The sequence below is a fragment of the Stegastes partitus genome, unplaced genomic scaffold (genome assembly GCF_000690725.1).
Source record: "Stegastes partitus isolate 25-593 unplaced genomic scaffold, Stegastes_partitus-1.0.2 Scaffold719, whole genome shotgun sequence".
NCBI lineage: Eukaryota > Metazoa > Chordata > Actinopteri > Pomacentridae > Stegastes > Stegastes partitus.
Genome location: NW_007578450.1, coordinates 192,183 through 336,361, shown reverse-complemented (window position 1 = coordinate 336,361; position 144,179 = coordinate 192,183). Strand labels below are relative to the sequence as shown.

The 144,179-nt window shown below is 43.1% G+C and overlaps 5 protein-coding genes across 9 annotated transcripts in view; all 5 read right to left on the bottom strand.

Moving 5' to 3' along the window:
* The window catches only part of gpaa1 (glycosylphosphatidylinositol anchor attachment 1), a 5,602-nt gene extending 3,001 nt beyond the window's left edge, over positions 1 to 2,601 (bottom strand). For both annotated transcript variants that reach the window (XM_008291136.1, XM_008291137.1), the window contains exons 1-9: positions 2,536 to 2,601; positions 2,064 to 2,191; positions 1,775 to 1,954; positions 1,414 to 1,525; positions 1,163 to 1,310; positions 954 to 1,055; positions 633 to 829; positions 308 to 504; positions 50 to 203 (exon numbers count right to left, since the gene is read on the bottom strand). In XM_008291136.1, coding sequence (XP_008289358.1) covers positions 50 to 203; positions 308 to 504; positions 633 to 829; positions 954 to 1,055; positions 1,163 to 1,310; positions 1,414 to 1,525; positions 1,775 to 1,954; positions 2,064 to 2,137 — 1,164 coding nt within the window. In that variant the 5' untranslated portion in view covers positions 2,138 to 2,191; positions 2,536 to 2,601. The remainder of the gene's footprint in view (positions 1 to 49; positions 204 to 307; positions 505 to 632; positions 830 to 953; positions 1,056 to 1,162; positions 1,311 to 1,413; positions 1,526 to 1,774; positions 1,955 to 2,063; positions 2,192 to 2,535) is intronic.
* A 1,087-nt stretch (positions 2,602 to 3,688) lies between these two features.
* On the bottom strand, positions 3,689 to 6,014 carry exosc4 (exosome component 4). Its single transcript, XM_008291135.1, has 3 exons — positions 5,825 to 6,014; positions 4,397 to 4,603; positions 3,689 to 4,295 (listed from the first exon to the last, which is right to left on the bottom strand). Exons 1-3 carry the CDS (start codon positions 5,993 to 5,995, stop codon positions 3,936 to 3,938), a joined length of 738 nt encoding a protein of 245 aa, XP_008289357.1. The 5' UTR covers positions 5,996 to 6,014; the 3' UTR covers positions 3,689 to 3,935.
* A 1,313-nt stretch (positions 6,015 to 7,327) lies between these two features.
* Positions 7,328 to 17,868, bottom strand: prkacbb (protein kinase, cAMP-dependent, catalytic, beta b). Of its 2 annotated transcripts, XM_008291133.1 has the most exons (11): positions 17,358 to 17,868; positions 14,281 to 14,289; positions 13,540 to 13,601; positions 13,332 to 13,460; positions 12,932 to 13,030; positions 12,741 to 12,823; positions 12,432 to 12,558; positions 12,255 to 12,350; positions 10,963 to 11,085; positions 10,657 to 10,821; positions 7,328 to 8,863 (listed from the first exon to the last, which is right to left on the bottom strand). In XM_008291133.1, exons 1-11 carry the CDS (start codon positions 17,401 to 17,403, stop codon positions 8,738 to 8,740), a joined length of 1,065 nt encoding a protein of 354 aa, XP_008289355.1. In that variant the 5' UTR covers positions 17,404 to 17,868; the 3' UTR covers positions 7,328 to 8,737. The 2 variants fall into 2 exon arrangements, with proteins under 2 accessions (XP_008289355.1, XP_008289356.1); XM_008291134.1 differs by lacking the exon at positions 14,281 to 14,289 and having other exon boundaries at positions 17,358 to 17,862.
* Positions 17,869 to 50,138: 32,270 nt separating this feature from the next.
* LOC103364119 (latrophilin-2-like) lies at positions 50,139 to 58,548 on the bottom strand (the record flags this gene model as incomplete). The annotated part of the gene is made up of 3 exons (XM_008291139.1): positions 50,139 to 52,250; positions 57,273 to 57,369; positions 58,384 to 58,548. Coding segments are annotated over 3 exons (1,125 nt in total), but the record flags the coding sequence as incomplete, so codon positions are not given.
* A 1,129-nt stretch (positions 58,549 to 59,677) lies between these two features.
* On the bottom strand, positions 59,678 to 142,300 carry LOC103364114 (latrophilin-2-like). Of its 3 annotated transcripts, XM_008291129.1 has the most exons (21): positions 141,711 to 142,300; positions 121,991 to 122,204; positions 107,201 to 107,414; positions 101,463 to 101,572; positions 97,079 to 97,879; positions 88,797 to 89,096; positions 87,395 to 87,495; positions 85,455 to 85,640; positions 79,653 to 79,836; positions 77,766 to 77,888; positions 76,617 to 76,822; positions 75,885 to 76,058; positions 74,392 to 74,601; positions 73,430 to 73,650; positions 72,577 to 72,643; positions 70,300 to 70,391; positions 68,773 to 68,941; positions 67,908 to 68,057; positions 66,815 to 66,911; positions 65,612 to 65,737; positions 59,678 to 61,787 (listed from the first exon to the last, which is right to left on the bottom strand). In XM_008291129.1, the coding sequence occupies exons 2-21, from the start codon at positions 122,064 to 122,066 to the stop codon at positions 60,925 to 60,927; spliced, it is 4,470 nt and encodes a 1,489-aa protein (XP_008289351.1). In that variant the 5' UTR covers positions 122,067 to 122,204; positions 141,711 to 142,300; the 3' UTR covers positions 59,678 to 60,924. The 3 variants fall into 3 exon arrangements, with proteins under 3 accessions (XP_008289351.1, XP_008289352.1, XP_008289353.1); XM_008291130.1 differs by lacking the exon at positions 65,612 to 65,737 and having other exon boundaries at positions 67,929 to 68,057; XM_008291131.1 differs by lacking the exon at positions 65,612 to 65,737 and having other exon boundaries at positions 61,641 to 61,782.
* Between the last annotated feature and the right edge of the window lie 1,879 nt (positions 142,301 to 144,179).

Below are 144,179 nucleotides of genomic sequence, written 5' to 3'. Positions count from 1 at the left end.
AGCCATTTTATTTTTGAACTACTAAAACTGTTTTGCGGTTAAAGGATACACGAAGCAGGAGGATAACTGCAAGCAGGCCGAAGGCTGGCATGTAGTATCCAATAGAGACAAAGTGAGAGAGTGACGGCATGAGGTAGAAGAAGTAGGACTGGTGTAGGCGCTCCAGGAGGTTATTCAGCTTACGATACATTCCTTCCAGCAGCCTAGAGGATGTTTATTGGGAGGGGACAAAATCATGGTCAAAGTCAGTGACTACTAAGGAGCTTATGAGGGGTAAACCTCAAACAGAGACACAAGAAACACTGACCTGCCGATGGTGGTGGTGTCAGTCTTGTACTGGCGGAAACTGTTGATGCCCTTGATGGTGGCAGCCTCGATGTGGTAACGCAGAAACAGGCCGTGGTCTCCCCAGGGCCGCCCACTGGCCTGCTTCATCACCATCAGCATCATGGTCTGGACTGCATGGCTGTAGCCGGACACACTGTCCCAGTCGTTCCTCTGCAGCTGCACAGACATCCACAGAGAAAAAGCAAAATGACAGCAGTTCTACACCAACACAGCTTCAGGTTATCGTAGCTCTGTGCTACCCAAACATGTGGCAGAAGAACAAGTGTCTGTTTACAGGCCTTTACCTTGCCCTGGATGGTGCACAGGACCCCTATCTTCTGACAGAAGGCGTAGAAGAGGTTTGCTAAATCCAGGTTGGGCAGCTGACCGTTGAGGCCTTCCAGGACTAGGTCCAAACTGGTGACAACATCACTGCTGAGCTCCAGGGTCAGGGCTGCCTGGATTGAACCACCTCGGCCTTGTAAGGGAGACCAGTCCATACCTAGACGAACCATTCCAGTGTTTAGTCATCAGTTATGCAGGACGTTGGCTCAGTAGTGAATAATTGAATACTTTCAGGGATATTTGATGATGTGTGTTGTAGCTGGCTGCATGCAGGGGATCACCTGTAGTGTTGGTGTGGTGGTAGCCCTCCAGCCAGGCCTGCATTCCAATCAGATCATGCTCATTCACAAGGAAGATGATGTCTTTGGCCCAATAAACCTGATCTGTTGAAGAACGCCGCATCAGTTAAACAAATAAATGCAACTACAGTGTTAGTCTTCTGTTGTCTAACTGTGTTGAAGCAGCAGAGGGCAGTGGGAGCTGTACTCACTCCTGAAGTACTGAGCCAAGCCCAGTAGCAGTCCTACGGCCTGGTTGTTGTTATCACCCGGGGTGCAGGGAGCACTCAGCACCAGGGCTTCGGTCCGTGGAGCTCTTGGAGCCCGAAGGATCCCATATACATTTGTGCCTTTCACCAGCTGCCGAGAGGAAGGGACAGAAAAATAAAAAGAGACACATCATATCCATAAAAATAATGTAAAAACTAGTCAAACGTGTACATGTTTTCTATCACAAACGTACATATCTCTCTTTGTCTTCATCGGGGAATGGTAGCGTGCGAGAGAACCTCTGAGTGTACACTTCCATTCCTCGGGCCTGCATGGTCTTCACCAGCCACTCCACTGGCATCCCACTGCACAGGAACACACAGAAACACACAGAAACACAGGAACACACAGAAACACACAGGAACACACACAAAAACACAGGAACACACAGGAACACACAGAAACACACAGGAACACACGGTCAGACAGGCTGGTGGAATAAAGGCAAATACTGTTGGGCTTGAATGGAGGCTTCAGTCACACCAAAATAGGAGACCTTTTAAAGTCCTCAGCGTCACACACTTCTATTCTACACCTGTGAACTAAAACCTTACCCCACTTTCTTCTTATGAGCAGCAAACTCCCGGCCCGTGGCCACCGCCCGCTCTCCAGAAGGAAAGCGCTCCTCCACCATGGTAGAGCCCATGGCGTTCTCCGACATGTATGTCCGCAGGGTGAAAGGCTCAAACGCTAAGCCCATGAACCAGGTCACACCCGCTATGTAGCAGACCACACTGGGATGGAAGTGGGAGAATTCACAGGAGGTAAACATACAGGTGCACTTTGGGTGCAGCAGAATGAATGGAGAGAAATAATGGGAAATGCAAAGAGATAAAAACTCACCAGATTGGAGCATTGAGGCGGGTCAGCAGGTTGATCAAAGCCCGTCTTCTGTTTGGATCAGACAGCAGTCCCATGGTGTTGTTGTCGTTGTCCTCTAACGTTATCCTGAAGTGCGGATAGCCTGGACCCTGAAGACAAAACACACACTGCTACTATCAGCTCTACACACCGCGTTGATGCTGATGATGCAGACAGCCACAAGAGTGAATATAAAGATTTTTGTCATTATCTAAATGTCCGAAATTTAAGAATGTGCCAGTACAAAGGTTTTCATGCAGCTCGAGCTCAGATATCGTTTTCTGTCACCCAGTCATCCATTGACAGCTGGGGTTAGCTCGCTGCTAGCTACTTAGCAGGCTGTTTTTTCGAGACCGTAAATGTTTTAAACTCTCGTTTTCCGTCAAGTCGGGTTGATGCTAACAATGATACGGATGTGATTGTATTATTTTATAAAACATGTATGAAAACGTACCTCTATCCAGTGGTCACATCCACCTGCAGAGGAGGGGCTTGTTCACAGCAGCCGCTGCTAAACGTTCACTTCCTTGTTTCTGGGGGAACGCTAATGCGGCGGACCGACTTCCTCTCCAGACAATAACGTAACATAAAAGGAAATTAAATTAAATTAAATTAAGTTAAAATAAATTACATTTAAAAATGATACAAATATTAAGTAAAGTCAATAAATACTGAAAATACTGCATAAATTAGCTACTTCATTATTATTTAAAGAATATAAAGTAGCCCTTACTCAACACTTACCTGTTGACTTTTAACAATCCACTCTTTTCAGTTTAAGTTCTCAACATAATTTGGAAATTTCACACATATGCAGTAAGCAAACAGATACAGATATTAAGTAACAATATAAATGCTAATTACTCGTGTGTTCTCATTTTGTATGGTTGTAAATTGTGTGTATATATGGAACGTACTGTTTTTATTCCCTCACATTACTTCATTCCAGTCTTTTAATGTGGGCCCTTACCAAACATGCTGATATGAATCAGAATCAGAATCAGAATCAGAATCAGAATCAGCTTTAATGGCCAAGTATGTACACAACATACAATGAATTTGGTTTCGGCTGATGGTATGGGAATGAACAAGGAGAATCATAGAAATGGGAAAATAACGAATGAAAATAAAGCAAAATAACTATAGAAAGAAAAAAATAAAACAAAAAATATTTAAAAAATAAAGCAACAAACATATAAAAGAATGACCAGATCACACTGCAGGTACTGACTGTTTTTACTCACTGCACACCAGCAACCTGGATTCTAACCCACACAACAATCTGAAGCTTGACTCATTTTCATCCAATCTTTTATTTAGACTTTTTATTTAATCTTATTTTACTTCCAGTTGTTCTTGTTGAAGTTAATTCATGTTTGAAAATGTAAATGCTCTTATTAATGCTTTTATTTTATTAATTTCCCCTTTTAATACGTTCCCTTCTCCTACATCTTTAATTTTCTCACTAGACTACATTTTAAATGAGGTTTCCACATCCCTACACAGTCCCAGTTTAAATAATGGATGAAGAAATGAATGAATTATCTTCTGCATTTTATATTTCTGATATTAATATTGCTTAAATTACCAAACAGCTTCACAAATAATTGCAAACTTTTTTTTTTTTATTCCTGTCATTGTTAGTCATTCACAAATGAACAAGCAACAAAAGAAAAAAATGCAGGATTCTCATATTTATTCATCGGCTCACCACACATATATAAAAGTAGACAGCAATTGCTATGAATGCATAAAAAACACGATTCTCCGTCATTCTTCTCCGTTTGAAGTCCAAAAACATTTTCAGACTGCGCTCAGAGCCACAGTCCGGATGTTCCCAACCTCCTCGCCACATCACTCCCCGGTGAGCACCGACCCTTCTTGAAGATGTTGCCTCACCACTTCGTCCAGCACCTTGCTCACACCTTTACAAGCAGTCATTGCAGCTTCGATCAGAGTCTCGAGGTGATCCTGATGCAGCCTGGCGTCCATCTGCAGCAGAGCGATCTGTCCTCCCCTCGGCAGCAGCGCTAAAGCCAGAGAGCTCACTCCTCCACTTTCCTCCGCATAGCAAAGGTCGGCGAGGGGCGTCTCGTCCACGAAGCCCACCGTGCAGGCGCACACGTAGTCCCGCATCGGGATGCCGGCGTCGATCACCGCCAGGGTGGCAGCGTTCACACACGTGCTGTAGTTCCCTCCGTCTGACTGCAGAATCTGTTGAAAGAATAAATGTTTTTGTGAGTAAATAGAAAACTCTGGTTGTAAAAAATATGTTTCCCAGGACTGTGACTGAACCCGACTAACTCCACAGTCACCTTGACGTAGATGTCTATCTGAGAGCGCGGGTAGAGCTGCGTCATGACAGCAGCTTCAAACGTCTGCTTGAGGTGCAGGCTCATCTCGGTGGATTTGCGATCTCCGTGCGGCCTCCTCTTCCTCTCCGCTGTGCTGAACGTGGCCATGCTGTACTGGCAGTTGATGAGCGCTCGATCGTGGAGAGTCCGACCTCGTGAACCTCGCATCTGGATGGCACAGAAACAAACATCTTTGAATGAAACCGCAGCTCCTACAACAGTTTTTCCTGAGATTTAATTAAAGCTGGGTGAGCTGTGCTTTAAGACTGATGACATCCTGCTCACTGCATCAGTGAGTTAAAACAAATACAAACTGATCAAAGTTAACTGCTATTAAATCAATTTGACTACAAGTGATTTTATCTATACTGTCATTTTTACTGTTAATCTTATAAACAGTATGAGATTGATTTCAACTTTATCGTCCAGCCCTACGTTTATTTACAACATATTTGGCAGCTGGCCTGATGTGGACGTTAATTAGGAGCTGGTGATCATCATTGTTTGATATTGTACAAAACAAATCAATGCATTTCACACCTTCATATTTATCTATGAAGACAGAGGTGCCTGATTTAGAAAACCTTAATTTGGGTATTTTATTGTGCCTTTGCTCTGAGTGAATTATTAATTAGTTTGTTCTGAGATTCAGCTTCATAACAGATATTTTACGTTTCCCAAGACAACAGCAGTATCCTGCCATTAACTCTGAAAGACATTTCCTTGGGAATGCTTCCTCCTCTAGACGAACACTGATGCACAGGATAAAACCAAACAATTAAAGCTGGAAGAAATATTCTTTTTTTTGCTTGATTAAAAGCAGCAAAACTACAGTTGACAGTTTCACTGCTCATCAGTTTTGTTTTTTTTAATTATTATTTTCAACCACAATTCAAAAGCAATATCTTATTTCACTAAAGTATAATTTAGCAAATTTTTATTTATTACTTTTTTCAGTTTCTAGTTATTTGAGTGACTATTGTGAATTTTGCCTTTTCTTTAATGAAAGGGTCTGAATACATTTCAGGACGACTGCATGTTGATGATGATGACGTCGTTTTAATCAGTTTACATACTGAGGATTAATGAAGTCCTAATTATCTTAACATTAAAAAAATACACACTAATATGCAGATTGTAGTTTGTATTCTGTGTCTCTGAGTTGATGTGGAGTAGAAGTGTGGACTATCTCTCAATGTGACCCAATTACAATAACAGTAAAAGCATCACTAACACTTTATTTACAGCAGTTACCCAATAAAACAGATCATTTTCTGTTGGTTGTCTAAACTTCTTGCTGCTGTGCTCAAATGTGAATCCTTGCTGCGTGTTTTATCCCCAGTCCTCCGGGTTGTAAATAACAGACCGCTGCATCCCCGGTGCACCCACCTCATGCGGACCGTAGACCACCGCCAGAGCTTTGGTGTTGCCCTGCTCCAGATACGCAGAACCGTCCGCCTGAGCGAACACTCCCATCCGGGCCTGGACCTTCCGCAGCTCGGTGGCTTTTCTTCCATCCAGGCGGTATCCCTGATCAGACAGCAGCTCCAGACCCGCCATGTTTCCGCAAACTTCGAATGACGTCCCACGTGTCTCCCGCGGCACTACATTACCCATAAAGCCCCTCACCGGCAGCGCTACGGCAAGAGCGAAGGTACAAACATGCTCGGCGTGGATTCAGAGTGACGAATGAAACGGCAGGTTTGTAGCTGCTAGCATCTTTAAAAACACTGAAAGAAGTTTGTGAGTCGCAATTACATCATCATTCAGGATGATAAATGTATATGTAGAAGATTGAAATGTTTCCTAATATAAAACTGAGGGAAATGCAGCAAATTTAACCTGCTAATCTCTGCTTTATTCCGCTATTAAACAGCAAAAAATAGAAATTGTGCTTATTATGTATATTTGAAATTTTACTCAGTTATTTGGTTTTATGTTTTTGAACCTAAATTTCTCTCTTTTTTTATTTGCATTTGTTCTGTTTCTGTTTTTGGGAACGATATGCACTTTTTTTTCTTATTTTTTGCACTGCTATCACCTCAATAAGGTGTCACTGAATTGCACTACCGCCTGTTTTATTTATACTGTATTTTGATTAGTTTTTGTTTTTTTAATGTATGGCACTAATACAAAGGTGAGAGAGAAATGTGTTTTTGGTTCCTCTGTATGTTCTGGATATATAGAGAAACTGACACTAAAAATATTCTATTTTATAAACATGGAAAAACCCTAAAAGAACTCGCAGCAGCATTTCTAACAAGTTCCTTTTTTAATTTATATGTTGGCAAATTGTTGCTCACTGTGTAAATATGACTAAAAAAGGTTAATGCATGACTATTTAATGCCCAGTGAGTTACCCCAGTGCCTGCTCCAGAAGCCCTGGACAGTTATAGCAGTTACTTTGTTGGGATTTTTCATGTTTTTGAACCAGATCACAAATTTCTGCATTTTCACATCGATGCTGATTAAACAAAAAAGCTTGTTCTTATTTAGCTGACTTCCACGGCCGTGTGTTTTCTTGAGACAACTGCTAATTTGTGAAGACTTTCAGCGTCAGACAACAGGATCCACGACGTCCAAAATGTGCCATAAATGCCTCTTTATCGTAAAAAGTGCACTATATTAATATGCAGCTACCTCTGTGCAATATACACGGCCATATATATATATTAAATATTATGTTGTGTATAGTTGTTTACAAAGCTTTGATATTTTTTTGCACTGAAAGGCCTCCACCTTACTGTTCGTTGTACTCGTTGCAACGACAATAAAACTAATATGAATCTGAATCTGAATCAATAATAAAATGAAACGCGTGATTCAAACTCTGTGCGAGTGTTTCAGGAGGCAGAGCAGCCCCCCGACGGAAGAACAGCTGCAAAACTTCAACACTTTTAAAAATAAAATTTATTAGCATCTCTAATGTGTATAAATAAAAACATATATGAAACAATGCATATACGTATAATGTAATGAGCTTAACGATAACAGGGTTACATGTGATACAAAGGAGCAGTCTTTATTTTAGCCAGTGTATTGTGAGGAAAACTGTACTTTGAAATCAAGCCTTCAAATATGCATACCTATAAGTTGCAAATCTACATTCTTTGACAAGAATGAAACGAAAAACCTTCCAGGGGGGCTGGCAACAGGGAGAATGTGGCAAAGATGCAGTTTTGGGTTCCTGTTTCTTACAACTTTAGAACATCTTTCATGTAATACATTATAAATTCTGTACTTTCACTAACAATGTCGGGCCGCCGAGCCTCGACACTATTCACACTGATCTTCTCAGTTTTACATTATACGCAATAAGAATCCTAGCTGGATTTCACTTCACTCTTTTCCATTTACTGAAGTCACGTTGTTCCACAGACTCGTAACAAGAGGTCGTTATAAGCAGACCTGAAATCTAGGGACAATAATGACCATAATGTTAGACACAGCGACAAAAAAATAGCAAGATAGCAATCAACAAATTTTACATGAAACTAACAGATCCCAAAAGGATCAAACAAACATAATGAATTTTGCATTTTACTAATGTAACAAGGTTCGTCATTTTACTGCAATGGCTTGCTGTGCCTCGGGTCAGAACGCCCAAGAGGACAGTGGATGGACGCTGTCGTATGGATCTGAGGACTTGGCTCTCTAAGGCAAAAAAAGCAAAGAAAGGAAGGGACCTCTCTTCTTGTGTCACCCAGTGTTCTCTATTTGGTCATGCTTTAAACACTCATTGTGTTCAAATGTCTTACAAAACGGACAGATATGCACATAAGACAAAATCTACCTTTGTACGCCGGCCAGAACTTTACAATAGCCAATGTGATGTGGGCTTCAAATGTACACTGCTGACGACTAGAGGGCAATACGCCGCAACCCACCGTGCTGCGTGTCAAACCACCACAGACGAGTCGGGTTACAGTGACTATTGTTGGCCACTGTCTCAGTTTTTCCTCATAAATCAAAAATGTCACATTTTAATGGGGGGAGTAACAACATCCAAGACTAACTGCTTCAAAGTAGAAAACAAAACAGTGGGTAGGTACAAAAACAAAAAACCAAAAAAAAAAAAAAGAAGAAGAAGAAGAGAAAAGTGATGTGTCTGCTTTTAATACGCAGGTGTATGTGACAGTGAGAGGTTATCGGCACCCAAGGATCATGGCGACCTCATTCAGCCTTGTGGAATGAAGGGACTATGTAGTAGATCTGAAAAAGATGGTCTCTGCTCCATCCCAAGTCTTTAGAAGAGTGCAAAGATCCCCTTATTTTTCCCTGATATATCCATGTACTCGCGTCCTAGAACTCTGCAAACTCCTTGGCGCATTTTTCCGTTAAAGAAACGCGGATCTCCTCCTCCTCGTAGTCGTCGAAGTTGCTGGTGTCCCCCGGGCCTCTGCACTTTGGTATGAATGGAGCTTCAACCTGCAGCAACGACAGAAAGACGCGTTTGACTCAGCAGTATTATCATAATGTCTAGACTGGCTGTCAGAAGAGAACACAAGACAGGACAGGACGGGGAAGTTGTCAAAAAAGAGTGACTGGAAACCGGGAAGAACCTATGAAAGAGACAAACTGTGTCTATACAAAGGCTTTATTGTAGCATATTGTATGTAGGCAGCATCATTTTCTCTGTCAGTATTAAATGCCTTAAATGAAGTGCTTGTCAGTCAGAGTCTGAAAACCTCTTCCTCCTTTGTGTAACTTTCAAAAAAAAAAACCCTCTGCTTTCTTCTTGCAGCAGCTCACCAGGTGTAGAGAGGAGAGGCGGTACACAGAATCTGAATTTCTCCCTCAAGCTTCATTCCTATAATTGGGTCAATCACTGTTCATGGGTACAACACCATGAACTACTTTGAGGAGAGACTGACAATTACGGCTAAAGCTCCCCTCGAGGCTTTCCATCCCATCTTCCGAGTGCTGCCATTTGAGACAGACAGACAAGGTGAGACGACACGTCGTACAAACCGGGTCCACCTCGAGCATGGCCCGGCCTTAAAAGGTGCCTAATGACACGGAACTGCTCGACCAATTAAAACCGTGTGACTGGCAGAGCACCTGAAGCAGCTATGTGGGTCTCTGTGCTGTCTCTCTGAAGTGCTGCACTCAGCCTCTGCTCTGGTGAAATAAACGTCAGGTTATGAGTTTTTGTTCTTCTCCAGGCAGCATTACACCACCCAGGTTTTAAATGATGCACCAAGAATGCAGTGAAGTGCATATTTTTGAGGCTAAAACGAGACACACGTGTAAGCCTTCAGTGTGCTGCTTCTTCAGAGTTGTCTGTCCACCTACTTCAGCTCTTGTATTTACTAAACATGTGTTTGGTTGTCAGAGAAAAGAAAAGGTTTGAGCCACCTGAATGTCCCCAAAGTCTGAACGTGATTAAAAAAAAAAAAAATTATGGACATATCAGATATAATCCAACATAATTCATGGAGATATCAACTTCTTTTTTTTTTTTTTAATTTAATGTTTTGAAAAATATGGTGAAAAATAAAACCAAAAGAGCAAAAACAGGTTTGAAATCACCTTTAACCCTCAAATATGACACTACACACATCAGGCAAAAAGAAAAAAAGCTGTAACTATACATGTAATGCCAAACAACCTTCTTGATTTATGCGTCAAATTATTGTTTTTTTTTAAAAGATAGTTTCTCCATCACAAAGCACCATTTGAATAGTCAGATGGAAGCAAAAACTTTGCAACAAGCAGTTATTTTAAAGCAAGGAGGGACACTAAAGAGTAGAAGAATATAATTGGTAAATCAAAATGAATTATTAATTATATCCTGTAACAAATCAAAGCCTGTGAAGCAGGTTTAATAAAAGCACGAGTGTATCTTAACAAAATCTAACAAAATCAACAGATCAATGAGGTCCCAGGCCCTGCTAAACAACGCCTTTGATTAATCGAAACACTCCATTATCACCGTCATCCCTGCAAATCAGCATGTGGTGCTAATACCTCAGAGTGAAGCTGGGGGCTGGTTGTGAAAAATATTGTGCACCTGCAATTACTGATCATCACGCAAGACCACAAAACGAAACTGATTGAGCCTAATTTTTTAGAAAAGATCGTATAAAATAATTGTGTTGGAAATTTTACAACTAGCAAAAAATAAAAAAATCAATGGGAACAAATCAATATGCAATTAACTTGGTTTTCAGAGGGCTAATACAGCTCGGTGTCACCATCAAATGTGCTCGGTGTCTTGCCTTTCTCTCGTAGATTGCGATCCAGTCTGTTGTGGCGAACCATTTGTGGCCCTTGATGTCGTTGACGCCGTTCTTCAGGTTGCCGTAACGTTTGGTCAGATCCACCTGCAGCAGGTTTCTCAACAGGTCCTTCAAGTCGGAGCTGAAGTGCGACGGGAATCGTACCTAGAAAGAGCAAAAGGTTTCGGAATTTATTCTCCAAATTAAGCGTTTTTCTTACACGCACAGCAAACATATTCTAAAATATCAGCAGAGCTACGATTCAGCTCATCGTGTAGAAACATCCCAAAACAAATGCCGTCTTACCTTTCCAGACACAATCTTCTCATAGATCTGAATAGGCTGATCTGCAAAGAAAGGAGGGTAGCCAGCTGCCATTTCATAGATGAGGACTCCGAGGGCCCACCAGTCCACGGCTTTGTTATAGCCCTGAAACAGACCAAAAAAGCATCAGTACAACTGGAAACAGCAAAAAAAAGGATTCTACCACTCATAAAACTCATACGTCATATTTGAAATTTACTGACATTTGATTTCCTCGTTGTTCTGACGGATCATTGTTGAGACATCTTTTAGAGTTCACCTCCACTTTTCTAGTACTGCTGGTCATATTCTACACTCTTAAACTCCAACTGCAGTAGAAGGAGTTACGACCAAAATGCAGCATGTTCCTTTCATTTGTAAAAGGTGACATTTGTACCTCTTCAACAACAAAAACTGCAAAAACACCTCACGTTTACTAAAGCTGAGTTTTGAGAATTTTCATTCAAACTGTTTTTATCACTCAAAACCCTTAACATCAGACAACTTTTCATCACATTATCAGGTAGTATCACTGTTACTACTGTAAGACTAGGTCGTATTGTGCCTCCTCTCAACTTCCAGCAAGAAAAAGGACCAGAAAAGATCAACACCACTCAGAGAACAACCCTGATCTCAGTGATAACAGAGTAGAACACCCAGTTTTATCAGTAGGTAGGCAGGTTTTGTTATCTACTGATCTAGTAGAAAAAATTCCAATAGAAGGCAACTTTTGAACCCTCCTAATCCCCCGAGCTCTCTTCATCGAGTGACTGTTCAGCCTCTACGTCTTCTTCGCCTCCTCCAGAAAGCAGCTCGGCGGTTAAGGCTTTGGTCAGGAGGTCGGGAGTTCAAGCCCAGCACCTCCGAGCTACCACTGCTCTGTCCGGCCCCTCAGGAAGGCCTTTAACCCTCTGTTCTGTGGCTGACATTGTGCTCTGACCCCGGCCTTCTAACATGCTGGGATATGCAAGACTTGCTTTGCTCTGTGCAATGACAGTAAAGTTGAATCATCACCTAGAGTAGAGTTTCAACAGTTACTCCTTAGGGTCCATGAACCATAAATCAAGCCTTCAAAAGTCGTTCTTTTGCTGCCATTACACTGTAAATCAGCATTTGCTTCATAATGGTTTATTACCACAGCGAACATATTTCTACAATAATTAGGCAGCTACTAAAGTAAGAAAAAAAACCATCAATGTGCAGTTTCAGAATTTTTGGGTGCACTTGAAGGTGAAGAGCAAAAAAAGATCTGACATTAGTGCATTGAAAACATCAGGACAATATCAAATCCATACTTTGCTGAGGATGATTTCGGGCGCCAGGTACTCCGGTGTCCCACACAACGTCCAGGTCCTGCCTTTTACCCGCTTGGCAAATCCAAAGTCTGTCACCTGGAAGTGAGGAGTAAACGCATCAGACAGTGTGGCCACGCAAGAGGCGGCAGCGTCACGCGTGCAATGTTTCTGCATCACCTGAATGTAGCCGTGGTGGTCAATGAGAAGATTCTCAGGCTTAAGATCTCTGTATATGAGATCTAGTGAGTGGAGGTATTCAAATGTCAGCACTATCTGGGCCGCATAAAACCGCGCGTGTGGTTCACTGGAAAGGAAGAAGAAAGCATTGTGTTCAGAGTCGTAAAAGCATGTGCAAGCGATTTCCAAGCATGATCACTAGACATAGAGAAACCACAGGAAATAAACCAAGACAGCACCGCGCAGCAACACGCTCTAGGTTTTACATACATACACAACAGCCGACGGTGGCTATCGATTAGCATGTACCTGAACCTTCCGATTCGTCTTAGGTGTGAGAACATCTCTCCTCCTGGAACATACTCCATTACCATGTACAAATTGGAGTTGTCCTAAAATAAAAAATCACATTTAATTAAAGAAGATAAATAAGGAAAAGACACCTAAACTCTTGCCGATACCCAAATAACGTTTGAAAGAAATTAAAAAACACACTGTACCTTAAATGCGTACTCGAGTTTGACGAGAAAGGGGAAGCTCACTGCCTGTAATATCCTCTTCTCATTTAATGTGTGTTCTATTTGCTTGAGTTTCACCACCTGACAGATAAAGAGATAAGATGACCTTGTTGGGCAAATCTCACGTACATTAGCAACAGAGATAACTAAACACCGAGAGCAAAGGCAGCTTTTAGTCATTCATTATTTATTTTTACTTGCGTCCCCTCGTGACCCTGTAATACAACAATAACACAATGTAATGCCATTTGTAAGCAGATAAGCAGGCATTTGGTTTTGGATGCACTAAGTGGCACCTAACATTTATTGTCCCCGCCGCTCATGTCAACGCTATTATGTATCTGAAAATGTCCCACGAGGCCTGATAAATGCTGCCACTGACCTTCTGCTTGTCCAGTATTTTCATGGCAAAGTATTGCTCTGTTCCTTTGTGTTTCACCAGCATGACCCTCCCAAATGAGCCGGTACCCAGGGTCTTTAATCTGTCAAAGTCGTCTAGGCACGTTGTGCTCTGCGGAAACAGCGTCACGTTAGTCCAACGTTGTGCACAAAAACCGCAAATGTGCAGTTCAGCTTTTCAGCGTTCTGACCTGTGGTGGGCATTCCCATTTCCGTAAGAAATCTTCTTTGGCTTTGGCTAGAAACTCTTTCACTAAAAAAAAAATAAAGAAAAGAGCAAAGACAGACACAGTTAGCACGCGCTACTTCTTTGGCAAAACTTGGATTAAAAAGGTACAAAACACTTATTCAGGTTTTAGATGGAACTGGCAAAAGGACCAAATGCTATTCGTACTACAGGGGGAAAGGAAGAAACGTGGGAAATGGAAATTAAATTGTAAGTCAATGGAGAAGAATACGGGCAAAGTCAACTCTCATCTGGATATGAATTAAATGTCATATTAAGGATATCACATACTTAGTCTAAAGAAAAGGCAAAACACAAACACATGACATCCACATCCAGGACAGGCAGACGAGTGATGCATGCCAAGAAACTCAGTATGTTTTCTGTTATTTAGTAGCCTTATTCAAAGGGGAAAGGGGGACACAGCACTCAGAAATAACAGGGGAGGTTTCTCTGAGCATCTTGTGCATCACTTACAACACTTTGTGGGAAGGCTATTAAACACAGCATAGAAATGGTAAGCAAAGACAAACCAATGTATGGGGAAACACAGCAGACGGCAGATATCCAGATTGAGAGAATGCAGATAACAAAAGAAACACTCGACTTGTTATCAGAGCACACAACAAAAGCAAGCACATCTAGCAAAGTTTTGAGACCAATGCCGCTCTGCCATTCTGGCCTTCTTTTGGAGGAATCAGCATACCAAAAGTCTCTATTGATCACCAAGGTTTTGCAGGAACAATCACCCACATGGATGGGATGATACGGAAGAGAAGACAGAGAGAAATAGAGAGTTCATGTACGTAACAACAAGTATAACACATCAACAACCATGAAGCATATGCAGTGAAGAAAAAGCAACAGGAATGAAAACAGAGTTGACAATCGTCTGAGGAATTTAAGCGGAGACTGACTGTCTACCGAGGTGCTCAAAGAACAGGTGTACCAAAATGCCATGTAGTAGAAACTCGGTCATGCATATTAAGTTGGATTGAAAAGATAAAATTCCATCGCAAAGAGATACGAGAAGGTTTAAAACTCCGTAAAGCTTATAATGACTGCTTATCCCGGCACCTTAGTCTGACTTCTTTCCCTAAAAAGCAACTTTGACATTATCGCCAGCATGCTGAGAATAACAGAGAAGAGACAATTAGTAGTGGAACGGAAAAGATTCAGCAAGAACTAGTCCGATAAGGAAGTACTTGTGGATGTTCAAGTGAAGATATCAAACATTCTTTAGTTCCAGCTTCTCAGTTGTGAAGATTGGCAGCTTTCCTTTGTCGTGTAAGACTTATATTTTATCAATTATTTGTCAATATAACATCAGAAAAAAAAAAGAAATCCATCACAACTTTCCGGAGCTCAACATAACACCTTCAACTGTACAAAACCCCAAATTATTTCAGTTGTAATGACAACAAAAACAGCAAATCTTCACATTTGAGACGCTGGAACCACCAAATGTTTAGCAGTAACGTGACTTAAAATATTACTGAATCATAAAGTGGTTGTCAGTTAATTTCCTGACGATCTGTTCATCGGCTGTTTTCAGCTCTATTCTGACATTTTATTACACAATTACCTTAGAAAAAGAAAATGCAATGAAAATGCAAACCTTTGAGTAACAAAAACAGAAACAGGTAAAAGATAGAGGCGACTTTTTGTGAGTACAAACTTTTGTGCAACATTTTTATACGCAGATGGAAAAAATTAAGAGCTCCATGGTCAGTATAGTCGGCCAGTCCTTTTCAAAGATCAACGCCAAAATCCAGACAAGCGTCGCGTGGTTGAGCTATGTCGGCCTATCCTGTTACACTAAAGTGTGAAACACAGTACATGGGCACTGTGAAATAAAATAGGTGTCAGGATGGCAAGTGTTTAATCTCCCTGTGCAAGTGTGACTGTGTTGGCGCTCCTCCAACCGTTCCACCTAGTGCCATCTATATACAGTAAACACAGGTAGCGCACGGCACTGGAGGCAGCCCGGTTGTCTTGTCGGAGCAGCTACACTCCAGACAAATCTGCAGCTCAGGGCACAGTGTCAGCTTAAATGGGTTTAACAGTTAGCCACGGATCTAAGGATCATAGTTGCATTCAAGAGAAATGCTTGGCAGTATAGGTACTATTGCTGATCTGATCATCTCTGTCTGCTTGAGTATCTGTGGTTGGCACTCTTCACCGTGCCTGCCTAGTGTCTCTTAGCGGGCCAGTAAATCTCAGAACAACGTGCTCACTGCATCATAAAGAGACATTACTTTAAACAAACTACGTGCACGACTGAACACAGATGGTTCTGCGTGTTTTAAAGAATACGTATGAGGGAGCTGATCAATCGTGTGCCAATTTCAAGTCACCAATTGCAATCGAGTCTGCAAAACACAATAAAGGCCCACAACTCCTGTTTTTACAGCCAGGAATAGGGAAACAGTTATGATTTAGTGCACAGGAAGCTCAATGATGACCAGCTGCACACATCAAAGTATATGAGCGCAAAGTAACGCTGGCCTAGGCCGAGTTACGTCAAACCTTTCAAAGCTTGTAATACCCCTTATCCTCTGACGAAGGTCTGATGACAAGCTGCTCCAGTCAATGACAAGCTGAGTGTGAAAAGTGAGCCCTGATGGACCTTTACCAGAGTACGATTACAGAAGGGGCTCTAAACAAACACAAGTGACATGAATCAACTGTGTGTTTTCGCGTGTGTGTGTGTGTGTGTGTGTGTGTGTGTGTGTATATGCTGGGAAGACGGTAGTAGGTCCCAGTTTTATGAATGGAAAGAGGGCATTTGTCATTTCTTCACCATATTTGGTCACGGTGCTGTACAGAGAGAAAGCTTTGTTTATGTAGCCAGGAATAAAATGTGGCAGGGAAGCCTGAGGCAGAAACAGTCCCACACTGCCTTCAAATAAAATGTATTGCCTATTTATAACAATTACTCATGGGTCTGTGGTTTATTGCTGCAGATGCGAGATCACCAGTGCAAAGTTTTTGTCTCACACAGCTAGCCGTGCAGCCAAAGCAGACACCAAGAGCCACATCCTTAAAGTTCAACATGACACCATGTAAGGGGGTGATGCTGGACTTCAGACTTTTAGCGATTATCTAAAGATTTCGACAAGAGAGGAATGCAGGCCACCGCTATCTGTGTCTGTGTGTGTGCAGGCCTGAGCAGCTACCACCATCAAGAGGCAGTGAAATGACAGGGGCCTTCTGAGGGCTAATCCCCCCCTCACGGCTAAAGTTAGCAAGCTAGCTGGTCTTCAAGCTTGACCCTTCTTGAGCTCCAATAAGACACGCAAACAGCTTTCTTTAATTCTATTTTTTTAAATGAGCAGCTTATCAATGAGCACCGTTTTCTAGTGTCTTAAAATGCCTTTTTTTAGTTTGTTTTTTTTGCCTGAGTACAACTGTCAAAGCTCCCCTTCCCCACCCCCTGGATGCTAAGACAACATTCTCGGGGTCTTTCTTGCTGCTAGCTACCTTAGCTTTACCTCAGAGGGCCCCCTTTTTAAAAACTCTTTATTTTTCTTGACACAAACATTCCTGTATGGCTGTTTTTTTTGCTGTTGAGGGGCGGAGTGCTTGCGGTGGGATATGTGGGAATGTGCGGGGGATGACGGACGGCCCTTCCCCTGCTTCACTGCCCGTTAAGACCTTTTTTTTTTGTATAACATGCTAGCTAGCTGCTACGCGGAGCCTCGAGGAAAACGTCTAAATAAAAAGATTTAAAATTAAGGGAAAAAAAACATGGCCGGAAGCCAAACGCCAGCCGGGACTCACCGCTCTCTAGCTCGTTGCCCTTCTTGGCGGTGGCAGCGTTCCCCATGGTGTGGAAGACACGGCGGTCGCTCCGACTGAGAAGAGATGGCGGCAGCTAGCTAACCTTCCAGCTTATGTTTTTTTTTCTTTACCCCCCTCTCTCTTAAAACAGGTGAATCGGCGCGGCTGCTGCTTGCTCGGTTCGCAGGTGAGGAAAACGGCGTCCCTTGTCCCTTCAAGGCGGCCCCCTCGCTCTCTCCCTCGGTCTCTCCCTCTCCTTCTTCCCTCCGAAAGCTCTCCGCTGCTGCTGCTGCTGCTGCTACTCGGCTGATGTCTGTGCGGCTGACATGAAGCTAGCGGTCACTGGTGCTTCTGACTAAGCTGCTCCCCCCTCCGCCCCGCCGCCACCACCACAACCCTCACCAGCTGCATTCACGGAGTGGTTCGGGCTCGGATTGGCCAGAGATGTCTCTGACAAGAACCCAGGCTCGCTTCCGCGTTGTTGTTGTTTTTTTTCCCCTTTCAAGCATCACAGTTACATTCACAGATATGAGGATGACACCTGAGTCCTTTTTTTTTTTTTTGAGGAATGCATCTCTCTTTGAATCATCTTGTTTCCAATCCAGCTGTTCTGAAACACAAACTTTTGCACAAACTGCAAACACATGTTATAATAAAATAATATGTAATGCAAATAGTATGCCAATAAACCCCCCATGGCAAAGGGTAGTAACATACAGTCGTCTTTAAATGTATTCATCCCCTTTCGTTAAAGAAAAGGCACAATTCACAACTCAAATAATTGGAAACTGGAAAAAGTAATAATAAATAAAAATTTGCTAAATTATAATTTAGTGAAATAAGATGTTGCTTTTGAATTGTGGTTGAAAAGAATGATTTAAAAAACTATCCAGGATAAATGAGAGCACTTTGCTGATGAGCAGTGAAATCAGAACACCTGTCAACAGGTGCTGAAGTCTGACTGAGAGTTACAGGAAACAAATACAATATTTGCTTTTTTAAAAAAAATATGAGTATTTCTGTTGAACCACGATTCAAAAGCAATGTCATGATTTTCATCAGATTTTTATTGATTATTACTTTTGTCAATTTCAACTTATTTCAGTGACTGATGTTTTTTTTCTTCTTTAATGGGAGGCTGTGAATACATCTGAGGACGACTGAATTCTAAAAAAATAAATAAGTTGGATTACAGTGAAATTAACTCATGTAAATATAGACATTTTGTGAAATACACATCAATTAGAATAGAATAGAAGATTTTTTATTGTCAGTGTCTCGATGTCTTTTATAGGTCTCTGTTTTTTTTGTGTTTTTTTTTTTTTTACATCTTTGTACAGTTTTGCTAGTTTCACAGTTTAGTTTAAAAAATTGCACTGAGCAGGATTGCGCTCAATTTCATTGTACTTTTTGTATTTTTTTGTATAAATGACATTAAAGATTCTGATTGTGTTTATATACACAATACATATCCGGGTCATACAGAGGAACTGAAAAGACGTCTCTCTCTCAGCTTGTATTAATGCTATACGTTTAAAGATTAAATATGTAAAAATCCACCAATGCACGCTGGTGGTAGTGCAGCGCAATTCAACCTAAAATATTCAGTTTGTCTTTTCAGAACACTGTAGAACTTACAAACATCAGTTGACTGATTTGAGGTCCTTTCATACTACTACTACTACTAATAATAATAGTAATGATAATAATAATAATACTTACATAGCACTTTTCAAGATACTCTCAGGTGCTTTACAAAGTAGGTCACAACAAAACAATCAAACAAAAATAATAATAACAAATAAATAAATACATAAAATTTAATAGGAAAGGAACGTAAAGAAAAAGCAGAATATTGAATTTTTTGCTAATCCGACAGAAAGCGTGCAGACAAACCAGCCTTTCTTTGCTCTCACTAAACTTTTCGTTGCCATTTTTGCAGTTGTTTTTAAGTCACCAGTTCAAGGTAATTTATGGATGTATAAAATCAGTTATTTTGACCTAAATATGTTGAATTAATGAGAGTCTGAACTTCCCAAAGAATCAAGTTTTGAAAGACTCAAAACCAGAATGCCTGCAGACTTCCCACCATTGTTTGAAAGTTCAATCTCTCCCGAGACTCTTGTTTTGTGCCACACCATTGTGCCCATTTTGTTCCCCTTTACATATTTATAAAAACAGTGCAAACCACAGAAACGGTTGGGGTTGAAGTCAGTCACTGCGCTCGTACACTTTATAAAACAGAATCAGTGGAAGCAACCTCACATGCTGTATCACACTAAAGGTTCCAACACTTGCATCATATAGTTCCTTGTGTCAAATAAAGACAGACTCCTTAAATAGAGACTTTAAACGAGAAAATAAAGCAGCAAGTTTGTCTATAATGATTATCTAAAGGACTACACAGCTGGTTTAATTTAATATCTTCAGTAGTTCTGCTGGTTTTACATTTCAAACTAATCAGATGATGTTGAAGTGATTATTCAACCTAACTTAACTGTTCACTGTATTTTTAAGGCAGCACGGGAACATGTGAGTTTAACTTAAACAAGCTTTAAATGATTTACAGCTCAGTCAGTGAGCAGTCGTGTCTTTTGTTGTCTTTCCTATCCCGGTTATTTTCCAGCATTGGTAAGTCGTGCTGCTGAATTCTGCCAGCTGATGCAACCATCGCTCTCATCTGGGTTCCCGATAGCTTCCAGCCCCACTAATTAGTGGGTCATTCCGCCTCAATACACCGAATGACCATCTTCAATTTGACTGATTTCTTTTTTTTTTTAAGTGTTGAATATTGACTGAGTTGGCCATGTGTAAAATGTGGGCTGGGCTCATTGATATGTACATACGGCCTTCAGTGGTACGACCCTGCTTTGGTGGAATAACACAAAGCCAGTTATATGGTGGCGTAAATGTGATTAACAAAAAAAGATTAAGTGTTTCTGTCTGCTCTGATTTTCAACCAACCATAAATGCTGTGTCTGTGATTGGCACCAAGATGAACTTTAAACATGCAGAGTGTGGTGTCAGTCAGAGGCTTAGTTTACGAGGATTTTAATTGTGGTTTTAGTGCATTTATGGCCGATATTCGGACGAGCACTCAGCAAGTGTGATAGGGTTGCACCATTAAAGATGTACATATCAGTGAACCTACAACATTTTAGGGCTCTGTCGACGTTATTTCTGAAGTTATGACACTTCAAACATTGCTCCACAGATTGGTGCAAAGAAAACAAAAATTAACATAACTCAAGTACATCCATCCATCATCTATATACCACTTAATCCTCACTAGGGTCATGGGGGGCTGGAGTCTATCCCAGCTGACTCAGGGTGAAGGCAGGTTCACCTGGACAGGTAACCAGTCTATCACAGGGCTACACTTAGAGACAGACAACCAAGCACACTCACATTCACACCTACGGACAATTTAGAATCACCAATTAACCTCAGCATGTTTCTGGACTGTGGGAGGAAGCCGGAGAACCCGGAGAGAACCCACGCTGCACAGGGAGAACACAGAAAGATCCCGGTGCCCCCACCGGGATGCCAACCGGCGACCTTCTTGCTGCGAGGCAACAGTACTACCAACTGTGCCACCTTGCAGCCCTACTTAATGACATGCATATAAAAAAAAAAGACATCTGACAAATATGAGATGGTTGTCGGGGATGATTTTTTTTTTTTTTTAATTTGGTGAAATGACCCACGTGTATGTCGCTGACTTGCGGCTAATTAAAAGCCTTTTGGGAATTCTGCGAGTTGCTAGCATATTGCTGGAGGTTCAGCTTTCCAATCCACACTCATATTCAGTCTGACAAGCTAAGAGCAGCTTGGATTTGCCTGCTGATGTTCCCTCTTCAGAGTGCTAGAGGTTCTGATCACGTCCTGGGGCTTGTTCACGTCTCAGTTTTTCCAGTCTTATTGTTTCAGAAGGTGAAGAAGCCGTAATGCTTCTGTGTGCCACTTGTGGAGCCCGGCTTCGAGTGGAGGATGGTAATGAGCGGTGTTCCAAGTGCGGGTCACTTTAGAAAAGACCTGGTATTAGGTGCAGTGTCTTGCCACTTTCTGTTAGACAGGAAAGGCTGTACAAGTTGGCTGTCTGGACACTCTGTGGTGCGGGAGCTCTGTTTCTGTCAGACAGCAGTGGAAGTGCAGTGGCAGGCCACATAATGAATGCAGTGGCCCTGAATGCAGACAAACAAGAGGTCAGGGTCTTCAAACTCTCTGTTTCAGCGCTGTGAAACTGCATTTAGTCCCTGGAAACATCTGTCACCGGAGCTGTCAAGCCAAGAAGATGAGCCAGAAGCTACAGACAGCTCGGAGGAAGAAGGGGAATGCTGCAGGTTGCTCTGGGTAAAACCGGCCTGGCACACGCCCTTTTGACAATCTCGTATTTTTCAGAGAACCCCCACAGCTCCATCCCCGTTGCTTGCATTTTTGGAGGAATTTAAGCCTCGCTGTGGTCCGAGGTCAGTGCACCCGCTTGTATGATGTTACAACAAACACAGAGAATGTGGTGATGCTGTAAATGATGCTGTGCCTAGCCAGCTGAAAAAGCACGATTCAACATACATTTGGTTCAGAAAAAAAAGATGACACTTTCAATATTATACAGCGTTAAGAAGACTTCTCATTTTAGATCCTGTGTTCAATCAGCATCCATCAGACATTCAATGCAGGTCAGTGGTTCACGCTTCTATGATTCTATTCCTCCACTATACCTGCGATTCGTTTGTTTTGCTTTACAAGGACGTGCATATTAGTTTGCAGTCCTTCCATTCAGCCTGTCCTTGGTTCTGTGCATCTTTACAACATGCATGAGGGCAGCTCTAACATAATTGCGCCTGAGGGCAAGAAGTGATCTTCCCTTAATCAAACACTGGTTTGTTTGCACCCCTTTGTTCCAGGGAGCAGAAATGTATACACACACGGTCCTCGCTTGCATCAAGTCTATGAATTGAAAGAGCTCTCTTCACCCAGTGCAGCAGAGCACTTTCATCCCGCTGCCTGTGGATTCAGTAGCAATGCTAGCCAACTTCTTTGCCTTTCTCAGGAGCAAGCATGTTCTTATTATTGTCACACCAGAGGCAGCCCCCTGGGGAACCGAGGCTGCACTCTCAGGTAGTACAAATGATTTGTGGTTGTTATGGGAGAGCTCAGGTCTTTGTTTCACACACAACCGATCGTCCTCTGTGGGTTTTCTGTGGCGGAGGCCAGCGCTCCACTGGGGGTGGATGCTCTCTCCAACGACTGACTGAGTGGTCTCCTCCTCTGCACATCGCCTCTGATTCCACGATAGCGTTCATGCTTCACTGGGTGAGATTGTCATCTCACACAGGCCTCCTGATGGCCCCCAGGTAGTCATCAAGGATATGGTTTCCCACATCCTCAGTCTGTTAGACAGGAACCCCCGGCAGCGTCCAATCAGGATGGACCTCTGGGTGTGGTCACTGATGGAGGTCAGCCAGCCTTAGCTGGCCTTGAGCCCTCGGTTTGGCAGACGTTCGGCATCTTCTACAGAAACTGCTGGGCGGCATTTTCTTCATGGCACTGGGACCAGGTATTACAACTAATTGCCTGCCCTTTGCAGGTCATTCAGTGCCCCCAGAAGTATTTGTACCAATAAATAATAGACTTCACATCCATAAATTACCTGGAACTGGTTGTTTACAAACCACTGCAAAACTGGCAAAGAAGATTGAAGTGAGATCAAAGAAAGGAGCAAGGATCGTTTGTCTGCACAGTCTGTCAGATTAGCAAAAAACTCAATCTTCCATCCTCCACAGTCGTTTATTATCATACCGTCAAAAAAAACAAACCTTGATAAGTTGTGACTGAGAACACAGACAAGAAATACCAGCAGCAAACTAGAGGATGTAAAACAAACTGTGAAAGTCAAGATGAGAAACAGCTGTTGAGATCAACCAGTGTTACCAGATACAACTCAGCTCACGGACCTCTCGGATGAGATTTAGAACCTAAATGAATCCTGTGGTAGACAGGTTGTGTAATTAAAGCATTTCTGTTTATTAATTAAGAACTTTGAAAGCTGTAATTACTTGTAATTTTTCAAATTAAGCAGCTTCGCTTTCACCAGCTGTAAAATTACTTGTTATTGTATCATTAATATTGAAGCGGTAATAAATACCAATTTATTTTAAGGGATCTTTCTATTAGGAATACATTCCATTTTTATTCCTTTCATTGATTTCTTGGAGGTGTTTTTATGCCACGATACTGTATTCTTACTATTACTTTTCCAGCACTGCAGTATTGCTTTCTAACTCTCCATTTTCGATAATCAAATCCCAAAGTCCCATTCGCCAGCTGACCAGGGATGAGCTTAGCATTCTGTAGGTGTAACTGAGGGTTGGGATGGCAGAAGAAGAAGAAGCCCAGAGCCGATATCATGAGTCTAATTATCACCAACATGTGGGATGGGAGGTTCCCTCTACACTGACAGACTCAGCCAGCTGTCATATTTTGATAAGGTGTGTGATGATTGGTCTTTCCTGTTTGAGTGCAGGCTCACTGCATACTGAACCTGATGCCCTCATGGTAACCATTTGTGCATATATTCTTGACTTCTGGATGTCAAGTGGCTATTATGCAATGAAAAGCTTCTCAGATGTTTCATTTAAGGCTGATTTTTTTTAAAACTTACATAACGAATTAACTCTAGTGTCTCAATTTAACCTAAGAAATACATTTTTGCTATCTCACACCTCTCCTCAACTATTCATTTCAAGCATAGGTTTATGCAATTTTTGAATGCCGCTGACCCTACTGAATAAAACATCCTCTATTGTGACCTCCCATCGTACGTTGTGGTTTCAGTGTGGACGTGAATCACAATTAGTTCAACCAAATAGGTATTTAAACTGTTGCTTCTCGGATCGTTTCATTTTAAATATGAATTTCTAAGGCCTGGAAATGAGAAAAAGTCCAGTGTTTTACAAGAAGGAAACAATATTTTATGTGAATTATACAAGAAAGGTGTCGCAATAGACTAAAAACAACAACATAATTTATCTAAGAAGTCATAAAAAAGTTATTTTAGGTTTTTTGGGGGGAGGATAATAAAGATTCAGAAGATAAGAGCTCGTATTTTTCTTAGATTTATCCCCGTAGAGGTTCTAACCTTCAGGTGAGGAAGCACTATGATGTCTCATGAAATACTGCTTTTTCCTGAGTGCTCTCTCAGGTCAAGCTAAGCTGAAATTACACTTTACTGCACAAGAGGGCAGCAGATCTCTGTTACATAATCTGCAGTGAAACTTTGTGCCAGTTCTGGGAGCACTGACGCTTTGCCTTCAACCACAGCCACAGTGAGTTGATTTCATTCCTTGATTTAGGCTCATTTTGTTTGCTGCACACAGTTCGGTGCGTCTAATTATATTACGCTGGCTGATGTACGTCTGCTGGTCGGCTACCGTGTGGATTTAACGCTGACAAACGAGGCTTTCTCTTGCAAGTTAGCTGCCCCCTTTTTGTACCAAAAACATGTGACAGTGTGTCCTGTTGGAGCTGTGGCGTGTCTGATGGTTAAAAAAAGGAAGTGTTTTGTGGGCCGATAGCTCTCCAAGACTGTTTTTTTTTTTAATGTCATAGTGCTTCATTTTGTTTTTCATAGAAAATGCGTGCAAGCCCATGACGAGATATTTTGGTTATTGAATGGGACGTTCATCTGTTTTCACTCTTTTATCTCCTCATTTCTCCCTTTCATTCTATTTTCTTCCTGGCAAACAGGAGGTCATGTTCATCCCAACTGACCAGCTGCTCTCCATATTGGCTTTCTTATGTTTCTTGCAAACAGGCTCGGCTGTGCTTCAAAGGGAATGATTTATGCCCTTAAATGAATGAATGAAAAGCCATATCTTTCCTGTTTTCAGACTCGGGTCTGTTTAGCACTTTAAACTCTCGAGTGTGCTGCATTATTCCAGCCTTCATTTATCGACTTTTAAGCGCAGCAACAACAATAATTATGATAATATTGTTTTCTATTACTGCAAAATCTAAACGGACTTGATTATCAGTGCAAAAGAATATAACTTTAACACCATTTTACACCTTTATTTGTCCAGGCAATTGAAATATTGAGTAGAGTGGCTGTATTTCAGACACGCCCTGCTACACATTCACACAGGAGCTGCCTAGTACAACCACAGATTTCCTCTGTTGGCTACCGACCAACTCCTCTCCAGTGGTTGGGGCTTGAGTGCCTTCCTCCACAGTACATCAACTGAATTTATAGGGAGTGGAGTGTGTGATATTTGCAGCTCTCCAGCTTCTGCTTGTCGCTGAATCCTTAAATTTCCCTTCCTCTTGCTGGGATTCAAACTAGCAACACTGCAGCAGCGAGCTTAGTAATGATTTTTTAGTATCACCAAGACTTGTAGAGTACAATTACTGGGCTCATTTTACTTTAAAAAAATCTATTTTTTTGGGTAGGTGGAATGAGTGGTGAGGTTAGAACTGGCTGTGTGAATATTTTTACTGTTAATAATTAGTCATCGCAGAGTGCTGAATAAAAAGGAGAGCAACTTGATCGATGCGCACGCTTTAATGCGGTAATATCTGCATTATTATGAGGTTGTGAGCTGGTTAAAGAGAGAAAGGAAAGGTTGCAGGTTGCAGGCGGAGGCAGTGATGTTCTGGTTATCTCCTTCTTATCAGTCACCAGCTCCTATTAGGATGTTGCATGTGGTTCCAGGACATTACCCATTTCCTCCCCTGTATATCAAAGCCTCTCGATCCCCCTCCCTTCCACCCCCTAATTCACTCCAGATGAGCACAATGGGACATTTGATTTAGTGTGCAAAGACACATGTATACAGCTGTGTCAGCCTGCCTCAAACAGCTGGCGTAGAGGTTCAGTACAACTTTTAATCATGCATTTGTTTATGTAATTAAGATTTTTAAAAAAAAAGAAAAAAAAGAAAAACAGCGCCGAAGACTGTGTAGTATTGTCCTCAGCTGCAGTCCGATCAGATATTTCAGCATGATGTAGGTCCTGTCTGTGCTGTAGCTCACATTGCTAGCAAATGCTCATGGTTTAATGACATGCAGGTGATACAAATCATGTGCAAACTGCCGAAGGTCTTCCAAGTGTGTGTCAACAAGCGTGACAGCTCTCCGAGTGAATATATTTCTGTTGAGTATGTACTTTGGACCCCAGACAAGACTCTCAAATGACCTGTTGCAAAGACCCAAGTATGATTTTTTTTTTATTGCTAGCATGTAGTTTTTTACCAGTTTTTTTTTGGTTAAGATGTTTAATATTTGAAACGAAAAAAAAAGGAAAAAGAGGAAACACGAGCTATAAAAATGCAGAACACACCATATATCTTCACTTGCCGTTTTTGTTTTATAGGCATCACGTATTGATGCTCGTATTCGCAGCCTGGCACCCTTCTTCCTGCGTTAGCTCCAAGCAGAGTGAGCACCGGGCATCAGGAGGTATCATATATTTACAACAAGTCTGTCTGGGAATGTTGATCTGAAAACCATAAGGGCTTGTCTCAATTCACTCTCTATTCACTGTACTAGGTCTCCCTTGTGGCTTCATGCGGGGAATATCCAAGTTTTTTGTCCTTTGGCAGGCTCAATGGTGCACTACAACATGAATGCCTGTAATTTCACAACCACAGGATAATGTATTCTTACCAACAGAGGATGGTCTCAAAGTGCTCAGACAGTTGCACAGGCAGCTAATTTGGGATAGATGCACAATATCCCTTTGAAGTTGTGCTCCAGTGCTAGCACTCTGAATTTCGCCCCCCCCTTGAAAACAGCACATAACAGCATCCCTGCACTGTTTTAGTTGCTGAAGGGAAGGTAATGTTGCATTTGATTAACTGGAAGTTTGAGTCATTAACAAAACAGGGCATGCACGAGGAAGTCCAAGTGCAAAGTATGGCAAGAAAGTGGTCTGGGTCACCTTGGCAGAGGCAGACTTGTGTATTCTGTTTCAAAGAACTTGCATTATTTTTTTTTTCCTCAAAAGACTGAAGTATATATTTTTAGGAGTTTTTTTTTTTGGTGTTCCCTCAGAAGGCTTTTCTCCAGTTTTTATTCATAGAAAAGGTGATTCGTGCTCACTGTGAGAGGTGAAAATATTGGCCGGCGTAGAGACAGAGAAACCCAGTCAGTGTCTTTTCCACTGCAGTGTTTCAGAGATGGCAGAGATTATGGGAGGATAACACTGCACAACATGGCCGCCCCAAACCAGATCAAAGCAAAGACAATCAAAGCCAGAGTGAAAGCTACAGCAGTAAGCTCTTTTAAATGTCTGCCTCCCCCGCCCCGACTGAGCAAGAGTGTTACCCTCAACTCAACTGTTTCCATCCCCAATCTTTCCACTTCTGGGACCGACATAAGCCCCTTTTGCCTGAAAAACCGGACAGTGAGTAGGCCGGACATAAATCCTTCAAAGCAATGCAAACAGCCCAGTAAATGACCTATGATAATATTAAACCTGAGTGGTCCTGCTGTAAAGCCTGTGTAATGCCAGCACTGATAAGACATGACACTGGTCATAATCATTTATGGTGCCGGGTTTAGGCTATATACTACTGTCATGACAAACTATTTATCATGACTTATGCATGGTTTTACATGAAAGCGTGTAACCGTGGGGCTTGTACACTGTATAGCCGATGCAGTTGTTCTGACCCACTTTCCGCCGCTCTGCGTAGCTGCAGCCATAGAAACCCATTGACACCTCGCCATACGTCTCAAAAGTCAAGTCTCCTTGACTGTTCAACCTTTGACATTTGACCTCCTTGACTTTTGCCCATATGTCGCGAGATTGATGGATGCATTTTTTCTACCACCCAGACAGCTACTGGTTTGAGTTTTTTTTCCCAGTGTGGTATGAAAATCAACATCAGAGACTTGCTTGAGGAAGGTAATCCATCATAATGGACATTTTTCTTTACTCTCAGCCCACACTGCATTCATGTTAATGCCCTTCGGAGTGCCAGTTGTTTTGAATATGCATTGAAAATATGTTTTGAGGAAGCTTTGAGTTGCTTTAGATGTTGCTTTCATGAGAGATTTCACTTTCACATTTGAACCAGACCTCCCATGCAGATCCTGAATGCACCACCAGCAATCACTTATTAGATTAGCTATCTGAAGAAAGTGTCACATCGCTCCAAGTTCATTTTAAAGTTGAAATGACACTAAACAGCAAACAGTGGCTCTCGAGGAGGAATGAAAAACACACTGATCTCTCTGAAAAGCTGCTGTATACTTTGGGAAATAGTTGGCAGTGGCATAAAATATGCACAGTTCATATCAAACGGGCAAACACTGGTGTGGTGATGTAGAAATATCTATAGACTCTGCATCTGACCCTGCAGTCTTAGATGTTTGATTTCGCCTCGGGGATGGAGGGGACAGGTTCACAGAGGCACCTCCCTGGATCGGGTTTACTTCTGGGAGCACGGATCAAATGTTTCACCCGGACCTGCAGCAGTAGGGGACAAACTTGTGTCAATTAAGAGCATCGTAATGATCACGACTGAGATCAAACGCCCGACCTGGCTCTGCTTGTCAATTCCACAGACAGCATCTTTTGGAGTGCCTGTAATGTCTGTGAGAGCAGGGATGAGCACGCTGAGGGGGAACTCTCATTTTGATGATGTTTCATCAATCCGTTTGAAGTTTTTTTTTTTAGTCCCTTTTTCTCTTTCTGGCTGCTTGGTTTGCAGAAGCTTTCAGTATCGGTTAGTCATAGCGATACTTTCCTGTCCTAAGTGTCCTTGAACGTTTCTTAGGAATGGGGATAAAGGCTAGCTGACTTCGCTGCACGATGTTACAAGGAATTGTATGGTATCTAAATGCACAATTCAATTAGACCGAGCTGCGGGTTAAGTGGTTTACTGCCTCGTTTGTGCTGAAGTTCTTCAAGGTTGAGCTGAAAATGACTGTATAGATGATAGTAGTCTCATAAAGTACATCTTGCAAAGGTTTTTGACTTGGCCTTAACTCCATTTACTCTCACTAGTGCATGAGTTACCGTGTCAGCCCGCTGCTGCTTATTTTTATCTTCATCACGACCTTGTATCATTCTTACTACTAGTCCTCTGTATGGAGCTTCCACAGTTGTGACAGCTCGGTTTTTAATTTTTGTATTGTCCTATTTTCCACTCCTTAGTTTCCCGAGTGCTGACTAAATTACTTTTTGGCATCATCACAACAGACTGTGGTTGTGTGTTTTAAGCAAATAAAATTGACTGCTGCCTCTGCTCTAAATATTTAGCCATTGCAAACATGCAGTTCATGCTCTGTGTCTGCTTTAATAAGATGTGACTGTTTCTGGATTTAAACCACGCTCACATTATTACAGTTTTCAAATAGCTCTGAATTTTTGTCTCGGACATGAGAGACAGCTTTGGCCTAAGGTAGCGGTGTTCAAGCAGGGAATGTGGTTGTTAAATAGCTTAAAAATCAGAAGTGAGACGTCTGCACAGGCCCCTCACACATGCTGCTGAAGACATGGCTCATTCCAGAAGTATACTTTCTGATCTCTCTGTATTCGACTTGACTTCAACTTTCCCTTTATACATCAAAAAATGTGGGAGTGGTATTCTTAGCTCATCTCAGATTTTTTATTTTTTTTAAAGTCTTTTGATAGCTCTGCTTCCTATGTTCAACATCTTATTCCAGCCGAGGTTCAGCCTGCATACTACCATTGTAATTAAGACCAGAAATTATCAGACCGGAATCAGATGAAAGGCTCATAAAGCACTGTTGAATTCAGACGTATGCCAGGGGCCAGCTCATTTACAGACTTAATTCATATTCCCTTTGTTCCTCTCCAATCTCACAGAGGGCTTGAGGCAGCTGAAGGACTGGTGGGTCTAGTGACAATATAACAGGTATTAAATAGACCATTTCCAGTGTCACCATGTGGTAACCGAAGGCTTCAAAGAGCCAACAATTTGCTATGAAATTAAACCGGGGATCAGTCTGGCTCACATGATGCTCTATATCTTGGGCGATGTAACATGAAATGTTATGATGCAGACGTTCAGCTCGCCTTCGACAGAGGCTCCTAAACGCCGTCATTTTTTCCCCCCGTAGGTATTAATCCACTGTGGCATTCGCGTGAAACAGCCCTGTCCTTTCATAGTATATATAAATTATGATGTGTTTCTAGAGGATGCGGCGTGAACTGCAGCGTGCCGCATCATCCGTTTTGCTTCTCCTTTTTTGGCTCCAGCCCTCTAATAGGCTGTTTCAAGTCTTTTTCTGTAAACATGGCAGAAATTATGCCACCTAACCTTGCAAGTGAAATGATTCTGTTTGTAAAGCCTGCTTGGTATTCCGGTCATTCCCAAGTAAACCATCTGGTGGCGGTCTTTGCACTCTCCCAGTGGAACATTACTCTTAGTGATCTTGTTGCCCTATCACTTGCTACCTCATTAAATTGAGTGATGATAATAAATCCCACAAGCCACGTGCAATGAAATCATATTGATCTGCAAACACACATATCCCCCGCCGTCATAAGCATACATATCAGTCCACAAACAAGCCCCTACAGAAGCTGTTCAAACCACTCCATTATTAAAATATTTCATTTCAAATCCCTTTTCACAGTCCAGCACCTTTGTAGGTGCTCAGTGCATACACACTATAGAGACATAGTGGAGCTGGGTTTTTCAGAATACAGACCAGAGAGGAATGTTTAATCAGCCAAGGTCACTGTGTGTGTTGCCATGCACTGTTGTTGAAGGAGGTTCTGGGGGAACAGAGGGACCATCTCTCATCTGTATTCTCTTCAGATGGCTTGCGTTAGTAGGATCATGCAGATATGGGATTTTTCTCTGAGAATTAAAACCCAGATGTCATGCTAACAGACACACACATCCTCACTACAGTAAAATATTATTTATGGCTCTGCAGTCAGCATAACTAATGCCTCACACTCAGCAATCACTCACTGTGAACAATGCAAAAATAGTCTTCAATTTGAACTCGCTGGCAATAATCCAGTTCCACCCATGTACCAGAATTTATCTGCCCTCCTAACTCCGATCACACACACTCGCACTTGACTGTTCGACATTAAATCATTTCACAGAAAGCAAAACAAAATAGTGCTGTTTCTTAGATTTTAATCTCGCCGTGGCCTCAGTTATTTCTGGATGTTAGCGTGAATGTCAGAAACACTGAGTAAAGAGACTTTTACTGCACGCCGCATAAATACAGCGGGCTAGGCTTCGACAAACTCTGTAAAGATCATAGAATTCTTTAGTGTAATGCCGAATGCATGAAACGCATTGTCTTTTACATGGTAATCGTGTGAATACTCCATTTTAGCAATTAATTTTATTATGCATGAGGTGGAACCCTGAATTCACATCATACAATATCAAGTTGCCTCCTCAGTGAGCAGAAACATGGAGGATTTTCTCAGAAAGAGCTTTTTAATGCCCCTCTTTTCATTTAATTCAATGTTATGATAATATTCGTGTTTGCAGAGCGCCACTGTATCTGCAGATAAATTTGACAATATGACATGTTCATACATTTTGTCATGTGGCAGAAATCCCAGATCCTGAAGTGGCAATTGACTGAGCTACAGATACGAAGCCGCCGAGAGCCTTCGCCTGTTTTACAACAGAGGCTTTGATGTCCCCCAGTGAATTGTGCTGCAATAACTGTGTCTCAACAGAAGAGATAATATCGACTCTTCGCAGGTACAAGCAATGCCACAATATGACAACTGGGTTTTATGCAATATTTGAGTATGCTAATGCACCAAACAAATAAGCCCAGGCATGAATATAGACACCAAAGAGCAGTTTAATATGTCTGTTCTTCCACTTTGAGACTATCTACAAGCTGCAGTAATATTTCTTGTGATTTCTGCTTCACAAAAAAAAAACAGCTAGCCTGCTATTTTACCTGAAAAAATCCCCACTTGTCTTAAAATCATCGATGGGTTGGTACAAGCAACAGCATGTACTCGTCTGCCCTGCAAAGATAAAAGCAGAGAAGTAAAACGGTTTAAAGTTTGTGCTCTGGGTAACCTTAATTGTATTAAAGTGGTCATTTTGCCCAAATGATTGCTGCCATAGAACCTGCATAATATTCAAAATGCAGATACTGCACATTTCAAACATTGCACACACAGCTTGTTTTTGCTTATTTCAACTCGTGTTACATTAATTTGATTTTGATTACAGCTCAGTACAGCTAATTACAACAGAAATTACTGCAGTTTGGTTTGTTTTCTGGCTCTGTTTCTAAGTTGCTGCATATTTTTAAAGTCTTTGTTTTCGCAAACTAGTGGAATAAAGTGTTTTTATATGTTTAAAAAAAAAACAGACGTCAAAAAGTCCTATCCAGGTCTAACTGAGTTATAGCCAAATAAATAGATGATGCTTTCCCTCTGTGGGCAGGTTGTATGTTGGATTAAAATACAAATGCAAAAAAAAGATGAGGGCTCTCTATCTTTTTAATGTTGGCATTTTTTGGCAAAACACACAGTTCTTTGGGGAACCTGTGAGTGAAACCTTTTTGAGTCTGTGCCCATATTATTGCATTCCCTGTCCTGTCATTATAATTCCACACAGCGGAAAAGCACTCTGAGCCAGTGCCAGCCACCTATACTTAGAGCGGAAGACATTAAATGGAGACATACCTGAAGTGACACAAAGTTGGCAGGGCTGAAATAGTTTCCAGATAGTTAATTAACCTCAGCGACTGGTGCAGCGGTCTTGCGTGGCTGGTCAGTCGCAACCTGCGCACGGATAAATACAACCAGTCATGTTGACATGTCAGAGTTCATACATATCATGCATGTGCTGCCAGCCTTTACACTTTGTTTAGAGCTCGGTTCACGGGGTATTTTCGTCAAGGAGGGGAAAACGGTGCGTAGCCGTAACGTTATGCAAACACGCTGGATGTCTCCCTGTCCACAATTAACTCAAGTAGTTGGTAAAATGGCATTGGTGTGGCCCGTTATTTTTGCTCATTTTTGATAATTATAACAAATACGGCGGCTGCACAGCTCACACTAATTGCAAACACACACACACTCAAAAACAGATGTTGTCGCTTGACAGCTTTGGTTTTTATTGCTCAGGGTTTTCAGACATTTTTTTGGCCCCCAGTAAAATAAAGGTGAACAGGCTTTTGTTTGTAGGTGTAACTGTAATGAAAAATTACATTTAAAACACGTGTAGGCAGTTATCCACACAACAGCGTCGACCGTGTTGCCCTGAATGTTGTTCTTGTGCAATTTAAATTAATCTGCATCCATGTTGATGATGATGCTTATAGTTTTGTTGTTGACGACAAATTCCACGAAACCCCAGAATGTGTCGTTCTAAATCCAAATGTGTGACTTTTTCTCTCATAGTTGATGCACTAAGGATATGAAGCACCTTAAATAAGGGATTTAGACTGTTTGTATGACAAAATAGGGTCTCTAAAAATATTTACCTGGGCTCCTTTAAATTGCAACGCATATTTTGTTCCTCATACGAACAGATTAGTAGATAATAAAAATAATTGTAATTTGCAGCCATCACTTGCTTTATTGCGAGGATGTCTGGAGAGTGAATGCATTATTGCATTACTCTGCTGGAGAGCAGTTTTAATGCAGATAGGTAGTGAAAACCATCCTGACGTTTGAAGTATTAAAGTGGTTTGCTGCATGAAGTCCAGATGTCACTCTGCTGTGATTTTATGGAGAGAAAATGTCGAGCTAGGAGGTGGCAGCCCAAAGTAACTATTAAGTCTACAGTGCGACATAAACATTTATGTGGATCACTCTGCCGGTTTTGAACATTTCCATATTTTCTTACCACCATCGCACACGTAGCCACATTTTCAGCTGCATCTGTAAAAGCAATGCCCCGATCGAAACGTCTCCGAATGCACCGGGAGTGAAACATCTGGTTGGTAACACCTAACAGCTTCTGGAGAAAAGAAAAAAAGTCGTCACATTTGTTGAAAGAGATTGCATGTGTCAGAAAAAAAATGGATATAAAGTTGGTGGAATGGACCTCGAACTGAAATGAGGGAATGATGACACATGCGTGGCCGTGATTACGCCAAAGAATAGAAAACAGGTGGAATCGGCATGCGCCCGCTGGAGACGCAATTTTACTGGTGTTAATTTCTTTCAGGCTTTTTCTCAACAATCTTCTCGTGGAGAGAATCCTTCTTTTTGACGGATTGAGCCTGGGAGCCTCCGTGTTGCCTCCTCCTCGCCACATGCATGACATTATCTCATACCAGGCTCATCCTCTCGCTTCAGACGCTGAGGATTGAGACCTTTCTCTCGGCGTGGAGCGAGGCCAGTTGTAATTGTGGAAAACTCTGCTCACAGCTCTAACTCCTAATGGATGCCTGTCCAGACAAACAAAATGACGGCGGTGTTTTGTAGCAATTTGTTGAGCAAACGTAGTCAGTTTGAAAAGACGTATTAGCATGATATTAATGCCAAAAACAATCACGTCTGACATGTAGGATATCCCGGCTACTTTCCCATATAAGCTCCACAAACGTCATCCCCCCACGCCTATTGCCTGACGCGTCCCCGTCAAATTGTACCCTGATATTTTGCTTTAACGGAGCAGAGGTGATTTAAGAAAGCCTAACAGAAGAAGACATGCGGTTTGTATTCTCATGGCTGTCTCTGGCTAAATGTCTCCAGATTTTTTATGGAATGGATTGTAGGGGGTGATTTGCTGACGTTATTTACATGGAGAAGGTTTTGTAGCCTCCCTGTTGGCCAGAACATCAGGATTTTGGAATTTCTTGGCAGTGACCTACATCTGGATTTCTGCACCAGAGGGTGCCCCACCCCCTGACTGCCTCTCGCGGAGCCACAAGGCAGATTTTTCTCTCTTTTCTCCCGAGTTGCGCTGCGATTGTAACCCTCCACCGGTTCTCCGTCGCACCGATCGCTGCTGCTGCTGCCGCTAAGCCCTGAAACAACACTTCCTCATTCGATCTCCTTTACAAATGTGACGGAGAAGGAGAGGCTCCTGCAGGCCTTATTCTTCGTGCCGTATGTGGAACAGTATGTGGAGCACCCAATCTGGTTTTCATCCTCTGTGCCCCACCCTGGCTGAAATACAATGGATTGGGAGCAGGCCTGTGACTTTTAACTCACTCTGCAGATTCTATGCTCTGCCGCCAGTCTGGCCAATCTGCAGCCCAGAAAAGTCCCTTGATGTGTCAGCCAAAGCAGCTTTGAATCCAATCATAAGGCCATAGGTTCCCTTGTAATAGTACATCCATGCTCCTTCACTTAGACACTGGGGAATTGCGTTTATGCTAAGCAATGTGGAAAAAGACAGATTGATTTTAGTCATGAACCTCAGCTCCAAGAGTGATGTATTGCAAGACGACCGTGGTTTAGTAAACCATTTCAATAGTTAATCAGCGAACTCCCCGGTGTTTCCCTTGCTGGAAAACACTTAAAATAATTCTCCCTTTTTTTGTCAGTTGTTGAAATTTCACCGTAATTTTAATACACAGTCGGCTATACTGTTTGGCACGCGGCCCGGGGTGTGTAATCAAATCTATATTTGTCTATGTTAACTTCTAGTCTGTTATTGGAGCACGGTTTTCCATAATAGAACAAGAATGGACACTTTAATTAAAGAAAGCTGGGACGAATGAGTTAATGTCAGTCTTTGAAAGCCCGCTTGTTCATTCGTCAAACTTTGAACTGATGTTCTACAGACTTCAGTGTCTCCGCAGTGGGTTTTGAATGATTTTCTTGTTGTAGCCACCGTACAAACAAAGGCACCCCTGTAGATTTATGTCTCATCCCTCTCTCTCATATTGGACTCTGAGGGCTTTAAGGCTGTAATTAAATTCCAATCCCCACTCTCACTTCTCCACTGACTGTCCCTGTCTCTGTGGGAGGCTGAGAAGCTGGGTTTTACCGCCTGTTGTGGTTTGTTTGAAAGATCCAGAGTTCTCTGAAAACCCCAGCCATTATGATAGAATTCACACATGTGGTGCGGAGAGAGAAAGAAAAGGCCTGTGCTCAGGCACAGACGCAGGACTGGTGTGACATCCGGTCTGGTTGAGCAGTTGAGACGTTGCAGCATGTGTGCGTGTTTTACCCACATCGCCACCTCTCCCTGTGAACTGCAGGATTTCAGGATTCTCACGTCAAAGCCAGGGATTGCCATTCCAACACGCTGCTATTTCATGCATATGATAGTGCTTTCGGGGTGTTAAGATGCTCATACGAATAACTCCATCATTGTACCTATCAAAGCTTTTCCTTACCAGACGGCCACCCACTGCCGATGCACAGATTGCTGGCATCGGCCCATAGCCGGGCCAACAAACTGGAATCAACTGCAGCAGCAGGCTGTCAGTTGGGACTCCTGACAGCGATATGAGGGGCTAGACTGAGCAAGTCCAGTCCGGCGGGGACCAGCGGGAGAGGAAGGATGAGTTCTGCACCACTGATCCAGAGTGACAGTGATGGACAGGTTCAGAGAGGAGAGCTGATGGCCAAGGTTTTTCTCCTGTCTGGACAGTGTTTGAAAAGATGGACATGACGGTCGCAAGGCTTCTAAGTCCAACTGGGCATGTGTGCCTGAGTGTGTGTGTGTGTGTGTGTGTGTGTGTGTGTGTGTGTGTGTGTGTGTGAGTGCCTGTTCCAGAGTGTTGATGCGTGTGCACACGCATGTCAAACGGTCAAGCAGAGCAATAAATGTGAAAAGTGACACTGAAATCTGAGATCAAAAACTTGTTTATGTTCAATTTTAGCTCCATTGTAGAAGGAGTGATATATTAAATATATAACACGGCATGTGGAAAATACAAGAGGGCTGCAACTTATGTTCATTATTTATTTGCAGTTAATCAATTAATCATTTAGGATATAAAATGTCAGGGAAAAGAAAGAAGCTTGAAATGCACGTCAGACACACACCTAAAGCCTGGAGTCACCCCAGAGTCTTGTTTGGCCAAAAACCTTGAGAGAAAGAGAAATGATCAGAAATATAAAGTGGTCACAGATTACTTGTCTGTTTGTTTAGATTACATTTTCATTTTTAGCCTCGGTTGTCTCTAGCTGCTGCTCTAACGTGTACATTTCCTTGGCGAGGAATCAATAAAGTTCATTTGATCTTAGTCGCCAAACAATTATACATTTAATTGTTTCAGCTTTTTTTTAAAAAAACAAAACATGAATATTAAATAACTTTTTCTTTTATTCTGGGCCGAGCTCAAGCCGGAGCCGTCGTTAGCGTAAGCACCATCAGCAGAGGAACACATTTGCTTTTTATAGTGCTGGGAATCTGCTCCGTCTTGTTAAAAACCTGAATTATTTGTCACAAAACACGCTTCTCTGTTGCTCATGCTTCATCGGGAGTCAGCGTTCCCTCTGACAAGTAATTACGTCAAGAACAAACGTTCCCAAAGGCAGCAATTAATGCTGAACTCATAACACACAATGATTCCCTGGGGCCCTGGATCTAATATGAACGTTGGCAATCCTTATTGTGCATTTACCCAGTTGTCTGCTTTGATGATTCACGTATTAGCAGTTGTTTTTTTTTTTCCCGCTGCTTGCTCCCAGTATTTCCTATATGTCCTTAATGCTATGGATTGATGTCCAGGAGAAAGATTATATGTGCTATCATACCCAAGGACAAGTCATAGGAATAATTTTTTCCCCAAGTGGACAGATTTTTTTTTCAGACACATACGTTATCAAATAGTACAACTTAAGGATGCAGGCTGGCCGTAAATTCTCTTTATGACGGAATGAATCCTTTGTGACTACGACTTCTCCTTCAAGATTTGCAGTTCCTCCAGGAAACATTGGCCCTGTGCATCCAGGAGAGAGAGAGATCCCCGTCCTCCCCCTCCTCTGGAAATAAGCTAAAATAGAAGCCCTGCCTTCAAGGTCTCCACTATATCTCATACAACCCACGTCCAAATTTGAATTATGATAGTACAATTCATCCATGGTCAGGGGATGCTTTCAAAAAGTGAATTCTTGATAGGCTCGGTCAGAGAAAAGAAAGTGAAATGACCGAGCGCCTCTGTACGATGTGGAAGATTGACACGCAGCATTTGGAGTCGGGCGGTTTGAGAGACGGCTTCCTCTTTTGCGTGAGGTGGTCAGAGACAGCTCTGGGTTTAGGCTTTAGGGGCTTTGTGAGGTTGTTAAAAAATGTTCCTGTTCACTTTTCCAGCTGCAGCCTTTTAACGGTGCATTAAACGACAGTTAACCCCCCAAAAACCCACCAGGGAAAACAAGAAATGCCGTCTGAAAATCAAGGCAGGGTCAAGAACAATCCTTTTGCCGTTATGGATGTGCAAAGAGAAAAAACAGATTTACGTTAGATAGGGAAAAAAAAGAGATACTTTCAGCTGTTAAGTAAAATAACATCTCGCACAACGACATATTTCAGGTTATTACACCTGAGGGACCGATTATAAATGCTACACAGGGAAACCTGAGGTGTTGCACATCTTTTAGTTTAATAAGTAGCCCATGTTTTAGGCTTTTATTTAAATATAAATATAGTTTTTACAAAAGTTGTGAACATTTACGGCATCAGAATCTACAGCGATGCTAGCAGCTAAACGCTAACATGCAGGTGTTTAGGTTCACCATGTTCAGTGTGTTAGCTAACATTTGCTAATTTGTGCTAAAAACAAAGCTCAGTTAAGGCTGGAAACAGTTTAATTTGTCATGTGTGGACTAGTTCACATTTTAACTTGAATTTAGGTGTCACCAAAATAATACATTTATCAGGAATACAAAAAAGATCAACGACATGTTTCACGTTATTACGCCTGAGGGACCGATTATAAATGCTACACAGGGAAACTTGAGGTGTTGCACATCTTTTAGTTTAATAAGTAGCCCGTGTTTTATGCCTTCATTTAAATATAAATATAGTTTTTTACAAAAGTTGTGAACATTTACAGCCACAGAATCTACAGCGATGCTAGCAGCTAAACGCTAACATGCAGGTGTTTAGCAGGAATGAGGTTCATCATGTTCAGTGTGTTAGCTAACATTTGCTAATTTGTGCTAAAAACAAAGCTCAGCTAAGGCTGGAAACAATTTAATTCATCATGCGTGGACTAGTTCACATTTTGACTTGAATTTAGGTGTCACCAAAATAATAAATTTATCAGGAATACAAAAAAGATCAACGACATATTTCACGTTATTGCGCCTGAGGGACCGATTATAAATGCTACACGGGGAAACCTGAGGTGTTGCACATCTTTTAGTTTCATAAGTAGCCCATGTTTTAGGCTTTTATTTAAATATAAATTTAGTTTTTACAAAAGTTGTGAACATTTACAGCCACAGAATCTACAGCGATGCTAGCAGCTAAATGCTAACATGCAGGTGTTTAGGTTCACCATGTTCACTGTGTTAGCTAACATTTGCTAATTTGTGCTAAAAACAAAGCTCAGTTAAGTTTAATTCGTCATGCGTGGACTAGTTCACATTTTGACTTGAATTTAGGCGTCACCAAAATAATAAATTTATCAGGAATACAAAAAAGATCATATTTCACTAAAACAGATGTAATCGTGGTGCAAGAGGAAAAGTCAGGGTTCACTGAGATGGTAAACAATGTAGTATATAAATATATTTATATATATGTACACATGCATTTAAATAATTCAGAGAAAACCATGCGTTGAATGTGGAGCTACAACAAATGACACAGCTAAAGCTAGAGAGCTAAATCCATTTCATTCAGAATCCACGAGATGACAAATCCAATCAGCCAAAGAAAAGGTCCTATTAACCACTAGGCTTTGACTGTGGTGAAATTTAAAATTAATTGCATATTTAAATGTATTAACTTGTTAATAAAAATGTTGGTATTAATTCCCAAGCATTTACAGTCTTAATGTTATACTTTTTGCTTCATATTCCCCGACGGCTCTTTTTTTTTTCCTGATAAAATTAAATTGAAAAACATAAACTGTAAAATGAAAACACTACCTTCTGTTACAGTTTATTCAGCGAGTCGGAAAACTTTCCGTTTTTTTCGCTCTCCGTCTGTCTGCAACTAATTATTCGCCAATTCACCTCGTAGACGTCCAGATAGTCCTTAGAGGCGCGATATTTCACCGTGGAAGTGAAAACTCTGACCTCACGGTGGCACTAAAAGGAAAAGTTCGTAGATCATCAAACTCGGTAGGATTCATCCTCTGGGGACCTTTTTTTGCTTGTTCTAAATTTCACGGCAATACATTCGGCGGTGGAGATCTTTGAGGCGGGCCAACATTATCATCGCCGTAGCCGCACTAAAAGCAAAAAAACTGTGTATTATTCCCTCTTTTGCTACATTAGGCTGAAAGCAACCTTTGGATTTGTAACTGGCAGAGCAAACAGCTCACACTCAAGGCCACGTCCTGTATATTAACCTTTATTCTTTAAAAACTTCTGCCATCACTTCTCCTGTTCCTCCCACAATGCCTCATTCTCTCGTGATACGCAGCATTCTCAGCGATTCTCGAGGCGAGGCCCTTTCTCGATGTAGAAAAAGCAGAGTGATAAGGAAAGGAACAGAGGGTACACTACACAGGCCCGGAGCGCAGTGGGGGATTTTCCTTTATGCATTTACTGAAAAGACCCCTCTTGCCCTTTTTTTTTTTTTTTTTTTTTTTTGCTCCGCCGAAGCCGAAGATGTGAGTTCCTGAAACGCAGCTTATCATTTAAAAACGCGCCTCCTCTAGAAGTTTATTTACGGGAGGAAAAAGAAGAGTGATGTGACCAAGGCGGGAGCAAGTGTTGAGCTGTGCTCTCCGTAGACCGAAATGTGAAAGACTGGCAGAGGTATGGGGTGAAAACTTTGAGATTTCCTGGGCTGCCTGGAGCTTTTTGAGTCTGATCTCTCACAGAACAGTGCAGAGCTGCAGCTCACAGTGACTTTCCATAATGGCTCTTCTTCTGTTGACTTCTGAGTAGTTTTTCTTTTCCGCAGTGCAGAGATGAAAAAAAAGAAAAAAGACAAAGGGGGTTACTTCAGAGCAAGAGGGAAGATATTTGCCCCTGCATTTATTTATTTTATTTACTTGCTTTGCATGATATTATATCGTACATTTTTAAATAGTTTCCATTCAGGAAAACCTGGAAGAGTTAAGCGAGCGTACTTGCTTTTTAGCAAAGCTCAGATTCTCTCGCATTCATTCAGAAACTGTGGAGCGGTTTGAGGAAACATCAAGAACCTGCAGGTCTCATGTCGGCATCCTGCAGGTCTTTACCAGGGTGCTCTAGTCGGGTAAAAAACGAGATAAATCGCTGTTCTTGTAGCGCGTTAGGTGTGAACTAAAGACTCTGCCATAGGTGGTAGAACAACTTAAATCTTGTACTTAATTAAAAGCACTAATACCAAAATGTAGACATGCTCTGTTACAAATTAAATTCATTTTTATTCATGTAAAAGTAGCTTCAAGATATGCTTAAAGCACTAAAAGTATGCAGAATCCAGATTTCAAAATAAAGCACCTTCCTGGGTTGTAATTATTGTGTTAATTCATTAATCACATTGAAGCTTTATATCATTTATCTGCTGGTTAGCTTGTGAATTTAACCTTGTGGTTCGATAAAGTATTATTTTATTATATAATATCGCGTCATAATTTATTATATTTTGGTGCTTTTATTTAATTTAAAAAAAAAGCAAAGTCGCTCGTACCCAAAATATTCAAATAAATGAAGTGAAATTAAATGTAAATCTAATATTTGCCTCTAAATTGTGAAGTAAAAGTATAAAATAGAAGTAAATTGAAATTCCTAAAGTGTAAATAGCCTGAAATTGTATTTGAGTACACTGCTGGAGTAAATGTTGTTTTTTTCCAATGTTCTGCTAAATAACTTAAGAAACTCAGTCTGGTTGTTCTATTATGAGCAGAAGCAAACACTGGAGTATAAAATCATGTGAATTGGATTTTAATGTCCCCTGGAATAAAACAGAAAATATAAACCTCTCTAGTTAGTGGCAGCGTTTGATTTATGTGTAAATATTTCTTTTAAAAACACTCTCAAACTGCTTCCTGCTCAGGATAATGTAGGTGTGATTTCTCACACCTGGCTAATGTCATAAACAAATGTCTCTACAAAGTCATATTTGCTCTGGACTCTCTGACTCCGTGTGTGGCTTTCTGGCATATTTACTTGAAACAGATTTTTTTCCACAGACACTTTTGCTCCCTCGTTCTCGGGGAAAAGAGGTTAATTAACGCTAATAAAAGCCGCCTCTCCGCTGCAGGACTCCTGTGTCAGAACAGAAAGCGACTCATCTCACGTCTGGGGACGCACGCTCAACAAATCACAGATCCGGGGCCTCCAGATGTGAGGTTTACAGCAACTGGACGTTTTTCTGGAAGGACGCCTTCGTATGTGGTAAGCCTGTCGTATAGGAAGCAGGAACAACTTCCTTCTGAAACGTGATCTCCGTGCCTCCTTTAAAGTGTCGAGGCCTTTCTCGTGTACGTACACAAGTTTACACGTTCGCTGTCAAGAAGTTTAGAGAAGAAACTATTTCCATAACAAACGCCACAGTGAAATATTTCAGTTGCCGTGTCCTCATTTATCTTCTGTTTTAATATATTTGCGGGTGGTTTGGAGCTTGTGTGTCTGTCTTAACTCCTAAACCAAATATTTTGATGAAATATGAACCTTTGTTGATGGAGTCTACAGTATAGTTCATTTGGTGGCTACAAGGAAGCAATAATAAAACATGTCACCATGTGTAGTAGCTCGGCTCATCAAAGACGAAGCCAAAACCTTTATCAACTTTTTTTTTCTTTTTGTGGAACCCGTCACTTTGATTTTCAAACCAATGGCCCAAGAAAACATGGCTGCAGGCATCTTTTGAATACAACTTCAAGCATGGCATTGATTATCTTAGCCTCATAATTATCTCCACATGTTACTGTACCACTGTATTTCACATTCAGATGAGGCCGGCTACATCCTGGATGAGTGATTATAGCAACTGTAAGTAAATTATCTGTGAATAAAAGCCTTTTACATAAAGGCACCCTGCAGTTTAACGCTATAAATCGTCTCAGAGATCCAACAGCGAAGTTAACAAAAAAAAAAAAAGGAGAAAGGCGGTATACACTATTAGTCTGGAAATGACTAATGGACGACTTTGGAAACTAAAGTATTCTAACATTCAGTTTTCTGACTTCCAAAAAGAATCCAATAGCTCGTGTTTTGTGTCTTTTCTATATGTTTTTTTTTTTATAAACTGCAAATGCAAAATAGGTGCAGATGTGTTTGTGCAGTGGTGGAGCTTTCACGTACACAATGGCCGCACGGAGATATATGGGAAACATCTGCGTGAACGATCTGTAATTATCATTCTGAGTCTCCGCTGAATAAAACAAGACATGTAACATTTATGTTCTATAGTATGCAAGCAGGAAAAAAAAGAAAGAAAGATCTTGTATTTATCAAAGATGTTTCTGTGCGAGCTGCTTCTTGACAACGCTGTTTCTCTGAATTGACATATCAAAAGGCACTTTGAAGTGGGACATACAGTAATAATGACCATATTTTATTTTCTAGTGCATTTTCACATGATTGAAGTCTGGTCTGCTTGACTGGACTTTATTCACATGTTATTATTTTTTTTTTGTCTCCCAGTCGGGCATTTTTTAAAAATTACAATCATTATGTTTTTGCCTCAAATGGCCGAAAACTGTGAGACCAATTGCTTAAATATGGGAAAACTCCCGTCTCGAGCGTGGGGCTAATAGCAGTCATATGCTGTGTTCTCGCGGGAATGCGTCGATATGATTTTAACAGAGACAACCCAACAAAAACACGGGCCTGTGCAGAGTGTTTACTGTATAGCGGGTGTGACAGGCTACCTTAGCCCAATTCTGAGGTCACTGCTGGTGTTTCCTACGAGGTATGACAGTTTTACAACTGCGGGCCTCGGACTCGGATTGGTTCTGACATGTGAGACTGCTGCTGCTCGCTGTCTGTCTCACAATCTCTCCCTTCTCTCACTTTCTCCTCTTCGGCCCCCCTGACTCTCGATCTGAAACACTCTCCTTTCCTTTCTTTCATTTCCTCTCTCTCTCTCTCTCTCTCTCTCACACACAGAGAGAAGCTAGAAATTATACCGAGCCATTCTCAGCCGGACTCGAAAAGGACTCTGGAGCATATTTTAAGCCGAGAGTCTTAATCTCTCATAATAGGCTTCTTTGTGAAACTCCAACAGGAAACCCATATTTCTTTTTAAACGGCGCTCTTTTAAACGGAGCTAGTTGTGGCGATATCCTAACAAGCTTTAAAACAACAAACCAGAAATGTCATGAGGCTAAAGTTAAAAAAAAAAAAAAAAGGGAGAGAAAATTGCAGCACGGTTTAAAGTGCAATAATTGTGAGATGTTGTGAGACAAAAACATTTCATTTTTGTAAAAGCAGGATTTTTTCAGGGCAACATTTTGTGGTTTTGCTGCGTCGGTATGCGTCTTCCACACACACGAGTTTATATAACGCAGCCTATAAGCACATCCAAAGTGTGCCACAGCTATAAAAAAAATAAAAATACAAGAGGGAACTTGATTTTTTTTTGCTGTTTTTGCAGGCAGGAGTCTTTACCAGCTTTTTAACTGCAAGCCGAGTCAGCCAAGGCGGCGCAGTGTTGTTCGGTGGGACGGTGGCAGCAGCAGCAGCAGCAGCAGCAGCAGCAGCAGCAGCAGCGATTCAGATGTTCTTTATCGTCATGCTGCAGAGTGAAATGTAGAGGAATGTAAGCTGTACATTTTCAGAGGCCCTGAGGAAATATAAGACTCCTTCTGCATTGTGGTTGTGATTATACAATTATGCATAGTTCCTGTTCCAGCGAAGGAAAAGATTGCTACCAAAGAATATAAACATTGTCTGCAAGAATGCCTTTTAATTTTAATAATAATTCTAGCTTTTTGGGGGTTTTCTTTTTGAAGCAAGGCCTCATTGGAGAGACTGCAAACACTATATTATTGTAAGAAAAACGAAGGTAAATTCATGAGGAAAAAATACATCTTATTTCTAAGTGCACACACACCGTATATATAGGTAGGTAGCATGCAGCGAGCACACACACACACACACACACACACCACATTTTGATCCAACGCTCTGTGATCTGATTTTGAATGCAGCATCTTGTTTGATGTCTTTTTGATGATGGACATGAAATAATGTCCAAATCACCAGAGGCTGGAACATCAAACAGTTCCAAAATGAAAACACGGTAATGTCTTCTCGGACCGAGCCTTATTGCGCCTTCATTTGCCACTGCCCCATGGAAGCTGGGCTTTGACTGCGCGCAGATAAAAGATGAGTTGATAAATGAAGCACTTTCATCTCCAACAAACTTTGACAACTTTTTTTTTTTTTTTCATTTGCAACACAAACACCGCACGGCTAATACGGCGCATCATAATAATAATAATCAGATAATGGCAGACGGTAATGTCAGCAACTCAGCGAAAAGTCAAAGGTGGAAGGAGTGTCTTTGAAGAGGAAGAATGGCCGGAAATCATCACAGCGGCACGAGGAGAGCCGGGGAAATGCTCATCTCCCCTCCCTTAGTCTATTGGGGGGGGAAAGTACAGGATCATCTATATATTGTTCAATTTCAGAATCCAATATTCTTTAAGATAATAGGGTGAGAGCGCTAATACAGAGCACAGGTGACTTACTGATAATGAACCAATATATATGCATCATGCAAAACTGATCCTTATGCTTGGCAAAGGAAGCTCAGCACATTTATTCATCATAATTTGGTCCATTATGAAACACAGAAGGAGGAGGAAGCATCCTGGCGGTGACATCACACGTGTCCTGGAGGTACAGCCTCGCCTGTTGTTAGCTGTCATGTCAGCTCTCCGGTGTTTATAATAAGGAAGCTCTCACAGACAATACCGGCTCATTCCTGGTGAACCGTGAGCAGGTCATCAACTTCGCGTTTAATTTGATTTATACGTGAGGGGGGAAAGCCAAGTTTCTGTATGATTTACAGACGGGTTTGGTGTCTCTCAGGGCTTTTGGATGACGCTCTGTAAACCGAGAGGCTAATGTTCAAACAACAAGGCAGAGAGCCACAGTGGACTCAGAGCTTTGTCTTGGCCTCCACGTTAGTCTCTTGACAGCAAACTGGCACCCAGCTCCGGTTAATAAAGTGCACCGCCCAGATCCTGCAGCGGCCGCATGGACTGCATGTCTGCTGAGTGTGTGTGTGGCCGGTTAGAACTGGATACTCCTCGGAAAGCCACGGATGAAAGATGTACTGAATGCTAAATCTGCTAAATCTATGATGGGAGTGTCATCTGCTCTGTCTCCCCCTCAGACGATGTGCAACAATTCGGCACATGGAATGATTTAGACACACAGGATGATCAAAAATGATTATGGCATGTCTTGTTAAACTTGCATAATTACTGTCACAGCACATTCTTACAGTGGCAGTCAAAGACAATGGCTAATGATATTCTTTGTTTTTCATCAGCAGATGCCGCAAAAAGAGCAAAACCAACCGATCTGCTAACAAGTGTTGCCCGTGTAGCCTGATGGAGCGTACTCCTCCGTGCCACAGGGTCGAACCGTTGTCCAAAAACTATTTGTCTCAGTTGCCGTGGAGCGATCGTCAAATGAAGATCGGCTGTGCAATTTTCTCCAAATATCTCCGAACAAGTGATGCAGAGCAGACGGATTTGTGGCCGTAAGAGATTAAACTGATTTTTCTAATGATATTCTCAGATGTGTCCATATCGGCATGATCGCTGCGTAAACACTCACATGCAACATGCTCGAACCGACGTCATCGCTTCTCAAACATAAACATTTCGCAATAAAAAAATCGATAGCAGATGGATCTCTATTAGTTCTGAGTTCTTGCTGCAATCTATCGCATCCTGTCAGATTCAGTTTGCACGCCGAACTCCTGAGCTGACATTTCTCACAACACGGGGATGGGTTTTTTTTTTTTTTACAAAAGGTACCGCTGCAAGTGGACACAGAGAGCAGAGAGACAACAAACGCAGAAGAAAGGATGCAAACATGCACAGAGGATGAGACAGAATGAGGACAGAGACAACATGTTGCTGTGAGAACGTCACGGCACAGAGACGCGTGGGGGAAGGTTTTGTTTTGTGCGTTGAAAAGTCCAAAATCCGATGAAATGCCGTCCCCGGGTAGATGGTGATTCTCAGGCAGCCGAATAGACGCCGTTTGTATGTTGGAATTCCATTTTCATGTCAAGTAGTTTCTTATTTGTATGAGTTTAAAGCTGCAGTTACAGAGACATCCGGATAACCTGTCCGCAGCTGACACCTGGCCGGACGTATGGAATGCTAACAGCATCCTCCAGTCCGGGGCTGTGGGCGTCTGGTCTGTCTCTACTGGGTCGAACGTCTCTCTCACTACATCCTTCTAACAGCATCGGGCTGCTTGAAGTCTCCCATGGACAGGAAATTGTTCTTAATTTGAGAAGCATCTCTTCACCCTTTAGCAGTCCATTCAGAGAAAATATTCAACTCCAGTGCCACTCTTTCTCTCGCTGATGGGATAGAAGTACCACCCTGTGCATGCACGCTATATTTGATATTTCATCTCCTGTGAGTCTTCGAGAAGTCCTTCTGTGTGCAGCACAAGGTGACACGGTTCTTTCAAGACGCCGCCGCCGTGTCTGACGTCCAACAAGGCCAACCTGTTCGTCACCAGAGCCACGCCGCTCCCCAAAGCCTGCAAACGTCTTTGTTTGCTGCCGTTTCAATGGCGCACCGCTTGACTCCGACTGCATCACGAAGTCAACCCACGGCTCCTTAGCAGGGGTGCGTTGGCTGACCAAGGGCATGATGAGGAGCTGCAGGGCATGTGTGTGGGAGAGAGTAGAAATATCATCATCCCACCATTCAAAGCCTATGAAGGAAAGGAACAGGTCCTGCTGGGAGTCCGCATTAGTCGGGTAGGAGGTCAGCATCCATCCACGGACAGCGTATTGAGAACAAAGAGCGGGTGATGTGATTAGCCCTTTCTGCTACGCTCATCTTGGACGTAAACACCATGGGCGTCCTCAACCCCAACGTCAGGGTGGACAAACAGATCGCCTACTGACCTCCGGGGAGTCCAACACCTCTACAACTGCATCCTAACTGGACGGCACAGTGCTCTTTTCCTCGCATGACTATGAGAACCTTCAGAGTCAACAGGCTTACGTGGTATGTGGGTGGGAGAGGGCGAAGGAGCTGCTGTTGCGTCGAGAAGCAAGCGTTGGTCTTTGATGTTGAACTCTGAGGAGCATGTACCACCTGGTTACCTGTTTGTCTCCATGTCCCGCAGACCCAATTTGATGCCTTTGGACAATAACGAGAGCACAAAGGTGTCGCAGGAAGAGCTCGAGGAGTTCATCAAGCTGCAGGTGGCAGATGGCAAAGGTTGGACTGACCAAGCAGCAGGTCATCGCTGTCATGTTCCACATCGAGGGACGATCGCCGCCAATGAGCTCGTATCCGATGCGAGGGAGGACAAAGAACAGGCGAGGCACCAAGAGCCGCGACGAGGTCACAAATGCTTTCATTCCTTTTCGGGGACGAAACCCAAACACCTAAAAAAACAAACAGTGGGAGACTTCATCGGAGCGGCGCCGCGGTTTAATGTTTTCCGCAGCACTTTTTTTTTTTGAAAAGACAAGAAAATGACGCAAAAGATCTTTTGTGAAGTTGGGTGATTGTTTGTGCTTGATAGCTGTATTTCAGAAAGAAACAAACACCTTTAGTTGTTGCTGAAAATCATAAATTAAACTGTAGGGAGGAAAAAAATAAAAAAAACAGGTAGTTGTTTGCCAGATTGTCTTTGTGACAGTAATACCCAGCAGTCAAGCTTTGCAGTCTTTCTTGTTTATAATCCTCATGTATTCCTGTTTCTAGCTTGTTTTACTGGAGAATGACTTTTGCCTGTTCTTGTTTTTTTTTATTTTATGCTCTCATCTCCTTTTGAGAAGCTTCACTTGTACTTGGACCTTTTTTTTTCTTGCTAGCTCCCTGCGGTTTGTTTCCCTGCCTGGACATTTTTTCTAATCTTGTTCATCTTCTTTTTTTTTTTTTTCTATCTCTACCTGCCTCCTTTGTCCTGCGTTCAGCTCCTCTCCACTTTGAAGCGAACTTGTTACAGACATAATGTATTTACAGTGAATATGGGACATAAAAGAAAGGTGAACGCTGACAGCGAGAAGCCTGTGAACCGTCTGCTAAAACTGGAAGTGTAGGAGATCGTTTGTCTGCAGTATAGAACATTTGAGCTGCTGCCTGTGAATCTCACTGAAGCATTTTATTAAATCTAAAGAGACTCTTTGTTTTGGCACTGTTGAAGTTATTGATTCTTCTTTTTTTTTTTTCTTCTTATCTTTGATGCACAAGTTGGACAAGTGGAATGTTTTAACTGCAAATATCTCAGAAGAAGCCGGCGGTTGCACTCGTTGCTTCTTCGTTACGATGATCACTGTTTATTATAAATCAGTCCCGCCGCCATAAATCTTTACCAGTACACCAAATGTGCATTACTCCACAGCTGAAAACAGCTCTCAACAAACCCACGATTTATTACTGTTTAAGTTTAAAACTCCACAGAGTCCAACTGTTAAAGCAAATTGTTTGACTTCTTTTAAAAAAAACCTCTTTTCATGGGATTTACTGACAAAACCAAAACTGTCGAATACCCTCAGTCGTCTTATTTTAACCCCACGCATGCATCATTGCAGATTTATTCGCCAAATAAGCAACCAGATGTCTGCGAACAAGAAAAAATTTCACATTTATTTGATATCAAACAGGAGTTGAATTAAATATCAGCTGATGATGGGCTCTTACAAAAGAAATAAAATGAACCTAATCAGTGCTGCAACAACTTTTCACACTTTCCAACCATGATCTTTTTTTTTTTTATTCCTTCTCTCCTTCTTCTTCTTCTTTTTTTTCTGAATAGTTAATAAATTAATTAGTGTCAAAAGGATGAAAAATGTCCGCAAAAAACCGCAATACCGCATTGAACGTAAGTCCTCGAACCCCCGACAATTTTCTTTCAAGTAAAATAAATTACAACGAGGATCCGATTCACTCCAAATCTGTGCATGGCCCGGTGTTAACAAATATACTACCGCCGAAAAAACTCATCATTCATGAAAAGCAAAAAAGCACTTCACAAGCAGAGACGTGAGCATGATTTCATATGGATTGATATCTCTCAAAACTTTTTTTTTTTTTCCTTTTTTTTTCATATTCAAACATACTACAACAAGTCAAGTGTGAGAGGAAAAAGCACATTTCCACCATTTTGATTAACCTTGTCTGAAGAATCTTATTAACATTGAAAGGGCATAACTACTGAATGGTTGCTGTTTCTTTCTTCTTTTTTTTTTTCAGTTTTTTTTGTTTTGTTTGACTTTTTACACTAGTGGTACAGCAAAATATATTTTCTTCAGCTGTTACTTTGACAACAGGTAAATGTGCAATAGAGAAAATATAAGGCCTGAGTCTGAATTAGTGGTTTCTTAACTTTACAGTCCTGACTGTGCAGTGGAGCCACACTAGTTCATGTTCTGTACTTCTCGACTAAAAAGACCCTGGTTCTGCAAAGTCCCCCAGGAGTATGTCAGGAGCTTCATAGTTCTTTGCTTGGAGTATTTTTTTTTTATTATTTATTTTTTTTTATCCCTTATTCTTCCGTTCCTCTTTCAGTACAACAGAAACGCCAGACTTATCTCTGACACGGCGGCCTGTGTGTTATTCTCTGCACCTCTTTAGTCCAACAGCAGAGCGTTCACAGTCCACACTTGTCTGGCCTCAGATGGATGTGTTTTGTGTGTTAATGAGATCTGTGTGCAAAAGTCATTTATTCATTCCTTTTCCCACCCAACAACTTTTCACCTCCTGTCCTAACAGGAAGGGCATGTGGAGTGCGGAGCCGGCCTCGTCGGCTCTCTTGACATCAACCGAAAGCGCCCATCTGTTCAAACCTGTGCAAACAAAGGCGGCCCACTCAGAGGCTGGTAATGAGTTGCATTTGTCCGTCGCTGGGCGCCTCTCCTTCCTGCGCACAGTCTTCGTTGTTGGGCGGGATGATGCACCCGTCGCTGGTGCCTCGGTTTATGTGGTAGTAGGACAGCGGCTGCGGCGCGTCGCCGAGCTCGGGCATGCTTTTATGATACGCGTCCTCGCTCTCGCTTTGGGGCGAGGGAGAGAGCTCGTCCTCCTCCTCCGGGGGGTACGGCGAAGCTGAAGGCGAGGGAGAGTCTCTCAAGTTTGGCATGCTGGTATAAAGGGAGTCTCTGTTATTGTTGGGTGACTGGGAGCCCATGTCCTCCACTGCGGTAACAGTCTCGGAGCCATGGCCATTCTGCCCCTCGAGGCGCCTGGGGGCCTTCTGGGCGCTGTAGAGCAGGGAGTGAGTCCTCTGGGGCAGGAGGGGGGCCTCCAGCGCCTCCTTGTGGTGGGGGTGCAGGAGCAGCTCCAGGGTGGCGTGGCCTCCTCTTCCACTTCCTCTCTGGGGGGATGAGGCCTCGGCGTGATCCGCCACGATGGCGTCATCCTCGCTGCCGCTCCCACCCCCACCTCGGTCCACTGTCACCCTAGTCTGGGGAGGCAAAGCTCTGTCCCGCTCCCTCGGGGCGTCGCGACCTTTGGGAGCCCCGCGGGGCCTTAGGTTGTTGTGGACAATCTCAGATATGATCATCTTCTCAAAGGCGGCATCGTCCAGGTTGAGGCCCCCCAGGTCACCCGGGGCTCGAACGCCCACGGCCTCGTAGTCGTCGTCTCGCAGGGAGTAGCTGTTGTTGAAATTACCATTGAGGGGGAGGGTGTCCATGGCACTGATGTCCCTGCTGTTGCTCAGAGAGTGCTGTCCTGAAAGAAAAGGCAAAAGGAGCAGGTGAGACATGAGTTTTCCCCGTTTGAGAGAACAATACAGGCTCCACTACACCATCCACATGTACTTGATACTGCTCAGGACACTTCACTCTTGTGCTCTTTGATCTCAGGGTTAATTTTAATTTTATACAAAATACAAAAGCTTTTTAAAATTCAAAGGAAACCCAATTATCTTCCCACCATGTCCATCCTCATTATTGCTGAATATCATTATAGCCAATCTAAGAGATTATCCTGAACAATATTGGAGAAATGAGAACAAAAGATGACTTTAAACTGAAAAAAAAAAAAGAAATATATAGAACGGCAACACGTTGTAAAGTAGCTCATGACCAGATAACAACACAGCAGCGGATAAACGGCCAAGGATGGGAAAGAAAAGAAGAAAAAAAAGAGAAAAGTACAAGCTGATGAGGAAGTGTTGTGACATTAACAATGAATAAAACATTCCACCTGTTAAAAGAAGGCAAGACAAAAGAATAATGTCAAACACAGATGGCCAGCCACCTCTCTGCACTGGGGCCCCACGAGCACAGCAACAGCCCCCAAACACACACACACACACACACACACACACACACCACACACACCACGACAGACAGGCACGGTGCAATGACTCACTTTGCCACCACTCACATCAAGTGTGTCTGCTCAGGCTATCTGGCCTAAGAACAGCTGATTTGCAAAAAAAGTAAAACAGATGCTTTTTTTCAATTGCAGCAGAAACAACAAAATCACTGAAATAAGAGAAAAGTGGAAGCTCGTAACATCCAGCCTGGATTCAGTCCGTCCAACTCCGATTGTGTCCTTGCAATTAGCCGTAATTCCGCCCGTGTTATTATGCTTTTTTTTTATTTTTTTTTGTTGTTGCGCCAATTGTTGTAGGTTAGATGTGAGATTGAAAGTGGTGCGTTTACCAGTTTTGAGAAAAGGACAAATCAAGGACAACTGAATCCTGGACTCAGCAGGTGAAAGGGTTCAGCAGCAAGCACAGTCTACTTCAAAAATTCTACAGCACAAGAAGGAACATTTCCTGATGAAAATATTTCTTTCTGAATGACTCATGATGCTTTTCTCCTTCCTGAAGTCTATCAATTTTTGTGAACAAAACACACACACACACAGAGGCATACAACAGATTACTCTAATTTCCTGCAGCCCTATGACTAAACTCAAGTAGCAGGATGAAAGTGAAAAGGGCTAGTTTGATTTGATGAGGATTTTTTATTTACTGGGTACGCTGCGAAGCGGTAAGTGAAAGGCTGACATTTTGTAGGGTGAGGGTGGTGTCGTCACAGGCAGTCTTTGCACACACACACAAAAAAAAAGGGGAAACCGTAGTCTTGGTTTCAAACGAAAGTGTCAGAAAATGGATGATAGCAACTGAAAAAAAAAAAAGCTCTAAAAACAACATCAAAGACATTTCTAAAAAGAGTGAAAGGAGCGCAGAGAGCAAAAGGGCAAAAAGAGGTGGTGCTGCCGGTGGTGGAGGGATTATTAGACACTTCTCTGAATAGACGCCACTTCCACATTTGCATTTGTTTATGCGCGGGCTGTGATTTTATTGCAGACAGGTATTGTCTACTGGGAGAAAGGGGAAATGATGTGAACAGAATTCAACTGGACATGGCGACAGCTGCACTCTGGGAACCGTTCCAGCAGAGATTCATCCAAGATGTTCTCCTTACCGATTTTACTGCATCGGACGAACATCTGCAGAGTATTACTTCGTATTAATACACTTATAATAGAAGGCACGCTCATCCTTTTGCAGGAGCTAAACGTAATGACTATAGCAGGCGAAATTTAGAATCGGCTCGTGTAAAACTTGACAGTCTCTCTGCACGTATTTCACACTCGGTTGCTGATCTTCACACCAGGTTTTGACGTTTGTGTGTCACCCTGCCGCCTGCTCTCCTCAAACTAGTTTCCATATGTTAAGTCCTTGAATTATTCCTGTTTGTCGTCGCTACCCGCGCCGCCGTTTAAGAAGTAATATTTCCTCTGTAGCTCTGGTGCTCGAACACGCTTTAAGTGCATCGCTTTCCCTCAGGGGCGAGAGAAAAAAACCATGTTTTCTACAGGTAAAGGAGAGAGTTATGTTCACATTTCAAAATGATCAGCTAATTAAATATCACCACGTTTTTTTTTTATTTGTCTCCTGAGCTCCAGTGTTAACATGCAATTATCCTACACTGATTAAGCAGGTAAACATTTTAGGGCAATAAAACACAAGCTGTCTGCACACACACTGGGTTCTGCGACGGAGCTGCTTGGCTGCTGCTGAGCTCACAAAAAAAAAAAAAACACACATATCACAAAATGTCTTTGATTTTTGTTCGTGCAGATGTTGTTCGGTCCCAACCCTGCTTCATTATCCCCAAGTATGAAGTGCTCTCATTGTGCTGCAAACCAGCAAAAAAACAAAAACAAGCAACACCATGACAACTGCAGCCGGATGAAGCTATACGTTATCGCATATCCGCTGCTTACACACTTTGGCCATACTGCTGTTTTTGTATATTCCCTTTTATCATCAAATGCCTGTGAATATGTGAGGGCTGTGACTCTGCCCGCATTGCGTCATGTGCTTCTGTTATTTCTCCTTTGATTGGGTTTCCTTTGCTCTGCCAGTGAGGAACTAGGTCACCATAAACACTAACATGATTAAATCTCGGTCTAATCTCAAATAAATTAAACGGAGAGCTGTCAACGTGTTGCAAATATATCATTCATAGCTACGAGGTAATGGCACAAATGATCCGGACCAACGTGCAGCGCTCGCACAACAAAGAGGAATTCCCATATGACTGCCACGTAGGCGAGATGAGATAGCGCAGACGTCTTTTGAGTGCATCTCCTTTCTGTCTTTGAAAAAGTTGCATTTAAAAGAACTGAAAACACACAGAGAAGGTGTGAATGAAGAACAAAGGCTAAATCCTGTGTAATTATTCTCAACATTTTTTTCATTCATGCTGTGTCACAACCGCAACCTCAAGAGTTTTCATGTTTTCAGCAAAGCTAATACACTTAATGAAATAGTTCGACATTTTGGGAAATGCGCTTGTTTGCTTTCTGGCAGAGAGTTAGATGAGAAGAGTGATATCGCGCTCAATATCTGTCTGGTAAATATGAAGCCACAGCCGGGGGAAAGTTAACTCAGAATAGCACTAAGACTGGGTTTAAGGGGGAAGCCTGGTAACGAAATCCAGCTGAAGGCACCTCTGAAGCTCAATAATTAACACATTATATTTGTTTTTTTTAAATTATATATACAAGAACCAATTTGTGCAATGATAATTTACTGTTTAAGTGCTATTATTTGCTGCTGCTTCTTGGCACTGACCGGCCATTTCTCTGCTGGTTGCCTGGGAACTGCTCAAATCCAAGAAGTATTCTGGCAGATAAGCGGCTCCGAAATGGCAAAATGGCCTGCCGCTTCAGCTAGCTGCTTCCCGTAGAACCCAAAAAAACCTGTTGTGTTTTTTTTTACACTTTGGTTTCCGTGCAAATACAACAAACAAGATAAAACATGGTAATTGGTGAGCTTCAGAGGTGCTGGTGGGCGGATACCGTCAGGGCCCGGCTAGCTCGTTTCACCGCCTTCCCTCTCTGCGCTAAACTAAACGGACCTACTGGGCGGAAACCTGGCGTTCAACAGACATGACAGTGATTACAATCCTGTCATCTGTCTCTCTGGAAACAATCGTATGTCCCAAAATGTTGCACTTGTGCTTTTAGAACAACCACAAATCTACAGAAGAATAAAAAAAAAAAAAAGGTGGAGGGTGGATGTGCACCTGGGGAGTGAAAGGCCGGTGGAGAGGGGGTGTTGCACACCACCGTTTCTGCCAGCAGGTTGTTATAGGGGTTAGTGTCGTGGGTTCGGAGGAGAGGGTTAGTTAGGAGGTAGTTCCCAGTCATCCCTGAAATAACAGCAAGAGAGAGAGAGACAGAGAGGGAGAAAAATTAGGAGGAGCAGCAAGAAGACGGGAGCTTGTGCATCACGGTGGCGTAAACAAACATTCGCCGTCCAGAATCTGACACCGCAAAAAAAAAAAAACAAGATTGATGACCTGTGATCCATCTGCCTTCGATTACAGACAAAGCAGCCATAGAAACGCTGGTCCAAGCAAAGCCATCATCTAAACATACGGCTGATGTAACTGACAAACAACGTTATTGCGACAAGTGTTGACCAAAGCGTAGCAACACAATCAGCTGCAGTGTTTATGTGAAACAAATTTATCTAAACAAACTCATCCAGTCGAGACACTAGACAAAACATGTCTAAGTGGCCTGCCATGAATAATACAGTATCCCCATCATCCTCGGCGTGCTTGTGTAAATCCTCAAGAATGTAATAACTATCCTCAGTCACTTGGACGGATCGCTGAGAAACTTTGCACTGGCATGTGTCTTCTTTTTCTTTAAAAAAAAAAAATCAAAACTAATTCGGAACTACAGCCAAATCTGCACTGGCACCGCCTGAGCTTCAGGATGCCGGGATCACTCCCAAAACTTGCTCTGACCTCAGCCTGACTTTGCTCGTCTCCCTCCTCTACTTTCATCCTGACAGTCACTCCAGGATGAAAATGATTTAGAAGGCTGCTGCACAGTCGACTCTCTCCAGTGTGGGTTCGTTGCTTGAACTCAGGTCCTCATCAGTAACATTTCGCACCAGACTAAATATCACGCCTCTTTCCTGTCTCTATTTCTCTTCTTTCAGATGATCCCGGCGAGCAGGAACATGAAGGAAAAGGCTGCCAACGTAAGATACACAGGCGGCATTTAATGCTATTTTTTGATTGCCTGACGCTAAGAGAAATGCAACATTAAATCGGGTCTTATCTTTCTGCTTTCTGAGCTGCCACAGAGCCATGTAGGCTGCATCCATTGAAGTGTTTATTGTGAATTCAGAGCTTCATCACAAAGAGAATAGCGTATGTGTCTCGTCTGGTGGCGGCGGCGGCGGCGGCGGAAGAAATGGCTGCTTACCCTGGTTGAGTGTGGAGGTGCTGTTTATGTCTCCTGAGATGAAGGAGGACTCCGACTGCTTCCTCACAGTGTCGTTCCACATCCGCCTGATGCGGCTCTGGGTTGAGAAAAAAGCAGCCATTGATCAGGACTTAACACGGTGCCGCTGCTATTCACGGTTTTTTCGGCCTTCGGGATGGAGTGGCTACGCGGGCTTGTGATTCAAACCTACGCTCGTAGACCAGATTCAACTCCCTCACTGCCAGATGACATGTTCGCGGCGGGGTACAACAAAGCCCCGCATGTGTTATTGATCCAACCGATACCAAAAATGGATACGCTGGGAATCTTACGGTATGTAATTTGAGAGATCGGCCCCGAGCAGCTCCTTTTCCTCTCTATAGCAAGAGCAGAAGCAGCCGCTAAATTCCCAGAGGTGCTCTTAACATAGATCTCACAGTCACCATAAAGGATATTACGGGCGGCAAGTATGTCCAAGTCAACAATCGTCTGCTTAGTCCCTTTCGTATGGGGTCTACCTACCAACCACGACGGCACACATGGGACCAAAAGGTGGAAATGTATTTAAAAAGGAAGATTTGATGACATTAATGTGGCCCACTAATGCCACACTGTCCTCAGCTTTAACGTTAAAGTGTAAAAACTTGGATGAATTGAGAACTTTGGCTTCATGTTTTTAAAATAAACAGATAATTTGGCTTTTAAGAATCCTATTTACTTCTCTCAGGTCTTTCTGTGGCTGGTAATTTATGTTCTTTTGCCAACAAACCTGTTAAAGAGACTAAAATCAACACTCTTAAAGCTTTCCAACGTCCTCAAACCTGCCTGACGCGCTCGGCCCGAAGGCCATTCGTTCTAGAAATCTAAATAAACAAGTTAAAAACACTTATAAGAGCAATTCATTGTCAGTTTTGGTTATTTCACAGAATTTATTGACATTAAGAAAAAAAAACTTTATAAACAATATCACACTTATCCTTCAAGCCATAAAAAAATACTTTTACTGCTGAGAATGAATGAATTTAATCCGTACAGTCTTATGCCTCAGTCGACTTTCACACATGTTTTTCTAAACCCTACACCTGCATACATCAGAGTCCCGGCGGTGCACCTGTGTGGCAGATGAGTAGCGGGCCGTGGATCGAGACGTAGCCGTCTTGGCTGAGCTGTGGGAGCCCTCAGACGGCAGCGCGCCGCAGCATTGGGACTGACGGAAACATTTGCTGTACTCTTTGCGGACCTGCAGAGGAATAAAAGACAGACTGAGCGGACAGACAGACAGACGGACGGACGGGCAGGCAGGCAGCAACACAACACTCAACCCCTCGTGAGAGATGCAAATCCTAAAATCTTTATCAAATGCCATCAAGCCGACAGCGGTTTAAATGCCATATCTGTAAGGACGCGAACAACAAACACTGTCCAACATATTGTAATGTCATTGTGAGTAAGCACACCGAGATGGGTGCGGATAAGAAAGAATGTGTAAATTATCGACGGTAAATCTCAAATGAGCCACACNATAATCCTCATGTATTCCTGTTTCTAGCTTGTTTTACTGGAGAATGACTTTTGCCTGTTCTTGTTTTTTTTTATTTTATGCTCTCATCTCCTTTTGAGAAGCTTCACTTGTACTTGGACCTTTTTTTTTCTTGCTAGCTCCCTGCGGTTTGTTTCCCTGCCTGGACATTTTTTCTAATCTTGTTCATCTTCTTTTTTTTTTTTTTCTATCTCTACCTGCCTCCTTTGTCCTGCGTTCAGCTCCTCTCCACTTTGAAGCGAACTTGTTACAGACATAATGTATTTACAGTGAATATGGGACATAAAAGAAAGGTGAACGCTGACAGCGAGAAGCCTGTGAACCGTCTGCTAAAACTGGAAGTGTAGGAGATCGTTTGTCTGCAGTATAGAACATTTGAGCTGCTGCCTGTGAATCTCACTGAAGCATTTTATTAAATCTAAAGAGACTCTTTGTTTTGGCACTGTTGAAGTTATTGATTCTTTTTTTTTTTTTTTCTTCTTATCTTTGATGCACAAGTTGGACAAGTGGAATGTTTTAACTGCAAATATCTCAGGCGGTTGCACTCGGTGCGTTGCTTCTTCGTTACGATGATCACTGTTTATTATAAATCAGTCCCGCCGCCATAAATCTTTACCAGTACACCAAATGTGCATTACTCCACAGCTGAAAACAGCTCTCAACAAACCCACGATTTATTACTGTTTAAGTTTAAAACTCCACAGAGTCCAACTGTTAAAGCAAATTGTTTGACTTCTTTTAAAAAAAACCTCTTTTCATGGGATTTACTGACAAAACCAAAACTGTCGAATACCCTCAGTCGTCTTATTTTAACCCCACGCATGCATCATTGCAGATTTATTCGCCAAATAAGCAACCAGATGTCTGCGAACAAGAAAAAATTTCACATTTATTTGATATCAAACAGGAGTTGAATTAAATATCAGCTGATGATGGGCTCTTACAAAAGAAATAAAATGAACCTAATCAGTGCTGCAACAACTTTTCACACTTTCCAACCATGATCTTTTTTTTTTTTATTCCTTCTCTCCTTCTTCTTCTTCTTTTTTTTCTGAATAGTTAATAAATTAATTAGTGTCAAAAGGATGAAAAATGTCCGCAAAAAACCGCAATACCGCATTGAACGTAAGTCCTCGAACCCCCGACAATTTTCTTTCAAGTAAAATAAATTACAACGAGGATCCGATTCACTCCAAATCTGTGCATGGCCCGGTGTTAACAAATATACTACCGCCGAAAAAACTCATCATTCATGAAAAGCAAAAAAGCACTTCACAAGCAGAGACGTGAGCATGATTTCATATGGATTGATATCTCTCAAAACTTTTTTTTTTTTTCCTTTTTTTTTCATATTCAAACATACTACAACAAGTCAAGTGTGAGAGGAAAAAGCACATTTCCACCATTTTGATTAACCTTGTCTGAAGAATCTTATTAACATTGAAAGGGCATAACTACTGAATGGTTGCTGTTTCTTTCTTCTTTTTTTTTTTCAGTTTTTTTTGTTTTGTTTGACTTTTTACACTAGTGGTACAGCAAAATATATTTTCTTCAGCTGTTACTTTGACAACAGGTAAATGTGCAATAGAGAAAATATAAGGCCTGAGTCTGAATTAGTGGTTTCTTAACTTTACAGTCCTGACTGTGCAGTGGAGCCACACTAGTTCATGTTCTGTACTTCTCGACTAAAAAGACCCTGGTTCTGCAAAGTCCCCCAGGAGTATGTCAGGAGCTTCATAGTTCTTTGCTTGGAGTATTTTTTTTTTATTATTTATTTTTTTTTATCCCTTATTCTTCCGTTCCTCTTTCAGTACAACAGAAACGCCAGACTTATCTCTGACACGGCGGCCTGTGTGTTATTCTCTGCACCTCTTTAGTCCAACAGCAGAGCGTTCACAGTCCACACTTGTCTGGCCTCAGATGGATGTGTTTTGTGTGTTAATGAGATCTGTGTGCAAAAGTCATTTATTCATTCCTTTTCCCACCCAACAACTTTTCACCTCCTGTCCTAACAGGAAGGGCATGTGGAGTGCGGAGCCGGCCTCGTCGGCTCTCTTGACATCAACCGAAAGCGCCCATCTGTTCAAACCTGTGCAAACAAAGGCGGCCCACTCAGAGGCTGGTAATGAGTTGCATTTGTCCGTCGCTGGGCGCCTCTCCTTCCTGCGCACAGTCTTCGTTGTTGGGCGGGATGATGCACCCGTCGCTGGTGCCTCGGTTTATGTGGTAGTAGGACAGCGGCTGCGGCGCGTCGCCGAGCTCGGGCATGCTTTTATGATACGCGTCCTCGCTCTCGCTTTGGGGCGAGGGAGAGAGCTCGTCCTCCTCCTCCGGGGGGTACGGCGAAGCTGAAGGCGAGGGAGAGTCTCTCAAGTTTGGCATGCTGGTATAAAGGGAGTCTCTGTTATTGTTGGGTGACTGGGAGCCCATGTCCTCCACTGCGGTAACAGTCTCGGAGCCATGGCCATTCTGCCCCTCGAGGCGCCTGGGGGCCTTCTGGGCGCTGTAGAGCAGGGAGTGAGTCCTCTGGGGCAGGAGGGGGGCCTCCAGCGCCTCCTTGTGGTGGGGGTGCAGGAGCAGCTCCAGGGTGGCGTGGCCTCCTCTTCCACTTCCTCTCTGGGGGGATGAGGCCTCGGCGTGATCCGCCACGATGGCGTCATCCTCGCTGCCGCTCCCACCCCCACCTCGGTCCACTGTCACCCTAGTCTGGGGAGGCAAAGCTCTGTCCCGCTCCCTCGGGGCGTCGCGACCTTTGGGAGCCCCGCGGGGCCTTAGGTTGTTGTGGACAATCTCAGATATGATCATCTTCTCAAAGGCGGCATCGTCCAGGTTGAGGCCCCCCAGGTCACCCGGGGCTCGAACGCCCACGGCCTCGTAGTCGTCGTCTCGCAGGGAGTAGCTGTTGTTGAAATTACCATTGAGGGGGAGGGTGTCCATGGCACTGATGTCCCTGCTGTTGCTCAGAGAGTGCTGTCCTGAAAGAAAAGGCAAAAGGAGCAGGTGAGACATGAGTTTTCCCCGTTTGAGAGAACAATACAGGCTCCACTACACCATCCACATGTACTTGATACTGCTCAGGACACTTCACTCTTGTGCTCTTTGATCTCAGGGTTAATTTTAATTTTATACAAAATACAAAAGCTTTTTAAAATTCAAAGGAAACCCAATTATCTTCCCACCATGTCCATCCTCATTATTGCTGAATATCATTATAGCCAATCTAAGAGATTATCCTGAACAATATTGGAGAAATGAGAACAAAAGATGACTTTAAACTGAAAAAAAAAAAAGAAATATATAGAACGGCAACACGTTGTAAAGTAGCTCATGACCAGATAACAACACAGCAGCGGATAAACGGCCAAGGATGGGAAAGAAAAGAAGAAAAAAAAGAGAAAAGTACAAGCTGATGAGGAAGTGTTGTGACATTAACAATGAATAAAACATTCCACCTGTTAAAAGAAGGCAAGACAAAAGAATAATGTCAAACACAGATGGCCAGCCACCTCTCTGCACTGGGGCCCCACGAGCACAGCAACAGCCCCCAAACACACACACACACACACACACACACACACACCACACACACCACGACAGACAGGCACGGTGCAATGACTCACTTTGCCACCACTCACATCAAGTGTGTCTGCTCAGGCTATCTGGCCTAAGAACAGCTGATTTGCAAAAAAAGTAAAACAGATGCTTTTTTTCAATTGCAGCAGAAACAACAAAATCACTGAAATAAGAGAAAAGTGGAAGCTCGTAACATCCAGCCTGGATTCAGTCCGTCCAACTCCGATTGTGTCCTTGCAATTAGCCGTAATTCCGCCCGTGTTATTATGCTTTTTTTTTATTTTTTTTTGTTGTTGCGCCAATTGTTGTAGGTTAGATGTGAGATTGAAAGTGGTGCGTTTACCAGTTTTGAGAAAAGGACAAATCAAGGACAACTGAATCCTGGACTCAGCAGGTGAAAGGGTTCAGCAGCAAGCACAGTCTACTTCAAAAATTCTACAGCACAAGAAGGAACATTTCCTGATGAAAATATTTCTTTCTGAATGACTCATGATGCTTTTCTCCTTCCTGAAGTCTATCAATTTTTGTGAACAAAACACACACACACACAGAGGCATACAACAGATTACTCTAATTTCCTGCAGCCCTATGACTAAACTCAAGTAGCAGGATGAAAGTGAAAAGGGCTAGTTTGATTTGATGAGGATTTTTTATTTACTGGGTACGCTGCGAAGCGGTAAGTGAAAGGCTGACATTTTGTAGGGTGAGGGTGGTGTCGTCACAGGCAGTCTTTGCACACACACACAAAAAAAAAGGGGAAACCGTAGTCTTGGTTTCAAACGAAAGTGTCAGAAAATGGATGATAGCAACTGAAAAAAAAAAAAGCTCTAAAAACAACATCAAAGACATTTCTAAAAAGAGTGAAAGGAGCGCAGAGAGCAAAAGGGCAAAAAGAGGTGGTGCTGCCGGTGGTGGAGGGATTATTAGACACTTCTCTGAATAGACGCCACTTCCACATTTGCATTTGTTTATGCGCGGGCTGTGATTTTATTGCAGACAGGTATTGTCTACTGGGAGAAAGGGGAAATGATGTGAACAGAATTCAACTGGACATGGCGACAGCTGCACTCTGGGAACCGTTCCAGCAGAGATTCATCCAAGATGTTCTCCTTACCGATTTTACTGCATCGGACGAACATCTGCAGAGTATTACTTCGTATTAATACACTTATAATAGAAGGCACGCTCATCCTTTTGCAGGAGCTAAACGTAATGACTATAGCAGGCGAAATTTAGAATCGGCTCGTGTAAAACTTGACAGTCTCTCTGCACGTATTTCACACTCGGTTGCTGATCTTCACACCAGGTTTTGACGTTTGTGTGTCACCCTGCCGCCTGCTCTCCTCAAACTAGTTTCCATATGTTAAGTCCTTGAATTATTCCTGTTTGTCGTCGCTACCCGCGCCGCCGTTTAAGAAGTAATATTTCCTCTGTAGCTCTGGTGCTCGAACACGCTTTAAGTGCATCGCTTTCCCTCAGGGGCGAGAGAAAAAAACCATGTTTTCTACAGGTAAAGGAGAGAGTTATGTTCACATTTCAAAATGATCAGCTAATTAAATATCACCACGTTTTTTTTTTATTTGTCTCCTGAGCTCCAGTGTTAACATGCAATTATCCTACACTGATTAAGCAGGTAAACATTTTAGGGCAATAAAACACAAGCTGTCTGCACACACACTGGGTTCTGCGACGGAGCTGCTTGGCTGCTGCTGAGCTCACAAAAAAAAAAAAAACACACATATCACAAAATGTCTTTGATTTTTGTTCGTGCAGATGTTGTTCGGTCCCAACCCTGCTTCATTATCCCCAAGTATGAAGTGCTCTCATTGTGCTGCAAACCAGCAAAAAAACAAAAACAAGCAACACCATGACAACTGCAGCCGGATGAAGCTATACGTTATCGCATATCCGCTGCTTACACACTTTGGCCATACTGCTGTTTTTGTATATTCCCTTTTATCATCAAATGCCTGTGAATATGTGAGGGCTGTGACTCTGCCCGCATTGCGTCATGTGCTTCTGTTATTTCTCCTTTGATTGGGTTTCCTTTGCTCTGCCAGTGAGGAACTAGGTCACCATAAACACTAACATGATTAAATCTCGGTCTAATCTCAAATAAATTAAACGGAGAGCTGTCAACGTGTTGCAAATATATCATTCATAGCTACGAGGTAATGGCACAAATGATCCGGACCAACGTGCAGCGCTCGCACAACAAAGAGGAATTCCCATATGACTGCCACGTAGGCGAGATGAGATAGCGCAGACGTCTTTTGAGTGCATCTCCTTTCTGTCTTTGAAAAAGTTGCATTTAAAAGAACTGAAAACACACAGAGAAGGTGTGAATGAAGAACAAAGGCTAAATCCTGTGTAATTATTCTCAACATTTTTTTCATTCATGCTGTGTCACAACCGCAACCTCAAGAGTTTTCATGTTTTCAGCAAAGCTAATACACTTAATGAAATAGTTCGACATTTTGGGAAATGCGCTTGTTTGCTTTCTGGCAGAGAGTTAGATGAGAAGAGTGATATCGCGCTCAATATCTGTCTGGTAAATATGAAGCCACAGCCGGGGGAAAGTTAACTCAGAATAGCACTAAGACTGGGTTTAAGGGGGAAGCCTGGTAACGAAATCCAGCTGAAGGCACCTCTGAAGCTCAATAATTAACACATTATATTTGTTTTTTTTAAATTATATATACAAGAACCAATTTGTGCAATGATAATTTACTGTTTAAGTGCTATTATTTGCTGCTGCTTCTTGGCACTGACCGGCCATTTCTCTGCTGGTTGCCTGGGAACTGCTCAAATCCAAGAAGTATTCTGGCAGATAAGCGGCTCCGAAATGGCAAAATGGCCTGCCGCTTCAGCTAGCTGCTTCCCGTAGAACCCAAAAAAACCTGTTGTGTTTTTTTTTACACTTTGGTTTCCGTGCAAATACAACAAACAAGATAAAACATGGTAATTGGTGAGCTTCAGAGGTGCTGGTGGGCGGATACCGTCAGGGCCCGGCTAGCTCGTTTCACCGCCTTCCCTCTCTGCGCTAAACTAAACGGACCTACTGGGCGGAAACCTGGCGTTCAACAGACGTGACAGTGATTACAATCCTGTCATCTGTCTCTCTGGAAACAATCGTATGTCCCAAAATGTTGCACTTGTGCTTTTAGAACAACCACAAATCTACAGAAGAATAATAAAAGAAAAAAGGTGGAGGGTGGATGTGCACCTGGGGAGTGAAAGGCCGGTGGAGAGGGGGTGTTGCACACCACCGTTTCTGCCAGCAGGTTGTTATAGGGGTTAGTGTCGTGGGTTCGGAGGAGAGGGTTAGTTAGGAGGTAGTTGCCAGTCATCCCTGAAATAACAGCAAGAGAGAGAGAGACAGAGAGGGAGAAAAATTAGGAGGAGCAGCAAGAAGACGGGAGCTTGTGCATCACGGTGGCGGCGCGTAAACAAACATTCGCCGTCCAGAATCTGACACCGCAAAAAAAAAAAAACAAGATTGATGACCTGTGATCCATCTGCCTTCGATTACAGACAAAGCAGCCATAGAAACGCTGGTCCAAGCAAAGCCATCGTCTAAACATACGGCTGATGTAACTGACAAACAACGTTATTGCGACAAGTGTTGACCAAAGCGTAGCAACACAATCAGCTGCAGTGTTTATGTGAAACAAATTTATCTAAACAAACTCATCCAGTCGAGACACTAGACAAAACATGTCTAAGTGGCCTGCCATGAATAATACAGTATCCCCATCATCCTCGGCGTGCTTGTGTAAATCCTCAAGAATGTAATAACTATCCTCAGTCACTTGGACGGATCGCTGAGAAACTTTGCACTGGCATGTGTCTTCTTTTTCTTTAAAAAAAAAAAATCAAAACTAATTCGGAACTACAGCCAAATCTGCACTGGCACCGCCTGAGCTTCAGGATGCCGGGATCACTCCCAAAACTTGCTCTGACCTCAGCCTGACTTTGCTCGTCTCCCTCCTCTACTTTCATCCTGACAGTCACTCCAGGATGAAAATGATTTAGAAGGCTGCTGCACAGTCGACTCTCTCCAGTGTGGGTTCGTTGCTTGAACTCAGGTCCTCATCAGTAACATTTCGCACCAGACTAAATATCACGCCTCTTTCCTGTCTCTATTTCTCTTCTTTCAGATGATCCCGGCGAGCAGGAACATGAAGGAAAAGGCTGCCAACGTAAGATACACAGGCGGCATTTAATGCTATTTTTTGATTGCCTGACGCTAAGAGAAATGCAACATTAAATCGGGTCTTATCTTTCTGCTTTCTGAGCTGCCACAGAGCCATGTAGGCTGCATCCATTGAAGTGTTTATTGTGAATTCAGAGCTTCATCACAAAGAGAATAGCGTATGTGTCTCGTCTGGTGGCGGCGGCGGCGGCGGTGGAAGAAATGGCTGCTTACCCTGGTTGAGTGTGGAGGTGCTGTTTATGTCTCCTGAGATGAAGGAGGACTCCGACTGCTTCCTCACAGTGTCGTTCCACATCCGCCTGATGCGGCTCTGGGTTGAGAAAAAAGCAGCCATTGATCAGGACTTAACACGGTGCCGCTGCTATTCACGGTTTTTTCGGCCTTCGGGATGGAGTGGCTACGCGGGCTTGTGATTCAAACCTACGCTCGTAGACCAGATTCAACTCCCTCACTGCCAGATGACATGTTCGCGGCGGGGTACAACAAAGCCCCGCATGTGTTATTGATCCAACCGATACCAAAAATGGATACGCTGGGAATCTTACGGTATGTAATTTGAGAGATCGGCCCCGAGCAGCTCCTTTTCCTCTCTATAGCAAGAGCAGAAGCAGCCGCTAAATTCCCAGAGGTGCTCTTAACATAGATCTCACAGTCACCATAAAGGATATTACGGGCGGCAAGTATGTCCAAGTCAACAATCGTCTGCTTAGTCCCTTTCGTATGGGGTCTACCTACCAACCACGACGGCACACATGGGACCAAAAGGTGGAAATGTATTTAAAAAGGAAGATTTGATGACATTAATGTGGCCCATTTGCGAGGCCACACTGTCCTCAGCTTTAACGTTAAAGTGTAAAAACTTGGATGAATTGAGAACTTTGGCTTCATGTTTTTAAAATGAACAGATAATTTGGCTTTTAAGAATCCTATTTACTTCTCTCAGGTCTTTCTGTGGCTGGTAATTTATGTTCTTTTGCCAACAAACCTGTTAAAGAGACTAAAATCAACACTCTTAAAGCTTTCCAACGTCCTCAAACCTGCCTGACGCGCTCGGCCCGAAGGCCGTTCGTTCTAGAAATCTAAATAAACAAGTTAAAAACACTTATAAGAGCAATTCATTGTCAGTTTTGGTTATTTCACAGAATTTATTGACATTAAGAAAAAAAAACTTTATAAACAATATCACACTTATCCTTCAAGCCATAAAAAAATACTTTTACTGCTGAGAATGAATGAATTTAATCCGTACAGTCTTATGCCTCAGTCGACTTTCACACATGTTTTTCTAAACCCTACACCTGCATACATCAGAGTCCCGGCGGTGCACCTGTGTGGCAGATGAGTAGCGGGCCGTGGATCGAGACGTAGCCGTCTTGGCTGAGCTGTGGGAGCCCTCAGACGGCAGCGCGCCGCAGCATTGGGACTGACGGAAACATTTGCTGTACTCTTTGCGGACCTGCAGAGGAATAAAAGACAGACTGAGCGGACAGACAGACAGACGGACGGACGGGCAGGCAGGCAGCAACACAACACTCAACCCCTCGTGAGAGATGCAAATCCTAAAATCTTTATCAAATGCCATCAAGCCGACAGCGGTTTAAATGCCATATCTGTAAGGACGCGAACAACAAACACTGTCCAACATATTGTAATGTCATTGTGAGTAAGCACGCCGAGATGGGTGCGGATAAGAAAGAATGTGTAAATTATCGACGGTAAATCTCAAATGAGCCACACTGTTAATTCTCACATTGGATAAGAACTCTTCACTGTGCCGTGTTTGACAAACCCCGTCGGGAATCTCCGGTCTTGTTTTGAGTGAATTAACCATCATGCAAGTCCAGAGAAGGTGCAAATCCTCACATTTGAGAAGTCATGACAACACCTGTGCTTGAGAAGTGACTATAAATCAATCATCAAAAGAGTTAATAGCTACCAATTCATTTTCTAATCTAATCAAACTATTGCTTCAGTTATTCCTTTTTTTTGGTCCATATAATGTGAGAACCACCACATTTTCTGAGGAGACGTCTTGTTTTTGCCGAACCAACAAACCACAGAGTATTTAATTTGCATGTAAATCAGATTTTTAAAAAAAAGAGCAAATTAACTCTTGATAAATGACTCCTTGTTAAACGTGCCGCGGCACATTAGAAAGAGGAAAGTCTCACCTTTTTCTGGAGCAGGCAGTGGAAAATGAAGATGAACATCCCTTGCAGGGTGTTGAAGATGGTGAAGAGGTAAGCCATCACGATGGAGGATTCGTTGAGGAAGAACAAGCCAAAGGACCACGTGAGCCCCAAAAGACAAAGCAGCGCGAACGCTCCCAACACCCAGGACCTGCAAGAGACAAGGAAAAAGAGCGACATGAACGAGTGAAACAACCGGTCGCATCTTTGATTGGTGCAACACGTCCCTCCTCCTGGATGGAACAGAAAATGATCATTCGTTATTTGGCTTTTCGGACAAATTGCGGCACGGCGGATAGACGCTGATTAAAAAAGTTAGGGAGAGATTTAATGTTAAGACTCCTCAAAGCTGTCGACTAAAAAGACTGCACACTCAGCAGGTTTCTCCTCGGTGGGTTCCGGGAAAGCCTACAGGAAATAAGATAACTGAACAGTCAGTTTCGGTGACGATGGCTGGTTGTTACCGATACACAAGAGAGAAGTGAGCCACCCGGAGAGAGATCCTGGAAGAAACGAGACGACGGCAACGTTGCTGAGAGAGCCGCGGAAATACGAGAAGGACTGTTGAGAGTGACGTCTTATTACACCCGCTGTCCGGTCGCTTGCGCTTTTTGTGCAAGAATGTGATTTTACTGTCTCTACAAACGCATCCAATTATATCACTTTTTTTTCTTTTTTGTGCCACACTTGACACAGAAACTAAATACATGGCGGATTTGAGGTAGACCCTAATTAGTGACAGTTAATGAGTTTTGACTACTTATTATAATGTGTGAAATCCAGCATCTACAAATGTGGGCTTTCTATGTGCTAAAAACAAACCTGAAACCCTGTTCAATGCCGTTTTTTTTTTTTTTTTTTTTTTTTTGGTTTGGCCCACAATCAGAGTAGCTGCCTAAAAATCAAACGCCCACATAACATATGTTGGCCTGCCCTCAAACATATTGTAGAACAAGAATCCAGGCACAGAAATGGTCCGGGACTTGTGTTTTCATCGACCAATCGCAGCCCACTAGGAGGAAAAAAAAAAAAAAGATAGAGGGCCCTTTTCCTGTTTTTAAACCGTCTTGAAACCTTACGAGGCGTGTGGTTGAATCCATCTTCCAGGGATGCCTATAAACTATGCCAGCACAGGAGCAAAAGATACCAAAGGTCAGAAATGCAGTTATGAAGAAATAAAAAAAAAAAAAAGCCAATATACCCCTGCATAGCACAAATCATAAAATGCACCAAAAAAAAAGAAGAAAAAAAAGCAGCACCTACAGAATGAAATAAAACCTAAAAGGGAAAAATTATTGGTCTGGTTTGGTTTAAGAGAAGAGGAAAATCAAATAAACGTGTAGGTCAGATGCGGCTTTTGAAATTTCAGGAGGAAAGGCAAAGGCAGTAATGGTGCATATTATTTTTCTTTCTACACATAAGTGACCCCCCACTCAGCACACGCGCTCGCAGTCTCGCAGCAGGCAGCCACAGGCCGGCCTCCTAATCTCCCAGAGTGACACCCCTCACCTGATACCCCCCAGCCTGGACGAGTCGGGTTTCATGGAGGTGGAATGCTTCACCATCTTGTACATCGTCACCACCAGGAAGATTACATTGACCTGTCAAAACAGAGGTGTATCAGGGTTAACAGACTGCACTTAAGAAGGCATCCAATTCCTCTTGTTATCAGCGGCGGAGGAGGAGGAGGAGGAAGCATCCAGATTCTTGCATGCAAGTACTATTGCCACACCACAGCATTATGAGAAGAAAAAGAAGACGGCATTCTAAGTGTCAAAAGTACACGAGTGAAATAGTATCCGTGTTTTATATCATCAGATCATTATTACTGATGCAATAACGTGTCAGCAGCGTTTTACTTTTCGCGCTGAACATCGCCAAATCTATTGTGGCGTTGGCTCTACAGCGAGCGCCAACACAAACATACCTTTACTGAGAGGAATATGAAAATTTAATGCCTCTGTGCAGATCATAAAGTACACCGAGTTTCAAAGAGAAAAACAACAGCGAGAGGTTATCGCTTTGGTCTGTTTCACACAGCTAAGGTCCACAGCATAAGCTGCGTTCAAAAGTTCCTTTCCCCTCTCGTGTTTGTCATTACGCTCGATTCCCGAACACGAGGAGTGCAAATCCACAACGCAGGAATGTGTAGCCGACGATGAAGTCCAAACAGAGCCGAAAGACGAAAACGCTCCAGAAGAACTCGGGGCGGGAGAGAACGGAGCTGAATGCCATATTTTAGAAACAAGTTTTACTCAGGCCAGGAAAAACATTTAAGTGATTCAAGCCATACATTCAGAGAAGGTTTCCATGCTCTCAGGATGTGTCTCTGTAAGCACTGCGGGGCCTGAAGCCACAGAGGGGAAGGGAGGAGATATGCTTCAATTTGGCCCCGGTACCATATTTAACCTTGGAAATGCAGTTCTGTAAATATTCAATCAAAAACAAGAATACATCCACATTCATATGTTATTAAAACTTCAAGCCCGTATCTGCTCCGAGCGTGCATTTTTTAAGGCGTGACCGATCTACTGTACACGGAGGGAAAATAAAAGGCACGAGTTGGCCACATAACAAACCATAATGACATAGATGTAGCGCTCTCAGTTTATGAAATACTTCATTTTCAATTCCTCATTCACAAATAAGCTGAAAGATCCTCATTATTGTCCCATACGGATGCATTCTGAAGCACAAGGGTCCTCGAATGGAAACAAAGAGAGTGTGAGCGGAAAGCAGATGGAAAGCAACAACAGCAGGGAAAAAGACGGAAGACAGAAAAAAAAAGAAAAGGAGCAGCTAAGAAGACAGAAAGAGGCTTTTAGATCACAGCTTAGGAGTAATGCCGAGTTTTGTCTCCTAGCCACTAGGGCCAATTTACGTCCGCATGAGTCGAGTGGCTGGAGATGCATTTAACACAGTCGTAAGTGATGACACAGATCCGATGAGACAGACAGACGAACGGACAGCGAGGCGAGGAGCTGGGTCGGCACTCTGCAGAAAGCAGAGGCAAACTGAACACAGACTCCCCCTCATGCTAAGTCTCCAAGGGACTGTGCTCTACAATTTTCAGGTCCCTCACTTCTCTGCCAAATAAAGCGCATAAAACCTTTGCTGCCGGTGATGCGTTTCTCGAGGTTTTGCATGTTTTTACAGCCTATGGACAGATTTGCTGCACATGCCTGTACGGACAGGCATTGTGTGTTTGTTCGCGTCTGTGTGCGTGCATTCCTAAATGCATGCATGCGCACACGCTGGGTGTGTGTCTATGTGCATTGTGAACACCCAGTGCTCCGCATGAAATATTAAAAGGTGAAGATGGAGATGTCCGTGTGCTGGGATTGGCTGGGGATGTGTCATGATCCTCAGCAGGGCTATGGGCTGTGGTAATGGTTGTCTGGCCCACCCCCTCATTACTTCCATGTTCACCCCCCAGCAGCATCACCCTTGTTTTCCCACTGAGAAAATGACCTTCATGCCTGAAACGATTTCTCCTCCTGATTGCAGGAGGGGAGTATTCTCTAGATGTACAGCAAGGACCAAACAGCTTTAAGTTGTTGCCGCTCACCAATTCTGATTTCAGAGGATTTCATAGCTGAGTGGACACTGATGTCCTCGTGTCAGCTATAATGGGACCACTTTCCTTTCATGCAAATTGATCTGAGAAGAGCAGAGCTAAGATGCTGCCAGCACACAGGAAGAGAAAATCTATAAACTGGTTTCAAAGCTTTTGTTTGAAAGAAAAAAAACAAAAAATCATCACGTGTGCACGAAATTACAACTTACCACAATAATGAAGGTTACAGGTCCGATAAAGCTCCAGATGAAATGGTTATCAACCCTCAACCAGCACCTGCAGGGTGCAAAAGGTAATGTTCAGTTCATTAAATCATCTCTTTGCCAAAACAAAGTTGTGTCTCATCGATCAGGGCCCAGCAGAGCTGGCTGGATGATCGGCCACAGCGAGAGAGCAGCGACTCCTCAGACTGCAGAGAAGAAAACCCGACCTTAAGGAAGTGCTGGCCTTGTGCCATGAGAAGCTGCAGTCTAAAAGCAGTGGTTATTGGACTCATGACTTCACAGTCTGCAAATGTCTACAAATGTAGGATGTCTGTATGTACCAAAGACTCTGAAAAGTAAACAATGTATTGTAGACAGTTCAAGAACGAACTGCACCTCCTCGGTGTGTGTTTATCACCAGGAAACAGAAATGAAGTGAAGATTACTGCAAAATAAATAGAGTTTGAAAAAGGCAGTTTACTTAAATCCCATAAATTAGAGGATTGCAGTATTACAAATCATAAAGCTTGCTGCTTGGATGAAGACCAGCAGAGAAGTGCATAAACTTTTAACTGACAAGGGCAGCAATTATCCACATGCAAAGAATAAAAACCCAGCAAGCCAGTGCAGCTAGCCAGCACATTCATTAACGTTGCCACTTTGCTCGAAGCCTCTTCTTTTAGTAGTGACAGGCTGTAAATTTGCCAGAGGGCAGAGGTGGACTACTCTTTGTGATATTACTATCATTAGCACATACCGTGCATGCTGTGTGGGTGTGTCTCGGTGGACAGAAGTGAGGACTAAAACTCGTGATTTTTACCCCACAAAAGAAGAGCCTCTGCAAAGATGCTACACTTACGCCCGCTGGGTGCCGTAGCTCCTGTAGTCGATGGCTGCTGAGATGCCCACCACCACAGCTGGGATCAGGTACCCCGAGATGTAGTAATACTTCCTGCGCGAGAACTCGCTCTCAAACACCTCGACTAGCATGAGGTAGAGCTGCACGCCCTCCAAACACATCCAGGCGAATGCAGCCAGGAAGCAGAAGTGGAGAACGCCGGCGATGATGGAACACACCAGCTGACAGGAAGACACATGCAGAGGTTACACACCAAGGTAAGAGGATTAATTTTACTTTTTCCTCATTACCAAGAGCGACTTTTTATAGGACTCATCCTGACCTTGTGTGCTTTTGGTTATGCTTTAAAGTCCAGACAGCCCAGTTTAGCCAATCAAATAGAGACTAAAGCTGTTCTAATTATTAGTTTATAATAAGAAAGGATAAATTGACTACAGGATCAGGGAAAGGGATTGCTCAAAATGTATGCTACCTGTTCTGAAAGAGTTCACGACTAGCAGGTGAAGTGGAGCATTTAGTAGCTAAATGGACGGAAATTTCCCAACAACAAATGAGATTATAGTATTTATTATCATTTATTTTACACCTAAGAGCTCAAACAGTCATCTTCCAACCATTCATACTACTGATGGCACACATCCCAAAGTTTTTATAAATACATATAATTTAGGAGAACTGTGATTAAATCATGAGTCGAATCTTTCTATTTGATAAAATGGTGCAGCCACTTTAAAAAAAATCATCCTGGGTTTAAGTATTTTACCTTTAAGTGTTAAACCAAGCAGACAGAACAGACCTGTGATATTTTAATCTAATGTGGATTTTTTTTTTTTTGGTGGGGAAGCCACTTAAAAGGAAAAATGAAGGGGAACTTGAGGCGTATAACGGCTAATCACGGCAAATGAGACCCTTCATCAGTGGTGTGAACGTTAAGACCCTCCGCTGTATAATTTCCACGGTACCTTTGGTTCTGTCATGTTGATGCCCACGAGGAAGAGCAGCTCGCCGATGAAGAGGTTGAGGCAGAGGTTCTTGTGGATGGTGTTGCGGTCGCTTTGCAGACCTCTGAAAAAGCAGAAGGTGAAGAGGCTGATGGCCAGGCAGACGAGCGACACGGCGATCCCCATCCTGGTGATGACGGTGAGAAGGACCTCGTGCACGCTGCCCTCCCTCTGCGGAGACAAAGACGAAACGTGGGCTGACCTTCGCCTTTTGCACTCGTCGTTACGATGAGTGGCATTTAAGCATATAATGGCTGTAGGTTGAAGTGTTGGATATGTTGAAGTGTAAACACTGGCCTGATGGAAAAATCAATGTATACTGTTGTGTGAAAAACGAAATTTCCCTCATCTGTGTCAGGTGCACATATTAACAATTATTTCCAGCGAATAATAATTTCTCTTCTTCACGCAAGCCATCATAAATCCCCTCCTAAAGTCTGAATTCTACTGAAAGAAACTTCAAAAATACACAATTTCTACTCTCCATAAAGCTACCATCTAACCTAAACCGACCTGACGCCATCTGGCACGCACACTCAACATGTTTAGATCATGTTACTGCAGCCCCATGTTGCAGAAAGCGACATCAACAGAGAAACTGCCACAAAGAACTGCAACCCCGCCGCGACGACGTGGGTCCTCGCTTTGAGGCTGAATCACGCAGTGTTTCAGAAGATCTGAAAAAAACTGAGCGCGTTTCAAGATGGGCACCTGGCAAATGTGAAAATAGCAGACTTGGCCACACAAAATATCACTCAAGGACATGGTGGCCTGAAAGTGAGGCAATTCCTCCTGTGATATTTGTAATTTTATTGAGGGCAGGAGTTACAGTTGAGGTGATGTGTAGGGAATTGGTGTGAGGCTAAGCCCAGCCTCGGGGCTCTGGTTTCAAGCTGTGGTTAAGGTTGAGGTTAAGACAGATGACAGGCACAGAGTTCATGAGTTGGGACGTATTATTAAACAAACCACAAACTTATCCTCTACATTTATTACTGGCTAGGCCCTTGCTACACATGCTATTTATCATGTAATTGGATTGTAATTGCATTTTGTGACCAAATGGGTCCTGCACCACTTCAAGAGGGCTGGAAACATAAGTTAAAGCCGAGGTTATGCCGTTTCCCATGATTCTCAGGGACATATGCATGGAGGAATATTAGACACGGACCACAGGTAAAACCTAATTACTTCTGATAATGGTATGGCACCTCCATCCTGATTCACAATCTCGCTCTTTTAAAGTGACAGCCCACTGCCTTTTCTTCCGGCTCCCTCCCCTCCTCCTCCTCCCCCCCGCCCCTTACCTTCTCCTCCAGCTATAATCTAATTATCTCCACTGAAATGCCATTCTTGTTCTTGCCATGTGTGCACAAATCTTTCAGCGAGACGGAAGAAGAACAACTAATTGAGACAGAAAAATAGCTCATGCAAACCACACGGCGAGGGCCACTTACCACATTTCCCCGATGAGCCATGAGGATGGCGAAGTTGGTCAAGTGACTGCAGGAGCAAGTGGTGTGGCTCTTATTGGTTTCCAGCAGTTTACAGCCCTGAGTGGACCAGTATCCCATCATGCTCCGCTCTGAGTAATTCCAGAAGGAACAGTTGGGATTGTAGTAGCGCTCCTTCTACAAAAACACAAAAGCACAGAGGGGGGAGAAAAGAAAAAAGAAAAGATTAAACATATATGAACACGCTCTGCATTATGCATGAACGTACACAAACACACTCTGTGTATTGCATTTCTTTAACTGTGAGTCACAGGATGTCAACGGCATGCGTGGATGGTGTTTATTTGCCCATTAAAATTATTCAAATGTAATCAATTGTTGAGGAAAAAAAGGATGAAAGGCATCAAAATACAAAAATAAAACAGAATCTTTATGTGGTGAGATGTGAGAAGGTTACTATGGCAATTTTCAAGCACAAGGCAAAATGAAAGGCAGAAGAAACATCAGCTTGTACGTCTGATGAGTACTAATTACCACCCATGGCCCACCAGCGTAATATGGATGGGTTGGTTTTTTTCATTTTCTAGAACAACTTCTACTGCAAACAACAATACAGACAAAGTGCTGGATTTGACCTTCACTGTAAAAAGCAGCACAAGCATTTCAGTATTTTTTATTTTTTTTGCAGTCTGGCTCTATATTGTGGTCTGGAGGAAAAATCAGGAGGAGGCTTACATCCAGGTGCTCCAGTGTGAAGATCACGGGGTCGGCCACAAACACACGGCTGGACTCCTTTGTAATGGAGGCTGACAGGATGTGGGAGTTGACAGTGAGAGAGAGGTTGTGTTTGTTCAGGTCCCCCATTCCCCTCAGCGTGGCGTTTTCAGTGCTGAGGAACTGACCCAGGTGTTTGTAGAGCACAAATACCAGCTTGGCCACACCTGCAAACAGCATTAAAAAAAAAAAAACATCAGATAAACAGCAAATTATCTTTGTAGTAAAAGCAGACGCATAATATTCAAACAGGTTGTAAAAAAATCACTTCTCTATCAATAAACACGGGGCTTGTTGAGCAAGGCTCCAATTTGCACTGTAAACATGTGAAAGCTGCAATATGCAAGACTGTAAGGATAAATAATATAACATTAATACTGCAACAAACAGCCGTCTGCTGTGCAAATAAATGGTGGAAGGATGACGTCTGTAGCGGAGGATGAGGTCACACTCCCCTCTGTGTGTGTTGTAATCGGAGTTTCTCGGCTCTGTTTTGTCAGTCCGGACCTGCATGCGTGTTGCTGCGTGTGAATTCCTCCCTTTGAGAGCCTTGGACCTCCCTACATTAATAAACAGCCAAAGTGGCCTCTCAAAATCGCACTATAAAAGCAGCAAAAAGCTAAAAATACAAAAACAAAGTCTGTTCCTGTGTTTGTTTCCTGCAGCCCCGCGGCTAATCTTTGCAGCCAGTGCCATGTGGCCAGAAACAGCAACGTCAGCTTATCGATTAATAGGTTATTGATTAAGGATCGCTGTTTGAAATTTGCATCCCTTGCACAGATGTACTGTGGACACCATGAATGATTTGTAGAAACGGTTTGTCTTATCGCTCTTCACCAAGCAACAGTTAGGCTGTTTGTGTACAGATAGGCAAATGAAACACACGTAATAAAATACATTCACTCGTGAGAGCTGCTTATGCTAAGCTAAGCTAATCACCTCCTGTCTCTAGATTACAACACATGAACAGGTGCGCTAATTATCTTTTCATTTAACGAGAAAGAAACTGAGTCTTTCTACGATGGTCCTCGTAGGTCGTAGTAAAATAATCCTCCCATCTTAATTTCATGAAAGACAACAACCCTGTGAAGCGAGTTTTTTGTTTCTCACCATTTTTGCTGTTGACTTTCACCGTGTTGGAGGAAAGCTGAAGGGACGCTCCACCCTTGCTCGTCTGTGGAAATCTGAAATCTTGCACCTGACCGTCGGTGCTCAACACGTACACATCCAGCACTGGGAGACGGTGGGAGGTGAGGGCAAGGAGAGAGGGAAGACAGAGATAGATAGAGGGAGAGGTGCATTACTAGTAGGCAACATTTCAAAAGCATTACACGGTGTTTAATAGGGCTCCAACGTTAAGACTCGGTGGGGTACGTGTAAAGACTCGAGGTTCATTGTACCAGTAACAGAATCCAATCTCATTGGCAAGACCCTGCAGAGTGTCATTTACTTAAAAAACCATGTCACTAAGCTGTTGGCTGGCATTGTGAAAGCCTCTGAGGCAAGAGCAGAAGAAAAAATAACAACAAGGGCGGCGATAGAGGATGAGCAAATGCAAGCACAGAGCCTACTGCAGCATGAATGTCAAATATTCATAGGATCAAAAATATCATTGAGCTTGTACTTTTTACTTTTTCTTTCCCCTGTGGGTTCAGATAACTCTGGGCTTGACGAGCAAATCTTTGAAAATCCTCCAAATTCCTGCAGCCCCTCTCCCTGGTATGCCAGCTGCCGGGTGGTGCTCCCTTTGATGTGTGAAATTACTAAAGGGTCAGGAGGACACACGTATCAGCACACTCCCTCCCATCAGAAACGGCCTCACTTCCTCAGATAGATGGCTTCTGACAGACGGAGATGAGGAATTGTTCTGTGGTTGCTCTCCCCCCCTCTGTCGAGCTTTTACCTCCCCCCTCTCCCTCCCCGTTCCCTCGTCTTGCCCTTGATGCTCACCCAGAGATTCCATTTGGGCTCCGACAAACTGCTAATTAGAATCAACAATCATTTTCGATGTTTTTCAGCTGCTCTCTCAGGTTGTGTTTCTCTTCAAACATTTGTATTTGTGTTCCTTCGCTGGGATATGTGCGTGTGCGCCGATAAGCCGGAGCTTGACAAGTTTATAAAAACTGCCCGAACGCGGTGATTAAATAGCCAATAGGCAGCATATCGCACAATGTATTAATCAGTTCTTTGGGTAAAGACAGAGCAACTAGGTCTTATCAGCTTAGCTAACTACTACTTAATGGGAACGGCTTGGAGAGACCAGATAGAGTGCCGTCTGAATGGAACAGCGCCGTTCAATTGGTTTCTTTGTTTTCCCCCCAGAGGTCCGGACAGTTCATCTCGCGGCACACATTCAATGATGTGACTTTACAATGCAAGAAAAAGATTAAAAACCAATGAGGTATAAGACAAAAAAGGGTGAGCGGGGGGACCATAACCATAGCAACAAAGCACTACGAGCAGAAATATGACAGTTCACTGCACAAAGCTGACTTAAATGAATGAGATCATGTCGTTAATAAACTGCATGTGAGGACAGTTTTTTTTTTTTTCTTCGTTGAGTCAATTTCTTTTTTTGTAAGATGGAGTTGTATTCTATATCACAGACGGGTGACATAATAAAGACAGAAACAACATAAAGGGTCTCAGTAAGGACAGAAATGTTTCATCACGGGGTCAAGGTTATCACTCTGGACAACTCTGTATTGATTTGCAGCGACTCTTTCCTCTAAAGGGGACGAGTGGATCCAAACCTTGGGAGAAAAATGCCCCCCTACACACCACAACAGAGCCACCAAATCCCCTCCTCGTGGGGGTCAAGAGTTCAAATTTGTTCTTTAATTTGTCATCTGTCTCTAACTGCCCTGATGTTAGAAAAAAAAAAAAACACCCTGCAGGCAATTTAACCAATCTGTTTGAAGCAATTTTAGCGAGACGTGGCGCACAAGCTAAAAGAAAATCCAACAGCATCGTGTACTCATCGGAGAGGAACCTTACTGATATTCTCCGCGGGAACTTTCACGATGGCGGGCTCGATCAGGTTCTCGGCGAGGACGAACGCCCCTTCCTCCAGGGTGTCCAGCAGCATCGTGGCGGCGTGCGTTTGCTCCGTAGAATTCATGTCTTTCCAGGATTTCAGAGCTTCCGGCCTCAGGAGGTTGTCAACAGTGTCCACAATTGCCTGTATCCATGGAGACAAGTGAAATGTCAGTTTGATGTTTCCCCCCCTCCCTGTCATAACTTGAGTTTAATAACAAAGAGCGGGGACTGGGAAGCAAATGATAAAAAAAAAAAAAAAAAAAAGGGCATGCATGGCCAACAGTGACAGCAGCAAAGACTGAAATATCAAGATCACTCCGACTGAAGACACGAGAGTTCAAGAAAGTCAAGGGCAGCTAAAATAATAATGGGGATAAAATATTTAGAGCGTATTATTTAATATTCTGTTTATATATAAAACAAAACAAAAAAAATAGGTCCAATCTGAGGAAGTCTCTTGTGCACCAATTTCCAATTTCTTTATTGAATAATAATGCAAACATGCTCGAGGGTAAAAAGAAACACAAACCAAATGTTTTTTCCCCCTTCACTGAAACAATCTGTCTACAACGCTGCTTTGTCACTTCCTGGTTCTAAGCAGCTACTTTCCAAAAGAACAATCATTCTCATGGACAGTTCTCTTATTTCCATAACAGGATCTGCCGATAATGACTTGAATGCTATTTTCCTGGAGGAAAGGGGGCATTATCGGGAAATCCACCGTCCAGGGCAGTAGTCCGAGTCGAAACGGGGGGAAAATTTCTGCTTGTTTTCAATGGCAATCCTTTCATTTCCTGCTTTCTGATAAGCAGTAAGTAAGCAAAACATTCCTCCGAACCCACACAAGTATCATATGTTGATAAAACACGAGTTTCCCTTTGACCCCGGCAGAGCGAGTTCACGACTCCTGCGCGGCGCAATTAAGAAGCGACGTCGCTAAGTTTCCCAAATCCCACGAACACAGACAGTCGCGCGGAGATCTACGGCAGCCTCGAGTGTGATAAATCAGAGTGACAATTTAACCATAGGTGCCATTAACCGCAGCAAGACCCACCACAATAACGGTAATTAACCACAACAAGCCCTTGCTCACTGTACCAATTAGTCACAGCTGTGATTATCCAAAACACTAATTGACCACAGACAGGATTATCCGTTTGCCTGGAATAACAAGAAAGGGGATCAACCAAAGTCTGCACCAATGTATGATTAACCGCAACATTTAACCACCGAGCTCATGTTAACCACAGCAATGATGACTGTATCCAGACGCCGAGCACTCAGCGTGTCTTTATATCTCGGGTCCAAGCACTAAAATCAATCTCTGTGGCCCTGACCTTGCAGGCAACTGGAAGCTTGCAAACTGTGACTATGACGGGAGTTAAGAGTGTGTTTGTGTGTGTGTGTGTGTGAGAGAGAGAGAGAGAGAGAGAGAGAGAGAGAGAGAGAGAGCAGCAGAGAGAGAAGTGGCGATTACAGGGTTGGAGCCATTACAACCAGACTGACACTAAATGGTCTTCACTGCCCCCCGGTAAGCCATCCTCAAAGGGCCCATGAAATCTAAAAGGAGGAGAAAAAAAAAAAAGTCTCTCTCTAATTTGTGATTTGTGTAGGACAGAAAGAATCTGTCTTATGATTGAATCCTCTTTATTTCTCGCCTGGGTGGAGGTCAATTTACAAATCACAGGGGTGCTACCAGGGGAGCCCCCGTGGCTCGCTATAACTAGAGAAATGTATCGCGCGGCGAGAACTCGCTGGACAGGACTGTGAACGTTCAAGCTGCTCTGACTTCAACAGCAGTAGATGGTGAACAGCTGCAAAACAAAAAAAAAAAAGAAGCAGCCATATTAGTGGCTCTGTGAGGCTGCAGGTGCTTTCAGCGAATGGGGAACAGCGGTATGCTAACATGCGAATGTTTAGCAGCACCTTGAAGCGCGATTCTGATCGGGATGTTCACTCTTACGTCATAAACTAAAATACTGGCCAATGATTGATTTGCCCAGCAGACCAACATGGTCCATATGATAGCTCCGTATAGTCTTCATCCATATAGATCTGATCCACACTGTGACTAATGATCACATCTGCAAACAAACAACCACTAATAACAGAGAAAGTATATTCAAAAGTTTCTGTGCTATCAAACAGGGCAGCACGATATTGGAAAAAAAAAAATTGACGCTGCCATTTGAGAAAAAATTTTAAAAAAACACCAGCAATTTTCACAAGATGACTTGAATAACTATTTGGAAAGAATTAAATATTCTAAAATGCTCGGTGTGATTTTGTAGGGGAGTGTATCGGCACAGAAAAGAAAAAAAAAAAAGGGAAGCTGTTTGGAAGCTTTCTCATGTGGTGTAACACTGGCAGCAGCATTCAAAATGGTTTGTCGCTTTGGGTGGCATTCAGATCTGGCCTTGCACCCGTCATACAGAGCTCTGTGCTGCTGATTTAAATGGGCAAAAAAAAAATAAAATCTGTCACGCTGCCTCATATAGTGGCAACATCACCAGCAGAGTACCTGTTTTTGATCAACATCAGCCTTTCTGTCGCCAAACTATTTCCATACAAGTGATGTTTCTTTTTTGCAACCGAATCTTCCCTTTCTGGTGCTTCTGTGTTTCTGTATCCAGGAGTTGGTAAATTGATGTAAATTGTAGTCTCGTAGGTGAGTCATGGAAAATGAAAACCATGCAAGTTTTTCATTGAAGTTTCAAGGTAGTTTTTTTTCTCGCACTTCCTGCCATGTGACGACTGCGTGCACACACATACATAGTGCTACAGTGATTCAGCGGTAAACGTCGGTACATTAGCGGATACGCTGCAGACGTGGAGTGCTACTAACTAATTCAGTGCACGGCTAATGGTGAAAATGTGCCAAACTGACAGTTGAAGGTCGATGGGAGATGTTGGGAAGGATTTTTTTTTGGCTCAGGTGAGGCTAAAAGATCATCATCCCATAAATATCTGTGCCAATGCATCCAGTAGATGTTGAGCTGGTTGTGGACCAAGCCATCGGCCAACGAGCTACCACCTTTTGTTGTTGCTAAAAAGATATTTCTAAATCAGGAGGAAAAGCGCATAACCCCGTCATCTCAGTAAAATGAGACCGCAGATAAAAAAGCAACTAGAGGGAACTCCCATGAGCAGGCGAGAAATACAAAATCCGATCATTTGTTTTATGCAACGCGAGGCATCTTCTCCCGTGTGTTTACACCATGCCCTTGTCTTTCAGCACCACCTAACCAAAGAAATAAACTCTACTACAGCACAGGAAAAGTAAAAAAAAAAAGAAATGTCTGCGGGAAGAGGCTGAAAAATCCGACTGGAACACAAACATATTAATGGGCTCAGAAATTAATCCTACAGATAAAACACAACTGCAGTGGGAGAGGAGATTTTTTTTTTTTTTGCAACAGGGACAAGGGAGAGTAGAAATTGTACAATGTAAGCAAGTGAAAATTGAGCACACTGCCACTTTGATCACACTTCTGGCTGACAGGGAGGTGCAATTACGACCGTGGGCAGGCAATTATTCACACAACATATAAAGAGCCGACATGAGAGATGGAGAGAAGGAGAAGGAGAAGGAGTGGGGGAGGAAGGGAAGGAGGAGAGAAGAGAAAAATGAAAGATGTACAAGTGATAGGACGCAGAGGAGGGGAAAATAGGACAAAAAACGGAGTGATATTGATGGTGGCATCAGATGGACAGAATAACAGGAGAACAGACAGCAGCCATATATCGTACAAGCAGGTCACCAGGCACATACTGTAGAGACGAGACAGACAAGAGGCGCATGCCGCTAGTCAGATGTTAGGGATCGGGGTAGTGGAAGAAGCAACGAGGAAAGCCTGGCAGTTATACCTTCATGTACGCTCTGCATGTCTTCTCTCTTTTTTGAAGCTTTTCCACACAACAAGAGGATCAAGCACAAGAAACAGATTGTAGAAAAGAGGTGGTAAGAAAACAGGAAACATTGCATCATGCCACTTACCATCAATTACAGATTTAATGAAAAGAAGGAAAAAGGGAAAAGGTCTGCGAACTACAACCCGAAAATAACGCCAGCAGCTGTAAATGCTCTTTTTGTGGATTCTAAATATGAACGTGGATAATAGTGAAGGGAAGAGAAATGCACAGTAGTGGGGAGGAGAAGGAAACAAAAAAACGCTGAGACCAGATTCTGATGCTCTCCATTAGTGATGCTTTAAAATACATTGAGAAGATAAACAATGTGGGATGAGGTCATTTGTATTTCACGTCATGGAGAAAATAATAAAGTGCTAGATCTTTTTTAAAACCCCTTGTTAGTCTCGTGGCATTAAATAAGTCGCCGTCTCCTCCTAATTAAGTCAAACCGGAGAAAATCACACGCCGCAGCTCTGACACAGAATTGGAAAAACAAAGAGATAAAATGTTATTGGAGTCCAGATCACAACCTCCACATCATAAATACTTCAAACAAACGTGCACAAGAAAATCCAAAACGTTCCTTCAGCAGAGATTGCTCCCATGGACGCCGCAATGTATTCGTGGAAAAGGACCTCACCGCGGTCTTCTGGCGTCTTGAATGAATGCAACACATGCACACAATACGTAGAATTTTTTGTTTAAACATTTTGGAATCCATGTGTCTCGTTTTTTCTTCTGTTGCAGGCAGCAATCGGTTTCTATTTATTTCTGCACGGCACGGAAATCGACTTGTCTTAAGCCTTAATTGTGTTTACACACACATGAGGTTACGCTCTGGTTTCTGCACTAACCTGATTTCTTATACCGAGTGAACGAGAAAGCCAGTTTCCATAATCAGGGCAGGGGATTAGAAAAAAAACCTGATTTGGTCCAAGACTTCTGGGCCATGTAAATAGGTTTTACAGGGACACGTGTGCAGGACAAAGTGCTCAGACAGAGAAAGTACTGCTGTTACAGTAACGCTAAAAGATCAACTAAATAATTGAATTCGCACCTCAGACTGTCTGGATGCGGTCGGTCGTGTTTCGTTGCAGCTTTAACTGCACAACAGAACAGGGTCACGGAGAACGCCTTTACATCGCTGCAGAGCTTTTTCACAAAGTGACACGGCATTGTCGCGACGTTTCAATCGCTGCAGCACCATTGGCGACGCAGTGAGAAACCTGTTAGCTCTTATCTTCAAATGCGAAATAGCGGTGTAGCTGTCTGAACGTAAGGGCACAAACAACGGGCGTCATTTTGGTGAAAATCACCTTGTTTACAGAGCAACTGCTGTCTCCAAAGTCTGAATAACAATGTAATTTTTCAAGCTGCCACTCATCTCTCCATGTGACTGCCGGCAGCTGAGAGATGGTGGAGGTGTCTTGGCTTTACTATTTTCTCGCTAAGCGCCTGCAGAAGCTCCCGGACAGGCCACTTCCACGCTTGTCAGCAATGAAGAGTTATTCTTTGTGCCGGTGGGGGGGGGGGCTCGTGGCCATTAGCTCCTTTAGGGCGGAAGCGCCAGGTGAGCCTGTGTTTCCAAAGACGGTAATTACCAAGAAGCTGAAGAGGAATGAGCTTCCCCTCAGGGCGAGACCTGCTCGCCTGGCCGCCTCACCTGGAAGCCTGTGAGTCCGTGGAGGTGTAAGCGTGCGTGTCAGAGAGTGCCTGGGCAGGCCTGTGTTTGTGTGTGTGGGTGTCCTGCTAATGAATGTCCTGAGTCATGCTGACACCGAGTTGGGGCAAAAGGCGGACAAAGTTTAATGAGAGGTTACAGTGGGCCAGACAGGATTTTCACAGCACCTTGTTGAAGCTGCGTCCAGCTGAGTCCTTCTCGCTGGGCCGGAGCTCCTGCAGCTGGGCGTCCAGGATGTCGACGAGCTGCTCCATCAGGCGCACCGAGGAGCTGACGTCTCCGGCGAACACCGGGCCCTGCGTGTGGCGAGCCAGCTCGTTGGCCAAATTAGCAGCGTTTTCGCCGCTTCGGATCTAAAAACAGCAACGGGGAAAACACGGGGGTGTCAGTGGAGTGTCGGAAATGGCGGTTACATAATGTAAAACCCTGAAATATCTCAGAGCCATAATCCACTGCAACTGCTCATTGTGATTGAATGTGCTCACGGTTGTTGTATGTTTAGCACATATCTGTACTAATACATCAGCTATCAGAGCTTGCATTGTCACCTGTGATCAATACAACCCAGCAGCTCATTTGCTCCATTTTTTGGGACTCCACATGAACCTTGACTGAGCGTTGACCCTCTTGTCAGACTACATACTCATATTATACACTGACTGTACACTAATCGTCACGCTCTGGTCCCTTAACAGTTAGTGCACAAGAAATCAATCCATTCTAATCCATTCTGAGAGGAAATGAGGCAACACACACACACACAGGAACGCCACTGCCAATTAAAGTTCACAAAGAGAAAGCCAACGCATATCACACGGAGCAAAATTACGAGTGGGGGGAAAAAAAAACATTCATATCACTCAATCCCAAGGTGAAATTCACAGATATCAAACGTGTCTTGTAGATGTGCTACAATATCCCCCACTTAGTAAAAAGCACTTCAGAAGTGTCAACAAACTGGTGGCGTAATGGCTGCAGCACCACCGTCGTTGGCAATTATATCTAAATAAAAGTACTAATACAGTCATTTCAGCCAATTGCTCGCTGCACTTATCCGGTTTCTCTTTTTAATGAGCAAATCTGCAAAAAAAAGTAAAAATAGATAACCGCGGCTCCTGCCTGTTATATGTCGCACCAGGCCTAGCGCTGACTATAATCATCTGAGAACGGTGCCTGAGTGATCTTCAGCTGCAACGGTGGGAACGCTTCCCTTTCCTTCCGTTCTGGCAAAACGACATGGAATCGGAGTAAACATGCTTCAAAACATTTATTGATCATTTTTTTTTAAAGATCTTTGCCCTACTTTGGCTCACGTGTTCTCAGAAATTTTTGGTTTTTCAGCTTAAAGTGTCGTAAACATGGCTAGCTTCACCATGACTGTTGGGGCTGCTGTTGGCTCCGCCCCCTTCAGGAAGAAGACTCCCTGTGCAGGTATGATTGACGGCGCAGAGTAAAACAGTTGACTAGGAAATCATGTAATCTACATGTCGTCTAATGGATTATCTCTACATGGGATCTGTAATGTGGTGAGCATAGCTTTAATCACATTTTATCATAACTCATTATTGTGTTTCTAGAGTAAATATAATATATTCCCAGTGTGGCGTGGCATAAGAATGCAGCTTTTCTTCCTTCATTTCCATAAAATGCCGTTCGACAACACCCTGGACCTGCTGCATTCTGTTTTTCAGTCACGAGAAACAATAATCTCTCCCGTACAACGCAGCATGTTTGGTGTTTGTGTTGTGTTGGTGTGCACCGAAGCTTCTGATGCTGTTATCTGTACATCTACATTAGATTACTACCTGCATGATCAAAGCATGGACGTAAGAAGAAAGAGGCCCGGGCTCTTTGATTCTCAGTAACAGACTGCAATTCTTGGCATTTACTCCTGATGTTTCAGAAAGCTCTTTTCTTTCTGCCACCACATGGTATTTTAGCTCTCCTTGAAAAAAAGTATTTTCATGATAAGTACACTTGACCAGTTCTCTGCTGGAATACGGACAATAAACTAAGCAACAAAACGGTCAGAAATTGCAGCTAGATGTTTGAGCTTGGCCGTGTTACGCGGTTGCCGTGTTTCGTAACCGACTTATTCTCCTTTTACCTTTTGTGCCACTTGAGTCACCCAGTGGGAGGTGCAGTTGCTGAGGTCTGGCCCTTTGGAGCACCAGGTCCCTGCCACAGTGCAGAGGAAGGAGGCGATGCCTGCAGTACCACAGAATAAACACAACAGTTGGAGGGAAGCCAAAACCTTGCTCAGATACAGTTTCTTCCTGCTGGTCCTTCATTCATTCAAAGTCTCTGGTGCAGGAAACGGACTGTTCAGTGGGAGCAAAGATTTCCAAACGATTTGAAAGCCTGAAAGCTTTATAGACCGACTGTATGGGGAAAAAAAAAAAGCGCGTTGAAGGGATACTAAAAGACTATCAGGTTCCCACATCGCTTGGACAAAAGTGAAAGAAGAAATAACAGTGTGCAAACAGTGGGTTGTTATTGCTTGTAAACAGACAGATTTCACAACTTTAAACCTTTTATTTACCTCCTTACTTTGCATGTATGAAGAAAGCACACGGCTGCTCTAAATAACAAGCCGCCTCACTGACAAGAGCAATAACACAGCGAATCTACAGACTTCCTCTCTTTCCGACGTCGGCCCTTTTCTTGTTTTTATTCTCCGATGGCCCTGCTTTATGTTTTGACAGCTCTGTCAGTCTCTTTGAATGACTGCTAAGATAACTTCTGCAAGATTATTGCCGCTGCATCATTGCCAGCCGAACTCGTGCAACGGCCATCAGCAAAAGGTTTCCCTCACCGTGGAATGCATGCAGCCGGGGTTTTAGCTCTAATAAGTAACCGTGGATGTCTAAATGTAAGTACTTTGGAAGACTTTGTAATTTATTTCAAGAAGAAATGGGTTTAAAAAAAAAAAAAAGCCTTGTTAATCATTTTATCTCTTATTAGGCTACATTATAGTTTTAATTTTGACAGCTTCCTTTCTGGTTATCTCGTGATTTTAGCTTCCTGGTGCAGCATTCCTGTTTCCAGCTAACACCAACAGGATTTATCAAGACGATTCCTGACCTTGCACAAAATCACGGTTGTCGAAGTGGATAATATGCATTTTTTTCTGTCTGGGTCACATCATATTGTAAAATGGGCTTACTTGCATTAAATTAAAATTTCTGGTGTAAGGCTGTTGGGCAGAGGCTATGTAATCCAAAATATTGTAATTTTACATCAGTGTAATTAAGCCTTTCAAGAAATAATTTGACATTTGGGGAAATCAGACTGGTTCGGTGTGGGTTTTGGAGCTAATTAGCAAAGCCTCCCACTGTTTCAAGTCTTTGTCTTTTTGCTAACAAGCTTAAAATTCAACTGTATACTAACAACTGTGCATTTTTTTAATTGTTGAAATAACCTCTAGTGTCACGCAGACACACACTAGAAGGTACAGTTTAGAAACACTTATGTAAATTAAAGGAACCGTGTGCGTCAGACCCTCGTACCTCTGGTGCCTTTGGGGCAGGGCCTCTCCACGGTGGTCCCCGTGTGGGTGTGGGGCCAGTCGATGGCTCTCCTCCTGGTCGCCTCGCAGAAGCGTCTGGGCGTCGGAGGCAGCTCGGGGACGGTGGGCTCGGCCGTACCCGGAACACGGCTGTCCTCAAACGGATCTCTTCCATCTCTGGGATCTGCCCCTGCCACCGTCGTGCCCCCTTGGCCCTTCATGGTGGACGCAGCGGTGGTGGTGTAAACAGTGGTGGTCTTGGGTATGGATGACGAAACGGAGGCGTCCTCCATAGTTGGCACTAGAGGGAGAGAACAGTGAAGCTGTTAGAGCTTGAGTCATAAATGTCCTCGCATTGAACTCCCGTTGTTTCTAGCAGTGGGGGAAGCACAACTGTTTTGAGCCCTGTGGCTTGTTGGTACTGCTGGAGTTACTGCTGCCCATAATTCCTGAAAATAAAAGCATCGTGCAGGTTTCGCTTATGACGCCGCCTCTTTTCTGCTCCTCCGCTAAACAAAATCAAGACAAACCTATCGACGGGACGCTATCTATCTGTTGCTATTTTTAGTTTATTCAAGGCCATAAATAAGACAACGTTGGTGGTGGGGCATCCTTTGACACAGCAGTCATTTCCTCCCAGCAGTGTCAGTACCTCGGGCTGATTAAATGTCAACAATGAAGACAAAGTCTGACTGCATTTTACCTTCTTTTTTTTTTTTTTCTCTGCCTTGTTCGTCTCTCTCACTTTGATAAAGCTGGTGTGCGGAAAGGAAAACTGCACTGCTCCGAGCAAAAACCATACATCAGCAATAATGCGATTCCACTGTATTCAGTCCACGCCTACCCTGCGAAGCAAATTTATGTGCGAAAGCGAACGCGCACGTGTGCAAGCGCGCTTGTGTTTGTTCCGTTACTCAGGTGTGTCCCTGCTTAAAATCAGTGCGTGCACGCAGACGGATATCTGCTGCAGAGAGCCTGGAGATAACTAGGAAATGAGAGCAGAAATGGAGAATCTATACATTTTATACAGTATGAATAGCCAATATGAATAAAAAGCAAAACAAGGTGGGTGTTTGTGCATGTGTGAGTGTGTCGACACAGACACACTCGGCTACTTGTGTCCTGCATGAATGATCATACATTTTTACCCACAACCACCCGATTGTATTTTGAGATAAAAGCAGCTTCCCACAATGAGGTCTGCAGTTGTGAGAGGCACTATAGTGTTGTCTTCAGGTTCCCGGGGCGCTTCTGGGAAAATGCAATATCATGCTATCTGACACTCCATCATCAGACACGTATCTCCATTTCCTGAGAGAGAATGGTGACAAAGCCCACATTTCATGTTTCACACTCATCAGCCGGTCAGGGGAATATTTGCTTTTTCATTCCAGTAAAACAGTAGAGTTTATTATAAAGCTGATATCTGGTGATGTGGTCTGGAGGCCGCAGCGGGGAAGGAGCAGCGTTTCTAGGATGCTCACTACTACTTAAAGAAAAAAAAAAAAAAGGGGAAGAAGAAAAAACGCCCTACAGCGCGGCTGCATTGTGACATTTCACTGAATGACCTTTTTCCCCTGACAGGAGCCCTGGATAATTACCTTACACTCATTCAGTCATTGTGTGTCTGTCACCCACACATTCACGGGTTGGCCTGGCCAGCACGGCTTCTGGTAACAGCTGACGTGCAGTTTGCCTTACCAGATAATAATGACGCTTTCAGTTACCACCCACAGTAATGACAGTGTTCGGAATTAGCTGAGAGTAACACAAAATAGACCAAAAAGCACCGAGGAGATCCAGCAAAAGCCCTGGAGATCTGTCCCTTTTTACTCTTTTGGAAGATATATAAAGTGCACTGAAGTAAATTTTTATAAAGATAAGTTTTATCTGTCCCTAAACAGACATAAACCTCTCACGCTATAACATAATAGTATAGGAATAATGCATTTAAAAAGACAAGAAAAAAAAGAAATGTTTCACATATGTTATGTAATGTGGCTGAGGATTTTGTTTTATTGACTCAGGAAAAGTGAGATGATTCATAGGCTGACTTGGTTGATTCAATATACGGATATAATGCAATACAAGGGCAGGAGTAATTAGGTTTCACAATATTAAACCTCTCCATACCTGAGCAAACTTCTGCTTTTCCACAAACTAATATAAGCTCTAATATGCATCTGCCTTTAACGGAGCGCCTGCACAATTAACCTGCTCCCGAGACGCATTTTTATTCTTGTTTTTTTTTTTTTTCGACATTTATTTTTATTTTGGCATCCGTGCAAAAGCTAAATTTCAAGGCAAAGAGTAAAAAAAAATACACATTTGTATTATTTGATCTCATTTTTAATTCATCTGACAATTATTTTCCAGCACAGAGCGCAAGATGACAAGTTGAAAAACACAAATATTTATTTAATTACGACTGAAGGTGAAGAAAAAAATCGAAATAATCACATTTTGATGCAGAACGGAATCTCAAACAAGGGACTTTCTCATCATTTAGACTTTCTAAGCCCCTATATATCAATTCTGTCAATTAGCTTCTCTATAGAACAAAAGGGTTTCTATACAAACACACTATTTTCTGGCAGATTTTTCTGCTTTTCTCACTGGTCTGAAGTAGGTGCAGCTTAGTCGGGCTAACGTGATGTCACGTACGTCCCAGTGCACCCATCAGAAAGTGAAGACAGATGGTGGTTCGTATGATCTCTGTGCATCAGATGAGATCAAACTGCACCAACTCAGTCCTGCCAAAGCAAATCAGCTCATCTCCAAGTGGTCAACTGTCAATAAATGATCCTTTAACATGTTTTTTTTTACTCAAACTGCTTCTTGTTTAGTCATAAATATTAAGGTTTGTTTTTGCTGATGAACTTATTCGACTCCGACTCCGCTGCACGAGTCAAACGCTTTGTAAATAATGCACTGTTTTTCATACGTCTACGTACGGCTGCAGCTAATGATTTTGACTATCGATTAATCTGCCGATAACTTTCATGACTGAAAGCTAGCCTGCAAAATGCTAAACAATCCCTCTCACAGTTTTTTCCTGAGCCCTGGATGACATCCTGAGATGTCTTGTTTTGTCCAATCGATACTCTAAAAGCTTAAAATATTCATTCGTCGGTGATATGAAACGGAGAAAAACGGCACATCTTCACATGAAAGAGGCAAACGAGAATGTTTTGGGCTTGTGACAGAGAAAAGTGAAAAATTATTCAGTTAAGTTAATCATGTTTATGTTTGCTGGTATAGATTTTCCAGCCTAAAATACCTTCTTTCATTTATTTTTTGACATCTCTAAATGAACTGGTGTCGGCGATTATTTTTTTCCACGCTACTACTTGATCATCGTGTCCCTTGTTCACTCTTTCAGGCACAATCATGAAAACATATCGCTTTAATTAGGAGGGGCACTCAGATGTTGACTGAGTGTTTTTCTTAAATCAAAGACAAGATACCATCGTGGTGGGTGTTTATAGTCATCATGTCTTGGGTTTCAGATCAGAGCGTGATTGCGAAGAACATCAGGAACATCAAAAATCCAACATATCTATTCAATACTGCATCAAGTAATGCGCTTGTCAGATGTCGATGCATCTGTGGGCTTATTTTGATGTCTCTGCACCATGCGCGCTACAATTTTCTTTTGATTGCGAGGAGCAAATTCCCCTCCAGTAAGAGCCCTGTGTCCTCTGATAGCACTCAACCAAGAGAGGGCTGCACCAATTAGCTACCATTTCTCTCAAGAGGCAGTGAAGTCACTCTTTATGGGCAATCTGACACCAAAGGCATACTGTTGCCATATGGTGAATAATAACCTCTTGTAAATAATGGAAGAGTTTGAGATTGAACACTTGAAAAATGACTGTCACCAGTGTCAAAACAGAGTGTGTAAATTAAAACAGAGCTAAAAGGAAGGAAAACCATTATGCAAGATCATCAATCAAGACATCGGAGATGAAGCAGAATTAGTTTCATCACTTTATAGCCCCCTCGAGTCGTTTACGTATCTGAGGGGAAGATGACAAAAAATATTAAACCATAATCAGATGATCAGAGGTCTGGGTATTCTATTTGTCCTTGCTTTTATAGCGTACGCGACTGCGCTCAGAAGAGTGCTTTTTTTTTTTTTTCTTATCTCAGATTACACACAGACAGCCGGAGCAGTAAAAACTGTTTACCTGTCCATACAGACGCCACAACAAATGGTTCATAAGCTGCCTAATACTCGCTATTAAGGGGGAAAGCGATGACAACTTGCAGTCAAATTAAGCTGTTTTAATTGGTTTCAGTTTGGAAGCTGAATCACTTACAGGGCTAATCCTCCCAGTGTACTAATAAATAGACCCAAACAACTAAAAGGAAATCACAATCAGCAGTTAAAAATCATCCTTACATTAGCCGGAATCCATTTCTAAGCCACTCCAAATGATGAACAAACCTCCCATTGTCTCCTATTGTCGCTCACATTGTGCCCGAATGCGGCGGATAGAAGAGAATGAGCGGCTCCCAATATATCCAAGTATGGTTTGGTTTAGCTTGACTCAATAACAACACTGTCTTCGGAGGATAAGAACTGTGCAGAAGCTACAGTTGGTCTTTTGCCTCTTTACCTAGAGCCAGTGCTGGTAATTAATGACAGAGAAACAAATCCCACAAGACATGAATTTTACATTAGGCTGTTTATATGCACTCATGCTGCTCTGCTTGATTCAAGCTTACGTGACGGGAGCTTGGCATGGAAGGTAAAGAGCTGCAAGACAATTTGTGTGCATTTTCTAATCCGATGCTAAAGAATATGTCATTATTCTTCGCTGAATGGAGGAAAAAGAAACTCAAGTTGTTATGAAATTGTCGCAGGGTTGACTGCTTTGTTGACACTTGTTCTTTAAAGAGCAGTAGACAGAAAAAGCTCTGCCCGACATATCCTGTGTCTGTGTGGGGTAATTTATGAGGCCTGAAACTGAATACCGTGGAGCAGCAGACATAGCACAGTCACAACCAGACAGCTTGAGTCATAAGAAGATGGCAAAGCAGCTCATATTAAAGACACATGCATGCGGAGGGGAAGATATACGGGCAGACAGAAATATAGTCGGAGTCACAACACTCCCAAACTCCAACACCTAAATATGTCATAAAAACCTTTAAGGTCCACTCAAACAGTTTCCTGCCATAATCCAACAGGCAGAACAATTAGAGCTCTTCCAAATCCCCCCCGACTCCTTTACTTCAGCCGCTATTTCTGTTGCCAAACATGATGCTTCAGAGGGTGGAACATAGGCTTAGTGCATGATATATCTATAAATGTCCTCCGCCTCGAAGGCTCACCTGGAGGCGTCGTTCAGGGATATAAAAGTAAACCAAAGTGCAGCGAGGTGCGCAGATGGGTTTAGCCACAAAATGGCTGAGCGGGAAAAAAAAAAATGAAATAAATAACGCTATCAACTTTGCGATGGAACCGTAGATGTGTGCGGCACGCGAGATATGAAATACTTGTTTTGTAATTTACCACAGAGCCCACTTGTGCTCACTTCTAGCAGATTACTGCAAGTAGCTAAGCCTTTTGGACAAAGCCATTAATTTTATGCCTCTCGTCTTTAAGGCCTCAAATCAATGCTACCTCAAAGACAAATTAATTTTCTCCTTTCCTTCCTTGTTAGTTTGAAATGCTCTCTGCAATTACAGGCTCCTCTGATTGTTTTTTGTTTTGCTTTTTTTTTTTTTAATTCCTCGGACTGAAATCAGTTAATGTCTTTGCAGATCACAGGGAATACATTACCGGTGTCCCTCTAAATTTTGCAGCTACGGGTAAATAGATGTGCTTTTTATTGGCATGCACCTCTTTCAGAGAGACCTCTGAGGAGGTGGACTCTCTAAGTATTGACCACGGCTGTTTTGTGTTCACAATGCATTAGCGGAGCGCAGACGTTTTCTCTAAATCTGCGTGAATTGTTTGGAGGAATAAGGGGGGAAGGATCAATACGGGGAATGATCCTGGCTAATCACTTCAACTGGGGCCAGAATTAAGAAACCCGCAGTGTTACAAGCACTCTACACAAGGTAAAAGAAATACAGACAAGTTGCTGAGGTCAATTATTTTCTGCTTTGATCACTTTGCTTAAACTCCCTTAATATAAACCCCTAATCCTGGCGGCGTTTCAGCGCCTCTCCAGGACGAGCATTACAGTCAAGGTTGATGCTTCTGACAGAAAAGGACGCCGACGCTCATTGTATTACATGAGTTCGGGGAAAAAAAAAAAAAAAAACGGAGAGAGATACGTCGGGTTTGGTGTTCGAGGTAACTTCAGTCTGTGGTCGATGAATCTTAATGGGCACAATTAATTTCCTTTACGCCTCAAGTGCCCCTCAGTTTCGGAGAGAGAGAGACATTATTTCAGCACCATTAGATTACCCTGCAGAATAGGTTGTTTAATTCTACGGCATATCATGGGCAGCAATAAATCCTAATAGCTACACAGTAAAGAAGTTAAAGGTGTAGATCTGAAAAAAAGAAAAAAAAAGAAGAAAAAAAAAACCTCCTAATAAACAAGAACCAATTATTTTCAAGTGCCATTCACAAAGCCCGGCTGGCTGCTGCTGCCGCCGCTGCTGCTGGCCTTGGTATCTCGAGATGCCTCCTTTCTCCTTCTTGAACACACAACATTTCAAAAATTCCATCATAAAACACACTTAATGATCCACGGTGACAAGTTGTGCCGACTTCTGATTGGTTCCCGACGACAGAACAGTGGCAGGAAGCTGGTGCTCGGAATAATGAGTGAAATCAACAACTGTGTTCTGTTGAGTTCCTTGATTAAACACACTGCTCCTGCAGCAAGTGGCGGCACCAAGCCTATGTGGCATTTATGTTTACCGAGGCATTACAGTAGCTGAGAGAGCACATTAAACCCTTCACTGAAAATGCTCTGTGATGGCCACTTTCCTCCTCTCCCGGAGACTCTTTTGAGACAAGGAGGGTAATTATGATAATTCAGTTGTTAATTACATTTACATACATCAGGACGTGAACAGTTGAGCAGGCAGTTTGCATGCATGGCGAACTCATTAAAGTCTGAGTATTTTTCATATCTCCTCTAACATACTCTTAATTGAGGCTTTGGTTGTTCAGCAAAAAAACAGACACAAAAACTCGGGAGGCCCCCCTTGGGTGTCGAGTTATCATGCTGCGGAGATTCCAGGGAACAGCAGGAAAACAAACAGACGTGTTGACAAGAGGCCAGAGTTCAGGAGCACACAGCCTCCATTGAGACATCAACGCCAGCCTTCCCCTCCCACCTTCAACAGCTCAGGTCAAGAATCGGATTTCTCCCCTGGCGTCCCCCCTCCGCCGAATATCCAGAAGTTAAAAATCATAGCCTAATCTGGACCAGCGCTCGGGGGCAACCTGAGCCGCTAACGTATCGTTGAGTAGGGTCAAGATTCTTGTTTCCCCCACTTCATACAGGAGACTTAACCGGGCTCTGTGGGATAAGTTGGCTGCAGTCAGGTAATTAAACCCATTATCAGCTTGATGTAAGGTCCCTGTTTGATGACACGTATGTCGCCTCTCAGCACTTCACAGATTAATTTAAGCCCTCTAACCGCCTGACAAGATTCTTCACTGTAATTGATCTCTCTTTTCAGCCATTCTCCTGCTCTGATTCACCATGTGGTACATAACTCACACGCGCACACTTCAGCCTGGTGGTTTGAAAAAATATTATCCCACAATAGGACGGCAATTATCTCCTGATCTGTTGCAAAAAAAAAAAAAAAAAAAAGGCTTTCGGTTGAAGTTGAGGAGGTAGCCATGGCAACGCAACTTGAAATCCTGAGGTAAGGAGGAGAGGATAACCTTTGTCGCACCGTGCGCGATATTTCTCAAACATATTCCCGGCATTAGAGGGAAGTTCAGGAGGGCAGTGTTCATAATGGTTTTGGATAGGGCTCGAGATTAAAGAATTTGATAGGGTCCAGGATTCCGCCGGAGAGAGTGCCTCAGCTTGCCTCATGGTAATAAAGAAGCAGGCTTTTGTAGCGGCGCGTTCCCACTGGGAGCTATCCCTCATTCCAAGGTGAATCAGTAATTTCTGTCTGCAAATGAGCCCTTTCCCCAAGACTAACACAGCCCTCTTTTCTTTATCACACCTGAATTGCATCCAAAATTAAAAGGCAGCCATCTGCGACATCCCACGCCACAGCCAAACAATAGAAGAATTACACAAAGACAAGCAGCTAAACTAAAAAAAAAAAAGGGGGAGCAGCTCTCACCTTCAGCAGGATCCGGCGGCCCGAAGTCCAGGTCGTAGCGCAGGATGTAAAAGTTATTCCACACGTACAGCTGGTTGTCCCTGGGGTTGTAATCCACAGCGGTGATGTACTGGTACTGGTTGGGGAAGAGGATGTCGGTGTACTCGCCCTGGCTCAGCTTGGTGTTGTAGATGTAATCAATTTGGCTCCGGCTGGCCTCGCTCTCGTTCTCCTCGTAGGTCGAGCGCACCACGTGCAGCACGCCGCACACCATGAAGGCGTTGGAGGCCGAGCGCTTGTCGTACGCCGTCTCCCACGTGGCCTCGAAGCGCAGCGTGTACGGGTTGAGCTGGCTCACCACGATGCGCCCGTTGTTCTGCTCCGTGGCGTAGATCACCCACAGGCCCCTCTCGTCCACCGCCAGGTCGATGTCCGTCTTGCCCCCCCAGCGGTACGGCGAGGTGTCGTGGTAGTTGGCGTTGTTGACGATGGCCTCGCCGCTTTTGATGCGCGTGCGCAGGTCGAACTTGACGATGTTGCGCGTGCGTTCCTTGTTGAAGAAGATGGCGCCGTCGTAAGCCACGAAGCCGGTCCCGTCGACGCGGTGCGGCAGCTTGTAGGTGGTGGTCTGGCGAGCGTTTTTGAAGTCCTCCAGAGAGGCGTACTCGATGAGAGTGTCAGTGCGGTACGGCGTCCAGGGCATGAAGAAGACTTTGTCTCCGGCCTGCAGCGGGTCTTTGCACCACGACCCCGCTTGCTGCTCGGCCTCGAACAGGAAGGTGGCGGCTCCTACGCCCTTCAGAGTCCCGGGACAAATGAAAACTAGTGACAGAAAAGAGAGCGAAAGAAAACACAATAAGGCAAAATATATTTTAAAAAACACTAAAAAAAAACAAAAAAAAAAACAAAACACACTTTGACAGGCATCATTCTCGCTGCTGTACGACTCAAGTGCAGGACAAAAAAGATCAGGGACCGTGAATGTGGAGGAATCTTTTATCTAGTGCTTTTGTACTACCGCTAATGAATCGGGGAAAAAGAAAAGAAAACAAACGTATGTGTCATAGTGATTATTCAGAATGAGAAATGTCAGGTTAAGACAACTTGCATCTCAAGGATCTGCTGCTACATCCTAACAGGGACAAAAAAAATAGAATGTGAACAGAAAATATATATTTAAAAATAATAAAAATAAAACCCTGCAAATGAAAGACATGGGAAATGGAAGGAGTAGAATTCACAGTGGGTTGTTTTTTTTTTTTTCTCTTCAAATACCAGCCTGTCTCGGATGTCAAATGCCACATGAACAGCTGGGTACATGGACACACTACACATGCATACTCACATGACTAAGGTCATAAACCAAAAATGATAAGGGAACAGACTTCACATCTTGTGATAAGAGTGAACAACAGGTTGTCAATGGTGGTGGTGGCAGCAAAGCAGAGGTCAAATGAAAGTGGAGGTTGGGGAGTAGATCGAACAACAGTGGTAAAAGGATTTTCACTACTTCTGTGGCAAAAGACAAGAGTAACCACTGATGGGTGAGGGAGGCCATGGCAAGGTTCCCATTTAGACGGTTTTTAATTAATTGGTTCTGGATGGAAAAAAAAAGAAGGGACACAGTGAATTCTTGTTTTCTTTTCAAACTTTTTTTTTTTTCAGTCTGTGCCAATCTCACTCAGCCATCACTGCTATTTCACATCACGTGCTATGGGTGCAGCAGAAATTGGGCCAAGCAAACTAAGACTGAGCCAAATAAGAATATATATACACAACTAGTCATTCTTCAAGGGTTAAAAACGGTGCTAAGCAAGAGTCCCTGGAACAAATCGACACCGAACAGTTGGTGTTTTCTTTCACATTGCGAGGGAAAACTATGTTTGATGACCGTGGATGTCATTTGAAAAGATTCTGTTCTGAAAATCATTTGGACTCCATGGGTGCAAACAATCCTCCTATGGGTTTAGCATTTGACAGGAGAGGCAATCAGGAGGGGAAAAGGGGGGAGACGTGAGGGGGGAGCTGTACTCAACACCACAGAACAAGGAGCCGAAGGAGGGGGAGGGAAGGAGCAGACCACTCATTTACCTTTTTGCTCCACTTCTATTTCAGGCATTGGAAAAGAAAGCAAAAAAAGAGTGCAAAAGGGAGAGAAAGGTTATCATGAGTCAACTACCAAGTACAAAGAGAAGAATTAGTCGGAGGGTATGACCATGAGATGAACCGCAGGGCTGCTTTGGAAGGAAGAGCTGTGTGCGGGGGGGGGAAAGAGATGTTTGTTAGTGTAACGGCCTCTCATCCTAGGATATAAAAACAGACAAGTTATGACTAGAGACAAGCTATGTGCCATGCTTTCCAGCGCATTAAACTTCTCATTCTTACCGTCTTTATCTGCCAACAAAATAATGCATTGGCCACTGTAAAAGCAGAATAAATCCCTCTAAAAATGCTTCCCCTAAGTGGCAGGAGAAAAAAAAAAAAAACTCAAAGTCCTGCTCATATTTAGACGGATAACATTCTTGGAGAAACAGCACAGGAATTATTTTTGGCATGTATCGACTGAGGGTGGAGTTTGTTCAAACTTTATAAACACAAATCAAAACTCGACTCCAAACTTGCTCGCCCACACACGTAAAACATGACACGGTGCTAATGTTACAGACCACGCTCTTAAATGAGCCAAAGAGAGCAACAGCATATGAGATGACTGATGGATAGTCGGCCTAATATGGAGTTTCTTTAGTGCTCTGCTGAAGCCGCGTATACTGGGCGGAGGGGGCGAGAGAAGGCTGGAGACAATATGTGAAAGATTGGAAGTTAACATAAAAAACAAAAAAAATCAAAAAAAGAGCAAATAGGTTAGTCGGGAACGGGGGAGGAGGGAGGCGGAGGGAGGGGAGACGGGACAGGAGGTTAAAGGGAGGTCTGTTTGAAAGAAGAAGAAAAAAAGAGTGAATATTTCTGAAAGTGTTTACATTTCATCAATTTAAATACTAAGTACTTTCACAGGCACGGACGAGGCCGAGGGCTGCTTTTATAAACCACGCTAAAACAGCCTTTTAAGGTAGATTAGCTTAAATCAGATACCAGAGACAGTTTAAAATAGGGCTGGATTTAACTAACTCTACACTTGCATTTAAATAAACCAATTTCCCCCCTCGACGGAGGACGATGAATGACTGAGCAGAGGAATTTGGTTCTAATCTGAGGACAGATGCAGAACCATCTCGCAATTTGGGGATTTTTAACTCCGACTTACACTAATATCTGCTTTAATATGGCTCCACTGGAAATTAGTGGATGAACTGCTCTCATGTAACACAGTTCTTTGCAATGTTTAAGACAGTGAATGTGCCATTTAGAACTATTTAAAAGATTAGATCACTGAAAAGACAAGAGAACATCTTTTCTCCCTCATGGTACCAAGTCATGCAGGCTGTTTTGATTTCATCTGCCCAGGTGTGGAGATATCTACCTCTGACACCGACTAAATACGAGAAACACAGTTTATAAAAAAGATTATAGGGGCTGTTTGTTCAGCACAAAGTGGTTCCAATGAAAACCATTCACAGCGAGGTCTGTGGATTATCCATGGCTAACAGCAGCACTGTTTCTGGGGGGGGAGAAAAAAAAATACGATTTTGCTGTTGGAATACTTTAAATATAAATTTTCATCGCTGGGAGACGGGGACGTGGTTCAGCAGACGTATATCAGATCCAGAATCAAATCTGTTTGAATTGCTTTTTGAATTTAATTTGGATTTGCTTTCAGCGTTCGGAGCTAAAAGAGGTTATATATCACTACAGCTGAAAGATTTGATTTATATCTGCAATTACCTAAAATAAACTCAAAACACCACAGTTATAGTTACAGCAAATTGATGTTAACCGCAACCTGAAAAGACGAAAACACCGATGTTGACAAGGCTGAATATGCTGATATGTCTAAAAGTTGATGTGGCTGAGGTACAAAAACAACACACAAAGTCTGCAGAAAGCACATTAAACTAAAGAAATATATATATTGCTGTTGGAGATTCAACAATAATTAACTAAAGCTTATCTACCAGCAGTAAAAATGTTCTTAAATAAGAGTGCAGCGGGATAAATATGGAATATGAGAAATCCTAAAGACGGATATAAAACAGTGAAACAATCTGCATGGCTGGATTCCATTAGAGGTAATTGAGAAAATGTGTATTTTTTTTTAATCATAATTGGGGCGAACTGAACCTTAAAATGACTGAAACACTTTATATATTTCATCACACTGAGCTGGAAGTCTCATCTGTAAGACAAACTGCATCGTATTGGCAAACGACGAGAGCTGCTGTAGTTACCATCACACACTTGAATAACACACAATGACATTTCAGTATGAAATACTTACTATCGTACTTACTATAGGGAACACACTCATACTGGACCTCTAAGTACTTGTAGGTGCCAGGGCATGGATCAGGAAAGACATCAGAGCCAGTGACAACCACACACTGCGTACGGTTGTTGCACCTAGAAAGAAAAAAGATTGACCAGAGATTTCATCATGACTACCCACAGCAAGAGAACTCCGCAAAGACAACATTAATAACACAGAAAAAAAGGTGGGTGGGGAAAGTTCATCGTTACAGCTACAATGAAATTGATGAAATCCCGGCCCAGGACTGTCACATATGCATTCTAGTTTAAAACCTTTGGCAAACAGAGAGAGGAATGAAAACATTAAGGAAGGAGGTAAAATGCATGTGACGTGACGAATGACCAGAGCGAGAGAGCGGCTAAAGGCATGTTAGGAATTAGTGTCTTCATACCGCTATTGAAAGAGAAGACATTCATTAAAACATACACGACAGGTGGCGGTGACATGCAGTGGACTGGAATGGTTGGCCTCTAGTGAAACAGAGCGGCTCCTCTTGCTCGTACGCAACAAACAAGACATAAATGTGTCATTTCTGTGAGAGGTTATTTGCCTTCCAGTACGAAATGGTGTCCCTCAGTGATTTCACAGTCTGATGTGTGAATTGCAAAGATAGCTCGAGTGTGTCTTCGCCTGTGTGTGTGTGTGTGTGTGTGTTAGCAGATGTTTCTGGGTGCTAAAAAAGTTCAAGTAAAGAGGGAGAGCAGGGGAGGGAGGGTGGAGGAAAGAACAGCAGAGGACCGAGTTTGTGTAAATACTGTATAGGGTGAAATTGGCTCCACTTCAGTCAAGCTCTCTTGAGGCCAAGGGATTGAGAATAATGTCAGCAGTAACAGAGGCAAACAAGAAAAAATTGGCACCAAAATGGGACATTCAACAATTTGCGAGGCTGAGATAAATATTTCAGAAGGTCAGTGGCAGAGATGCACATTGGACATACACTTCAATATTGGACACAGCGCCATTAGACATGCAAGAGGCTTTCTGTCGCTACGAACGGGGATCGTGCTTCCAAACAACCAGACAAAACCATGACGGTGCACTTTTAACTACGTGGGATGTTAAAGTGATGAACACAAAGGTAAATGTACGTACATTAACCAGGAGGAGGACGCGCTCCTCAAGCCGCACTCTAAATCCAGCTTTTTATTTTCATTTCAAAACCCCCTCTCTTGAAACTAATGGATTATTAAAGGAAAATATATGAATAAAAAAAAAAAGGCGTGAAGTCCGTTAAGGAGTTAACAAACAGCATCGGCGACATCAGCGACGGTTTAAACATCTCTGACGACTCGGTGCCGGCTGCACTTAAGAGATCTACTCTTGTGGCTTCGCTGCAGCGAATGCTCAAGAGAGCTGCTGCGAAGGAGAAGGGTCACTGCATCAAAATGTGAATTGACTGACAGCAGATGAGAGCAACAGAATCACCTCAAATGCACCCAGAGATATTCCATTTAATTCAGTCCTAAGTGTTTCTAAGTCTGACTGACAACAGCTTCGAGTGGTTGAAAATACATTTAGTCCAGTACTGTATTTACTACCAGCTGGGGAAAGTGTAGCTGGTATTGTTTTCATCTCGCGTGTGTGTGTGTGTGTGTGTGTGTGTGTGTGTGTGTTGTGTTGGCAAGATGCAGTCCTGGAGACAAGCAGGAACGACCGCAAAGGCGATTTTGAGGACTTTGGCAGGTGTTTGTATGTCTGACTGTGGACAGATTTCCAACATCATAGTGTCACAGCTGTACAATATGCACTCCTACAGGTGTGTAGCTGAGATCAAAACCCGGGCAGAGTTAAAAAATGGATGTGATCCGAGCATTCGCAGAGTACTCATGGGTAGGAATGTTAAAGCTTTTACTTGTGTGTTTTATTTGGTGTCCCTACTAGGAAAACAGTGTACGCAGTCAGGTGCCACTTATTAAGATTTAAATCTGTAAACAGAAATCTGGAAAAAAATCTGAATTTTAGTAAAGAATACAGTCCTCCTCCTCTCCTCTCTTTGTTCTGAGCTCCTCCAACCAGATGACACATGTTTCAAACGCTCAAAGCTAGTCAAGCTAAAAGTCAACACTCAGTTGTGACTTCACCCGCGATGCAAACCCCACTCTCCCACGGAAAGTCGGCCGCCTCAGCGTGTCCTGACGTGGACTCTGTTGCCATGTACATTATCTCATCTAATCGGTGAAAAGGCTTTGGTGATTGAATGGAATCTCCCGTCACGGGTTAGATTTTCTAAAGCCTGAAAACGGAGCTGCGGAGGAGGTGCAGAAGTCTAGTTTCTTTCTCGGACCGCTTCAATCTAGAACGATAGTCTATTGTGCCGGTGAAAGACGCCATCGATACGATCTGCTGCCTCAGTGTTTGATCATTTCACATAATTGCATCAGATGCAAACCGCCATGAAAAAAACTTAAAGTAAATACAAAAGTTCAGTTCCGCGAATGATTTGACGGCGGAGCCCCTTTGCCCTCTGCTGTTCCCCTAACGGCTGCCGCGCAGGTCTCCCGAGGCACGTTAGTCTCCCCTGGTGGAGGCGGCGGCCGGCGGGGACCGGCTTTAGCCCTCTGGGAGATGGCTTTTGCACTCTAAAAACACCCACGACCCCGCGTCCCCCGACTAAATCCACCAAAGTAACACACTTCAAAGCAACGGCCTGCACCGAGCGCTGGCTGACTCTAAGTCAGGATAAACTCGGAGGCCACTTTAACCTCCCTGCAGTGCAGCAGGTTCACTCTGGTTGTCCTCTGCGTGCCTCCGGCTTTTCCTGCCTTTCTTTATTTTCTATGTGTAAGGCGAGACGATTCCTTTATCCTTAGATATGCTTAAGTGTAATTTTTTTAACATGCATGTTTTTTAAATGTTGTGTCGACATGATTACCTGTATTTAAAATAATGAGGTTAAATTCAAATCAAACTTTTTTAATTAAAAAAGGGTCATTTAAAAATGACCAGTCATTGTTACCACACAGTCCTACCTGAATTACAACATGCTGGAAAGTTAGTATGGAACTAAACAACCCTACCCCAGCTTTACCACACAAAGCCTGTCATTAGCTCATCTGATATAATAAACTGCTCTGATGGTGTATGTATACGACAGCATATCAAATAATTACAATGAGCTTGACCAGGATGAGTGACAGCATTAAAGTGCAGCTTAAACATGAATGCATCAGCAATAATAATCCACTAAAGCATACATAGAATAACTTTGCATAATGACTATTTTATTCTGAAGAAAACAAGCTGTAAACACCGAGACACTCACACCTCACAAGGTTGTTACTGCGGGCAACACTTCAGCTCAATTGGAGTTGTGCTACTGGCAGACTTTTAATTATTCACTCTGCTTTTAACTCTGTTTTTGGTCTCTACCGACTCCAGAGGGAAATACGCAAAATATAAACGTTCCACCGAGTTGCCGGCTGCAGAAAGTCGCCTGCTGATAGTCGGTTTTTTAGAGAGAAGCCCTTTTTGCTGAAATCAGCTTCTGCTTTGACATTTAGAGTTTGATGAGAGCCGAATCCGAGACCGAATCAAAACATTTAAGTTGCACGCTGGAAAAACCAAAGCGATGAGGCAAAAGACGACACTGAGAGAACCGAGCGACTCTCCGTGGGTTCATCGCGACAAGAGAAAAATCTTTCACATTATATTATCTTTTGAGCCGCTGTAAGTACAAATATTGATTAATGCACCTTTAAGTAAAGGATCTAAACACTGCTTCCAGCACGGCCAGTTCCTTTCAAGATGTAAGAATTCACTCTGGCATTTATGTTACTGTAATTTTGAGTTGCTCCTGCGTTGGAGAAAAAGGGACATGCTGTTGCTAAGCATTCTGACAGTCTTCTCCTTGTTTTAATCTCTATTGCACCGAGCACAATGTCACGGTTGTGAAGTGCTTGAATCCTGCTTTCTTTCTATCAAAGAGCTGCACCTTTGACCAGGTAAAAGATTCATTCTGTGAGCTTTACCGGCTAAGAGAGTACGAGGCCACTTAAAAAAGGTAATGGAAGGCAGCAGAATGTCTGTATTTAGATTATCTTTTCATGAATACTTTTTAAACCTGCGCTGGTTGAAAACAGAGAGGTGGACGGAAGATAGCAGACAGCGAAGAAAGGTCAGACATACCGTCCATTTACAGTACATCTCCGAGGGAATGATCGCCTGAATATTAAACAGCTCCTCTAACCTGCAGTTCCATCAGTTCCTTCATACATCTTTCATCCAGACACTTTCTCGTCAGCAACCAAACATTTTATTTGACAAAAACACTTTGATGTAGACATTGAAAATCAAGCCATTTGATTCCTGTCTAGTTGTTTTTGTTGTGAGGAACGGGGCTGCTGATGAATACTTTCTGTGGCAATTTCCAAACCAACAAAACTGCCACTCTATGCAGCAGACTCCCCACTGTTTCTATCTCCCCGGTCTAGTTTAATATGTTTGTTTATCTGTCTGCGGTGCCATTGCCTTTTGTTAATCTTGATGATGCTGGCAGAGCATTCTGTCTTAATGTGTCGCAGTTTAAATACCCTTGTTCTGGTTTGCTGCAGACTGAAGGAGGACTGATCGGGGTCTCCCAGAGCCGTGTGACTGCTTTAACGTCCCTGGTTATCACATCAACCTTAATTACGGTCAGGAGCCCATTTCCTCTGATCCGAATCATTAGAATAATTCTGGCTAAGGGCTTGTGGCCCAGACTCTTCTAGAAGCCTTCACTCGCTCTCTGCCTCCAGGGAATCTCTCGATGGAGATAAGTTTGAAGTGCAGCTTCAGCAAGCGAGAGGCTGACTTGTCAACAGATGTGATGCACAGCGTAGCAGGTTGCAGCCAAACCGAGGGGCATGGACACTGTCAGCGGCGTGTTACTGTATGAATGTACGAGCGCCGTGGTGTAAATTTAGAATGACAGAGCAAGACAGCAGGGCTTGATCTATTCCTAAAACTATTCTTTAGTGCTGCATCTCATGGGGGGTAAATACAGAAGAGAATGAGGCAGGGAAAATCCCAGAGGTTTAGGATGGTGGGCGATGATGCTCAGAAGCTAGCTTAAGGGGGAGAGCAGGTTAGGACGGAGCAGTGCATTAGAAGATGAACTGTGCTGGTTACTATTTATGAATAGTTCATCCAGTGCCCTTTAAAAATACACACACCTCTAGGGGTAAGCAGCAGTCGAGTTGAAGTGTTGCTGTGCTGTCGTTTGACAGCGAGGCAGCATCCTGTGAGAGGGTAACCAGGATAAAAGGCATGATGATGGGCATTGCTCACTACCTGAGGCAAAGCCACTTCAATGCACTACAAGTGTTTGAACAAAGCAAGCCCAATGTTCCAGATAGGGAATTAAGAGGGTGTTCATGTGACTCGCAGTCTCTCTGAGCTACACTGATTATGACTCAAACAGAAGCAACAACGCACAGCTGGTGTGAAGAGCTCTGCCGCATGGATGTCAATTCCTGCCTGTCAAGAATTAATCTGCGCCCCAGTTTTCTAAATTTCAAATGCCACCTACATAATCTAGTCAATGAGGGAATAAATAAAATTTAAAAGGTGTGAGATGTCGATTAATTGTCCGGTATGTAGGTGGCGGCGCGAGGCGAGTGATAATTTAAACAGTTCCTTTGTGTGCAGAAACGTTAGAAAACGAGCTCCATACTTTTGCTGCTCGGCTCCTGGTTGTGTTTGTGAAATAAGAGCCCTCCGTCGCCCCCCTCCCGGTGTTTTACCTTTGTGATATAATCTTGTAGGCATCGGGGAGGTAGCAGTTGACGTTCTCCATCTGGAACGGGTCAGCGTCACAGATCTTGTCGTCGGTCCGGCCGTAGTTGGCCGTCTCGATCATGATGACATCACTCCCCGGGCAGCGGAGATCAATTGCATATCCTTCACATGAGAGCTCTCGCCGGACCAGGCCGAAAGGGAGGGCGGCTCGGCTGAAGCCTGACAGAGGGCGAGACACACAGACACAGAGCAAACTTTAAGCACATGAGAAAAAAAAAAAAAAACGTTAATAAGTTAAAAGGATCACTGCCCTGATACAATAGGACCACACATCACGCAGTAAAAATCCACTGGCACAAAATAAATAGGCAACAGCAGTCCAATGTTTACCGCAGTTTTAAACAGACGGGCCATTACACGCGATACAGGAATGGGGAAAGACGAAACAATTCATCCCCCCATCTCTCTCTGTGGTCTTGACTGTTGGCTAAGACATCAAATCTTGAGTCATTGGAGACCAATAGTAATCTCATAAATTCTTGAGCAAATACAAAGGCTACAGAGCAGTGGAAAGGCCTCCACCTAAAGAGGACGTCCACCGCAGAGCCAAACCTATCCGGACCGAGGATAGTTTGTTTTACAGTCGTACAAGCCCCCTCATTTGTTTCTTTTGCTTTACTTGCTCTGCAAAGAAAGACAGAGAAAAAAGGCAGAATCCCGGCAGAATACAGCGTAATATAATCCATTTTACAGTACCGACGATCGAACGGGGGACAGTCTGGAGTCCACACAGGAGGAAAAATCTATAGACGGAACACAGCAGATGGGAGCACAGCCAAATAGCTCTACTTTAGGGGAATATTAACAATTTCTCTCAAATCTGTGCCCTCTTTCAGCAAATTACATTGGAACAGGTTATTCTCCTGTATTTCCTTTTCTTTCTTTTTTTTTAAAGTAATACAAGGTAATGTCACAAAGAGAGGAGATCTACAGATATGACGATTTGCAAAGAGAGGAAAAAGAAATCCATTATCAGAGAATAACATGATTCAAGCAAAAAAAAAATTATAATTAACTGTCTGCAAAATCTGAGGCAACAATTAGCTAAAAATCTAAGTAGAAGATGAAAATGTGCTCACGTTAAGAAGTGCAAGCAGAGCGCCGCTTGAACTGTCAATAATCGCCGTTGTTTGCAGCAACGGTGGGCCCCTGAGGGGGCAGCTACCATTTGTATTTTCTGCATTGCTCTCCCCTAATTAGCCCTCCTTTCAGCCTGTTACCTTTTCCATGCTCCCATTGGCTCCCGAGCATTGTCATGTAATAACACTTACCACCCCGGGTTCACTTTGCCCCCTCACTCTAATTATCCTCACACTTTTGACAGTCAGGGCCTGACGCAATTAGCATTGTTTGAGCTGCTCAAAGCTGAAGTGATTCCGGCTTGAAATTCCTACCCTTAAACCCCGACCCACATGTCTGCTAGTCATTTCAGCCCGCTGCGCCTGGCTCAGCTATAATGATATTCCATGTCAGTCTGCACATGTCACACAGGCAAACAGGAGGGAAAAAAATTACATCTGTGAAACATACACTGTTGAGAATATAATGTTAAAGTCATTGCATATTAGGAGAAACTTCAGCACACACTAGTAGGGGTAGCAGCAGAACAAAATATGAGACTAATGGTATAAAATCTCTGGCATTCGGCCACTAGACATTTCATTATAATACCATGATCTATCTAATGGCCAGTAGATTCTGCTTAGCTGGACTGTTTATCACCTCATTAGGAGGCGTCAGTGTAGCCGAACCATAAGTGGAGGGCTGTGGGGTCACTCCATCTTTTCCAATAACCACTACAATTACCCAAACCTTTCAGAAAACCTGTCCAGAATAGTGGATGATAAAACACAGAGAGAAGTCGCCGGCTTTACTGCGGAGACTAATGATCGTCCCGCCTGCCATTCCTCATGGAAGGAGTGACGGGTTTATCACGGCGGCTACAGAGAACAGACAGAAAGAATGCATTTCATGGGGTTTTAAAATTCTGAGCGTTTTGGCTAAAACACTCTAATGGACACGTACACATGCGCACACCATCTGCCGCTCACAGCCTCCTTCTCCTGGCTGTCCACCGGCCACTCTGCCCATCCATCACGCCACCATGCCACGATGGCATGCTCTTGTCAACACAAGCCTAGCGATTGATTAGGCCTGGTCCTCGCCGGCCTCCACCTCTCTCGCCTGTATAGATCTTTTTGGTCATAGGCTAACACTACATCAATTAGGGGGAGTATCTAGACTGCGCTGGCGGCCTAAAGAACAAATTGCTTCTTCTCCAAACTGTGGATTTTCTCGGTCTCATTAATGACTGTCTTGTCAACTCGTAATTGGGCAAGTAATGACAAATCTGTCGAAAAAGTTAATATATACTGTATATAAGGACGCTTTTTTTCTCCACTCTGTAGGAAGGAGAAGAAGAGTTGAATTCAAGGGAATATATTCTTGGTTGACTTAACTGCATGTTGCTTAAGATCTTAGGATTTAAACACAGCTAAGAAGGCAAAACCTTGTGACAACAAAAGTTTCTGGATGTCGGCATTCTTATGTGTTGATTTTCACGGTTTAAACAAGTTTTGCGAGATTTTGGAAAGAGGGGAAGATTGTTTGTGTGCACAAATGTCAATGTCTTAGGGAGGTATGAAAAGCTTTTCATCTTGCGTTCTGTGCTTTGTTTGACTATTCAACTTTGGAGCAGTTGAAGATTGCGACAGAAGGGCACCAGCTGCGGGGAAAACGGTGTCAAGAAAACTGCAGCAAAAAAAAAAAAAAAAAAAGGAAAGAAAAAAATCTATAACACAAACTCTGTGTATGTGTTTGTGGAGAGCGAGGTGCTCTCATTGTACCCGTACCTCAGATTAACATTAAATTACTAAATCAGAGAGGGAATTGAACAATGCTTTATATAGAACATCTAGTCAGATCGCCATGGTAACCACTTTGACTTAGCTATAATTGGCTGTGATCCCTATTCCTGGCCTTGTTGACATGAAGCCTTATCATGCATTCTGGTCAGTGAGTGACTGCGAGGAAAGTAGCTTTTCAGATTCCTCCCCCTGAACTGCCTGCTAAGCCGTCTATTGAGCTCAAGAGAGCAAAGCAAGGGCCGGGGCCGCGTCTCAATATGTTGCATTCTGGGAGTTTTTCTTCTTCTCCAGTTGACAGCCTATAATTCACTGCCGACAATCCCCCTCATAATACATATTTTGTTTTCTATCAACACCCTTGAAATTGGAAGTGGCACTGTGGCTCAGATGGGTGCATCTGAAACCATCCACAGAGTTACACTCCGTGGCTTTTAAAACCCTGGAGATGAAACGAAAAGATAATGGAGGTTTTGGTGTTGAGATATTGCCATTTGGCGACTGCAAGCGGCAGACCATGGCACACATGTTGGGGTTCATCTTTGTCCTGCTCCGTGTGTTAGCTCAAGAGTGCAGTCGTGACCAACCTTTAACTCTTAAACTCCACAGCATCAGGACATGAGAAAAAAAAAAAAAGAGGAATGTTTGATCTAAAAAAAAAAAAGTGGGCCATTTTTGGAGGGTAGACAGAGTGGCGAGGCCTGGCACAGACAGAGAGCAAAGGCGTTGGTTGACGCTTGTCATCCTCCATTAAGGTTCCTTTGATTGGCCTTTGTGGTCCTGGAAACGGCAAACAGCTGCATGCAAATGGCCCTGTTTCCCCAAGGCTGGCCCCCATTGTTCTGGGCTTCGGTTTGACAGGGACGCTTTCTCTGCAGCATAAAGGAGGGTGTAGCCTTTAGTCAAATAAGAGTGTCCCCACCGTGGTCACAGCAGGAGTACTTCAAGATTGTTTGTCTTTTTATGTTGTTTTATTCCCGATACTACTGGTAGCCAACATCTTTGGAAGAAAAGAGCAAATCTTAAGAGTCAAGCTTTTCCTCCAACAGCGGGAGATGCTTCCATAATCCAATATCCGGAGTGACAGAGTGGTCATACAGCATGTTTTTGCTCTGGTGGAGTTAAGATTGTCAATGGGAATTCATAAAGTAGGACAAAAAAAAATATGAGAAACATATTTAAATTCTTAATATGAAACAAAGCTTTTCCAGTGTTTTGCCACTTTTTCCCAGCCTCTTTGTTCTTTCATGAGTATTTCTAAACTATTCAATAGAACTTCTGCTCGCTGGCCAAGGAAAAAAGAAAAAGAGCTTAAAAAATTAAAATCAGGAGACCACTGCGGTAAACCTTTTATGTAGTGAATAAAACACAAGTAGACTTTCCTGTCTGTGCACATGCCGAAAAAACTAATTCAGCTTACAATGTACAGAGACAGATTTCCACATCCCCTAAAAAAAACCTAAAAAAACGTGTAAGTCATCCAGCGGCGGCGCTCCCTAAAACGTTCACAAATGCAGAACATGACCACCCAATCAGACGTGAGAGACGCGCGCCAGCTAGGTGGGATATGAGAAAAGGAGATTTGGGATTCACAAAGTAACACCTGCTTTAAAAAATACAGACAACACCCCCCCAAAAAAAAACTCCTCGCTACGCCACAACAGCTCAAATTTCATCTCAGCTGTCGAAAATGCGGCCAAACACTGAAAATCAAGTTGGACATATGGCACCATTTCCCATGACACTTTAGTCCCCGCTCTGGTCCACCTTGCTGGGAATTGTTTCTAAAGACAGTGTCAGACAAGACCACAAACCCCGAGGCTACACCCGCCTTTCCCAGACAACTGCTATCAGACACTCTTGATTCCGATATAAGCATTCTGAAATAGAAACTGGCAATATAGGAGCGAGTCCATTTGTGGTTAGCAGGAGCGCTCTGAGTCGTATCCCTTTTCTCTTTGGTGATGTACGAATTCAGCGTCGCCACATCAAACTCCAAAGTCACCATTTGCATTCATGGCCTTTCCTCTAATTCATCTCCTAAATGTTTTTTTTTTTAAAGACTTGGAAGAAGAAAAAAAATAATAAACAGCGTACAGGAGGAGAGACTCACATGCTCCGTGTTGACGCCTGTCTCGTTGAAGGGGTTTAAGGGGAAGGATTTGTCATATTGCTGAGGCTAAGCGTGACAGACCCCGCTGCTACCTCTTAACTCCTCAGGTGGGTCCATTTAGAGAAAGCTAGATCCTATCACGCCAGTTGCAGGCATGTAATATTTTCTCTGTTGGGGGAGAAGCGAAACCTTAAACGAAAAATGTGGCGTTTTTTTTTTTTTCTAGCCTGGGTCTTTTTTCTCATAATTGAGGACAATCTGACAACTGGGTTATGCTAACTTTGCCACCTTCGCTGCAAAACATTCAGGAGGTCGGGCGAAACAATGCACGCCCTAAAGCTGTCCTAAAACCTCAATACTAGGAAGGAATATTTTCAACCATTTTTACACTTGTTCTCTTTCTTGCTCAGAGTTAGGAAGAAGAAGAAGAAAACACATTGATACCGCTCTCCTGCACGTGCTTTGAAGCTGTGAAGCAAGCAGCCAGTTCATTTAATTAGAACAAAGACTGGGAACAAGGGAAAAGCCTCGCTCTGCCTAAAGCTAACAGAATCTGCCTACCTGCACTTTAAAGTCACCAATCAAAACAATATATCTCCTTCGTTTCATCCACACAACATTTTAATCCAAGAAAAAAATCGAGGCTGTAAGAGGGTTATGAGTATTTCCTACAGTTTTTTTTTTTTTAAATTCCCATGATGCTGCTGAGCTATAAAGTGCCTGCACCTGGCCAAGAAACACGCCGCCTTCATGTCTTACACTTAAATCATAATTACAAACAGCTGAGCGGTGAAAAAAAAGACTCACCAGCCTCTTACTTGTGATTTCAAGTTGGAAACATGAGGAATTTCTGATGATGACACTGATGATATTGGCCTTTTGGTAAAAAAAAATGCAACCCTGCTCGTAATTATATCAAAACATAATCTAGTATTAACACTAATACAACCTATTTAGCAACACTTTACTGCACATCTATTCATATTAGATCCCATATGCATCATATATATGTTGCCTCTGGGGTTCATCTTTAAAATAATTCCTTAAATCAGCTGCTGGGCCCAAAATGTTCCCAACTATTTCCAACTTAGATGCAATTTCAGCTTCTATGTGGGTGTACAACACTAATGACTAGCCTTATTTATCATTCAAGGATATGGATTACTTTAATTGAAATGGTTTTATTGCTTTAATTGCCTAATTGGTTTTTTCTTTTGTATTAATTAGTTTTAATGGTTACATTCGTCTGGTGTTGTGCAGCTCTTTGGTCAACGCTGTGTTTGAATGTTAATAAACTAAGTTGACTTTATAGGAGCTGCACTGTCGGTAATGAGCAACACAAAAAGTTGCTATTTCAGGCTATTTTTATGGGAATGCTCGTCAAGCCAAAGCCGAATTATGACACATGCGAAACCCTGCTTTCTGTGTGTCTCTCTGACTAAAAACGAAGCGTCAAACAACATTTTTTCTGTTTGTTTTTTTGGAAAAACTTCTACCAGAGTGGTGTTTTCTGAATCTTTACAACTCAGCCGCAAAGCTACCATGACCCATTAGTCAGACCGGCCACAAATACGAGAACAAGAACCGAAGTCGAAAAATACTGGAATTTTCCTCCAAACATGCAAGCCGCCTTGAACGAGCCTTTGATGTACAGAAAATATTTGAAATTCACAGGCTGCTTTAATTTGATGTTGCAGAAATCACTCTCCGGGATTACACAACGCACGGAAAATGTTTAAGTTTTGCCACAAGTGATGCAGAGACGACACGGTGGATTACTCTGGTTCTCCAGAACAGCCGGCTCAGCTGCAGAAGACTGCAGATGAAGAATTTCTCCCATGGGAGCAAGAACTGAAGAGAAAAAAAAAAGGAAAAAGAACAGAAAGTAGAGGCTATAATGACTGTGTCTTAATTTGGCCGAGAAAATCAAGGTTTTCTCCTCCGTCGATTGGTAGGATGATCCCTGACCCTGCGGGCGCACATCAAAGAAAACTTGCACGGGAAGCGGGGAGCATCATTACATTACTAATACATGTAATCCTGTAAATGCATAGAGGGTCAGCGCTTAATATAAGTCATGACAGGAATAATTCAGTCAAAGAGACGTTGCTAGATGTAATGCCGGCTTTTGTTTGGTCCGCGGACACGTCGCTCGGATTAAAGGAAAGCGTAATTCAACATCTTGTATGATCTACTGAGAAAACAACCTCTTCATACAGATACAAATACCAGTCACAGAGACTAAACATTTGAAAGGAAAAAAACAGTCGGAAGATGAAAAAAAAAATGAACCTATATGCTCCCCGGGGAGTGCCACTTTGACAGAATTAGTTCATTGCTTCTTCAATATCTAACATAATGTTGCATCTCTTCAGGGGAGTTGATGAAACACGCAGAAAGAGGTGAGTTAAAGCAACTCTCCCATGTGCAGCAGGGGTGTAGTTTCACAGGTTTGATCTACCCTGAGTGATGCTTAACTCCCCTTAAAGCTCATATTTTACCCCTGCATTTAAACCCCAGCTGGATTTTCCACAGAAGAAAACGTCTCAGAATAAGTCAGGTGCCTCCCCGAGGGTGGGGATGGAGAGGGGGGGGGAGAAAAAGAGGAGGATGAAGCCAAGACAGAGAGGGAGGAGGATTTGGATTTGTCTCCATCACATGCTTGTGTTCTCTGTTCTTGTTTGCTGGCGCGGAGCTTCACCCCCTCTAATCAACCCCCATCATCTTCACCCAGCCCTGCCTGCACGGAGCCGAGTCCATGAGGCTTACTGGGCGCGTCACGCAGACAGGGTGTCAGGAGAAGCTGCAACCGGAACACCAGCTACACAAATAATGAGCCAGAGACTAAGACGACGACTAGAAGCACAGATCAGGGCCTTGAGATGATAATGAACGGACAATTCTGATGAGACTTTATCTCCAGGCAGCCTGCAGTAGCCTTCAACACAGTCACTCTCTGCTGGTTACGAGTCCAGTTTGGTACTTTCTAAACAAACCCACTTGTGGTGAAGTGGACAGAATGACAACTCAAGTTGCGTTTATGCAGATTAGATGGTGCACTGCAATTTCGGTACTCGTTTTGCCATGAAATTGTGTTTCTGTGTTTCATTCCAACACAACATTTTTTTTTGTGGCTTTTGTTTGCACGAAAACATTTTCCTTTTTTAAAAACCCTCCTTTCATGTCTGAAGTTTGGTTTCATCTCTTATTCGGACATATGTTTTTTATCTAGTGCACATTTCATTGCACATTTAAATACAGTTTTTAATGTAATTAAGGCCGACTCTGTGCTGGCTTGGATTAATGCATGATTATTATCAGTAATGTCTTCAGGACACATCCTGAGCTCGGCCTAACAACGTTCATCCTGCAGCAGCTCCTTGTCCAGACCACATGCTCTGCACCAGGACAGGATTGGCACGTCCAGTCAACATAATGTAAAAAATGTGCCGGCCACACCTATGTGTGCTTGCACTTGTGTGCAGTTGAAAGAAAATAAAGCTGAAATATGCACACTCTCAACAGACTGCTACAATTTGCCAGCCAGGGGTCAAGTAATGAAGGCAGCCGAGCTCGTAATTCCAGAAGTAAGATAATCTGCTAGCATGAGACAACTGTTGGCGGTGCAAGCTATCATAATTTCCACTCCTGTACCACACTGGCTGCAGGTCGATGATTTAGTTGTATGAGTTTCTTAAAAAAAAAAAAGCTACAGAGAACACAATTTAGCTGGAACAGATTACTGAATGATGGTAATGTTTTCTGTGTATTTACTACGACGGCATTAAGCTGCGATCTCATTATCATTTCCTGTTGTTCATAACAAACATTCCTATCGGAGTTAGTTGCTACTCTACAGAACATACTGTACTGGGCGACAGGGAAAGCCTTTGTGGGCTTTTATACAGCTCTGTTTGGAGTCTCTCTGAGATTTATCCGGAAAAGTCAATGAAAAAGGAACACATTCCTTGGCAATAACCCCCTGCTATCTCTGGAACACTGACCACTTTGATTGACTTGAGCGTGATGACCTTGCCCCATTCCCTTCCACCAGCATTCCGGTCAATGCGAGCAGAAGACAGGAGCGCTGATAAGAGATGCACAGATGGGGAGATCTTGATGACAGACAGTTTCCTGCCCCTCATCTCCGACGAGGCCATTGTGCCGTGCACACTCAATGGGGATATACGCTACAAGAGGGGGTCAATACTGATAGCGTAAGGCAAACAAAAACGTTCTTTGTGCTTCGCTGTTTCTCTGACTTTTTTCTCGCTGCGTACTTATTCAATTTCCTGCACGGCAGGAGAGGGCTTCCTTATCTTAGACTGTTTATACCTGCAAATCGGCTGGTGGCCTTTTGTTTGCAGGTGACCCGCCCTGAGGTGACATTTAATTCCTAGACAAAAAAATGTGTGGTCATGCTCTATGGCACAGACTCTCAGCCTGAGGAGATTACTAATACAGTGAAAGCAACAGAGCCGCATTCATGGCCTGTAGTGAGAGCTAGCCGGCAGATACAGAGAGACAGAGAGCCAGCACACATCATTACACTCATTCACATCATATATGACCATTAGCCATGCAAACACCAGTGGCAGAGCAGCCCCGGTGGAGCCACTTTCAACTTAGCCTCCGACTGTATCGAGGATCCATCCAATAATCTGAGCTCTGAAACACACATCCGAGTCCCAAAAAGCACATTGACCAAATCCATCATAATTTCTTTTATTGATTGCCGTCCTTTCCCCACTGTCAACATTACTTTTAACACCAGCATTTACTGTGTAAATCACAAGCAGCAGTAACAAAAATGCGAGACCTGAGCTGTTGTGACATTTCTGATTCGGAGCGAGGAAGACAGGTAGAGACAAATGCATCATTTCGGAGCAATTTTCACACAGAGTAAATATAATTGTTGCCTTCCTCTGCTTTTCTTTTTCTAGCAGCATGCGGCTTTTTGTTCAAATCGCTTTTGTGTTCTTTTTACACACATTATGTGTCGACATAATCAAGCTCTCCCTAACAAATTAATGCTTAAAATATATGTCACGATTAAAGAGAAAACTGCTGGAGTGGCAGTGCTAAAAAAAAAAATATGGTTGCAGGTATTCAGAGCAGCAACCTGCTTTGATTGCTTTCGCACAACGTCCCTTTGGTGTTAAATGTTAAATGCCTGCTTTTGTTTTCGCATGTTTGTTTAGCTCTTGTGTTTTTTGTTCGAATGAATTAATTCTGACATGCCTCTAAGCTGTTTAAAAGTATTGGGGAACATTGAACCACACAAAAAAAAAAAAAAAAAAAGGAAATCCGACAGGTTCTTGTTGCCTCCGTAAATACTTTTGTCTCAGTTCCAAACCTGATTTATATTGTTGGCAAACACCTCCCCGCACACAAAGAACGGATAAAACTCTCCAGCCTTCTATAGAGTAGACTTGATTTTATTTGAAACCCTTCTGCTTCCTTTCAAGACTAAATGCATTACTTTGTTATGACAGCTGAACCCTCCTGTGAAGCAAAGACTTACACCTAGCAAATCCAAAAGTTTAGAATCGGAGGGAAACCACTTTGGGGTTTGTAAGCCGTACTCATCTATTATTTGAATTAGGCTGCCTGAAAAGAAAGAAAAAAAAACATGTGCAGACAGCATTTAAGAAAGGAAAGAGTGAGGCGGGCATCCGGTCCAGTGTTTGTACGACTTGCTACCATGAGGGGCGTGAAGTGAGCAGCCCCGAGATGCTGCGAGCAAATGAGATTTAAGGCATGCTTAACAAATGAAATCAAACTGTCAGAAAATGGCAGCTCCTAGCCCATTAAATTAACTGTTTGTTCATCAGCTGGCCATATAACAGCCACTTTTACAATCATGCCTAAACTCACAATAAAGCCCGGGCCTGTGTCCTGGAGGAACGGGGGGCTTGGATGGAAACATTTCTTAGTGCTTTTGCTTTACCAAAAAACGCACTCAGGAAATCGCTGTTGCAATAAATCTAGGATGACCCCATCAAGGGTGATATTGTATTTCATTTCCTCTGAGTGAAATCCTGATCCTGGAGATTCATGTGACTCTGGCACATTTCAATTTCATGTTCTCTTATGATTCAGAACTTTCCGTGTCCGTGGTTATTATTAAAACAGCATATTGTAATGCAGTGTTGTGCGGGAATGCACGCCGCGGCAGAAACTGAAAAGCTGCAGACAGCAGGCTGGAGTTGTGGCGAAACGTTGACCAGACCGTATTAATAAATTAGAAAAAGGGGGGAAAAAACTATGAAATGTGAAGATTTATCTGTCTCCCTATGGCTCCTAATCTGCAGGAAACTCCTTCAATCCAGAGGATGAACCCCTGTCTTATTTTTTCAAATACTTCCAGTTGGGAAGAATTTCCATGCAAGACTGATATATCACTTTTTTTTTTTTTTCTTTCTCTGCGCTTGTTCTCACCACACAGATTGACCAGTCATCTGTGAATCTCCCATGGTTTAGCTGATAATTCATGATCGCCCTACCATGGACCCGCAGCATTCAGTATGAATTATAAAATGGCAAGCCAAGCATATCAATGGATGACAGACTGGATGTGTATGGCCCCGGGCCAGAGAGGAGTTAGAGCACAATAGCTTCCCCCCATTCAGTCAACCCCAGGACTGGAAATACCAGTGTGGCACGAGGGAGGCTCCTCCATCAGCACAATGTATGGCACTGCTTGAGACAAATGTTGTGCTGAGACGTAATGTTAACCTTTACAACCTTTCGGGGAGCAGCACAAGCACGCTGGTTTGTTCAACTGAGGAATATTTCATAATCAAAAAAAAAAAATGTCCCTCGGAGAGCAGCGTACGGTGCGTTAGCCGGAGCGGCGAGGGCTCGGAAACCAGCAGAAACAACAAGAGTCCTTCCAGGAACCCAGTGCTCCCATTTTGCATTTTTCTCTACACGTGAGTCTTGCGTGCACTGACTTGAATGCATATTAACGCCTCCCGTTCACTGGTCATGCCGGAATAATTTCTAGGACCTAAACAAACACTGCCTCTTTGCTCTGATCCCCGTCTCTGTAGATCTGACACAGCTATCAAACACAAACCACTAAATCTTTTACATTTCCCTTTTGTGCAATATTTAGATATGAAGGCCGAGGCGCCTGCTCTCCTTTTGGCATTTAAACACAGCAGCCAACTAAAAGTGTTGGCACTGACTGCATGACATAATCCCCCTCCCCTCCCCGCTCCTAAATCTGCCTTTCTTTACTTTAAAGACTCAGATAACAGCTCTCATTCAGTCACAGCAGGTATGTGCCCGTGCACTCGCCCCACCTTTGTGGCTGCTCCCTTTGAATCTGGGGGTCTTCTTTCATATCTCTAGACTGGGCGGTCTCAAACATGTAAAACAAATCTGATACCTGCATGACCTAGTTTACTCTAGCCGGAGCATCATTTGATAGATCTGTTATATAACGGCACCGCGGATGGGGAAGGAATACAAATAACGAGAACAAGGAAAGAGCATATGTGTGATTTAGAGACATGTCAGCGTTTGATCATTTACACACGATTTTTTAAATGTACCTCAATATTTAAATTAAATCAAGCGCCCCTTCTGAGACTATTTACGGTCGCACATCTTCTGCAGTCGTTATTCAGCGTATTTACTCGGGATAATTACCTCTCTGACCAGTAGTTTTCATTGTTAGCGGCTGAGTGTGCCATTCCAGCACAGGATTAAAACCGCCTTCGCACACACACAAGGGACTCACAGCCAATGATGCATGCATGTAATCCAGCATTACTGTTATTCATTTTATCGCTCTACCTCCTCATCTGAAGAATGCAAATTCTATACGTTTGCGGTTCCTATGGAAAACACACTTGAGCTACTAAAGGCTCCACTGTGTTAACCGACTCGTGCCTCTTTAGCGGCGATGAAAAAGTGCATTTATCAGAGAACGGCTGCTGATGAAATAATGACACGAGAGAGTCTAAAACAGCAGAAATGTGGGTGCAGCTGAACAATATAAGGTGAAACTCAAGCTAACGTCTGCAGAGCTGATGCAGATTCAGGTGAAAATTCGTTGCAGGTTCATCGTTCCGTTTTCACACTGACATTTGAGATATATGGATTATAGCCAGTTTAAGGATTCTAACTTTAACTGAACGCCATTTTGCAGAAAAATGCCAAAATCCTCCAGGGCTCGGTGCATTCGCTGCTCCATCCCTGGTAGCTGTCGATACCATTTGATTTCGCACAAAGTTTATCCAAACAAAAGGCCCAACTGGTCTTCATTCTTCCCACTAGCCGGGAAAGTCAATACCGGGGGAGAGAGAAAAATCGCTTTCTATATGTCAATGAGCATTTCAAAGCGGGAGGAATGTTTTGGGTGAAAATCATAACCTGATTATACCCTCTCCTGGTGAGGGACAGGAGGTAATTATCAAGTGGAGTTTTTCGTTGCAGGGACTCTGATGGAAACGTAGATCATAAGCGCGGGGATGCAGGCCCTCGGGGCTGGACAGGCTGAAGGTGAGTGGCATGTGGATAGAATCAGATATTGTTTTCAGATGGACTCACACACACACACACGCACACACACATTCCTTTATTGACGGATGGGCAAATATGCATTCTTAGGCCTGAGAGCCCTCACATCAACTGAAACCCAAAACCTGCACTTTCTGCATACCAAAGCAGTATTCCTCTTTAAGAAACTCAACAGGACTATTCAACTCGGTTTCTAAGCCAGGCCGAATCAGAGGGCTATTCTTCAAGTATCTCAGCAAGACTCTCTTCCATATTATCCAAAATTGCTAATCTACAAAAAAAAAAATAAAGAGGGGAGATGCATCTCAGCTTGATAGAGTGCTGGAGTAGCCTGCTCCATGGCAAACTGTCTTTGTTAGAGACAGAGAGAGGGGAAAAAACGCAAAATCCAAATTGAAAAGTAAGCCTCCAAAATAATGTGCTTCAGCATCTATCTGTAATCAATGCTTGGCACACAGGCATGTGATTTTGGCTTACTTTGTTTCCCTGTACAATGGGACTGAAAGGGGAAAAAATGTAATGATCATCATTAAGCAGACATACCAAAATCAGTGGTTTTGATGGGCATGTAACTGACGGGAGTGTTTTGTGACAATACTTGTAATTATAGCCAAATGTGCTGATCAAAAGTGAGGGAAGGAAGCAAAAAAATATATAAAAAAACGAGCCCTGGGATGTCAGAGCAGACAATTAAAAACACTGACACATTCTTTCGCGGCTCCTCGCTCTGGCACCGAAACAAGTGGCCTGTTTTCGGTGGTTTCAGGTACACCGGCACCTTAGAAGTAGGTGTAAATAAAAAATACATCAAGTCTCTGTGGCTCCAGCGCCGCAGAGCACACTCATATAATCTGTTACAAAGCTCATCCTGCAAATAAGAAATGAAAAAAATGTAGATATGGAGGAACTCTGACACGCAGTTTAAGTATTACTCAAGAAATAACATCATGTGCCAGTCAAGGTGTCCATAGGTTGGCAGGAAGTCAGCACGAAATGTTTGAAACACCGCTTTTTTTTTTTTTTCCTCTTTTAAACTTCAAGGGTAAAGCCAGCGAAGAAAAACTCAGTAACCTTGTCACATAACAGCTCTCCCCTTCTCTAGTGTGGCCACAACAATGTGAGCTAATAAATTCAACACATTCATAAGCTGAATAATAAGTGGCTTCTTGAAAGGTTGACTACCACATTAACACTACTTTCTGCGATGCAGTTCCATGGTAACTCACCTTGTGAACAGTGAAAGCAAAAGAGAAGGAACAAGAGGCAGCGAAACACTGGACACCTCCACAGTGCAGAGGCCATTGTGTTGCTGTATGCAAACGATCCTGGAGCCTGATTGCTAATAATAGTGGTTCAACGTGTTGCAGTGGGAGCGTGGAAAGCTGCGGCAATGTCAACGATCGGTAGTTCTGGGAGAAGCATCACCAGTCATCTTCTCATCTGGAAAAAAAAGAAAGACAGGGAGAGAACTGCATCAAAATGGAGGAAGTGCATGGTTATCATTAACATCATCATCATCATCATCACTTTGTTGGCTTTAATGGGAGTAATTCTGCATTCTGCACGCGTCATTCCAGACTTCATGAATTGCTTATGAAATGTAGTCAAACAAATAGGCGAACACATCGGAAACAAAATCCCCCACCGTTGTTTGATTGTGTAAACAAAAGCATTTCTCAGAACATAAGTTTGACAGAAATATTAAAACTTTGTTCTCGAGTGTTCGTGAGGGCCCCGACACGAGAACAAAGCGGATAGCGTGCCTGGTGCTCGGCACTTATTTAGCACTCGGCGGCGTGTTACGACTGAATGTTTACACTGCCTCATTCTCCCACTCTTCCCCGTTCCACCTTCCCCATTTACTCCCAGATCCCCGCGGGAGAAAGCTTGTCGCTCCGGCAACACGTTCACACAGGACGCCATTAGAGACACGGCTGCTTTGTGAGCTACTTTTGTCTCCTGCCTTATCAAGGGGTGGCAAAAACAGTCCTTTGTCTGCAAGAGCAGCAAAAGGTTAGAGCCTGAGACAGACTAACACACCAGACAGATAAGCTGCTTACCAAAGTCAAACACCGAGGAGGGATGCACTGTGTCACATGTGAAATGCCACACACACACACACACACACACACACACACCGGCATATAGTCAAGGACATACACATTCCCTCTGATGTGGACACACATGCAGAGAAAACATCCATTCACAAGCACACACAAACAGACATAATGCATCTTGTTTATTCCCTTGTGGTTGCCATTCAGCATCTCCCCAATGCACACACACACACAAATCCACATACACAGGGTCGGTCACTTAGTAGCCATCACTATGCAGAGGAGAGTAGATGTTTCCTGTTTCTGAATGCCGCTCCTTCAGAGCTACCCGTCAGCCATCCTGATTATTTTATAATGAACCTAAATTTGAGCAGCAGAGCAGTCAGCTCTGATCGCTTTCTGGGCCTCTCTAATGCGCCTGGATATTTTTGGCAACGCGAGAACCCACAAAACATGGAAAGCTTTCACATTAGCATACTGAGCAATAATTTAAATCACTATTAGATTCATTCTATACATGACCAATGCCTGGTTGAGGGATAACAGTTGAATCAAAGCCCACTGGGTATCCACCTAGCCCGCTGAAGCCTGCAGTATTTATTTTCATTTGAGGTCACCCTGGCTGAGCAGTTGTGCAGCACAGTGTGTGCCAAGGAAACACACATGCAGCTAACTTATAATTTATCAGTTAAACTTGGGTGGTTTCGCTGGAATTGTGGTTTTATTTGTCTCCCAGCTGTTTATCTGCCAGTGGCGCCGAACCAGATCAGATAAGGACGAACTGGAGGGGACTTGCTCTCCTGCATGGCAAGTCTCACAACCGCGTCCGCCGAGGCTGCTCATAATCTCGAGTCTTCCAACAAGACTGCCACCAGTTCAATATTGGGCAGAGCACCAAACCTCCAGAGACGCACGTGACTTCTTCCGCAGCCATTTATCATCCGCAAATATGAGGCCCGGGGCCACGGGGGTAACCATAATGGTGGCTGACAGGAGGAGATTGGAAACTGTTGGGGGGACATCCCCCTGCCCCTCTGGCCTGCTGGGCCCGCTGAGCCACGCAGCCCCTCCAGACACCAGGGGGCGAGAGCCTGGCAGGCCTCGCGGATGAAGCCTTGCCCTCACCACCCCGGGGTTCTTTCTCCCGATCGGCCGTCGCCCCGCTGGGAAACATGTCTCCTTTCTCCCTTAAGCTGGCGGAGGACACAGCCATGCTCATCTTCCTAAAAACATTGTTTTGTTTGGTGGGATTTCGGCACTGAATTGGTCCGGACTTGAGATAAAGGGATTAGGCGATTAACATTAAGATGCTTTACACAAGTACTGACAGACGTATCATAATTTCACATCAGGGGACGAGGGAGGGGGGACGGACGGCGGCTATGGGGGGCTAAGATGTTCTCAAGCAGAAAATGATTTTAAGAGGTAAGTGAGGCATCGTTAACCCCTCGGAGATTGTGCAGAGGAATTATCTACACTGAGCCCCCCCCGAAGCCTGGGAATTGAGGTTACTTGTTACTCGGCCAGCGATTTTCGCATAATGATCTCCGTGTTCCGCCGAGGCAGATATGTCTAAAGAAAAAAGAGCTGCACAGTTATGACTAACTGTCACCACCTCCACTAAATGTAATGAGCTCAAACATATAATATGCATAAGAGGACAAAAAAGTTATTCATTTTCATCTGTGCTTTGGGCTCCTCTTCCTACAAAAACAAGAGGATATATACTCCCTCCGGTTTTCTCTTTCTATTAACTGTATATCTTTCTGGAAACTAGACAAAAAACTCCACCAATGAAATGAAAAATGATACGCAAACATTCACGACATCTGTTTTTCTTTTGTCTCCTATACATACACTGTGGAAATCCAAGGAGGGGAATCTATCATCAGTTAAGATAATGGAGAAAATCACAGTCCACAGCAAATTTTTCACATCAGCCTGATAGAAATAATAAGCAAGCATTTAAAAAAGGACGGCAAGCAATTAAAACATAATTAAAATAAATGGGTAGAAGGAGACAGCCCACATGTCTTAACACGGAATACGAGGCTGTGTGCAACAGCCGGCTGAATGAATGTGAGGCTCCTTTGACAAAGCTTGTGTCTGCCTCACTCAAGCTGGAGAGGCGACCAGTGAAAGAGAGAGTGTGAGAGCAGGGGGGAGTTTGAGAGTTTCGAAGCCGGGAGGGACTAAATGGATGGGAGAGGGAGAGCAGAGGAGGGAGAAGAATGGAAGGGGGAGAAAGAAAGGGGCGGTGGGGTCACTGTGGAGGATTGACAGGCTGTGAGTATGGCCTGACCTCCTGGGTTCGCCTCCAAGTTTTCTCCACAGGCTTAGAGAAGACAAAAATAAAGCCCAGGAATGTTAATTTATTTTCAATTGTCAACGCCGAGAAGAGAGAGATAAAGAGCGCATACATACATATCAAATAAGACTGGAACAAAACTAATGCGCAAGTCCAAGTGTAAGCTGAAAACCTACAAGTGAAATAGAGCCGTGGCTCTGTGGAGCTGCATCTTGCCAACACAATGATTCGTCTTCCACTCTTTGAATAACTACTAATTTGGAGAACTTTGGGCCCCGCCCCCATGCCCTACATTCAGGACAAAAAAAGACACACACATGTGAGAGGGGAATTTCAAACATCAGAAAATGGTTGATGAGCTAGAAGTAGGAGACGGGAACTACAGGAACTAAGAACACACAGCCTCCAGACACTTTTTTTTTTTTCTGTCCTCGGTGCACCCTGATGTTCCCAAGGAACTCTTTTGTCATGACAGTCCTGTCAGGGCTGCGCTCTCAACCCCTGCAGGGACATGATGTCATTTCCTTGGCTCCACCAGTGATGTAGAGAAGTTGCCATCAACTGCCAGAAACGGAGATGCGCCGACGCAGAGCGGAGTCTGCCGGGTGCGTTTTATCAACACTTTGCTGATAAGATAGACTATTATGATCATTAACAGACTACTTTGGTTTGCAGCTGCACACGCTGAAGCAATAAAAAGAAGTTCTCAAGAAGACGGCTTATGTGAAGCTGAATCCGTTGTTCATGAATTGATTAGGGGACTGACCTGAAATGAAGTCACTCTGTGGGCAGAAAGACCAAAACTTTACTGGTTCCAGCCGTCCACATGTGAATATTCATGGTTTTCATTGTCTTTTATGACCGCTGCTTGGAGAAATTAAATCATAAGAAAATGGAAACTTGGACTCGGACAAGATCCGTCTTGACCAGATATGAGAGAACATAACATGGTCTGACAATAAAGCGGTCCAGTTAAATCTGTTCATCAATGATTTCAGTTGTGACGGTAAAAATGAATACTTTTGAATCTTGCAGCGCTGGCCGGACAAAAAACCTGCACGTCTGGACTCTGCAAAGAAAGTCTTTCAGAGAACAACTGAGAAACTCATCAATGATGGAAAGTTCTGCTGCTCTGCTCCGTTGTATGTCAGAAGGTCTGTTTCAGTGTTGTGGAGGGATTGTGTTCTTCCAGACTGACTTTTTTTTTTTTTTTTTCAGAAAACATCTCTTTGGACGAGTTCCCGTGAGCCAGCGTGTGCTACCTATTCCATCATAATTACTGCTTGGTTCGGTGCCCATAGATAATTTACATGTCAACAGGTATTTTCTAAGATGGATGGTGGATCACAGAAATTTTTACAACATTTAGGTCAGGGTTAAAACGAGTTCCTGTAACATTTAAATATGCAAAAAACCGCCATTCAAGGCAGCCGAAGCTTTTATTTCGTGTTTTTCTTTCTGGGATAAATGGCTCTAGATTAAAAGGAGACTCTGGAGGAGGAGAAAAAAAAGAAACACATGCTTTTAAGTTGAAATGTTCTTCAGTGCAGCCCAAAAAGCCCAAACAGAAAACCCCTGAAAGGTCCAATGCTTCACTATTTTATTGAGAGAGCACAACAGTTGGTGTGTTCAGCGGCTCTTGGCCAAATGATTGAGGCAACAGATAAGATAGAGTGCCAGCGGGCAAATGGACACAGTGAAACAGAGAGGGGCGAGCAAAGTAGCTTAGTAAAGTGAAGAGAACAAAGAAGACCCAGGCTAAACAACCAGGTTAGTGTCAAGCAAAATGAAGAGAGGACGGCGCGGAGTCTTCAAAAGGAGCCGTGCGGGGGACCAGACACTTAGAAACAGGGGTAAAAGGAAATGTTTCTGCTGACGTTGGTATCACCTGTCAAGGAAATAATGAAAGCTGCCTAAAATGATTACCACTACCAACTCCGTCTGCTTCGTCTGACGAGCAATTATTTTTATCATTCCATCAGTCAATTATTTGTGCAATTCAAAGGTTAATCCATAAAATGGCACAAAACGGTGGAAGAAAAAAAATAAAAAAAATAGCCCATTTAGTGCGACGAACAGTCAAAAAACCAAAAAAAAGAAATTTGACAGTGATATGGAACAGAGAAGGCAGCGAGTGATTCGGAGCTGTCCGTCCAGAAAGAAGCTCTAAAAATGTCCAGAATAGATTTAAGTGCAGCTCTGCGTGTTTCAGGGAGCGAAACTACAACTATTTTATGGGTTTTTGATGATTTCAGAGCATCAAAAAAAAACAGACTGAGAAGTAAATTGTTTTTTCTCCAGTCGGCATGTAAATTGCATGGTTGGTTTGGGTGTTTTGTTGTGATCCTAAATGCGATTTATTTTATTTTTTTTAGGAAAATGCAGCTTTAAAATGGCTCATGTGAGAACGTGGGCGCCTCTTACTCCATCACAATTAACGTTCACCAAAGCTAAAAACGGCCCGTTTGGCATTTTGAAGTTTTAAATGACTAATACATTATCAAAATTGTTGGAGATTACTTTCCTGCCAATCAGCTGATTAAATTACTCATCCTCTGAGCACTTTTATAACCAACCTGGCAAGCGTTGCTCTTTTTGCCGCTAATATTTTTTTGGGATTTTAAATGATACCGAATGTACTTCAACAAGAGGACAAAAACCATGAAAGAAAACAAAAGCAGAAAATGACTAAAATGTCAGTTTCATTCACTACTATTCAGCCACAGGCTACTCCAAGCCCGGTCGCCGTTTCTGCCTGGCACTGAAATGAATAGGCTGACCTCAGAGCAGTTGGTTAAGCAGTGGGGTCACCGGAGAGGAGCAGAGAGCAGCTTGACACTGACATTGAAAAGAGAGGTTTCTCCTTTCAATCAGTCTCTTCATAAATTTACTGAAAGCCTCACTTCTCACCTCCTCCTCGTATAATTCTAGCACTCCCCTGCACGCTCTCCACACACACACACACACACACACACACTCACACACACCTCCAACACGCTCCGAGCTGCAGCTTTACGAGGGGAAACCTTGATTGGCTCGGCAACGTGAGCTCCACCTTTACTCACTAAACACCAGCGGCAAACACACAACAGATTCATTAACTTTCAACACGTTTCCAGCGGGTGATATGTTGATGTTCACACCTTCTGGGGGGAAAGAAAAAAAAAAAAATGCACTGACATGATGTTAAATTTTTACACACTATAGCCCCATTCAGACTGGATTAGCTTTTTAGGAGAATGTAACCACTAATACATAACATCTGTGATGTTAATGAACAACATGCAGGCGAGGAGAAATCTGTGTAATCAGTCTCCGGCGTTACAGAGCTCCATTCATGTGCCGCCATCGCACCAAGACTGTATCATAATAATCAAACTTCATTTCCGCAATTGACAGCAACTTGTTTAAACAGTGACAGAAGAGGGAAGGAGAAGAAACGATGCATCTGGACCGCAGTGATCTCAGTTGTGGGGGAAAAGCCAAACACAGCCTGCAGAGTTCTTCTTCTTCTTCTTCTTTCCCCCCAGAAGGAAATGACACATTATTTGCAAACTATCTCAGGGTTGTCATTTCGGATGGCTGAGGTTATTTCTGCCGGCCAGGGGAACGTCCCCAGATTTGGTCGGGCGCTAAAAATCCCACACGAAGTTACTGACACGGCAAGATTCGGATGGGGCAAAAATTTACAGACATGCTCCATTTTAGATTACATTTCTCCACCTCCCCGCTGTTAACACTAATCCCATCCAAATGGGACGTCTGACAAAGTGGGATAATAACAAAGTGACACATTTGTTGCCAAAAGTGAAGAGCAGTTTCATGAGAAATATATGCAAATTCAACAAACACCATTAATGCTCGACAAGAGCGAGAAGATGCTGCAACCCGGGAAGCTAATGTTGAAATGAACTTGTGGATTTGGTTTCAGAAAGTGTGGGGACACACAGCGCAGGTTGCATATGCATCCATAGAAATGTAAACCGGAACATTAATATATAATCGGCTTTCCGATTTAATTGTGGTTCCATGTAAATTTGAGCGTTATTAATTCATTGATGTGACATAAAATCTCGAGGACACGAGGAGTAAATGATTAATAAAATAAAAAAATAATGTGCAGATTAAATGATGATGACATTTCTCATTAGTTGCACCCCTCCTGATAAACACATTATTAGCATTTGTACCTCTACTATGTGTTTTCTTCAGTCTCATCTTTGACCACATTTCAGCTTCTCTTCATGAGAGTACTGGCTGTACATAAAAATGTAAATTATAAGCCAGGCAAAGGAATTGGTAATGTTTTTCTTTTTTTTCCAGCCTGGAGCCTGACGCCTTCCGTGCTGCAGGTGCAATATCCACCAATCAGATAGCAAGCCTGAGAGGCAAAACTCGGGGCAACGGAAGTCACAAAGCCTCTCTTATCTGGTTTCTCAGCTGGATGGTCAAAGGAATTCAAATTGATTTTAGCGAGAAAAATCAAACAGAAACTATAAAAGAGGGGGGGAGGGGTCCGGATTTTGAAAGCAGAAATCACAGCATCGATTGCATGTCTGCTATGTCATCTCGCAAAGTCACAATAGTTCATTATTTTCTTTAATTGTCACTGATCACAAATTAGGCTACTTCTAATAATAGCTGTGGATGAACCTGATGCTACCTTGATGATATTTTACACCAATCGGACAATAGTGCAAGCCTTCCCTCCTCGTGTTTCAGCCATACAGCTGTTACAGTTATGTTTCTCACATCGCTCAGACTCTATTTTTATCCCGCAAACATAGCTGTTAATCTGACATTTTACATCACTCAAACAAGCTGTTATGTTTCTCCTGACATCCTGGTTTACACTTCATGCTCGCTGCATCCTCGTACTGATTTTAGAAGCTATTTAAATCTATGTGGATTCTCTCAACTGAGAACAATTTAATGCACACACAATGCCACAATGACAACTTCATGGCTCGCTTCACATACACTGATACAGCCGTCCTCCTGGTGCCGGAGCGGATTCGCTGTAGTGTTTGTCCAATTTAAAGCGTATTCTGGCCCAAAGTCTGCTTCGCATTACCTATGCACGGTCAGCACACGGGCTGCATTCTAACCGTGGACAGTCTGTGTGGTCTCTATTAATTCAGTGTCCTCCCTGACTGACATGCATTAATTTACCTTAATTATGCCCTCGTGAGCACAATGGTTATCACTGCGCCGTGCGTTCGTGGACTTATTTAAATTAAAGCATAGGTTCAGTGTGTGAAATTACACGAGACACATGTCACAGCCGCAAAGAAACACATCGTTTGGCACTCCGGCTAGAATCTATAGCTCAAGTAGTTTTTTATCATCAACGTACACAATTCAACCAGCGTCTAAATGGAATTAAACTCTTGTTAAAGCAAAAACTGAACACTGTAACCTTGATGAATGCAGCAGCATATTTAACTGCGCTCCCATCAAGGTAAACCAACCACCAGAAACTCACTGTAGTCACACGACAAGAACATCACAAGTTGTAAAATAAATCGCAGCCGAAGAAAATGAGGCATTTAACAGCAACTACTTGTTTGTTTTATTATATTTCACTGTTTTGTAACATTTTCTCCACTCAACGATTAAATCATGAATCGAGAAAATAAATTGATTAAAGCAATAAGCGCTGAAGCACCACGATGCTAATTCAGCCCTAAAATTTGAGCCAAAAAGCTGCTTGAGTTTTATGAAGATAACCGAGCAAAACTCAAAATCTTCCTTAGTTGATTGAATTAGAGCCCAATATTGTGAAAAAGATAACGCAGATTAATTATTTTACACAACATCATGATGCAAAATTCAAATCTAACGATGCTGAACGAGTTTCCAGTTCACACTCACACAATAAAAAAAAAGTAGTACAAGTGAAGATCAGTGTGGGAGCCGTAGTAAATGATGGCGTAAACATCCGTTGAGAAGAAAAAGAAAATATCAAGATTATGGCGAGAAGGTCGGGAACACTACGCTTTCTACGACTCCTTAAGTGTGTAATTTTCTTACGGGAGTTAAGTGAGTGACTGTGGGAGACCTGACGGAGGTGGAAACCGACTCTTTTCAGCGGGATTTTCCATGATGTCGAAGGAAGTTTAGATCTGGTGACAGGGGAAACCATAGCAGGAATTTGATTTAACTCGTAAAACCGCTGCAACGCGGGGTGCAGCTACAGTAGTCCTGTAAAACTGCCTCATACACCTTGGCCATTACACCACTGTGTGGAGTAATCGTCAATCCTAATGAGTCCCGCGAGAGAGCTGCCAATGCTATTAAGGACCCACCACCATGTTTAACAGTCCACAGCAGACATCCACTGGTTTTCTCTGCAGGTAAACCCATCAGAATGCAAGAAATACGCTTCGGTGCCAAGTAACTTGCATGTTTATGGCTCGGCCTTTGGATGAAAGTGTTTTCCGAAGGGCATCGCGATTGTTAATACCTGCTTTTTACGAGCAATGATATTTGGCTTAAGATGTTTCGCAGAGGTGTTGCTTCTAATATGATATTTTTCTAAATATGATGTGTAATTTATGGTACTACCGGCACAGTGTTAACTAGTCATGCTGGCAGGTTTCTGTTATTAAACTTTCACTCACATCCTCCATACGTCTCTGCGTGAGCCTCGGCGCTTCACCCGAAATCCGTCCATAGCACCGGTTAATAAAGGCTCGCATCGAAACGCTCGCTCAGATGAATGTAATTTTCTTTTGATCAGTTTGATTTGAGGATTAGGACCAGCAGAGTAAGCTCTAAACACGACTTATTATCACCAAGTGTTTTTTTTTTTTTTCTTTTTTGCCAATCTGCAAGCAAACAACTGCCTAATTACACATCCCGCCGTTACAGACCAGCATTATCATTCATTTCAAGTTGCGTTTCTAGCCAATAGACACTGTTAGCGATGCCGCGGTCTCCAAAACTCCTGAGGGAAATATCTAGCTCTTAAGCTGGTAAATGCTTCATTATTAGCTAGTCTCTAAATTTGTCTGTCTGCTGTTTGATGATGGGCAGGTAGCGTGCGGCGGGTTTTTATCGCCGCTTTTTTTTTGCCTGAAAAACAACCGCCTGCTGCGCCTGTTAATGACAATATGAGAGCAGCGAGAGTGGACCAAAACAGTAAAGTTGCAGGCTATGAAACCAAAGCAATAATGTGAAAGCTCATCCCTCTGTAGGGTTGAAGGGGGCGGGGGGGATGCAGATTTGGGTGATAATTATTTGTGGGTTCATCACAGTGAGGAACCCCGTTTACGCCGCATGTAGTCCTAAAATTTCTTGATTAATGCAGCTTTAAATCCCCATCGTACCTCTTGGTATATTGTTGTTTTGCTGCTCGTGGTGCAAAATTTGAGAAATGTTTGTCAAAGAAGAGAACTGATGTTTGACTTGTGCTGCCGGGATCTGAAATTACTTTTTTGCGCTACTATTCGACAGAACTGGTACCTACATGATGTCCAAATGTTGCGATTAACCTTTTTTTTTGAGCTTGACCCATAACTGATTACTCATCTGGGGACCAGTCACCATAAAAGCAGCTGAAACTTAGTTAAATTTCAATTTGAAAACGGAGGAAGGAGGAAAATTGGGCGTGATTGATGATACGTTACTTGTGGCGGCTAATGTTACGCCGTGTGCCCTGTTTTGGAAACACATTCTACGGGCGCGTGGAGCGAAAAAGCAGGAAAATAATATTAAGTTCACAGATGTGCTGCACGTTCCCAGAGGACCGTTTTTTTTTGTATTTTAATTCAATTTGTTGAAAAAATCATTTAAAAGTCGGAACAGTCCTGAATTATTCCGGTGTGTTCCAATCTCACGGCTTTTATTTTAGACAAATTCTTCTGAATTACGGAGCTGATTAGATAAAAAGGCTTTTGCAGAGATACAGTATGTCACTCAGGTCTAAAATATGAAGTTAATACCTTAAAGCCATATTGTGTGATCTACCATTTGGCCATACGGAGCTGGAAATGAGCCACTCACTTATTATGCACAGACGCGCTGTGGGTCTGGACGGTTTTGGTGCTTGTTTTCAATTCAAAGTCTTTTTTTTCTTCTCAGTATTGGTTTCTATTAATTTGTCCACCCACTCTGTCTGTTCCTTTGGAAACCACGACACAGGCATCCATCTACAGCATTTCCACTGGGAAATGGAAACTGGTTGGGCTTGTTTTTCTTGTTTCTTTGTACATAATTGCTTTCTTGTGCTGTTTTTCGGGCTCTGCCGAGACAGTCGCTGGGTTATTATTTAAGAGTAACTATCCCTGATTAAGCCTTAAGCGCCTTCGCATTTTGATTTTGAAAGCTTGGACCACCGCAGGTTGACAGGTGGGCCTAAAATACCTCTTCCTTCAGAGCAGTCAGACTCATCTTTGCTAATAATAATAATGATAAAAAAAAAAAAACGAGCTCATGACTGTCAACACCTCAAAACGGACACAAAAAAAACAAAACATAATTATACAACACAGCCTTCTAAACAACTGGCTTCCAGAAATTTGGGTCGAATCTTGGAAAACAGCTCTGGCCAGATTTCATGGCTACAAAATCTGTGACATGCTGACAAAAGACAGACGGTTTTCCAGGACCAAATGTGACACTTTTCGCTCAAATCGTCTCTAAATATATGTTAAAATTGAGCCCGAAACGCTGCTTAAAGGACGACACCACAGAATGCTAAATTATACGTTTTTACCAGTGTTTCCATGAGTTTGCTCCGCTCGCTCCATTGTAATGCAAACACGAGGGCCCTACGAGTGCGCAGAGAATGAGCTGGAACAATGATGAAAGTGCGTGCTATAAGAATCAGGACAGCTGTCAGGGGTGTGCGGGTGTACAATTAGCGGTTTTGCGAAAATGCGGCTACGTTTGCGACAGACGTAGACGAGCGCTCCGTGTCTGCAGCATGTTACACAGTTTGTCATTCAGGGTCAAAAGGAGCCGCTCAGACTTTGGGTTTCACCATAAAAGCAGATTAGACTTTAGGCTGTGTGGTTTCTTCCTCCAAGAAAACGTTCATAAATACAATTTATGCTGCCTTGGACCAACTATACACCAATACAGAGGGTTTATATAACCACATTAATCCATTCTGAAACTGCAGAGGGACTTCTGTGCTTCACTTTTGATGGCTGTCAACTTTAACCACATGGACTGTGAATAAGCTGCATCACCGGGTCACTTAGCTGTTGCAGTTCATCTGTTCGCTGTTTGGACAATTGCTGATTGAAATTTTGCTCTGCAACTAGCGAAAAATGACTGTCTTTGTCTGACTTCAATCCAAATATATGCAAAAAATCAGTAAGACAATCCATTGTAGCGCATTCACTTCCTGTTGATCACCTGCTTAAATGAACAGTTTCAGCTCCAGTGAACACAAGCTAACCTATTTTGTCCTTGACCTGACGCTCTGCAGTGTCCCGAGTTAATAAACGTACCGAATCTGGACACGGATTTGTACAAAAAAACCCGAAAAAGCCGAGCCAGAGCGCTGTGTGTGCGCCCATATAAACAAGAGATATAAGCAACAATACACAGCCACCATACCATGTCTCAATGCTTCAAAACACAGTGAAAAGGCTTCTGTAGACGCAATGCTTTTCTCTGCTGCCAAGTTTCCCTTGTGCTGTGGCTTAGCCCAACAGTAGTGTAAAGGATGCATGCTTCTTTTATTTTATTTTCAGCCCCCTGCCTCCGTTTTTTTTTCTTCTTCTCCCTCCTCCTCCAGTACATCATTCCTTTGGGTGTTTGTGCGGTGTCCCTTAGTTACCGGATAAGGGACCCGGCAGCTCAGAGAGTTAAAAGCCTGGCCTGTCCCACTCATACGAACAAGACCATCAATAATTCACCCTCATCGGGAAGCATTATCTAAGAGCCTTATGAAATTTTAAAGATTGTGGGTGACAACATGGAACCATGAGGAAAGTGCTTCGTAAGAGAACACTCCAGGTGGCAACAGCGTTCGCAACAGATATGTTAAAGTGGAGGCAGAGGAAGAGTCGTCTGCACCGTCGTGTCAGTGCCAGTCCTGCAAGGCTGATTTAACCGTTACACATAAAAGACAGACGCCTCGCCGAATTAGGGGATAGCCGGCGACTCTCGTCTCTCTGCTGAGCATGTGTGTGTGTGAGTGTGTGTGTGTGAGTTAGTGCGGCACAGAGGTGGAAGCGTTTGCTCGGCTGTATTAACGCCCAGGCTCATTCTCATTGACAGTGAAATCCCTCTAAGCCTAGATCAATTACATCCAGCTCTGCTGTAATTAAAATGTCCTAACAAAGGTCTTAGGAGCACAGGACAGAAACCTACCCATTCAAAATAAGCTCAGTACCAATCTATAGCAATATCCCCGAGAAAATAGTTTAAGATTAGATTCGGGCTCGCTTTGGTGATAAGCACATGCACAAAGTGTCCATGCATTTGCTCCAAACAAGTCCTTCTGATCCTTTAATAAGGTCAAGATATGTTTTCAGAAGTGTAAAGCACACGACCTCGCGCCAAACACAGTCGTGTTTCAACATCTGAAATGAACGCAAGTGCATAGAATGAGATACTCATTAATCCGCACGGCAAGAAAACCTATGATTGTTTCTGTAGCCCTAACTACTAAGACAACTAATTATTTGTTCTCTTAAGCACATCTGACGCTTGACTATGTTCTGCTGTGAAATGACAGAATGCTTATGAGTCTCTTAATTAAAACTCAGCAGTGGAGTGATTAGCAATCACAACTCCACTCTTCAAATATCAAGATCTGATTTGCTTGGCTGATCAACAACAAGCTTCCTTCTCTCACTGCAACTCACAGAAGAGGCCGCAGTCTCTCTCTCTCGTCGCGTATTAGGGAGGCTTTTTGAAATGGCGGAAATCAGCACAACTCCACAAGAAAGAGCTCGGCGCCCTTTTTTTTAGGGTGGGGTGGGTGATGGGGGGACATTTACATCGCGATACTTTCTTCCGACCGCCAGCGATCACAACACCGGTTACACGGTGCCGCTGACGGACGCTCAAAACGCTGATGGTTTTACAAGATAATTCAGCGTGGAGTGAAACCCAAGTAGAAAAACATCAATATTATTACTTATGGCAACCAACAAAATTAAAGTTGAAAGCTGCTCCCTCGCTGCGCCGAGCGGGGACCGTTCCAGACACAGACAGAGCAAGATGGCTGACTGCACTGACACATTGTGAAAGCACGCCTTGCCATCCTAGGTAATAGATTCTCTTTGCCGTGCGACTCCCACCACTCCTCATCTTCTGTGACAACGTCTGCCAATCAAAGCCCGGAGAACGTTCAAGGGCTCTGACAATATCTCCTCACCTTGAAAATACATTGGCTTCATCACCAGACACCGAGTGACACCAAGTAGGCATCAAATAGCCATTAGACATGGCAGACAAAGACCCGACAGACTGCAGGTGATCTCGTGCCTCACACAACAGCTCCCCCCTAAAAAAATTGGCATTTTTAAGGCTTCTTTTTTTCTATACATAAAGACACAATACGAACAAATGCCAGCGATACCGTGGGAGGTGACATTTAAGCGTTGGGCAGAAAACTCGCTGCATGAGAGCACTAGATGCAGGAGGAGGGTTTTTTTTTTTTCTTTTTTTTACGATCACTTGAAAGAATCCGCAGCAAAACCGAGGCAAGTGAAAGAACCTCAATGCAATATTTAATTTCGCCTTTTTAATACGCCGAATCACTCGTTTCTCAGGAAGCAAATGTGCCAGCGCTTTCACGTGAAGGCACTTAATAGAAGAATTCGAGCTGTCGATCACACGTGGAGGCCCTTCAGATTACTCATTTGGAGAGAAAAAAAAATCAAACACGGGTGCTGGTGCATACCTGTTCCACTTTCTCCCCTTTTCAATGCAATGACAAATAACAACGTTACCCCACATCACCTGACTCGATTTACATTTTTATATGATTCATGAATACCATGAAGGAGGAACAGAGAGAGATTTGTCTGCAGCCAAGCATAGCCTGAACTTCAATTTCGAGGATAATTGTATGATACTATTTAGAAATCTGAGGGAAGAGAGGAGCGTTTCCTCGGTTGAAGACAGATGACCTGTCAGATACACCTAATACCAATACAAAGCCTTCAGCCTTTAATCTGCACACTTCCTGTGACCCGTAGTATGACAGAACCAAATAAAGAACACTATCTTTGTATCCCCCTGAGACAGAGCAGTGTCCTCATATGCTAATGTCTGCCAGCGTTGGAGAAGAAGCTCCGAGGGCGGCCGAGACAACTCACAGGTCAGTGCTAATCTTCTGATATATGGAGCCTAAAGACCCGGGACACATCCATCACACGCCGCCGACGGCTCCCCAACTGGGAGAGATCTGCACACTCCAAAGGGTTAACAAACACCCCAAAGAGACCTCTGATGATCCATCACTCAGGAATCAGCCTCCTTTCGAGCAGGAGCGTCCTTTAACAACACCGAGGGGGCAGCTTGAGCGCATATAGAGCCAGCGTGACTGCTAGACCTAAGCTCAGAGCCTCTGTTGATCATTAAACATCCATTTTAAACCAGTGGGGGAAAGTTAACTGTCATTTTAAACACAGGAGGTGGTACTATGGGAGAGGATTTTTTTCTCCCTCAACTCTATTTTCCCTGCAAAAAAAAATAAAAAAAGGCGTACGACCACATATCCATCCATCGGGTTAACTAGCCCAGCACATAATCATTCGTTGCAGTCGTCTGTCTCTTTATTTTTGGGGCGAGCCACAAAATGGCCATGATGGGCTCACCCTCAAACGCTTTGTTAAACAAGCAAAAAAAATTCCCATTGCTCCTTTTTTTTTTCCTCCTTGCAGTTTTTGAGGGAAACTTTTAGTGTTGTTTCATAAAAAAATAAAGCAAATTGCAGGAGGGTGGAGGTGGTGGTGGTGGTGGTGGGCTCTTCAAGATATCACCTGTAAGTGTCAGGTTTGGTGTCATCTCCTCAGATTCACACACTACTTTCTACACTCCAGACCATTTTGCAGCAACACTCACCCAGGAAGAAATCCATCTTAGAAGGAGCACTGATGCCAATTTCTCCAGTGAAAGGCGCCTCGACACAGCAGAATACATGTACCTCTCCCTCCTCGGCAGCTTTTTAATAATTCGAACAAGCCCGGCTCAGCTCGGCGGCACCACACTTTCCACTCCACTCTCACTTTTGTCTTCACTCGACAAAACTTACCCACGGTTTGCCACTGCAATCGCTCGCTGCCCTATCCTCCCACACACGCTCTACGCAGGGAGCCCTGTTTCTCTGGGCTTTTGTCAGAAGTCATTCCTCGGCGCAGGAAATCACAAACAGCAGAAGGAGTTTGGCAAATGCAAAGTCAGTGTAAGAGGAAGAGAGAGTTGCACCATTCATGAGAACTTGGGCCCGTGCATCACATGCGAAGCACATTTCTCCTCGAAGATCAGTGTAATCAGAACTGTCTCATCTAGCATTACTCATCCCTCCCTCTTTCTGCTCGCTCTGTCCATTTGTTTGTCCAACTTTTCACAGTGAGCGAGTCGGAGGAATTGAACAAGACAGCTGTCAAACCCGCCTGCTGTGAGTGAAGATGGCAGGTGAAGTTTTTTTTTTTTTTCTCCCCTCCTTTTTCTTCTCCATCCTGTTCTTTGGGTTCAAAACTGGAGAACTGCCCTACTATTCTTGCCTCTCTTGTGATGTTATTTTGTCCGAACAAAAGGAAGCAGAGGAAGGGAGCAAGCTCTCCTTCTCTGGCAGGTTGGGGAGCAGTTGGCTCATGTTATTACCCAGAAGCAGGATGGCCATGAAGGGGCCGCCGACCCCTACTGCGCTTCCAATGGCATTTACATTCCCTGTCTCTGTGTAATAACATCTCACACGCTGCACTTTCTTTCACTATTAACCTATGCTGATCCTATTTTCAAAGTGCACGCACAAAGGTAAGACTTTTTTTTTTGTTTGTTTGTTTCTCCTCGTGCACGCTGCAAATGTGTCTGAGTGTTTATTTGCAGCTACTTAACCTGTCGAAAACTGCAGCGAACATTAGCCCATGTATCCCCAGACAAAGAAGGGGGGGAAAGAAAGGGAGAAAAAAAAAGAAAATCCATCAAAATAAACAGTGTCTTGCCGCATTCTTTCTCTGACAAACAACAGCTGCACAGAATTGGAAATAAATATTATCTCTGCGACAGAAAAACAATCAGGCACGGCGAGGAACTGGGAGTCTTTCACAGTGCCTGAATGCTCTGTGTCTTTACATCTGCACTCGCTGAATGTTGAATTAAACCTTTTTTTTTGAAAGCACTTGAAAACAAATTCATTTTCGAGTTGCGTCGCTGTGGCCAAAATACCAGTTAAAATGTGTAAACAGATTTTCAGCAACTTATTTATGCTTTTTTATTTTTTGTGGGTTCCTATTCTCCTAGAAAATGAAACGCAGACCTTTGTTGGTGTTTTACGCTCGCGCCGAGGAAGGGGACGGGTGGATGAGGGTGGATGAGGAGGAGGAGGGGGAAATTGTTTTAACAGAAGAAATCTTTTTTAAACATGACCACGTCTCTGAATGGCGTCCAAAATTTCCACTAAATACATGGCTTTTGGTGTTAAGATTATGGCCAACAAAATTCTCCAAATCCACACTAAATCTAGTTTCCAGAACAAACACTCGTTACACACACACACACACACACACACACACATATAAGCAAACGCAGCGTCCAGCAATCCTGTCCTCCTCCACCAGCAGCAGCAGCAGCAGCAGCAGCAGCAGCAGTGCTCTATCAGAACAAAACTGCTTAGAGGAAGGGGGCTGGTAGCTCAAGTTCTCCCTATTGAAATGCAGACACTTTGATATGGAAATTGGCAGTTACAAAAACCCGCTAGAATTCACACTAGCCTGCACTGAAACCATTTGCGCAATGTGAGATGAGATGGCACTTCCTCCCAAGACAACACAGACAAATGGACCAAACCAGCACGGCCGGGGTGGGCGAGAGATGGAGTGGAGGTAGAGAGGAGGGTGGAGGGTGGAGAGAGAGAGGAAGAGGCAGTAGACCATTTGTTCCCCTCCTCCTCCTCCTCCATCTCCACCACCACCTCTCTTTGAATTCCTCCCATTCACTGTCCCAGCACTTGTTTTACCCCAAATCCAGTTTTTTTTTTTGGTTGCAACATCTATACTGGACAATAAAGCCTCTTATTACGGCCTATTGGCAGCGGAGGAGGTGACCTTTTCATCTTCAGGGATCACTGATGGCTATGTCAATATTAAGCAGACATGCTGAACGTCATCCCCGGCCGAGGAGACTTCTTCTTCTTTTCTTTTTTTTTTGTCTCAGTCCTCCAAAATGGCTGGCACGACACACACACACACACACAAAAAAAAACTTATCTGCGGTCACGGTGGAAATATGCTTCGGATTTGTCTGGTGGCAAGACAATTTCTCACACTGTGCATATACAGCTTATATAATAACGCTGCAGTTTCTTTTTCACTTTAAATCCTGAAATTTTTTGCTGCCAAAAAAAAAAAAGAAAAAAACAGCTGGAATTGAAAAGTCATCTATAGTTTCTCCCTGTGTGACGCTCTTATATAAGCATATGCCAAGGGGATGCCTTCAGTTTCCTAACTTGACAGTATGGCTTATATAATGTTGCACCACCATCCTGTATGGATTGTGTGTAAATGTTATTTAACCTTGATATTTCAGGCCCAGCACCAGCCGATGCTCTCCTGTGGTTTCTTGCTGAAGTCTATGCGGCCCTGTCTCTAAAAGCTTCACGTGAGAATGAGATATGGTTCCTTCAGCCTGTAAAAACTCTGTCTGTGTGTGTGTGTGTGTGTGTTTGTGTGTGTGAGAGTGTGTGTGTGTGAGTGTGTCCCATCATCACACATGGCTGGCTCAGGTCTGTGAATTATACATGCCCTGTGAAATGATCTTATTTTATAGCTGCAAAATGGAGAAGTAAATGGAGACAGTAACTGACATCCAGCTACTTAGCTCTTGGTGTTCTGGGCTGGGTGGAGATGTTTGTGTGAGCTCCACGTTTTTTTTTTTGTTTTGTTTTTTTTTTTTAGTTCACCGATTATCATTGCTTAATATCCTATAAATGTGTTTTTTGGGTTTATTTTTTTGGTTCCCATCAAGGCATGGTTTGCATCTTAGACCAAACAAAACGTGCAGCATGTGGACACAGCAGATCATTGTCACCGGTGTGTGCAGGAAAACGCATCCATGAGTGGGAATTTAATTTTAAATCTATGGGGGGAAAACACACACACACACACACACACACACCAACACACACGCTGGAAGCCTGCAGTGCCAAAGCAACTTTATATTAATTAAAAGTCTACATGCTTTTAAAAATAAAAAATAAAACACTAGCACCCTGCACAAGTATTGATCTCATCACAACAGTTTTAAACTGCTGGAGGAGCCCGTGGGCCCGTTTTCTGACATTTGCCTTCCCCTATCCTGGGAGTGTAAATAAATGGTATTGATTGAGCGAGGCATAACCCAGCATCTCCCCCTGAAAGACTCAAACATGCGCTTTTAAAGGCTACTTACAGTACCGTGCCAAAATATGGATCCCGGCGTGGAGTGTGAATTTCGGATCAACACCAGGAGCCCCCCTCCGCTCCACTCCTTTTGCTTTTCTTTTTTTTTTCAGAAGAGGCCCCCAGAAACTAAGCGGCGGGTCGCACAAAGACGGCTGGGGCTCGGCTGCATGCTCCACTTTCCTCACAGTGGGCAGACGCTGGGGTTTCCAGTGGCAGGTATCTGCTCCTCTTCAAGCCAATACGTCCGGGACCGGACGAATAGCTCCATGGCGAAGGGTCTGTTCAAAAGTAATGATCGCTCCTCTCCCTCCTTTCCTTCCTTCCTCCTCCTCTCGTGCGTGCGCCCAGGCTCCTTCCGACGGGAGCGCTACGGATAGACTGCATAAAAAAAAGAGCAGGATCACTTCAAGGAGACGAGATGCACCCCGAGTCTCGTTCCAAAAAATCAAACTCCGAGCACGTCTCCCCTCCGACCGCTGGGTCTGTGCGAGGCGGCGCGCTGCTGCTGCTGCTGCTGCTGCGGCTAAAGGCGAGCAGGCGGCGGGACTTGTTTCGGCTGGCTCTCGGTGCGCTCCCGGTTGTTCCCTCTGCGCCTCATCCACACGCCGTGCAGACAGTCGGAGCTACAGCCGGACTGGAGGCAAACAAGGCGAGGAGAAACGACGCACCGGTCCCCTGCTCTGCAGCAGCTGGCTGTGGAGGGCAGCGCGCAAAACCCGGAGCGGATCAGCAGGCAGGGCGCGGGGCTGGATCCTGATGCTAATTACAGCCAACACTGGAGCTTTATCTCGACACCGCTCGGATTTCATGCGTGTGTCAAAGCACAAACAAGTCGTGCTGTATTCCCTGCAGCTCGTGGACTTCAATAGGTTAATCCATGTAGCACATTACCGTAATCAGCGTTTCATCAGGAGGAGAGAAGCAAAGACATTCATTACCCAAACAAGTCCATATGAATAACATACTATTTTTAATCCAATTAACATTTCCTGTATTGTGGGCAGTTGTTTTCACCTGGATCATTAGTATTAATAAAAAACAACACAAAACAACAGAAAATAATGAGGCTGAACGGGAGCTCTCGTCTAATGAGGTGAGCCCCAACACTTTTGGATAAAGCAGTGACTGCAAAATGCTCCGAGGTGAGAAGAAAAGCACCTTTTGTGAGAGTTATTCAGGGAGAGGAACAATCCTAATTGTTGCACCTGCACTATTTTTTCCCTAAAAACTGTGATGTGTAGGCTGCAAACACACCAATGAACCAGAGAATAAACGGTTCACTGACTGCAACTCTCTCCATCACTAATTGTAGTTTAAGTCCAGGTGTGCTGACCTTGCAAACAAGCACGTGTAAACAAATACAAAAATGCATTACACTTAAAAGACGCTCCTGAGGAAAACTTATCTTAACCCTTCAACCCGACCAGAAATAAATCCACTCGTCCTGCAATAACAAAGTTCCAACATGTTGTTCAATTCGTCCCTTGGAGCACATTTTGCGTGCAAACATTCGCTATGCATTCACACGGTCACGCAAAGACATTGCAGCGTTCAGTGGCAACCTTTATGCAGCACAACAACAGGATTTAGACCTTGAGACGTTACAATGCTCCATAGAAACTGTGGATAATGGAGGCGTGCTACTAATGATAGCATCTATATGGATACGCTGGAAAACACGCGAATGAATTTACAATCCCTGACAAAAGTGTCGCATTAAGTGGCATTCGTTAACTTTGCATACGCGCGGCTCCTTATATGTGAACAAACTATCAGCAGCTTGTATTCTGTTTTTGATCCATTATTCCTGGTTCAGATGTGGGAACGCAGAGGACCAGAATGGTGTTTTACAACTATGTGTAGGTCACACAGAAAAGTTTTAATACATAGCTTGCATGTTTCATAAAGTTCCAGGCAGCCATTGGTTTCTATTCATCGGTGAACGGTGTAAAATCAACCGGCAACCTTGAGTTCAATGTGACGAGGAGAATAAACAAAACAGAATTTTGACTGTGAAGCAACACACGAGTCAGGAGTTCGTTAGGTGATTTGTGCACAACTGAATGAAAAGCAATGGCAGCCTAAATGAAGGAATACATTCAGATTTATGAAAGAAAAAGAAAAAAGTTCAGCTGTGTGGTTTGCAGATTGGTTAGCTTCAATGTGAAGGAGGTGAAACACATCAGTAGCAGAAGGGTTCAATCGTAACAAATCGTTGGTACGGTGCTTTAATTTCACATTAAACAAACAAACCTTACTGTCACCGTCCAGCAGCGACATTGTCTCATAAGAGCCTCTAAGAATGATGAATGTCTCCTGATGCCTTTGGAGCCGTTAACAACAGGTGGAGGAGAAGTTTCATTGGTTATGTTCACACACAGACCAAATCCTGAGCAACAGGAAATCAATAATTTGCAACTTTCCAAATATTATTGCTGTCTGCAATGGTGGAAGTTTGTTGTGCAAAAACCTTGCT

Excerpts from the sequence above, each read along its gene's own strand:
- exosc4 (XM_008291135.1), bottom strand. The coding sequence starts at position 5,995 with ATGGCGGGTCTGGAGCTGCTGTCTGATCAGGGATACCGCCTGGATGGA. Across the intron at positions 4,604-5,824 it reads TGGTCTACGGTCCGCATGAG|ATGCGAGGTTCACGAGGTCG; the intron begins GTGGGTGCACCG and ends TGTGCCATCCAG. Across the intron at positions 4,296-4,396 it reads AGATAGACATCTACGTCAAG|ATTCTGCAGTCAGACGGAGG; the intron begins GTGACTGTGGAG and ends TTCTTTCAACAG.
- prkacbb (XM_008291133.1), bottom strand. The coding sequence starts at position 17,403 with ATGGGGAACGCTGCCACCGCCAAGAAGGGCAACGAGCTAGAGAGCG. Across the intron at positions 12,824-12,931 it reads AACTCGAGTACGCATTTAAG|GACAACTCCAATTTGTACAT; the intron begins GTACAGTGTGTT and ends TTTTTATTTTAG. Across the intron at positions 11,086-12,254 it reads CCGAAATCATCCTCAGCAAA|GGCTATAACAAAGCCGTGGA; the intron begins GTATGGATTTGA and ends GGTCTGTTTCAG.
- LOC103364114 (XM_008291129.1), bottom strand. The coding sequence starts at position 122,066 with ATGGCCTCTGCACTGTGGAGGTGTCCAGTGTTTCGCTGCCTCTTGTTC. Across the intron at positions 85,641-87,394 it reads TGACTCAAGTGGCACAAAAG|ATCCGAAGCGGCGAAAACGC; the intron begins GTAAAAGGAGAA and ends TGCTGTTTTTAG. Across the intron at positions 72,644-73,429 it reads AGCTACGGCACCCAGCGGGC|GTGCTGGTTGAGGGTTGATA; the intron begins GTAAGTGTAGCA and ends TGCACCCTGCAG.